At 42.5% G+C, this 129,838-nt stretch overlaps 3 protein-coding genes and 1 pseudogene across 5 annotated transcripts; 3 read left to right on the top strand and 1 right to left on the bottom strand.

Moving 5' to 3' along the window:
* Positions 1–3,821: 3,821 nt before the first annotated feature.
* LOC129857325 (popeye domain-containing protein 3-like) lies at positions 3,822–5,933 on the top strand. The gene is made up of 3 exons (XM_055925455.1): positions 3,822–4,536; positions 4,641–4,749; positions 5,290–5,933. Exons 1-3 carry the CDS (start codon positions 4,034–4,036, stop codon positions 5,614–5,616), a joined length of 939 nt encoding a protein of 312 aa, XP_055781430.1. The 5' UTR covers positions 3,822–4,033; the 3' UTR covers positions 5,617–5,933.
* Positions 5,934–6,080: 147 nt separating this feature from the next.
* LOC129857324 (blood vessel epicardial substance-like) lies at positions 6,081–15,451 on the top strand. Of its 2 annotated transcripts, none has more exons than XM_055925453.1 (8): positions 6,081–6,540; positions 7,232–7,508; positions 11,071–11,195; positions 11,864–12,051; positions 12,229–12,337; positions 12,586–12,753; positions 13,507–13,648; positions 14,900–15,451. In XM_055925453.1, the coding sequence occupies exons 2-8, from the start codon at positions 7,244–7,246 to the stop codon at positions 15,034–15,036; spliced, it is 1,134 nt and encodes a 377-aa protein (XP_055781428.1). In that variant the 5' UTR covers positions 6,081–6,540; positions 7,232–7,243; the 3' UTR covers positions 15,037–15,451. The 2 variants fall into 2 exon arrangements, with proteins under 2 accessions (XP_055781428.1, XP_055781429.1); XM_055925454.1 differs by lacking the exon at positions 14,900–15,451 and adding an exon at positions 14,054–14,101.
* A 530-nt stretch (positions 15,452–15,981) lies between these two features.
* On the bottom strand, positions 15,982–35,748 carry LOC129857326 (protein lin-28 homolog A-like). 2 transcript variants are annotated; one of them, XM_055925458.1, is made up of 4 exons: positions 35,586–35,748; positions 27,492–27,676; positions 23,422–23,615; positions 15,982–20,268 (listed from the first exon to the last, which is right to left on the bottom strand). In XM_055925458.1, the coding sequence occupies exons 2-4, from the start codon at positions 27,606–27,608 to the stop codon at positions 19,899–19,901; spliced, it is 681 nt and encodes a 226-aa protein (XP_055781433.1). In that variant the 5' UTR covers positions 27,609–27,676; positions 35,586–35,748; the 3' UTR covers positions 15,982–19,898. The 2 variants fall into 2 exon arrangements, with proteins under 2 accessions (XP_055781433.1, XP_055781432.1); XM_055925457.1 differs by lacking the exon at positions 35,586–35,748 and adding an exon at positions 28,209–28,934.
* Positions 35,749–38,420: 2,672 nt separating this feature from the next.
* On the top strand, positions 38,421–62,558 carry LOC129856829 (E3 ubiquitin-protein ligase HACE1-like; annotated as a pseudogene).
* The last annotated feature ends 67,280 nt before the right edge of the window (positions 62,559–129,838 follow it).

A 129,838-nucleotide genomic window follows, 5' to 3' on the forward strand; every position in this document is an offset into this window, starting at 1 on the left:
AGGGGGATAACCACTCCTAGCATCAAGTTAGTCACAACAGCTGAAACCAGGGTTCGATTCCACCACTACATACCTTCAGACTGTCCCTTACTGTTTCCATCTCCCATAGACAGTTGTGGTAACCTTCAGTTTGAAAAGAGGGCAAGAATTCCTCAGAGAGAGAGAGGGTGACTGAGTGAGACAGAGGTGGAGGGCTGAGAGAGAGAGCGAATGAGAGATAGGGGGACTGAGTGAGACAGAGGTGGAGGGCTGAGAGAGAGAGCGAATGAGAAAGAGAGAGATAGGGTGACTGAGTGAGACAGAGGTGGAGGGCTGAGAGAGGGAGCGAATGAGAGAGAGAGAGATAGGGGGACTGAGTGAGACAGGTGGAGGGCTGAGAGAGAGAGCGAATGAGAGAGAGAGAGAGAGAGGGTGACTGAGTGAGACAGGTGGAGGGCTGAGAGAGAGAGTGAAAGAGAGAAAGCACTCACACAAACACAGAGGATGTATTTAGCTCTCTCTGTCTGTCTGACATACTGAAGGATTTGGACCCAGGGGATCTCTGCATGTGATTGCAGCATGTCCTAAATATTTCACTGCCTGAGTTTTCAGTCCTCTGCAGCTCTGTGATTCTCAATGTCACCTTGACTGTCTGGTCAGGTAGGCAGCAGCTCACCAGGGGAAACTGCAGTGGGTTATTTTAGCCCAGATAGATCACTCCTGCCTCCCTACTGTTAGTCTATCACTGTGATTTATGATGTCGTGGTCTGAAAACAGAGAGATCAAGGAGGGGGAAAGACACACACACACACACACACACACACACACACACACACACACACACACACACACACACACACACACACACACACACACACACACACACACACACACACACACACACACACACACACACACACACACAACCTCTCATTAGAGTTGAGCTGTTTCATCCCCCCAGGGTCCATCCTACTCACCTTTACACCTATAGCAGGGTCCATCCTACTCACCTTTACACCTATAGCAGGGTCCACCCTACTCACCTTTACACCTATAGCAGGGTCCATCCTACTCACCTTTACACCTGTAGCAGGGTCCATCCTACTCACCTTTACACCTATAGCAGGGTCCACCCTACTCACCTTTACACCTATAGCAGGGTCCACCCTACTCACCTTTACACCTATAGCAGGGTCCATCCTACTCACCTTTACACCTATAGCAGGGTCCACCCTATTCACCTTTACAACTGTAGCAGGGTCCATCCTACTCACCTTTACACCTATAGCAGGGTCCACCCTATTCACCTTTACAACTGCAGCAGGGTCCATCCTACTCACCTTTACACCTATAGCAGGGTCCATCCTACTCAACTTTACACCTATAGCAGGGTCCATCCTACTCACCTTTACACCTATAGCAGGGTCCATCATACTCACCTTTACACCTATAGCAGGGTCCACCCTACTCACCTTTACACCTATAGCAGGGTCCATCCTACTCACCTTTACACCTGTAGCAGGGTCCATCCTACTCACCTTTACACCTATAGCAGGATCCACCCTACTCACCTTTACACCTATAGCAGGGTCCACCCTACTCACCTTTACACCTATAGCATGGTCCATCCTACTCACCTTTACACCTATAGCAGGGTCCACCCTATTCACCTTTACAACTGTAGCAGGGTCCATCCTACTCACCTTTACACCTATAGCAGGGTCCACCCTATTCACCTTTACAACTGCAGCAGGGTCCATCCTACTCACCTTTACACCTATAGCAGGGTCCACCCTATTCACCTTTACAACTGTAGCAGGGTCCATCCTACTCACCTTTACACCTATAGCAGGGTCCATCCTACTCACCTTTACACCTATAGCAAGGTCCATCCTACTCAACCTTTACACCTATAGCAGGGTCCATCCTACTCACCTTTACACCTATAGCAGGGTCCATCCTACTCACCTTTACACCTATAGCAGGGTCCATTCTACTCACCTTTACACCTATAGCAAGGTCCATCCTACTCACCTTTACACCTATAGCAAGGTCCATCCTACTCACCTTTACACCTATAGCAGGGTCCATCCTACTCACCTTTACACCTATAGCAGGGTCCATCCTACTCACCTTTACACCTATAGCAGGGTCCACCTTACTCACCTTTACACCTATAGCAGGGTCCATCCTACTCACCTTTACACCTGTAGCAGGGTCCATCCTACTCACCTTTACACCTGCAGCAGGGTCCACCCTACTCACCTTTACACCTATAGCAGGGTCCACCCTACTCACCTTTACACCTATAGCAGGGTCCACCCTATTCACCTTTACAACTGCAGCAGGGTCCATCCTACTCACCTTTACACCTATAGCAGGGTCCATCCTACTCACCTTTACACCTATAGCAGGGTCCATCCTACTCACCTTTACACCTATAGCAGGGTCCATCCTACTCACCTTTACACCTATAGCAGGGTCCATCCTACTCACCTTTACACCTATAGCAGGGTCCACCCTACTCACCTTTACACCTATAGCAGGGTCCATCCTACTCACCTTTACACCTGTAGCAGGGTCCATCCTACTCGCCTTTACACCTATAGCAGGGTCCACCCTACTCGCCTTTACACCTATAGCAGGGTCCATCCTACTCACCTTTACACCTATAGCAAGGTCCATCCTACTCAACCTTTACACCTATAGCAGGGTCCATCCTACTCACCTTTACACCTATAGCAGGGTCCATCCTACTCACCTTTACACCTATAGCATGGTCCATTCTACTCACCTTTACACCTATAGCAAGGTCCATCCTACTCACCTTTACACCTATAGCAAGGTCCATCCTACTCACCTTTACACCTATAGCAGGGTCCATCCTACTCACCTTTACACCTATAGCAGGGTCCATCCTACTCACCTTTACACCTATAGCAGGGTCCACCCTACTCACCTTTACACCTATAGCAGGGTCCATCCTACTCACCTTTACACCTGTAGCAGGGTCCATCCTACTCACCTTTACACCTGCAGCAGGGTCCACCCTACTCACCTTTACACCTATAGCAGGGTCCACCCTACTCACCTTTACACCTATAGCAGGGTCCACCCTATTCACCTTTACAACTGCAGCAGGGTCCATCCTTTACACCTATAGCAGGGTCCATCCTACTCACCTTTACACCTATAGCAGGGTCCATCCTACTCACCTTTACACCTATAGCAGGGTCCACCCTACTCGCCTTTACACCTATAGCAGGGTCCACCCTACTCGCCTTTACACCTATAGCAGGGTCCACCCTACTCGCCTTTACACCTATAGCAGGGTCCACCCTATTCACCTTTACAACTGTAGCAGGGTCCACCCTATTCACCTTTACAACTGTAGCAGGGTCCATCCTACTCACCTTTACACCTATAGCAGGGTCCATCCTACTCACCTTTACACCTGTAGCAGGGTCCATCCTACTCACCTTTACACCTGTCGCAGAACAAGAAACAAGTAGAGGAAAATGATACAACCCTACTGAGTTGTTGGAGACCACCTTCTGTCAGAGACCTTGGAGGCTTATCATTCATCATCACAATCTTCTCTTAATCAGGCAAATTCATAACACCATCATCACAGTGTATGTTTAGTGAGTTTGAGAATTATCAGAGATTTGCATTGAAAGGTAAACATTTTAGGCCTACTTGGTGGTGTTGTGTAATGTAATTTGCTTAGGTTGTAAGTTGATGAATGCGTCATTTGATATCCGTACATCTCAATATCGCATTTCAATTATTGGATTTATCCTAGACGTCATGTGCATAGAAAATATGGTTTGGATGAGCCGGATAGAGCTTTAAACAGTAGGACGTCAGGACCAAGGGGAGCAGTTACTTAGCCACCCCCGTCCCGATACCCGGGTCATATTTTAAGAGGTGATATAATCAAAATTTAGGGCGATTACATTTTAGGGTGGAAGTCTCGGTGACGTTTCATTTATTCGTTTTCTCTTACCACCTCTCAGTTTTCTGAAAAGTGACGTGCTCCACACGCGCGACAATGGAGGCGCCAGAATTTTTCCCACCTTCTGAAAACTTGACGGCGGCTGTCGTGCACCCGTTATGCGAAGAATGGAAGGGGGGATCCGAGGGTGCCATCTTCCACCTCGCCAGTATTTTCCTTGTTTTGGGGTTCATGGGAGGGAGCGGGTTCTATGGGCTCCTCTACTTGTTTACCTTTCTGACGCTCGGTTTCTTCTGCACAACCATTTGGTCATGGTCGGACGCGTGCACCACCGACACCTTTTTGTGGAATTTCGCTCTCTTTGGGATATGTGCGGTTCAAGTTGTGCACGTCGCCTACCGGTTGAGGAACGTTACTTTCGAAAAGGAGTTTCAAGATCTGTACAGCTACCTGTTCAAAAAGCTGGGGGTGTCGCTCACCCACTTCGGCAAGATAGTCGCCTGCTGTGAAGGGGACATCCACACCATAGAGAAAGACCACTGTTTTGCCATGGAGGGCAAGACTGCTATTGATAAGCTGTCCGTTCTTCTGTCCGGCAGGTGCATTTCAACTTCACTTTGACATTTTATCCAACTGTATTTGGTGTTATGTCATATAAAATAGCCTAATGTCCCACTTTTTTTTTTATTTTTATTTTTTACAGAATTCGTGTGACAGTAAATGGAGAGTTTTTACATGACATATATCCTTTCCAGTTTCTCGATTCACCTGAATGGGACTCTCTCCGGCCGTCAGAGGAGGGAGTTTTCCAGGTAAATAGTAAACTGATCGAATAAAGGCATATACACTGAGTATACAACACATTGGGAACACCTGCTCTTTCCATGACATAGACTGACCAGGTGAATCCAGGTGAAAACTAGGATCCCTTATTGATGTCACTTGTTAAATCCACTTCAATCAGTGTAGATGAAGGGGAGGAGACAGGTTAAAGAATGATGTTTAAGCCTTGAGACAATTGAGATATGTATTGTGTATGTGCGCCATTCAGAGGGTGAATGGGAAAGACAAAAGATCGAAGTGCCTTTGAAATGGGGTATGGTAGTAGGTGCCCGGCGCACCGGGTTGTGTCAAGAACTGCAAGCTGCTGGGTTTTTCACGCGCAACAGTTTCCCGTGTGTATCAATAATGGTCCACCACCCAAAGGACATCCAGCCAACTTGACACAACTGTGGGAAGCATTGGAGTCCACATTGGCCAACATCCCTGTCGGGAGTGCAACTCAATGCTAAGAAGGTGTTCCTAATGTTTGGTATACTCAGTGTATAAGCGTTCGTGTTTTCTTTCCCCAGGTGACCCTGCGTGCAGATAATTGCTGTAGGTACGTTTCTTGGAGACGTAAGAAACTGTACCTACTCTTCGCCAAGCACCGCTATATCGCCAAGGTCTTTGCGCTCGTGGTGCGGAATGACATCGCGGACAAGCTGTACTCCCTCAACGACAAGGCGTTCGACAGCCGCGGGTTCCGATATGATCTCCGGTTACCCACCTACTGTCACGTGTCCCCGTTGCCAGAATTAGACCGAACAGATGGGTTCCTACGAGTCCCAGCGCAATATGACCATGGCCACCGTGGCCGTGTCCCTATAACTATAACGGCACCCGAAGAGACTGACTAGTGACTGGAACGGAACTTTTAAATGTTTGTTTTTCATTAATGGATGTTGTTTTTGTCTGTTTGTTATCCTCAAGTCCTTAGGCTATGGATATGGCATAAGCTATGTAGTTTACGCATCAACATAGAATACATTGTAGCACATCAAGTAACCCTCCACTTGGTTTTGCCAGACATCATGCAATAGGCGCGCGCGGGTGCGTGTGTGGGGGGGATTTTCTCTGCATCAAAATACCAGTGAAATGTTACCCCCTGATTCCTGCTTATGTTTTATAGTGCACTTTACTACCTGTCTGTCTTAAATTGAGACTGTATATTCAATTGCCTTATTGAGTTTTTTTTGTCAATATCTATGTTTAATCATAAAAAAGTATTAACAATGCAATGTGGCCCTATACGTTTTGTATCTCGAATAACTTTCATTAGGCCTGCAACATTTTCTTCGGAGAGCGTGAATTTCTGCGGAGCAGTCAACAGGTGAGTGTCAATCACTTTCTCGCGCTGATCATGGCGCTGACCTTGGTGCTGATCTCATTAATATCCGCTCTTGTCACCCCATCACGTAGCTCATGTCACCTCTGGAGGGTGAAGGAGCACTGTTCAATTAGGTTTACCAACATCTCGAAACACATAACACGATTCACTCGACTGGCTTCATAATATTTGCTGGCTGCTAGGCTATATTATCAGTTCTCAAAAAGGGAAGTTTTACCTCCCCCTGTTGGCGTGCCCGGACTTTGCAGGTGCGCAGCGACGGATAGTGTTGACTGCTGTCCCCTCGCCTCTTGCCCATTTTAGTCAATGCCTGTCAGCTCGCTGGAATGTGCGACTCACATTGTGCAGTCCCCCAGCTCGCGAGGACCTTACATTTATAGCTCCTCAATACTTGTCCATTGTTTTCTATTCGTGATCGATTGTTGTCAGATTGGTAAGTTACATCTCCCATTCTCTGTTATTTTACTCTGACTGAGTGGTGAAAGGAAAGTTAACGCTCAAACAAATTAGGCTATTTCTTATAGAAATAGCCGTCAGCCGATAGGTCCCGTTAATTTTCTACAAGCAGCGTATTGTAGCCGACTCATTTCGCACTTTTTCCATGTCCATTTCATAATCTATATCTGAGGGACTGGCAGTCAAATATTGTTGCGCGTTGGTCGGCAGATCCGCTCAAAAACACAGCAACGTTAAAGTGAAACCTTTCAATATCACTCCAGTGCTGTATGATCGGTATGATGAATTCCCAGGCTATTTACAGTATTAAATCAGTTAATTGCTGAATCAAATATGAACTTGACAGTGTCAGTAGGCCTATAAGCATCTCAAACGTTATTCTAATGCATTACTACATAAAAGAAAACATTTGGAAATACAGTAATCTGTTATGAAAATCTATTAAAACCTGAGGATATTGAGATTGTGATAATGACAAATTGATGTACACTATGAGAACAGCAGCAGCGTGAATTGACATTACAACTGCAAAAATCTGCTGTTTCTTCCACCAATCCTGTAACACTTAACTTGAAAGGTACCAACATAATAATACATTCATAACATGTACATACCCCATTCATAAGCAGTACATAAACAACCACAACACCCTCCCCACCTCTCTCTAGGTGAGGATCAGGATGTCTACCTCTCCAGAGATGACCAGTAGCCTGTTCTACACCACCCTGGCCCCCCTGCGGTCGGCAGTCCCTGGGTCTGTACCCGGGGCTGGAGGTGGAGGTCTGGTGATGACCACCATGGAGCCCAACGTAACCTCCTGTGAGGAGTGGGAGGAGGCCCACCACCTGCTGTTCCACCTGGGGAACCTGTCTCTCCTCCTGGGCCTTGTCATCCCCACCACCCTGACCCTGCACATGATCCTGCTGCGCCTCATGCTGATGACAGGTGGCTCCATTCTGGCCTCTGCTGGCCCAGATTACAGTCCAACTCGGTGGTCATGATACGATTGCATTACACACTTTTCAGTTTCATTACCAGCTCTACCACCACAGTATCTCTCCCTTCTCTCCAAAGTATTCACTCGTTCACTCCCCCTCAAGGATTCATATGCATTGAATTGCTTTTAGAAATGTGATAAACACTATAGTGAGTGAACGAGTCCAAACTTCCTGGAGATGGGGGAGTTGATGCGGTAGTATAGCTGGAAAGGGACTGAGCAGAGTGGAATGATATCATACCATATGACCACTATGTTGGTGGTAGTACAACTGGGAAAGGGACTGAGCAGAGTGGAATGATATCATATCATATGACCACTATGTTGGTGGTAGTACAACTGGGAAAGGGACTGAGCAGAGTGGAATGATATCATACCATATGACCACTATGTTGGTCGTAGTACAACTGGGAAAGGGACTGAGCAGAGTGGAATGATATCATATCGTATGACCACTATGTTGGTCGTAGTACAACTGGGAAAGGGACTGAGCAGAGTGGAATGATATCATACCATATGACCACTATGTTGGTCGTAGTACAACTGGGAAAGGGACTGAGCAGAGTGGAATGATATCATATCGTATGACCACTATGTTGGTCGTAGTACAACTGGGAAAGGGACTGAGCAGAGTGGAATGATATCATACCATATGACCACTATGTTGGTCGTAGTACAACTGGGAAAGGGACTGAGCAGAGTGGAATGATATCATATCGTATGACCACTATGTTGGTCGTAGTACAACTGGGAAAGGGACTGAGCAGAGTGGAATGATATCATATCATATGACCACTATGTTGGTCGTAGTACAACTGGGAAAGGGACTGAGCAGAGTGGAATGATATCATATCATATGACCACTATATTAGTGGTAGTACAACTGGGAAAGGGACTGAGCAGAGTGGAATGACATCATATCATATGACCACTATGTTGGTCGTAGTACAACTGGGAAGACACTGAGTAGAGTGGAATGATATCATATAATATGACCACTATGTTGGTGGTAGTACAACTGGGAAAGGGACTGAGCAGAGTGGAATGATATCATATCATATGACCACTATGTTGGTGGTAGTACAACTGGGAAAGGGACTGAGCAGAGTGGAATGATATCATATCATATGACCACTATGTTGGTCGTAGTACAACTGGAAAAGGGACTGAGCAGAGTGGAATGATATCATATCATATGACCACTATGTTGGTGGTAGTACAACTGTGAAAGGGACTGAGCAGAGTGGAATGATATCATATCATATGACCACTATGTTGGTCGTAGTACAACTGGAAAAGGGACTGAGCAGAGTGGAATGATATCATATCATATGACCACTATGTTGGTCGTAGTACAACTGGGAAAGGGACTGAGCAGAGTGGAATGATATCATATCAAATGACCACTACGTTGGTCGTAGTACAACTGGGAAAGACACTGAGTAGAGTGGAATGATATCATATCATATGACCACTACGTTGGTCGTAGTACAACTGGGAAAGACACTGAGTAGAGTGGAATGATATCATATAATATGACCACTATGTTGGTGGTAGTACAACTGGGAAAGGGACTGAGCAGAGTGGAATGATATCATATCATATGACCACTATGTTGGTCGTAGTACAACTGGGAAAGACACTGAGCAGAGTGGAATGATATCATATCATATGACCACTATGTTGGTCGTAGTACAACTGGGAAAGACACTGAGTAGAGTGGAATGATATCATATAATATGACCACTATATTGGTGGTAGTACAACTGGGAAAAACACTAGAGTGGAATGATATCATATCATATGACCACTATGTTGGTGGTAGTACAACTGGGAAAAACACTAAGTAGAGTGGAATGATATCATATCATATGACCACTATGTTGGTCGTAGTACAACTGGGAAAAACACTAAGTAGAGTGGAATGATATCATATCATATGACCACTATGTTGGTGGTAGTACAACTGGGAAAGGGACTGAGCAGAGTGGAATGATATCATATCGTATGACCACTATGTTGGTCGTAGTACAACTGGGAAAGGGACTGAGCAGAGTGGAATGATATCATATCATATTACCACTATGTTGGTGGTAGTACAACTGGGAAAGACACTGAGCAGAGTGGAATGATATCATATCATATTACCACTATGTTGGTCGTAGTACAACTGGGAAAGGGACTGAGCAGACTGGAATGATATCATATCATATGACCACTATGTTGGTGGTAGTACAACTGGGAAAGACACTGAGCAGAGTGGAATGATATCATATCATATGACCACTATGTTGGTCGTAGTACAACTGGGAAAGGGACTGAGCAGAGTGGAATGATATCATATCATATGACCACTATGTTGGTGGTAGTACAACTGGGAAAGGGACTGAGCAGAGTGGAATGATATCATATCATATGACCACTATGTTGGTCGTAGTACAACTGGGAAAGGGACTGAGCAGAGTGGAATGATATCATATCATATGACCACTATGTTGGTCGTAGTACAACTGGGAAAGACACTGAGTAGAGTGGAATGATATATCATATGACCACTATGTTGGTCGTAGTACAACTGGGAAAGACACTGAGTAGAGTGGAATGATATCATATAATATGACCACTATGTTGGTGGTAGTACAACTGGGAAAGACACTGAGTAGAGTGGAATGATATCATATCATATGACCACTATGTTGGTCATAGTACAACTGGGGAAAGGGACTGAGCAGAGTGGAATGATATCATATCATTTGACCACTATGTAGGTGGTAGTACAACTGGGAAAGACACTGAGTAGAGTGGAATGATGTCATATGACCACTATGTTGGTCGTAGTACAACTGGGGAAAGGGACTGAGCAGAGTGGAATGATATCATATCATATGACCACTATATTGGTGGTAGTACAGCTGGGAAAGACACTGAGTAGAGTGGAATGATATCATATCATATGACCACTATATTGGTGGTAGTACAACTGGGAAAGGGACTGAGCAGAGTGGAATGATATCATATCATATGACCACTATGTTGGTGGTAGTACAACTGGGAAAGGGACTGAGCAGACTGGAATGATATCATATCATATTACCACTATGTTGGTGGTAGTACAACTGGGAAAGGGACTGAGCAGAGTGGAATGATATCATATCGTATGACCACTATGTTGGTCGTAGTACAACTGGGAAAGGGACTGAGCAGAGTGGAATGATATCATATCGTATGACCACTATGTTGGTGGTAGTACAACTGTGAAAGGGACTGAGCAGAGTGGAATGATATCATATCGTATGACCACTATGTTGGTCGTAGTACAACTGTGAAAGGGACTGAGCAGAGTGGAATGATATCATATCGTATGACCACTATGTTGGTGGTAGTACAGCTGCCTACTGGAGTTTTCTCAAACTAGTTTAAGAATTTACCGCTATAGGGCAATATGAGGATATAACTCAACCAATAACAACTCAAGTGTGCTTTATTACTTCCTGTTCCTGTCCCTGACAGGAAGCTGTCTGTTCATCACCTGGGCAACGCTGTACCGGTGTAATCTGGATGTCATGGTGTGGAACGTGGTCTTCCTGCTGGTCAACTTCATGCACTTCTTCTACCTGGTCTACAAACGCAGACCTGTGAGTTCTGCCCCAACCCAACACAGTCCAGTTAGAGGCAGACTGTGGTCCATTTATATACAGTACATACATACAGCTTAGAGTAGATACAAGTTGCCTGGAACAGTTATTTTGATGAGGACTTTTGGAGATTAGTTTTCCATTGTGTCTCTCAGCGGTGAGACAGCGCCACATCCCCCTGGGGTTGGGGCCACTCTGTCTCTCTCTACCTAAATGAGATGCAGGTCTTTCAAATGCACTGCTGCAGCCAGGGGACTTCCAGTGTGTATTGGGCATTCACATAACTTACAGAATGGGACCACCTCTCCTCATAACAAGAAAGAAAGTTATGTTTACATCTATACTGCTGTCCTCTTCACTCCCATGTCTCCACTCCTCCCTCCATCTACTAACACTGAATGACATACATGAGTGAATTGAGTCCTATCAATTCAATATCAAGGATGAGTAGAACTTGGTGGCCCTCACTTTATGTTGGCTGCTGTGGTGACATTGTATTAAAGACCCTAAAATATACCTAATGCCTGGTCCTTTATGTTACACCCTGTGGTTATCCACCCTGAATCAGGAGCCTAGCTCAAGTCACGTCAATCATCCATCATAACACTTTATATTCCACTCTATCAGCTATAGACAATGAGCTGTAACCGTGTTATGTCTTCTGTCAGATTAAGATTGACAGGGAGCTGAAGTCAGTGTACAAGCGGATGTTTGAGCCTCTTCACGTGCGCGAGGCCCTGTTCCAGAGACTGACGGGCCAATTCTGCACCATCCAGAGCCTGAAGAAGGGACAGGTGTATGCTGCCGAGGACAAGACCTCTGTGGATGAGCGCCTCAGTATCCTCCTTAAAGGAAAGTAGGTATCACTCTGAGACATCTCCCTGTCACCTATCTACCATGTCATTCCACCCCAGGTTTTCCCTGAATGATGATCAATAATGATAATAATAATGATCAATAAGGTTTAGCAGTATCTGTGAGCATTTGATCCATCCATGGTCATCTATGTTGACTATATGTTTTTGTGCGACAGAATGAAGGTGTCATATCGAGGTCATTTCCTCCATAACATCTACACGAACGCCTTCATCGACTCCCCTGAGTTCAGATCAACCCAGATGAACAGAGGAGAAAAATTCCAGGTAACTAGACACTCAGATTATTGAATGTACCATTTTTTTTTTTTTGTATTCTTTTTGTATTCTTTTTGTATTTTATATATATATATATATATATATATATATATATATATATATATAGGTGTTCCTATATAACCCAATTTACCACTAACCCATATTCCAGTTCATAGTGTATCCATACTGGGTAAAACCAAACATGATAGGGCAGGTTTGTTACCATGACAACCCGTGACTTGTTGATTCATTTACAGGTGACCATCATGGCGGAGGAGAACTGTAAGTTCCTGTGTTGGTCCAGAGAGAGGCTCACCTACTTCCTGGAGTCTGACTCCTTCCTGAACGAGGTGTTCAGGTACCTCATTGGCAAAGACATCACCAACAAGCTGTACTCGCTCAACGACCCCACTCTCAGTGACAAGGTGGGTTTAGTCACTGTTCAGAAATTGAGACACTGTAGTTTGTATTGTCTACAAACATACACGGATTGTACAAAACATTAGGAGCACCTTCCTAATGTTGAGTTGCACCCCCCTTTGCCTTCAGAATAGCCTCAATTTGTTGGGGCATGGACTCTACAAGGTGTCCAAAGTGTTCCACATGGATGCTAGCCCATGTTGACTCCAATGCTTCCCACAGTTATGTCAAGTTGGCTAGATGTCCTTTGGGTGGTGGACCATTCTTGATACACATGGGCAACTGTGAGTGTGAAAAACCCAGCAGCGTTGCAGTTCTTGACACACTCAAACCGGTGCACCTGGCACCATACCCTGTTCAAAGGCACTGAAATCTTTTGTCTTGTCCATTCACCCTCTGACTGGCACACATACACAATCCACGTCTCAACTGTCTCAAGTCTTAAAAATTCTTCTTTAACCTGTATCCCCTTCATCTACAATGATTGAAGTGGAGTTAACAAGTGACATCAATAAGGGATCATAGCTTTCATCTGGATTCACATGGTCAGTCTATGTCATGGGAAGAGCAGGTATTCCTAATGTTTTGTACACACAGTGTAATTTTGATTTGGTCATTAACCTTCCTAAATTATGAATTGTCTCCTTAGATTCAAATAACAATGATTATGTAAGAAAATATTATGATGATGGTGGTGGTGACACCGATCATAACAATGATGACGATAACAATAACGATGACTATGTTGACATGAACAGGCAGCGAAGAAGATGGAGCGTCAGCCCAGCCTGTGCTCCCAGGTCTCTATGATGCAGATGAGGAACAGCATGGGCAGCACCAGTGACACCGATGACATCCTGAACCAGATCCACCGTGGAGGCTCCAGTGGATCTTCACATCGTAAGTCTCACCACCTCCCATCAAGCTGTGATACTATTGGCCCATCTGTCAGTGTCTAACAACCTGATTAGCTATTGAGTCTGAAAAAGACTGACAGTATCATTCTTGTAATGCCACCTTTTAATAGTGACAAAGTTTCGATTCACAGTGAATCTTTGCCAGGTTAATAGTAGCTGTTATACAGTCACTTAATTTACTCAAATCATGAGGCAATCTGGGTTGAGTCCGTCTTCATCGTTTAGCCCTCATATCCTCTCTGATGTGTGATGTTAACAGTCACTAAATCCTTGTTTATTAGGGGTTTAGTTCCAATCTGACAACATTGTTTACTAAGTGTTGTGTTCTAGTTAGAGTTGTTCTCTGACATTGTTTCTCCTGTCCCTCCTCCCCCCCCTCCTCCTCTAGCTGTGAATCAACCCACTCTCTCAGATCACACCTTGCCCTGAAGGGGGTGTAAGACTATCTATTTTCTCTCCCTCCCACTGCCCTCAAATTCACCTTCCCAATGCCTGAGTCCCAGATCTGTTTGTGCTGTCTTGCCAACTATCATTTGGTGTGACAATGACATAGGAGTTGGCAAGACAATTGAAACAGATCTGGGACTCGGGCTAGTTCATTCCCTCAAACCCAACCCTAAATATTTAACCCTACAGCTCTGCACTATGTTGCCTGTTCTAAAACGAGTGATCCCCGGTAACCTGGTTTGTCCTTTTAACATCTTCAAAGTTCAGTGTTTAAGAGTAGGACAGCATTCATTCATATCATCCATCCTGTAGTAATAGTGCTGCTGTCCAGCTCCTACTGGAACACTTTCAGTATTTACACATACAAGACACTCTTTAACCCCAATAGCTTCTACATTATCCTGTTGCAATTTCCATATCAAATGTAGGGATTGAATTGCAAATGTGAGGGATATGTCTGGAAAAGGATTCAGAGTGCTTTTGTTTTCTTACCATGTTGATTTAACTTCACACTGTCTTCCCCCTGTCTCCAACACAAGTATGTGAAATTAGGGCCTATCTGTGTATTCTGTCAAATGTGTGGTTGTGATTCTGTTTTGTTTTTAAAGTATTGTCATATGAGTCAGAAGGAAGGCTTGTGGAATTTGTGACCTATGACAACCTCGTTTGTGTCACCTTGATGGTGTGTTTGTCTGTGACCATATGGAAACACACACGGTTATATTAAAAAAACACACACACACACACACCTCTTTTCCCACCCTAATCGTTGTGTCCTTCTTTCCAGAAAAATCTCCTGGCTCCAAGACATCCAAAACGATGAAGCCCATTGAAGAACAAATGGAAGATGACGTCTTTATAGAGTCTGAGCCAGACACTCCTGTTAAGAAACGCCACACCCACTCGACATCCATAGAGGTGTAAGATGTGACATTATCCTACAACAGTGCTGACCACCCACCTATATTGTAATCTGATACAGACCCTGGTTAGTTATGGTAGAATAACTTAAACAATAGCTTGAAAAAGGCTTTTACATTATCAAAATATCTATCTACATGTATCTAGAAAACGGAACTGCACATTTTGGCATCTCACTTTGTCTTGTAGTGTTTGGTATTATTGTGAGTTTGTAGCTGGTGTACTTTTTAAATCCTGTTTGATTGGATGTTGTACAATGCCTTTGCTGTTCATTCCTACACAGTGAGTGTTCAAAAAAGTATTAAGTGTCACAACCAAAACATTTTATTGTAAGCACAACCTCTGAGGAAGGTTTCTTTTAAATATTTTACTCATTGTGTGACATATTGTATGATAAATTCTCTTATTTATACACTGAGCTTCTGCATGGTTGTGTGTTGATGAATGTAGAGATTTAACAAGTTAAACCTCCTGGTCAATGCTAACCATTTGAGGCTGTTGTGCTGTTTTTTCACGGCTATAATTACACAAGCTTGGGATCACTCTTTTATGCCATGATTGTTACCTTGTTACCATGATTAATTACTCAGAGGGAACACCTGAAAAAGAAATCAACAGAATTGATGCATAGCTCGTAGACCTCTGCTTTTTATCCTGTAGCGCCCTCTAGGAGCATTCACGAATACTACCGGTTTCTTTTCTCATTCTGAACTCCTGTCACTGTTAAACCAGGTCAATGTTCAAACTCATTCCATGGAGGGCGTGTTTTGTTTTTTCCTTTCAATTAAGATCTAGACAACCAGGTGAGGGAAGTTCTTTACTAATTAGTGACCTTAATTCATCAATCAAGTACGAGGAGCCAAACAGAAACTCGGCCCTTCGTGGAATGAGTTTGACACGTGGTTTAAACCATCACATCCCTGAAAGATCAACCAGACCAAAAGAAGATGTAAGCAACAGGCTTTATTATTTCAGTCAAATAAACCATTTGAATATCCAGACAATCCATGATTGATGTAACAAAAAAAAGACGTTGAATACAATGAATGAATGAAAACAATACAACAGATATCAGTGCTCTTTCGAGATGTTAAGACAATCTTCTGCTATGGACAAACACTTGATTGTTTTATACAACCACAACACTGAAAATACATACATACACAAGCTTTTATTTTTTTTACAAAAACGTGAGTCCATCACATCACAATATGTCCTTTATGTGGGCTACTCAACAGTGCTTTCTGGGTTGTATTTGGGGCATATATCTCCCAAATAAATGCGTTGGTTCAGTCTGCATCCACAGGGCTGTCTCAACTAATACAGAAATGTTGCAGAATAGTTGGGGTCAATTCCATTTCCATTCAGGCAGTTCAGGATTTCAACTGAAATTTAAATTCCATTTGACCTAATTGCTTTCCAAATGGAATTGGAATTTTAGTTTCCAACCTGAAATGACTGAATTGAAATGGACCCCTACCCTGTTACATAACCATGAGATAGCGATTCACTGTTGTTTATCTGTTATGAATTGATCATTAATACACACGATTAGATGATATGATCCATACAAGGTTAAAACAATGTCAGTAGTTCCATCAATCTCTGAGGATCACACATAACAGAGAGGATACAACACACACCGTGGTGTTAAAATGGTCAAATAAACAAAAAATATGACTAAATGCTCCATTTTTTTGTCAGATGAGTTTAACAGAAACCACAGTTCCATATGTCCAGCAGTGATTTTATATACACTGACTGTACAAAATATTTCTTACATAATCATCGTTATTTGAATCGAAGGAGAAATTCATAACTTAGAAGGATAGTGACCAAATCACAATTACACTGAGTGTACAAAACATTAGGAACACCTGCTCTTTCCATGACAGACTGACCATGTGAATCCAGATGAAAGCTATGATCCCTTATTGATGTCACTTGTTAACTCCACTTCAATCAGTGTAGATGAAGGGAAGGAGACAGTTTAAATGAGGATTTTTAAGCCTTGAGACAAATGAGACATGAATGGTGTATGTGTGCCATGCAGAGGGTGAATGGGCAAGACAAAAGATTGAAGTGCCTTTGAATGGAGTATGGTAGTATGTGCCAGGTGCATCTGTGTCAAGAACTGCAACGCTGTTGGGTTTTTCTCACTCAACAGTTTCCCGTGTTTATCAAGAATGGTACACCACCCAAAGGACATCCAGCCAACTTGACACAGCTGTGGGAAACATTGGAGTCAACATCGACCAACATCCCTGTGGAACGCTTTCGACACCTTGTAGAGTCCATGCCCCGATGAACTGAGGCTGTTCTGAGGACAAAAGGGTGGTGGGGTGGTGCAACTCAATATTAGGAAGGTGTTCTTAATGTTTTGTACACTCAGTGAATAAGGCCCGTGTGTAGGATTTCAGTTTGGTCCTTTGTCTAAGTGGTGTGACCAACGAATGCTAAGACAAACAGAAACCATAATGTAAACAGAATATAAATTACCAGAACTTACCACTAGATGGTGGTATGCACTTACAATAACGCACAGGTTCAGACAGGTGTGGACATGTCTGTTTACAATGTAACATGGACATAATAACAGTATGTATACCTAGAACTCAGAGGTAGTTACTAAGATCAGTACTTAAGTCTATAGAGTTGAACACTAACTCAATATGACATGGTTTGCTTAAAACAAAAACACATTTTAGTTCTATGATGATGATTCCCCTCAAAATGAAAAGTAAACTTTTTGGTAAGTTCCCTGAGAACATTATTTCTCCTGTGAGAAAATATAAAATTTGAGTCCTCCAGGGATCTAGTTTGGTTTGTGCTAATGTTTGATTATATATACGATCTATGAGTATAACATGTATTCACTGTCAGTAAACATAGTAGAGCCTAGACGTTCAATTCATAGCTGCATTATAGAACATATCAGGGCTTTGTTTCATGCAGTATCATGCCCTTCAGTCACGCAGTCAACGGATTGAAGGCAAACATTTCACCCCATTGATTATTTGTCATCTTACACTTCCTACTAAGGTCATTCAATTAGATTAAGTTTGATTTGTCAACACACATTAAGAAGTGACTGCTCCGCTGACACACTGAGAATTCCCTTTCACAGTCAGTCAGTGCAGCCGTACCCTGTGGGAGAGAGAGTACTGTATGGTCATGATATGGTGTGAGTAAAGTTAAAAGAAACATAAACCATGTCTCCTTATAAATGCATTCAACATTCATCTTAATATTTACATTGAGTATTCTTATTGATGAGGATGAATGAGACCATGAGGAAGCAGGTATACTACTTCTTCACTGCCCTGAACAGACAAATGATCATATTAGCATTGGTTTAGTTAGAAACAGTTTCCCAGAGACAGATCTAGTCTAGTCCTGGACTAAAAAGCACGTTCAATGACAATCACGATTCTCCATTGAAAGGGCGTTCTAGTCTAAGACTAGGCTTAATCTTTGTCCGGCAAAGAGGTATGAGAGCTATGATTGGGTTTGGGTGTCTTTGGCTACCGTCTGATGAAAAACGCACAGAGAAAACAAAGGCTTCGAACCGCCCTGTGTAGTTCTCCAAAATAGAGAAAGAAAATCTAAGAAATACTTCCCGTTGGAACAGGTGAATGTTGAATCCATGTGAATCCAGGTGAAGGGTGAATCCATGTGAATCCAGGTGAAGGGTGAATCCATGTGAATCCAGGTGAAGGGTGAATCCATGTGAATCCAGGTGAAGGGTGAATCCATGTAAATCCAGGTGAATGGTGAATCCAGGTGAATGGTGAATCCATGTGAATCCAGGTGAATGGTGAATCCAGGTGAATGGTGAATCCATGTGAATGGTAAATCCAGGTGAATGGTGAATCCAGGTGAATGGTGAATCCTGGTGAATGGTGAATCCAGGTGAATGGTGAATCCAGGTGAATGGTAAATCCAGGTGAATGGTGAATCCAGGTGAATGGTAAATCCAGGTGAATGGTGAATCCAGGTGAATGGTGAATCCAGGTGAATGGTGAATCCAGGTGAATGGTGAATCCAGGTGAATGGTGAATCCAGGTGAATGGTGAATCCAGGTGAAGGGTGAATCCAGGTGAATGGTGAATCCAGGTGAATGGTGAATCCAGGTGAATGGGGAATCCAGGTGAATGGTAAATCCAGGTGAATGGTAAATCCAGGTGAATGGTGAATCCAGGTGAATGGTGAATCCAGGTGAATGGTGAATCCAGGTGAATTTGAACAGACTGAGCTTTGGGACAATAGAGTTCAGATCAGGTAAATTATGAAAAAAGAAAGAACAAGATTGCTTTGGCTGTTTGTGTGTCAGTCCCATTCCCAGTTGTCTTCTTATTGCAATTGATAGTAGAGCGGATGTCAATGAACCTGACTGAGCAATGGAAACACAAGGGTGACTGACCATCCCTGTGCTACCAGTCTGAGGTAGATGAGGCTGAATCTGGCCCAGGAGGTAACTAAGAGTATAGGTCTATCTATGTGGAGATGGATTGAGTTGGCCCAGGAGGTAGCTAAGAGTATAGGTCTATCTATGTGGAGATGGTTTGAGTTGGCCGAGGAGGTAACTAAGAGTATAGGTCTATCTATGTGGAGATGGATTGAGTTGGCGCAGGAAGTAGCTAAGATGTACACAGTTTAGTAGAGGGAGAGTCTGGGAGGGATTGGGGAAGTAAAATAGATACTTTACTGTCCATTTGGTTAGAAATGTGGATCTGCTTGAGGTTGCTCAGGAGGTAGCTCAGGATGTGTCTGTGTGAGGAGGAGACTGATCAGACTGAAGGAAGGTGGTTTTATTGGACCAGAGGTAATACTAACAGGTGGCATCCGTCCATGGTGGATGTGGATCAGGATTGTTTCCACCTGTGGTGCACTCCAGATCTCCTCTGGATCTGTGCCGGGTCTTCCGGAGAGCTGGAGGACTTGCTAGAGGACTTGCTGAGGGGGGAGGAACTGTCCTGAGGGGGCTGGGAGTGCCTGTTTCCCTGCCTGGGACTGGGGCTGTAGGAGGTGGTGGTAAAGGTACCGGGGTACTGGTCCACAGTAGTGCGTCTTCCCTGAGTGGCTGTGGCAGGGCCAGGAGACAAGGGGCCGGGGGGGCGGTGAGGACAGTGGGCCACCATGTGCGTCGAGCTCTGGCAGTAGTGGCACTTCTTTGGCTGGGGCGGCAGGCCACACTCTTTGGCATGGTGGTCTAGTCCTCCACAGTTATAGCATCTGAGACAGAGAGTGGAGATCCTTGTCACATTCCAATTCACAAACAAGCAATTTCTTTCAACTTCAGGGCTTAAAGTGCGTATTTATTCTGAACTCAAAGAATAATACCTAGAACTTCTTATATGGGATATCATTACATTTTCTCTATAATGTAATATGGTACAAATACAATTATAACATGCTTACTAGATTGATTGAATTATATTTACCCAAAATCTGTTGGTCCAAATGTATCCTTTAGAAGGCAGCATTTCACATAGAATACACCATAGAATATGCATAGAATACACCATAGAATACACCAATACTGAACCTTTAAGAGAAAACAGTTAAAGTGACCAATGCAAATACAATACTTCTCATGTGTGTTCTCATCAAGAGATGACAAACCAAATAAATAGATAAATAGATTATTATTTTCCCTGCTAAAATGCGTTTAAATAACAAATTTGCACACTTGCTGATATTTATAGCTTACTGCCAAATGTCTATAGAAATGCAGTATGTCAACAACAGGCCTAAGGCCTGCAAGAAATAACCAAGACGCTGCTCACGGGCGGAAACAATGACAAGGCGAAACATTGATGACAAGGCGAAACAAAGCAGGGCTCCACACAGGGAACTAAGTCGTGTCACTCCAGCCTGTCACATGGTCTGTTTTACTGAATCAAATAGGAAGCTATTCAATGAACTGGTTAATATAAGAGCAAATCATACCAATTAATTTGCAATAGACGTGATCATTAGATATCAGGTCATAAACAGATAGGCTCATTACGACATTATTAACTTGCAGTCAGATGTTATAAGGCTACATTTCAGGTCGGTCATCCAAAAAGTTACATATTGCAGCTTTAAATCTTTCAGATGGAAACAAAGTGTTTCGCATGACTGAGCTGGAGGCTTGCAGGGGGTCCCTTGGTGGCGTCTTCAATTAGAACATGCAAGGGGGGAAGAGGGAAGGAGAGGAGAGGGGGAAGGGCATTGGAATTTAGGTTTCATCCAGGCTAGTTCGCTTGCTTGGGAGGTTACCTACCAATACCCCCTCCTCCACTTCCCAACCCCCACCACATAGACTCCCATTCTAGCTGGTAAGAGTGAAAACCAGTTTTCACAAGACAAGCTGCCATGCTGGTCGTAAATGTTTCAAAATTGGCCCTGAATCTATGTTTTTATAACATATCAATCACATAGGCAGGCACTGTTTAGACACATGGTTACAGAGTTTCCACAACGTTTATCTTTGCATAATTTCTAATACTTGCATAGAACAACAAATCAGCTGAGGTTTGACTCAAGTAAACCAATAACTCAAGTGAAGAGAAAGGTGTTGGCACAATTTATTTGTAAATTCCAAAATGTTCAAATATTGTCAATGTTTATAAGATCGGGGATGTCACGTTCTGACCTTAGTTCTTTTGTTATTTCTTTGTTTTAGTATGGTCAGGGCGTGAGTTGGGTTAGATAATGAGCTTTTATGTGTTCATGGAATGACAGTTAGACTGCAAAATCTGGACGATGGATGGAAGTAACCAGCTAGGGAATTTAAAAAGGTTCATACTTAAACACTCGCCTGAAATAAGTAGCAGTAAAAAAAAATACATGCATGAGTCACGTTCTGACCTTAGTTCTTTTGTTATTTCTTTGTTTTAGTATGGTCAGGGCGTGAGTTGGGTGGGTTATCTATGTTCATTTTTCTATGTTGGTTTTTGCGTTTTGCCTGGTATGATTCTCAATCAGAGGCAGGTGTCGTTAGTTGTCTCTGATTGAGAATCATACTTAGGTAGCCTTTTTCCACCTCTGTTTTGTGGGTGCTTATTTTCTGTCTTTGTGTATGTCACCAGACAGGACTGTTTCGTTTCGTGTATTCTCGTTTATCGTTAGTTTTGTTGTTTTGTTCGAGTTTCATTTTCATTAAAAGGCATAATGAACACTTACAACGCTGCACCTTGGTCCTCTGATCCTTACTACTCCTCCTCGTCAGAGGAGGAGGAAGACAGCCGTTACAGGGGAGCCAAGAGTTTAACTGTGTAACACTGTAATACATCAACCCATTAAATAAAAAATATGATAAATCAATATAAAAAAATAAATGCTGGTGGATGTTATTAAAGGGAATGTAGTGTTTCTAAAATGTTTTTAACCTGCCTATTTGGATCCAACCAGCAGCTCTGTTACTGACCCAGAAAGGTTAGGGGTTAGAGGTCAACACAATGACCTCAACATATTTCTATTCCTGCCTTGAAGAAAGATCCTTCTTACATTATAACAATGGGGAGGGAAATTAGGATGAAATGTCTACACAAAAAATAAGTAGACATTGTTAAATAAATGTGATCATTGATGTAGCACAGGTCTAACGCAGGTCATAAAATTAGTATCCTCCATAACACAACATGATGCAATATAACATCACCTAACATGATGAATAAAAGGGCAATCCTGTATAAAATAAAAAGCCTGTTTCTGAGAATTCCTCTTCAGTCTAAAGTGATATTTGCTATCCATTACAACATTGCCTCTACCAATCTATGTCAGTGGGCTAAAGGACAAATCTGTATTCAAAGCAAATAGCAGCCAGCAGTAGAGCCTCAAAACCAACCATCACGGAAATAGCAGCACTTAGACCGACTAGACCTCCGTCATACAATATTGCCGTAAAACCATGGCAACTGGAGCCATATAGAATAACAGTTTGGGTGGAAATGCAGCACCACACAGGAAATGGTCAAGCACAATCACATTCATTATTTATACTAAACTCATCATACATTTGACCTCTAGAGGAACACCATGTAACAGAACCTCTACAAATGTGGACCTTTGACATAATGTAAATATTGCAGCAGGTATACTCCACACAGAACCTCTGAATCATACACAGGTAAATACGAATATGCAGCTACTGCTAAATATATTACATCAATGCACACATACACAGGCACACGCACATGCATGTATGCACATACAAACACACCCACACCACTAATGATCACCGCAGCACTACCCTGTTCCTTCCAACATCATTGTCTGTTCTGTTGCTAGTCTCAATTCCCTCCCTGCAGCAGCAGGTCTAAACCACTCTATATTCACTCATAACAGAACATGAAAGGAAAGTCTGTTCTAGTAATTCTATTTCTATGGTTCACTCACCGGTCTCCTTTTGGCTTCCATCTCTGCTGCGGGGCTGGGGGCTTGATTTTCTGTCTCCTCTCACTGCCCGAGCAGGGGCCTCCCTCGGGGCCCGTGACTTGTACAGACTCCAGGCCCCTGAGGGACCTCTGGAAAGTAAACTCTAGTGGCTCTCCCTCCCGCAGGCTGCGAAAGCCCTCCATGTGCAGTTTGCTCTGGGATAGGAGGAGGATAGGACAGGATAGGGAGAAGAAGACACAGGTTACACAGGGATCTCCTGGTCTAGTTACACACAGTAAAACTAAATCAACCCACCTCTCCATCTAGGTCTCAATCAAACAGATGGATGAATCAAATTCATCTATCTACATCACATTTGATAATTTGCTACCATGTATCCAAATACGTGCTTGAGGACTACTTTTATGGTAAAGACAGACATAGCCATCATAATGGCTGATCCCTACAGTCACTTGCTCCCTGCCATTCCCTGGGTCTGTCGCTGTGGACTGAGCACATTGGTTCACTTCCTATACCAGAGGATTCAGATGGACCTTAGCACACTACAGCAGAACACTAGACTTTTAGAATTGACGCACAAGGGAATTTTAGATCTTTACACAGACCCACAGAGACACAGACCCACAGAGACACAGACCCACAGAGACACAGACCCACAGAGACACAGACCCACAGAGACACAGACCCACAGAGACACAGACCCACAGAGACACAGACCCACACAGGAATGCGAATAACTGTACTTTGAGCAGGATATTGTTAATGCCAAGTAGAAAACGAGGTTTGGTTGGTGTAACATTTACATTTTTTACATTTCAGCACACGCTCTTATCCAGAGCGACTTACACTTAATGCATTCATCTTAACGTAGCTGGGTGAGACAACCACATCTCACAGTCGTAGTGAGTAAAACTTTCCTCAGTAAAGCAGCTATCAGCAAAGCCAGTGCTAGTAAGAAAAGTAAAGTTTCAGTCTTACATGATGATCTGTGAACTCAATCATCGGAATCTTAGGCATTCAGTTGCTAATATAGATCACTAAATGTTTCTAAAACAATTTAATGGCAAGTGAAAAAGGATTTTGGTGTAAAAAAATGCATTTGTTGTATATAATCTTGTAATAACAAATCTATTATAATTACTGCAATTATCATCACTATTGTCCCATTATAAAATACAAAAAATATATATTTTTACAGTATTTAAAATATGTATAAAAAAAACAAATAATATCTTACTGTTTGTGAAACTTTAAAACAGTTGGTTCCTTTCCATATTTGTTAGAAATATATTTCTATGTATGATCTATTCATGTATCAAATAATAATAAATGCTTGATTAAGGTTCATGAGTTCTTTAAATAAATTTCATCCAAAGAAAAACACAATTACCAAATACTATTTTACAATTATTTTATTATAAAAATTTAAATAATAGGCATATATAGTATATAAATGGTAATACTATTTATGTTTTATCAAATTAAACACAAATAATTTAGGTTTTGAATATATTCAAAATATCCTAATAATCTCTCAATTAGAGCTTTACTCCTTTTCTTAAACAACTTTTCTTATTACATTTACATCTAATTACATTTTCATGGATCTTGTCCAAAATAAATGTTTACTAAATGAATTAATACATTTACAGTAACTTTTACCTCAACAACAGCATTAAATAAGCCAATCCACCCCCAGTTCACAATACATAATGACTTTATCTAATACACAAAAGGAATACCACTGATGATTTGACTTCTGTGAAAGTTGTTTACAGTAATGTAAATTATTGCATGTCTGAACGACTGCAGTGACAAACCCCCCTCCCCTAAAAACGAATAACTCAATCGAGCAACGAATAAAATAAAAACTAAATAACCCATGAATCCTAATGAAACAACATTCAACTAAACTTAACCCTAGTTCATCTTTATAGAGGTCAACAAAACTAATCTAGCCCATATTTCTACGAGTCACTCGAAGTCACTGATTTGTGTTTCAACAGAAGTCAAAGCATAGGTTCAGGATTCTCTGGTCCAGACACCTCGTCCTCCCCCGACATATTTGAGCCATCCGCCCTTAGCCCAGGCCAGCTCTCTGTTAGCCCTGCTGGAGCCACCTAAACTCTGGGCTACCACAGACCAACCCAGCACAGCAGCCATTTTGCCTGTTTTCAGTTGGGGGATGTGGGAATGAAAAGGGGCATAGAAGAGAAGGGAAAAACAGAAAAAGTGAGTAAGGAGAAAGGAGGAACATGACAAAGAGGAAGGGGTGCGGGTATATAGCACATGGTCTGTTTACTAGCTCTTCCAATAGTGGAGGAAGCTTTTGCCACTGGACGGCTTGATTGAGAGAAATGTGATATGAATGAGAGGACATACATGTTGAAAAAAATGACAAAACCCTAGAGTTCAGGCTGGGTCAAGCTTCAGTAAGTTTAACTCCTGAATATACCACAGGCCTTTGTGGAGCTTCAACTGTTTCATCGTCAACATATCACAACTAATTCCAAGTTTAAAGAGAGAAATTCCCCCGCTTGAAGCAGTTCTTCAGGTCATTCTACAAAGCCATATGCGGTCTCTCCACAGTCCTGTCTACAGAAGCATCCTGTTAGTCATTTGTTAGTCACAATCAAGTTATGCAAGGAAACCTAGCATATCAATCCACGCAACTTTGTGAGACATTTCCAGAAATCAGTCTCAGATTCATGCACCAAATATTTCCCAGTTAAAATGAATCTGAATTGTAATTGAAGAGTGAGTAAATCATGCATTGCAGTGGTCTCAAAAGCCTGTGGAGGCAGTGACTCAACATCAAACAAGCAGTGGTCAAAAGCACAGACAGATAACATACTGCAACTGCATTGCTCCAACAGTGTCGGTTAGCAGTTAGCTGCACTGTCGTCATAGGCATTTCATCAGCTGGTCATAGAAATCAGTCTTCTCTATAATCAGTCCCTCTATCAATAGATGACTCACTGTAAGAAGGAAGTCATGTGAACACAAGTAGGTAGGTAGCTTTTTTTTTCTTTCTCCCCTTTGAGGGAAAAAAAACACCAGGAAGAGGAACAAACAAAGGCTGGTATTAGCCTAGCCCTGGAATGAAGGAGGAGCCTGCCAAACACACAGTGAGATGAGATGGACTGATGAGCAGTCATAACCAAGGATCCACTCCAGCCAGTCTCCCATCGCATCATACACTATATCCCCCGCCACACCACTCCCCAAACCTATGCTGCCCAAGCAAATCCTACTACATTTACATTTGAGTCATTTAGCAGATGCTCTTATCCTGAGCAACTTACATACGTTTTCGCACTTGTCCCCTGTGGGAATCTCACCCACAACCCTGGCGTTGCAAGCGCCATTCTCTACCAACTGAGCCACACAAGATGGGGACTTGGCAAGCTAAATTAAGCACACCTAAAATGTGGCAATTTTGGGGTGGATTTGGTGGAATTCTGGCTCTAATTGGGCTGTAAAGTGTCAATAGAATCTAACAACATGGCACGGGATGGTGAAGGAAAGCAGTGCTATAACATAAACAGCCCAAAGCCCACACAGGAGTGAAATAATGTCCAAAATCTAAACCTGGTTGTGAGGTTGGTCTCTAAGCACATGTTTAACCTGACCACTACCATGCATGCATCACCTGTCTTTTCTTTGGCTTCAGAAAACCCCCTCTTATAGAGAGGCCCTTCCCCCATCTTCTGGGTCTATAAAACATGACGAGTAACATCTATCAATCACCCAATTTTCCATTGCAAAACTATTTCACTATAACAATCATTTTCCAGAATGTTAATTATTTCCCGTAGTCCTACAGACATCCTAAATAGAAGCTCATTCATGAGGATGCTACAACTTAGGTGTTACAATGTCACCACTGCTCCTCAACAATGTGCATGTGTCTCAGAGATATGTGGTAGATACAAACTATCCAATAGCCTGCACTGTGTGATCACCTCGTATGTGGGACAATTTGTATCCAACTCGTGTAGACATGAGGGTTCAGTTTGACTATCTATCAGCTGATTATTTGTATCCATAGATGGTTCAACTTAACTTACTTGGTGAACAAATACATCCATAGGAGGATCTACGGGAGTTCCCCCACGACTAGTCATGGATATAAACCCGAAGCCCATCCGCACATTGAACCACTTGCAGTGGCCTGCACCGGGCATGGACTGTTGCTGCCCACCCTGCAAGGATCCTGGCTCCTCTCCTCTATCACCACCTTTGCCCACCCCTCCTGAAAGCAAGTTGAGAATACAATGTTAAAACATCAATGAAATCACTTCCCATTCGTTTCAGTAAAACTTATTTGGGCAAATTATTCCACTTCCAAAATGTATTCTGCCTTGTACACAATTCATATGCAAAGTACTTATTTTCCAGAGCGGGTAACCAACTCATAAAGAACATAAAAAAAACTTTATTTACATGATTTGCCAGCAGATGGAATTTGCTTTGCTTTGATGGCTATCTAATAAATAGCCATCATAGGCTACTCCAACTTGGATATTGAAGTGTTTATATATCAGCTATGAACTTTCATCTGCACTTGCATCACTTTTAATTTTCTAACAACAAAGGTGAAATAACAGGTGTCCATTGTCACCCATAAACCTCAGCAAAAAGCGCACAAAAAAACTCGAAGTATATAGCAAACGCTGTGGGCGGTAACAACATCTCGGAGGCTACAGTCAGTCCCCTCTCCTTTCCCAGGAAAGAGGGACGCCAGAGAGACAATCTAAGCAGAGATACATAGAATATAGAATAACCTTCGGCCATGTTTCCCTGCCAAGTTTCCGCTCCAAACTTCGGTGATATAAACCCTGCTGGTCTTGATATTGTTTATTCCTCTGCGTCAGTCGAATATTCTGATTCGAGCGACCATACTTTTGCGTGCATGATCCAACGTGCGTTCCCCCATAGATTTTCAGCATATTCTTCTATGGATTTCTCTTGCTCTGTTCACGTGACTCTGTCAATTTACATGCTTTCTGGCGACTATTTTGTTCGGTCCGTGCAATCCGGGATCCTTAGGATGTCCCTAACCATTTGAAGTTGAAATGTAAAATGGTTACAGTAGTGGTTAAGGAAAGGGTTTAGTAAGGGTTATGGTTAAGATTAGGGTTAAAGTAAAGGTAGAGGTTAGGATTAGGGTAGGGTTTAGGTTATGGACGTCCCAAGGATACCGGATAGCAGTGCCATTTTTTTCTCCTCGAATCCAGGCAAAAGAGTTCGTTCGGAGCACAGAGATAACCAATCGTCGTTCCACAAACCGAACATCAACATATTTGTGTTGGCCTATGCCACGTTAATTTATTCATTAGAAGTTTCAAAACATAAGTATTTGGCATGCAAATGCTTGAGTTGTCATTTTGTGCCAAGAATAAACTGAATAAGTACCCTCATATATGTGTGGAAATGTGGTTATGTTTAATACATAGGCATATCCTCAAGTCATGATATATACAGTACCAGTCAAAAGTTTGGACACACCTACTCATTCAAGGGTTTTTCTTAATTTTTGTACTATTTTCTACTTTGTAGAATAACAGTGAAGACATCAAAACTATGAAATAACACACATGGAATCATGTAGTAACCAACAAAGTGTTAAACAAATAACAAATATTTTATATTCTTCAAAGCAGCCACCCTTTGCCTCGATGACAGCTTTGCACAATCTTGGCATTCTCTCAATCAGCTTCATGAGGTAGTCACCTGGAATGCATTCCAATTAACTAATTAATTAATTTGTGGAATTTCTTTCCTTCTTAATGCGTTTGAGCCAATAAGTTGTGTTGTGACAAGGTAAGGGTGGAATACAGAAGATAGCCCTATTTAGTAAAAGACCAAGTCCATATTATGGCAAGAACAGCTCAAATAAGCAAAGAGAAACAACAGTCCATCATTACTTTAAGACATGAAGGTCAGTCAATCCAGAACATTTCTTCAAGTGCAGTCGCAAAAACCATCAAGTGCTACTCTCTCATGAGTACCGCCATAGGAAAGGAAGACACAGAGTTACCTCTGCTGCAGAGGATATGTTCATTAGAGTTACCAGTCTCAGAAATTGCAGCCCAAATAAATGCGTCACAGAGTTCAAGTAACAGACACATCTCAACATCAACTGTTCAGAGGAGACTGCTTGAATCAGACCTTCATGATCAAATTGCTGTAAAGAAACCACTACTGAAGGACACCAATAATAAGAAGAGACTTGCTTGGGCCAAGAAACACGAGCAATGGACATTTTCACACACTGTACATAGATGTTTCTATTGTGTTATTGACTGTACGTTAGTTTATGTGTAACTCTGAGTTGTTGTTTTTGTCGCACTGCTTTGCTTTATCTTGGCCAGGTCGCAGTTGTAAATGAGAACTTGTTCTCAACTGGCCTACCTGGTTAAATAAAGGTGATTATTATTATTATTTTTTTATTAGATGGGTGTAAATCTGTCCTTTCGTCTGATGAGTCCAAATTTGAGATTTTTGGTTCCAACCGCCATGTCTTTGTGAGACGCAGAGTAAATGAACAGATGATCTCCGCATTTGTGGTTCCCACCATGAAGCATGGAGGAGGAGGTGGGATGGTGCTTTGTTGGTGACACTGTCTGTGATTTATTTAGAATTAAAGTCACACAACAAGCATGGCTACCACAGCATTCTGCAGCGACAAACCATCTGGTTTGCTCTTAGTTGGACTATCATTTGTTTTCAACAGGACAATGACCCACCACACCTCCAGGCTGTGTAAGGGCTGTTTGACCAAGAAGGAGAGTGATGAAGTGCTGCATCAGATGACCTGGCCTCTACAATCACCCAACCTGTCACGGCTGTTGAAGGAGGAGGACCAAGGTGCAGCGTGGTGCCTGTCCATTTTCTTTTATTAATCAAAATGACGACAAACAAAACAATATACTCTACAAAAACAAACCGTGAAGCTCAAAGGAAAAGTGCCCTAAACAAAGTCAACTTCCCACAAAGACAGGTGGGATAAAAGGCTACCTAAGTATGGTTCCCAATCAGAGACAACGATAGACTGTTGTCCCTGATTGTGAACCATACCTGGCCAAAACATAGAAATAGAAAATCATAGAAACACAAAACATAGAATTCCCACCCCAACTCACGCCCTGACCAAACCAAAATAGAGACATAAAAAGGATCTCTAAGGTCAGGGCGTGACACAACCTCAACCCAATTGAGATGGTTTGGAATGAGTTAGACCGCAGAGTGAAGGAAAAGCAGCCAACAAGTGCTCAGAATATGTGGGAACTCCTTCAGGGCTGTTGGAAAAGAATTCCAGGGGAAGCTGGTTAAGATAATGCCAAGAATGTGAGCAAAGCTGTCATCAAGGCAAAGGGTGGCTACTTTGAAGAATCTCAAATATAAAATATGTTTTGATTTGTTTAACACTTTTTGGGTTTACATGAGTCCATATGTGTTATTTCATAGTTTTGATGTCTTCATTATTATTCTAAAATTTAGAAAATAGTACAAATAAAGAATAACCCTTGAATGAGTAGGTGTGTCCAAACTTTTGACAGGTACTGTATATATCAATAAAAACTGTGATCACATTTAACTCCAAGGTAACTATTGCACCGAATTAGGCTACTTTTTATTATCCGTTCAGAATGAATGTCTCTGTAACTATGACATATCACACATATGCCTATCCTTCCTGAAATGTTTATGGAGTAGAATAGTCACAGGGTTGATTTATGTGATAGAATAATAACTAGTTAAGATAGGGTTTCTGTATCGAGGTCTGAAACATGGTGGCTGACATTAACCAATCTGGTGGGTCCAGTCTTTCCGGGGATGGACAAGTCCTTAGCCTAACTACTTTGTCAGACTCGTAAAATATATATCTACGAGCATCACAGCCACAATGCTTGGGGCATTAAAATAAACCTATTTTCACAGGTATCACAAGTTGTCTCACAAAGACAAGCCAAAATTACTCTCAACTGACTTTTAATTTGTATTTTTATCTATATTATTATTATTATTATTATTATCACTGCGTTGTTGGGAAAGAGTTCAAGGTAAGAATACCACTCTACTGTTTTACACCTGTTGTATCCTGTGCGCGTGGCGAATTAACTTTGAAACTTGAAACTCACCAGGTAAAGTGAGTTTCGGCTATTTATCACAAAATATGGAAATCCGTATGACTTATAAGCTAAGCTAACATATATGAGGCAACAACAGATATGCCTAAATATATATCTACCGCGTAAAAGGAAACTAAGAACAAAACATGAACGCATAGATCATACAGGCCCGACCTGACATTCCTGTGCTGTTCTCGACCGTAGGTTATCATTTTAGCAAAACCCATGTACAGATCAATTTAGCAGACATATCTCACAGATAGGCGTATGTGTTCCTTGCATGGTACACATTTAACAGGCCACATAAAGACTATTCGTCCGTATTAACACCTGGTTTTAGTCAATACTATCATCGAATTGTCGAAATAAAAACGATTCCCCGATAGATAATTAGAGTATGGCATAAATAACATGACAGAGAGTTCAAAACACAGAGATTGGACAGGGCGAATGTTAGGGGAATTCTTTACGAAGGGGATTGGGGGAGAAATACTCCCAATACATTGTAAACACGCCCACACTACTGCAGGAATAGCCTGATGGACCCCGCCTCACACTTCAATCCGCCTTCAAACGGTGTTTGTGAAGATGCAGAATACGAGAGGAATTGGAGCTCAGCACAAACGCAGCGTGGAACATTGGGCCAGAATGACCAGGCAGCAGCCGTATCAGATGTTACCGAAGCAGCTATTTTCTCAGCTATTATACATGAGTGGACAAATGCGTCAAACTGAATCCGCTCCAATTTGGAAGATTGAGGAGGATTTGGAAACAGAGTTTTGTGTTGTGTGTATGATATAAAAGGTGAGGACTGAGAGCAAAACATCATCAGACCATGTATAGTCACAGTTATGAGGTGAAAGTAACCATGCATAATTGGTAATGTGATTGGTACTTATCAGTTATTTTCAACCAGAAATGCCGAGGCCACATTTTATCGAGTTCATTGGGTTTCATTCCATTTTCTACCATTTAGCACTTTTTTTGCAGTCTAGCTTTTGAGTGCCAACAATGTTCATATTGATAAAAAAAATCATTAGGCTGCTACTAATATTAACAACTCTAAGAAATGTAGAAAACTACAATTTAACTGTTTAAACTACAATGTAAAGTGTAAATATAACAGAATCAGATTGTACACAATATATTTAGATCGAATGTCTCTTTTTTTGAACAGTTTTGTGGAAAAAACATTTGTAAAATGGGCTCTACATCCATATAGTCTTTGCGCAAATGTCGATTGTATTGCCTATTCTTGTAACCCTTTTCGAGAATCTGAGATCCTTTCGGAGTGATATTGGGGTACTTATGATGTTTGGTGATAATCAGGAATTTTCCCCATGCAAAGTAAGTGGCTGGGAGGGGCCCGGGCATTGATGGAAGGGAGGCAAGGGAAACGTTAAGGGGTTGTTCTCTTCCAATGCCTTAGCAGATCGAGATAGTGAAACTGGGGAACGAACGATTCGATTTAAAATAAACGTAAGAAATGCGCAATTGGAATCAAATTTTAAGATTGTGGAACTTTTATTTAGGTGCATGTGTAAACGGTGCATTATTTAGGTGCATGTGTATTTCTCGTTCTCTGAGGCTACCGCTTTGCTAAACTGTTGAGCTCAATGAGGTTATATCTTAGTCCATCAAATTTTTAAATACACAATTGTGCCCAATAAATCAGATTATGGAGATTAAAAACGATATGTTGAAACACATTAAAGGGAAATTAAATATTGGACAATGAATATATTTAAACCATTAAGTAGTTAATAACTAAGTCTCAAACATACTGAACAAAAATATAAACCCAACATGTGAAGTGTTGGTACCATGTTTTATGAGCTAAAATAAAAGATCACAGAAATGTTCCATAGGCACAAACAGCTTATTTATCTCAATTTCTGGGCACAAATTTGTTTACAGCCCTGTTAGTGAGCATTTCTCTAATAATAATAAAGATAATTCATCCACCTGACAGGTGTTGGATATTAAGAAGCTGATTAAACAGCATGATCATTACACAGGTGCACCTTGTACTGAGGCAATAAAAGGCCACTCTAAAATGAGCAGTTTTTTCACACAACACAATGCCTCTATCTCAAGCTTTAAGGGAGTGTGCAATTGGAATGCCGAATGTCCACCAGAGCTGTTTCCAGATAATTTAATGTCGTTTTAGAGAATTTGGCAGTACATCCAACTGGCCTCACAACCGCAGACCACGTCTAACCACTCCAGCCCAGGACCTCCACATCCGGCTTCTTCACCAGCGGGATAGTATGAGACCAGCCACCTGGACAGCTGATGAAACTGTGGGTTTTGCACAACCAAATAATTTCTGCACAAACTGTCAGAAACCTCAGGGAAGCTCATCTGAGTGCTCATCATCCACACCAGGGTCTTGACCTGACTGCAGTTCGGCGTCGTAACCAACTTCAGTGGGCAAATGCTCGCTTTCGATGGCCACTGGCACACTGGAGAAGTGTGCTCTTCACAGATTCAAATGTACCGGGGAGATGGCAGACGTGTGGCGCTGTGTGGGCGAGCGGTTTGCTGATATCAACGATGTGAACAGAGAGATGGGGTTATGGTATGGGCAAGCATAAACTGCGGACAATAAACACTATTGCATTTTATCGATGGCAATTTGAATGCACAGAAATACCGGGACGAGATCCTGAGGCCCATTGACGTGCCATTAATCCGCCGCCATCACCTCATGTTTCAGTATGATATTGCTTGGCCCCATGTCACAAAGATATGTACACAATTCCTGGAAGCTGAAAATCTCCCAGTTCTTCCAAGGCCTGTATACTCACCAGACATGTCACCCATTGAGCATGTTTGGAATGCTCTGGATCGACATGTTTGACAGCGTGTTCAAGCTCCCACTAATATCCAGCAACTTCGTACTGCCATTGAAGATGAGTGGGACAACATTCAATAGGCCACAATCAACAGCCTGATCAACTCTACGAAAGACATGTGTCGCACACACACACACAAATATTATTGCACAGCTAACCTTGTGGGGAACTAACCTTGTGGGGACATACGATTCAGACCCATTCAAAATCCTATTTTCTCTAACCCCTAACCCTAAACCTAACCTGTACCCTTACTCTAACCTTAACCCTAGCTCCTAACCCTAAAACTAGCGGTCTGGCAAGGGTTGACATCGCAGCTCAACTAGCGGTCTGGCAAGGGTTGACATCTCAGCTCAGCTACTGAAGACCGAAGAGTTTCGCCACAGAGTTTCTAAACCCAGAGGCGCAACATCGCGAGACTACCGGGAGCGCTTGCCAAACAGACCAGGCCAATGAACGAGTCAATGAACGAAATAAAAAATTCTTCCTTGGTTGTTAATTTTCTCGAAATCTAAAGGTACAACCTAGATTCGAGTCAATGTTTTAAGTAAACGAATATGTCATTACTCCAACCTCGTGAAACTGACAGGTTTTAATTTTTCATCAAATACAACCTATATTGAAGAAGTGCCATTGATTTGACGGCATGCACATGCGCAGTTTGGCGCGAGACGAACGTTAGACGTGTTTCTACGCATGCGCTTAGCAAGCAAACGTTGCCATGACGTCGCCTACAAGTGAGATCGGGGATTTCTATTGGAGAAGCAATTTTAGCCTATCTTCATACTGTGCTGCCTTTGATTTCGCAGCTGTTTATCCTATTGCCTCTCCATCTCCATCTTCGGAATATAGCCTTTTAGAAAGTATAGCCTAATGAATGTCAATAGAATGTAGGCAAGAATGTCCACATGGTAACAAACTGTTTGGATGCTAACCAATGGCATTTATTAAAAAGCCTATAAGAACCCGGAAGAATTTGAAATAAATCTCATATTTTTCATTATTGTAACATAATCTCCGTTTTGGCTCATTTGACCCCCCCTATTCCAGTCTCTGCGTTGCCTGGTCCAAAATCAAAGCATACTTACATAACGTTTATGGTTAATTAATTGCAGAACATTAGGCTATAGGAAGAAGTGGGGAACACATATGCATCAATTTAGCTTACCGATTGTTCACCATTGCCGAGAATATAGCAACTGATCGATCGGCTATTAGTTCCTGAGGAAAGATGGAGAGGGTAGTTTGTATCGATACTAGTCTATTGGTAAGCTGTTTGCAGCTACCAGCTGCGCTGTCCAGCCATAGCGCCTCTGCGCAGCCTCACCTTCTGCTACTCTCGTGGCTGATTGGATGCCTGTACAAATAGCGCCAAATTGGAACAGTGAGTGTTGCTCCCTAGGAACTCAGTGCAATCATGTTGATATAGGTAACAGCGTAGCACCATCTAGTGTTAATTTCATTACATTGAAAGAAAGCCTAGTACAGTAATGTGTAGTGTGTAGCCTATTGGAAATAGGCAGCAATATACTTTATATTATTTTACCCCCCCCAAAAGCCTTTGTCGTAATTAGATACTTAAATATTGTTCAACTGTGTGTTGACTGTTTTTATTTCTTTCGATGTGTAGTTTCTATTTTAGACCTTCACAGCAATAGGTAGGCCTGGGTATCTATTTAATTTCGGAATGTGGAATTTACATGAAAGGTTTTGCTCTCTTGTGTCACCTGGTGGTTGCTGGGGATTGGCTCTCTAGGATGCAGCCCTAATGCATGTAGTGAAATATATGTGAATAGTAAACCATACAATAACTACAATACAATTCACAATCGAACAGTCTACATGTTTTAAAATAGATAGTCCTGTTGTAGAAGAGATTCGATTAAGATCAAAGTTGTTTGATTATACTACAGTGTTTGGGTAGCTATCAAGCAACGTGCATCGATGAAGAAGAATCTAAAAGTAGATTTAAAAAACAAATGAAACACGGACGTTATTTTTATGAAACTTAAATTCCCAATAAGGGATAGCCTACCAGACTAAGAGTTTTAGGACAAAGTCTAAGTATTTCGATTGGAACGGACCTTTTTGATCATCCTCACAGATATATTATTCATACAGAACCTTTACATCTCAAGTTAAACCAGACAAAACTTCATTTCATTCATCTGAATCACAGAATCGGACAATAAAAACAACAACAATGTATTCAAATGTTTGGCCAAAATGTTGTGTAACATCTAAGAATGTTACACGTCTGAACAGCCCTTTTTATAAAACAAATAAAAATAAGTAAATGCACAAATTAACTGCAAATATTTTTTGAAGACTAAATTCATGAAATTCTTCATGAAAAAATGTTACATTTCCCTGTAAGTGCCAAAGGTGTAAAAGAGAGAAAGAACAAGTTCTGGTGCCGTTTTGGTTATCAACAATTATGTTAACAAAATATTATTATTTCAGAATTTCTAGAAGGAATTTAATTCAACTCCTGGACATAAAATGGAAATGTAGGCCTTTTTAAATACAACACATTTTCTCTCTTTCAGATACAGTGCTCATTTTGATAAACCTGAAATAAATATACAATTTCTATCCTTTCCTGTATTAATTAATTCTTTAATTGTTTACTTGGTCCTATACTTTTTAATGATTTTGTTATTGTTTTATTTTCTAATAAAATGTTTCCAGTGATGGGAATTGAACAGCAGGTTGTTATCAATACACAAATGAATTCAGGGCTGATTATTACTAATTGATCACATCTGACATTTTAGCTCAAAATGTATTACTCTAATTAAAATAAATAGTAACAGAGTGAATTTTATGTTCCAATCCAAATGTTGATTTTCATAATTTATTGTAACTTTTTGTATAATCTACCAGGTTAATCTTTGGATTTATTATACTACTCATGTCTTTCTCTTGGTGCAATGTTTTTATTATCACAAAGGTAAATATAAAATGTAATGATGATGAATAAATATTTCAATTAATCAATGCTTTTTTCTCAAGTTTCCCACACGTGTCATATAATTTACAGTGAGACATTTCTGGCCTCAGTCCTTTTGCTTAAACATTGAAAAAGCATGCAAATCAGAATTTCCAATGCAAACAAAGTGTGATGTATGAAATGCATGATATTTTTACTGAGGTGGTTGGGCTACACATGACTGGCACCATAGCTTGGAAGCCCTTTATTGAGAGTCACTGGAGGGTGAAGCATGGTCGCCATTTTGTTCAAGCATGCCTCAACTTTAGGTTCTGGTTCTAGCTACCCACACAGTGGAGGCTGCTGAGGGGAGGATGGCTCATAATAATGTCTGTAACTGAGCTAATGGAATAGCATCAAACACATGGAAACCATTCCACTCAATCCGCTCCAGCCATTACCACGAGCCCGTCCTCCCCAATTAAGGTGCCACCAACCTCCCGTGATACACACATTATTCATGTCTTGGAATATAACTACACGTTTTCAATTCTAGTCTCACAATCTTTTTTTTATGCAAAAAGACACATTAAAAGTCACCAGAATCATATGGGGTAGAAAGGTGTGAAAGCTAGAGAGGTTTACTACATGTTGGACGTTTGAAACTGATGTTTTTTCTGAAGACATCAAACCTGAAAGTTTTATCCAAGTCAAATCAATTTAAGAGAACATGACCATAAGCAGCTTGACGCAGAGGTGTCATTGCATTCATTCAATAGCAATTAATGAAATGAAAAAAATGAACAGTTAAAAACATTACAAGAATAATATCTTATATATATGAATTATTTGCCTTTTTTGTATAATGAGATTTTTTTACACATTAGTCCGATCTCTATGGTTGAAACACAATACACATTCTGACAAAAAAACATTTTAACAGCATAGTTCACTAAACAATACAGAGATATACACATTTGATGATGAATTAATCAATCAATAAACCGTCATAAAATACTATAAACTACACATATTGAACACGGGAAAACTACAGTACCCAGATTGCATTGCCATTGGACGTAATGAAAACAGGAAGAATGAGACTTGACACAAGCAATGTTCACGAATGAATCAGAGGGTAGAGAGAGATAAATGGGCAGCCTATTGTACATTTTTCGGCGGCTCGATGGATGACATCGAAGCCAGAAGCACCCTTTTAGCGGCAAAATAATCTTGCTCGAGGCTTTGTACCCTCGGTTTTGTTCCCGGTTGTTGGTACACCTATGATGGAACGGGCGATGGAGCAACTAAACGTACATCTGAACAGGCTGACCTTTCTGCGTCGCGCCAGGACCGTCGATCTCCCAGAAGGTATAGCCTATCGACCAAAGGACACAAATAATCGACAGAGCATAATAGGAGGCTTTAGCTATATCTATAGCATACTGTATGTTAATGCTAATACATATAGTCATTAAATGTTGGAATTACAGTATCATTTTACAGTTGGTCAATAACAAGGCGCAAGCCAGCAACCCTTGAGGGCATTAGACATGTCCCTGTGTACAGACTGTATGCTGGATATGGTATTATGCTAACCATGTAATAATATGATATGAATCTAGTGAGACCAACTGATACATACTTTGTTTCATGATACAAAAACGAAGGATTGCTGAAAGATGTCATGGTAATATAAGCCTAGTCGTGACGTAAAGTAATGGGTTGCATAGGCTGCAGATACAGACAGACCTGTCAGTAAATATACTATTCAGACTAACTTCACAGACAGTTCAGTAGGAAGCATAGCTGTTATGGAAGAGGTTCCCCTTCTCCCTCGTTGATTACTGTATTCTGTTACCTTCTATTGATCCAGAAGTGCATGTCTATTGTCTAACTAGCAACACCATTATATTACCGCTGTACTCGTGTCCATGTCTGACAACAGCAACAACATTACCTTTGAGTTGAACTCAAGATCTATTGGAGTAGGAAACAGAAACGTGTTTTGTCTTGTACAGGAAGTGCGTGTTTTGTCTTGTACAGGAAGTGCATTCTTGAGTCTGAGGTGCTACATTGTGCAATCCATTTAGACAGCCCAGCTGATAGTGTCTGGTTTGAAGGAAGTGCAGTCACTGATAGTGGTTGTACATCAGTAGTTAATATGGCCCTAAGTATGAGTCAGTAGCTTCTACATAGAGAGCTCTAAGAATACTGATTTTAGCAGAGGAAGATCTTTGTTCTTTAATTCCACAATTATCAATGACACACCCTCTCCCTGTTGCTTCCCTCACAGACAATGACACCGCAGTCTACACACTAATGCCAATGGTTATGGCTGACCAGCACAGGTACGTGTGTGTGTGTGTGTGTGTGTGTGTGTGTGTGTGTGTGTGTGTGTGTGTGTGTGTGTGTGCGTGTGTTTATGTGTGTGAGGAAGTTGTCAACATTGGTTCCCTGTAAATAATTATCTGACATGTCTGTCTTGTACTTGAAGGTCGGTTTCTGAATTACTCCTCAACTCCAAGTTTGATGTGAACTACGCTTTCGAACGAGTCAAGAGAAGTCTACTTCACATTGCTACCAAGTAAGGAATGTTTTAATTTTTAGCACTGATTGTTCTAATTGTTCCATTGTTTTGTTAGAAACCAACCAGACAGCCTAATCTCTCCAGCATCTATTTTTTATCACAGTGGTGTCTCTGATGAAACTCAGTATCTGGTGTGATGTGTCTCTGTGGGTCTTGGTGGGTCTCTGTGGGTGTGTGTCTTTCTGTGTGGGTGTGTGTCTTTCTGTGTGTACGCTACATCTATTTGTGTATTGCGGTGCTTGTGAACGTGTTGGTTATTGTGTTGTAGCTGTGGATCAGTGGAGTGCCTGGTTCTACTGCTAAAGAGAGGAACGAACCCTAACTACCAGGACATCTCAGGCTGCACCTGGCTGCCAGAAACGGGTAGGATACTGTACATTACTGCATGTTCACTATAGTACTCTGCTGCCACCCTTTGGTAGGGAGGCAGAATACACCTTTACATGGCAATCACAGATCCCTGCCAGCCCAGTGAACATGGTTTAGTGATGTTGATGATAGTGATAATGTTTACCGTATTATATCTGCTACTAAAGAATCCCCCTCATCTTTCCTCCCTATAGACAGAAAAAGTGTATGGGAAGACTACTAGAATACAATGCAGACGTGAACATCAGCAACAATGGGGGACTGACAGCTGTGAGTATCACTGTGAAGTCATGTGTATAGACAGACCAGTAGTCCTGTTAAATTCTTGTCATATCTCAGGAATGTAGTGCTATTAAAAATGGTGAACACAGGTCAAGACTGCGTACAGTAAATGCCATTAACACAATAAAAAGGTGTGTATACAGGGTTTACTTATGTTTATGCTTTACTACATCCCTCTTCCTGATCTTCTTCCTACCCTCCTTCTCCTCCTCTAGATCCACCCGTTGACTGTGAACGGGCGTACTGAGCTGCTTCATGATCTGGTGCAGCATGTGACTAACGTGGATGTAGAGGATGCCATGGGACAGACCGCCCTTCATGTAGCCTGCCAGAACGGACACAAGACTGTGAGTAGATAACACACATATATCAACCAAGACCTGTATGGAAGTACCAACATTTCCATAAAATGTTCAGTATACAGTGTTCATCATAGACACAAGGCTGTGAGTGTACAGAACAGGTGTCATTTTTTATATCTCAGTAGTCGTAAAAGGATTGTGTTAATTTGGAACCTTTGTCAGTGTTATATAATCAAGTTTCAAAGTTTATTAATCATAACTTCATGATACGTTCCATGGTGAATAACATGAGGAATACCAGACAGTAGTCTGGATGATGGGTTTGTTTCTCTTCTCACTTTCCCTCTTCCTCATTTGCCTGTGTGTGGTCGATGACGTCATCAGACGGTGCAGTGCCTGCTGGACAGTGGAGCGGACATCAACAGACCTAACTGCTCTAGGGCCACACCCCTCTACTTCGCCTGCAGGTCACTACGTATACACTAGTACAGGAATGATGATGCAATACTTCCTCTCTTCCTATTGTCCACTTAGAATTGTAGATGGAGCATGAACTATTCTTTGTAACACATTGGTTCGGAAATTGAAATGCAAAGGTGTTGTTTTGATTCAGTGCGGCTGTAAACATATATTTCACGGCATTGTACAAGGCTATTAATGGGAGGAGGAGGATTTGGAGGAGGAGGAGGAGGAAGCTGGGGGATGGAATATGAAGAGACCAAAGAACAGTGATCACAGCCAGACAGCTGTCCAGAGTTATGTCCCAAACTTCAGTAGCACACTCCTATCCCTGTCAGTCCTCTGATGGTCTCTATGCAGCATGTCTCATTCAGATGATAAGAATAGGCACGAGGAAACTCATCCCTCTGCTTCAGAGAGACGGAGAATGATGAGGTTCCTATTAATTCAGAACATGACAGTGACACCCCAGCCTTCCTTTGAGTGCTATGTATTAAGCGCCACACTCACACACACACACACCCACATGCAGAGGCACACACACACACGCAGAGACACACAAACACACATGCAGAGCGACACACACAGAGGATGAGCAGGGCTGGAGACTGCAGTGATCGTATAATCCTCTGATCTGATCTTTTGTTTTGATTATGTTTCACTTGTACATTAGTCAGTTCCCATTAAGGAGGCTCAATCTGAAAAGCACTGTGATTAGAACAATTAATCTGTAATGAACTGTGGATAAATGAAGTGTTGTTTTACTGTCAACTGACTGCATGTATATCCGTCTAAATTTGGTGCCTGGCTCACCAACTAATGTACCTCTCTAGTGAATGAAATAATACACTGGACATCTTGATTTGGTACAAGCCCTTCTCAGATCTCCAACCCTGACTTCAGCCGTCTATTGACCACCACCTCTTAACATTAACCCTTATCTTCTGAAATGTCATTATGTATTGTTATATAGAGTTTAAACCTTAACCAACATTAACTTGTTATATTTTGTTAGAACTCTGTGTGTGTAAGCCTTAGTCATAGTGGCTAGGGTGTTACAGTTAAGTTTACCATTTGTAGGTACGATGATACAGTTGAAGTCGGAAGTTTACATACACCTTAGCCAAATACATTTAAACTCAGTTTTTCACAATTCCTGACATTTAATACTAGTAAAAATTCCCTGTCTTAGGTCAGTTAGGATCACCACTTTATTTTAAGAATGTGAAATGTCAGAATAATATTAGAGAATGATTTATTTCAGCTTTTATTTCTTTCATCACATTCCCAGTGGGTCAGAAGTTTACATACACTCAATTAGTATTTGGTAGCATTGCCTTTAAATTGTTTAACTTGGGTCAAATGTTTCATGTAGCCTTCCACAAGCTTCCCACAATAAGTTGGGTGAATTTTGGCCCATTCCTCCTGACAGAGCTGGTGTAACTGAGTCAGGTTTGTAGGCCTCCTCGCTCACATACACCTTTTCAGTTCTGCCCACAAATTTTCTATAGGATTGAGATCAGGGATTTATGATGGCCACTCCAATACCTTGACTTTGTTGTCCTTAAGCCATTTTGCCACAACTTTGGAAGTATGCTTGGGGTCATTGTCCATTTGGAAGACCCATTTGCGACCAAGCTTTAACTTCTTGACTGATGTCTTGAGATGTTGCTTCAATATATCCACATCACTTTCCTTTCTCATGATGCCATCTATTTTGTGAAGGGCACCAGTCCCTCCTGCAGCAAAGCACCCCCACAACATGATGCTGCCACCCCCGTGCTTCACGGTTGGGTTGGTGTTCTTCGGCTTGCAAGCCTCCCCCTTTTCCCTCCAAACATAACGATGGTCATTATGGACAAATATTTATATTATTGTTTTATCAGATCAGAGGACATTTCTCCAAAAAGTAGGATCTTTGTCCCCATGTGCAGTTGCATACAGATACTTTTGTACCTGTTTCCTCCAGCATCTTCACAAGTTCCTTTGCTGTTGTTCTTGGATTGATTTGCACTTTTTGCACCGAAGTACGTTCATCTCTAGGAGACAGAACGCGTCTCCTCCCTGAGCGGTATGATGGCTGCGTGGTCCCATGGTGTTTATACTTGCGTACTATTGTTTGTACAGGTGAACGTGGTACCTTCAGGCACTTAGAAATTGCTCCTAAGGATGAACCAGACTTGTGAAGGTCTACAATGTTTTTTCTGAGGTCTTGGCTGATTTCTTTTGATTTTACCATGAAGTCAAGCAAAGAGGCACTGAGTTTGAAGGTAGGCCTTGAAATACATCCACAGGTACACCTCCAGTTGACTAAAATTATGTAAATTAGCTTATCAGAAGCCTCTAAAGCCATGACATAATTTTCTGGAATTTTCCAAGCTGTTTAAAGGCACAGTCAACTTAGTGTATGTAAACTTCTGGCCCACTGGAATTGTGATACAGTGAAATAATCTGTCTGTAAACAATTGTTGGAAACATTACTTGTGTCATGCACAAAGTAGATGTCCTTGCCAAAACTATAGTTTGTTAACAAGAAATTTGTGGAGTGGTTGAAAAACGAGTTTTAATGACTCCAACCATGTAAACTTCTGACTTCAACTGTGTATTTATATGTGTGTGTGTATAGCTCAGGCAGGTTCTAGAGCGTGTCTCCCTGCAGTGTGACAGTCACTACCAGATGATCCTGACCAGTCTAGCAGAGGTGGCCACTACTAATGGACACAAACTCCTCAGGTAATATACCCTCTGCTAGACTAGTCTCCCAGCCACACCTGAGGCAAATGCATATGGAAGCCACACAAGAGGCAGCGCAGGCAGGTCTTCAAGGTCAGTATGGGGTTAGTACTGAACCTGAATTCAGATACACACAGATGTAGTACATGGTTTGAATCAGAAGAGGGCATTGAGAGATTGTTCACCATCTACTGATCCCCTGATCCATGCCTTGTCCTGGTGCATGACTTTGAGTGTGTGTGTGTGTGTTTTTGGTGCATGGCTTTTTAGTGTGGTGAGGGAGTGGTTTGATGTCCTGTCCAATGAGATCATCAATGCAGACTATGGCCTCTTCACCCAGTCAGCGGACGGTGAGACATCTTTCGATTGGCTGATGAGATGTTGTTTGTGTAAACTGTTTTTTTTACTGTAATTGAGGGTGTATTTTCCTCCCTCACTGCCAGCATCTACTCCTCTTTCTTTCTCTTCCTCTTTCTTTCCCTATTTCTCTCTCTTTGTTAACATCTGTCTGTTTGTCTCTCTTTCTCTCTCTCGCTATATACCTCTTTCTCTTCCCTCTCTCTCCTCTCTCCCCTTCACTCGCTCCGTCTCCTTCACTCACTCAGTCTCTTTAATTGCCTCTCCCTTTCCTCTCTCTCTCTGATTTCTTCCAGCCGTTGGAGTTGCTGTGGCACTCTCTAGATGAGTGGTTGGTGTTGATCTCCACAGAGCTGAGGAAGAGAAGGGGAAGAGCCCTCCTCATCCTCAGGGAGCGAGATCGCCTCCCTCCTCCTCAAACAACGTGGCGAGGTCGACTCCGCCTCCACCCCTGCCATCTTCACGGTGGCACAGTTGCTGCCACCCTCCATGCCCCTACCCCCTTTGCTGGACCCAGAGGTTGACAAGAGGACCCCGACGGTTGTTATGGAAAATGCCGGAGGTATACACGGATGGAGAGGATGTCATCTCTATGACGGCCAATCTGCTCAGCGCGGTGATCCAGGCCTTCTACATGTGCTGTTCCTGTCAGATTCCACAGGGGTGAGAATGACCTCTGACCTCTAACCCAGGGATGGGCAACTCCAGTTCTTGGGAGTCCTAAGTATCTGCTGGTTTTCACTTTGGCCTAGCTCTTGATTGCACTCAAGTGCACACACCTGATTTTACTGATCTATATTGGCCTCTAAATGACAGTCAGTGTTCCTCTCAATATCTCCTAGTTTCACAGAGATACTTTATGTAACTTCCTACTTCAGAGCCCCTCTGTGTGACTAGGCCTGGGAAATAATGGAGCTTTAATGTCTCATCTCCACACACACACACACACACACACACACACACACACACACACACACACACACACACACACACACACACACACACACACACACACACACACACACACACACACACACACACACACACACACACACACACACACACACACACCTTTCCTGGCCCCCTGGCTAGATAATTACATTTTAATTAGATCATTAAACTCAGCCTAATTGAACGCTGAATAGGAGCGACTGTTATTGGCCCTATGCTGCTGTAGTAGAAGAAGATGGCTGTGTTTGTCTTTGCGTTTTTCCTTCCCAGGCCTGCTCTTCATTAGTTGATAGCCTGGCTGTTCCCCTGTCAGAGAAACACTGTTTCAATAATGCAGGTTATTGTGTTTTGGAGAGGGATCAGATCCACTCATTATAATAGACAGATGCTGCACTACTTATCTCTGTGTTGTGTTCTTCTTCTAACAGCTCCTGGTTATGTAGTGAGTGTTTTCATTCTCTTATTCTCTTGCTTCATCTTCTCTTTTTGTCTCCCTCCTCCCTCTTTATCTTGCTCCCTCTGTGTTTCCTTGTCTTTCCTCATCCAGAATGACGTCTCCTCGCTTCATAGAGTTTGTCTGCAAGCATGACGAGGTTCTCAAATGTTTCATAACCAGGTGAGTCCTTTGACAGGATCTTACCCAGACACTTCTTATCAACCTCTCTAACGTAACCTGTCGTTTCTCTCGCTCTCTCCATTTCTCTCCTCTCTTTCTCCATCCCTCTATTGCTCTCGCTCTCAGGAATCCAAAAGATCATCTTTAACCATTTCCGCTTCCTGTTGGAATGTCCAGAGCTAATGTCCCACTTCATGCACATAATCAAAGGCCAGGTGAGACCTGTGATTGGCTGGTCTATCAGTCAACTTCCTGGTTGTGTATCTGCTGTAGGTAGGACATACAAGGGCCAAGACAACGTTCCCATGGCCTCTTATTTGCATGCTATGACAGCAGCTTTCTTTCCCCCTCCCTTTCTCTATCTCTTTCTATATATTCTCCTCTCTCTCCCTCTCTTTATGTCCCTCTGTAGTTCTCCCTCAGGGGACTATGTTGCGAGTGACTTTGAAACACCCGTGTCTTCCAGGCAGGATCATTTAACAACGTTATTGCCATGGCGATAACACTTGTCTTAAGTTCCTTTTATACAGCTTGATAAATTGTAAGTGCCTGTTCTAAGTTGTGTGTAGTGTTTCACTCCTCACTCCTCACTATTCATATTTGAGCGGCGGACGGCGTGGCAAGCCTCGTTACCTCTGGATTATATCCCACCTGGGAATAAGAGCCCCTCGTTTTAATGACAGATTTTACCCCGACGAAGACTTCCATCTCCACATCTCCCTCTCAGTATGCACAGGAGACCCAGGGGAAAATCTCTCTCTCTCTCATTTCTATCTCTCTCTTGCGCTCTCTCTCCCCAGCTCATCTCTCATAGAGAACAAAGACATTCAAATATTATGCAAATATAAATGCCGTTCTTCCCTCTCTGCATTCTTTAGACACTTGAGGCTTTGGAACCATTGGTTTAGACATCGTCTCAGATTTGAAAGTGTAGAGAGAGATAATGAATTTTGGGAAGTGCTGTGGCTGGTATTTAGTTAGGATAATTATAAGACATAATAAAGCCTTTGAAGTCTTGTAATACATTATATCTGCATCATAATGCACTATACCTGCATCATAATGCACTATACCTGCAGGCTGTAAGTAAAGTGTTATTTTTTGTTCCCCTCACAGCCCTTCAAGGAGCGCTGTGAGTGGTTCTATGAGCACCTATTGGCAGGACAGCCAGACTCAGACATGGTCCATCGACCTGTCAACGAGAACGACATCCTGCTAATCCACAGAGGTACCGAGCCCCCACTGACCATCCTTCATACAGTATAACCCATCGTTCCTGTACAGCTAACCCCACTGACCATCCTTCATACAGTATAACCCATCGTTCCTGTACAGCTAACCCCACTGACCCACCCTTCATACAGTATAACCCATCGTTCCTGTACAGCTAACCCCACTGACCCACTTCATACAGTATAACCCATCGTTCCTGTACAGCTAACCCCACTGACCCACTTCATACAGTATAACCCATCGTTCCTGTACAGCTAACCCCACTGACCCACTTCATACAGTATAACCCATCGTTCCTGTACAGCTAACCCCACTGACCCACTTCATACAGTATAACCCATCGTTCCTGTACAGCTAACCCCACTGACCCACCCTTCATACAGTATAACCCATCGTTCCTGTACAGCTAACCCCACTGACCCACCCTTCATACAGTATAACCCATCGTTCCTGTACAGCTAACCCCACTGACCCACCCTTCATACAGTATAACCCATTGTTCCTGTACAGCTAACCCCACTGACCCACCCTTCATACAGTATAACCCATCGTTCCTGTACAGCTAACCCCACTGACCCACTTCATACAGTATAACCCATCGTTCCTGTACAGCTAACCCCACTGACCCACCCTTCATACAGTATAACCCATCGTTCCTGTACAGCTAACCCCACTGACCCACCCTTCATACAGTATAACCCATCGTTCCTGTACAGCTAACCCCACTTACCCACTTCATACAGTATAACCCATCGTTCCTGTACAGCTAACCCCACTGACCCACCCTTCATACAGTATAACCCATCGTTCCTGTACAGCTAACCCCACTTACCCACTTCATACAGTATAACCCATCGTTCCTGTACAGCTAACCCCACTTACCCATCCTTCATACAGTATAACCCATCGTTCCTGTACAGCTAACCCCACTGACCCACCCTTCATACAGTATAACCCATCGTTCCTGTACAGCTAACCCCACTTACCCATCCTTCATACAGTATAACCCATCGTTCCTGTACAGCTAACCCCACTTACCCATCCTTCATACAGTATAACCCATCGTTCCTGTACAGCTAACCCCACTTACCCATCCTTCATACAGTATAACCCATCGTTCCTGTACAGCTAACCCCACTTACCCATCCTTCATACAGTATAACCCATCGTTCCTGTACAGCTAACCCCACTGACCCACCCTTCATACAGTATAACCCATCGTTCCTGTACAGCTAACCCCACTGACCCACCCTTCATACAGTATAACCCATCGTTCCTGTACAGCTAACCCCACTGACCCACTTCATACAGTATAACCCATCGTTCCTGTACAGCTAACCCCACTTACCCATCCTTCATACAGTATAACCCATCGTTCCTGTACAGCTAACCCCACTTACCCATCCTTCATACAGTATAACCCATCGTTCCTGTACAGCTAACCCCACTTACCCATCCTTCATACAGTATAACCCATCGTTCCTGTACAGCTAACCCCACTGACCCACCCTTCATACAGTATAACCCATCGTTCCTGTACAGCTAACCCCACTGACCCACCCTTCATACAGTATAACCCATCGTTCCTGTACAGCTAACCCCACTTACCCACCCTTCATACAGTATAACCCATCGTTCCTGTACAGCTAACCCCACTGACCCACTTCATACAGTATAACCCATCGTTCCTGTACAGCTAACCCCACTGACCCACCCTTCATACAGTATAACCCATCGTTCCTGTACAGCTAACCCCACTGACCCACCCTTCATACAGTATAACCCATCGTTCCTGTACAGCTAACCCCACTTACCCACCCTTCATACAGTATAACCCATACTGTACAGCTAACCCCACTGACCCACCCTTCATACAGTATAACCCGTACTGTACAGCTAACCCCACTGACCCACCCTTCATACAGTATAACCCATCGTTCCTGTACAGCTAACCCCACTTACCCACCCTTCATACAGTATAACCCATCGTTCCTGTACAGCTAACCCCACTGACCCACTTCATACAGTATAACCCATCGTTCCTGTACAGCTAACCCCACTGACCCACCCTTCATACAGTATAACCCATACTGTACAGCTAACCCCACTGACCATCCTTCATACAGTATAACCCATCGTTCCTGTACAGCTAACCCCACTTACCCACCCTTCATACAGTATAACCCATACTGTACAGCTAACCCCACTGACCCACCCTTCATACAGTATAACCCATCGTTCCTGTACAGCTAACCCCACTTACCCACCCTTCATACAGTATAACCCATACTGTACAGCTAACCCCACTGACCCACCCTTCATACAGTATAACCCATCGTTCCTGTACAGCTAACCCCACTTACCCACCCTTCATACAGTATAACCCATCGTTCCTGTACAGCTAACCCCACTGACCCACCCTTCATACAGTATAACCCATCGTTCCTGTACAGCTAACCCCACTGACCCACCCTTCATACAGTATAACCCATCGTTCCTGTACAGCTAACCCCACTTACCCACCCTTCATACAGTATAACCCATACTGTACAGCTAACCCCACTGACCCACCCTTCATACAGTATAACCCATCGTTCCTGTACAGCTAACCCCACTTACCCACCCTTCATACAGTATAACCCATACTGTACAGCTAACCCCACTGACCATCCTTCATACAGTATAACCCATCGTTCCTGTACAGCTAACCCCACTTACCCACCCTTCATACAGTATAACCCATACTGTACAGCTAACCCCACTGACCCACCCTTCATACAGTATAACCCATCGTTCCTGTACAGCTAACCCCACTTACCCACCCTTCATACAGTATAACCCATACTGTACAGCTAACCCCACTGACCCACCCTTCATACAGTATAACCCATCGTTCCTGTACAGCTAACCCCACTGACCCACCCTTCATACAGTATAACCCATCGTTCCTGTACAGCTAACCCCACTGACCCACCCTTCATACAGTATAACCCATCGTTCCTGTACAGCTAACCCCACTGACCCACCCTTCATACAGTATAACCCATCGTTCCTGTACAGCTAACCCCACTTACCCACCCTTCATACAGTATAACCCATCGTTCCTGTACAGCTAACCCCACTTACCCACCCTTCATACAGTATAACCCATCGTTCCTGTACAGCTAACCCCACTGACCCACTTCATACAGTATAACCTGTACTGTACAGCTAACCCCACTTACCCACCCTTCATACAGTATAACCCATCGTTCCTGTACAGCTAACCCCACTTACCCACCCTTCATACAGTATAACCCATCGTTCCTGTACAGCTAACCCCACTGACCCACTTCATACAGTATAACCTGTACTGTACAGCTAACCCCACTGACCCACCCTTCATACAGTATAACCCATCGTTCCTGTACAGCTAACCCCACTGACCCACCCTTCATACAGTATAACCCATCGTTCCTGTACAGCTAACCCCACTGACCCACCCTTCATACAGTATAACCCATCGTTCCTGTACAGCTAACCCCACTGACCCACTTCATACAGTATAACCCATCGTTCCTGTACAGCTAACCCCACTGACCCACTTCATACAGTATAACCCATCGTTCCTGTACAGCTAACCCCACTGACCATCCTTCATACAGTATAACCCATCGTTCCTGTACAGCTAACCCCACTGACCCACTTCATACAGTATAACCCATCGTTCCTGTACAGCTAACCCCACTGACCCACCCTTCATACAGTATAACCCATCGTTCCTGTACAGCTAACCCCACTGACCCATCCTTCATACAGTATAACCCATCGTTCCTGTACAGCTAACCCCACTGACCCACTTCATACAGTATAACCCATCGTTCCTGTACAGCTAACCCCACTGACCCACCCTTCATACAGTATAACCCATTGTTCCTGTACAGCTAACCCCACTGACCATCCATCATACAGTATAACCCATCGTTCCTGTACAGCTAACCCCACTGACCCACTTCATACAGTATAACCCATCGTTCCTGTACAGCTAACCCCACTGACCCACTTCATACAGTATAACCCATCGTTCCTGTACAGCTAACCCCACTGACCCACTTCATACAGTATAACCCATCGTTCCTGTACAGCTAACCCCACTGACCCACCCTTCATACAGTATAACCCATCGTTCCTGTACAGCTAACCCCACTGACCCACCCTTCATACAGTATAACCCATCGTTCCTGTACAGCTAACCCCACTGACCCACTTCATACAGTATAACCCATCGTTCCTGTACAGCTAACCCCACTGACCCACTTCATACAGTATAACCCATCGTTCCTGTACAGCTAACCCCACTGACCATCCTTCATACAGTATAACCCATCGTTCCTGTACAGCTAACCCCACTGACCCACTTCATACAGTATAACCCATCGTTCCTGTACAGCTAACCCCACTGACCCACCCTTCATACAGTATAACCCATCGTTCCTGTACAGCTAACCCCACTGACCCATCCTTCATACAGTATAACCCATCGTTCCTGTACAGCTAACCCCACTGACCCACTTCATACAGTATAACCCATCGTTCCTGTACAGCTAACCCCACTGACCCACCCTTCATACAGTATAACCCATTGTTCCTGTACAGCTAACCCCACTGACCATCCATCATACAGTATAACCCATCGTTCCTGTACAGCTAACCCCACTGACCCACTTCATACAGTATAACCCATCGTTCCTGTACAGCTAACCCCACTGACCCACTTCATACAGTATAACCCATCGTTCCTGTACAGCTAACCCCACTGACCCACTTCATACAGTATAACCCATCGTTCCTGTACAGCTAACCCCACTGACCCACCCTTCATACAGTATAACCCATCGTTCCTGTACAGCTAACCCCACTGACCCACCCTTCATACAGTATAACCCATCGTTCCTGTACAGCTAACCCCACTGACCCACCCTTCATACAGTATAACCCATCGTTCCTGTACAGCTAACCCCACTGACCCACCCTTCATACAGTATAACCCATCGTTCCTGTACAGCTAACCCCACTGACCCACCCTTCATACAGTATAACCCATCGTTCCTGTACAGCTAACCCCACTTACCCACCCTTCATACAGTATAACCCATCGTTCCTGTACAGCTAACCCCACTTACCCACCCTTCATACAGTATAACCCATCGTTCCTGTACAGCTAACCCCACTGACCCACTTCATACAGTATAACCTGTACTGTACAGCTAACCCCACTTACCCACCCTTCATACAGTATAACCCATCGTTCCTGTACAGCTAACCCCACTTACCCACCCTTCATACAGTATAACCCATCGTTCCTGTACAGCTAACCCCACTGACCCACTTCATACAGTATAACCTGTACTGTACAGCTAACCCCACTGACCCACCCTTCATACAGTATAACCCATCGTTCCTGTACAGCTAACCCCACTGACCCACCCTTCATACAGTATAACCCATCGTTCCTGTACAGCTAACCCCACTGACCCACCCTTCATACAGTATAACCCATCGTTCCTGTACAGCTAACCCCACTGACCCACTTCATACAGTATAACCCATCGTTCCTGTACAGCTAACCCCACTGACCCACTTCATACAGTATAACCCATCGTTCCTGTACAGCTAACCCCACTGACCATCCTTCATACAGTATAACCCATCGTTCCTGTACAGCTAACCCCACTGACCCACTTCATACAGTATAACCCATCGTTCCTGTACAGCTAACCCCACTGACCCACCCTTCATACAGTATAACCCATCGTTCCTGTACAGCTAACCCCACTGACCCATCCTTCATACAGTATAACCCATCGTTCCTGTACAGCTAACCCCACTGACCCACTTCATACAGTATAACCCATCGTTCCTGTACAGCTAACCCCACTGACCCACCCTTCATACAGTATAACCCATTGTTCCTGTACAGCTAACCCCACTGACCATCCATCATACAGTATAACCCATCGTTCCTGTACAGCTAACCCCACTGACCCACTTCATACAGTATAACCCATCGTTCCTGTACAGCTAACCCCACTGACCCACTTCATACAGTATAACCCATCGTTCCTGTACAGCTAACCCCACTGACCCACTTCATACAGTATAACCCATCGTTCCTGTACAGCTAACCCCACTGACCCACTTCATACAGTATAACCCATCGTTCCTGTACAGCTAACCCCACTGACCCACCCTTCATACAGTATAACCCATCGTTCCTGTACAGCTAACCCCACTGACCCACCCTTCATACAGTATAACCCATCGTTCCTGTACAGCTAACCCCACTGACCCACTTCATACAGTATAACCCATCGTTCCTGTACAGCTAACCCCACTGACCCACTTCATACAGTATAACCCATCGTTCCTGTACAGCTAACCCCACTGACCATCCTTCATACAGTATAACCCATCGTTCCTGTACAGCTAACCCCACTGACCCACTTCATACAGTATAACCCATCGTTCCTGTACAGCTAACCCCACTGACCCACCCTTCATACAGTATAACCCATCGTTCCTGTACAGCTAACCCCACTGACCCATCCTTCATACAGTATAACCCATCGTTCCTGTACAGCTAACCCCACTGACCCACTTCATACAGTATAACCCATCGTTCCTGTACAGCTAACCCCACTGACCCACCCTTCATACAGTATAACCCATTGTTCCTGTACAGCTAACCCCACTGACCATCCATCATACAGTATAACCCATCGTTCCTGTACAGCTAACCCCACTGACCCACTTCATACAGTATAACCCATCGTTCCTGTACAGCTAACCCCACTGACCCACTTCATACAGTATAACCCATCGTTCCTGTACAGCTAACCCCACTGACCCACTTCATACAGTATAACCCATCGTTCCTGTACAGCTAACCCCACTGACCCACCCTTCATACAGTATAACCCATCGTTCCTGTACAGCTAACCCCACTGACCCACCCTTCATACAGTATAACCCATCGTTCCTGTACAGCTAACCCCACTGACCCACTTCATACAGTATAACCCATCGTTCCTGTACAGCTAACCCCACTTACCCATCCTTCATACAGTATAACCCATCGTTCCTGTACAGCTAACCCCACTGACCATCCTACATCCCCAAATGTCCTACACTCCACCCAGCAATGTATCAGTGTGTGTCTCTTTCTCAATGTTTCTCTTTTCTCTCAGAGTCCATATTCAGCAGTAGCCGTGCGATGGTTTCCAAATCGACCATTGAGGAGTTAAACAGGGCATCGCCGTACGATTCCATGGAGAGGAAGGAATGGTGGGTATTATCAGTGTCTGTCTGACCTAGGTTCAAATAGTATTTTCTTTTAAAATACTTTCGTTTAGAAACTCTTGATTGAACTTGCCTAGCGTAATGGAAACAATGGAATAGTTCCCAAAATGCAAAGGGAATAGGGCACCATCTCAAATGACCCGTGCTTAGTCCTGGAAACACTTTATTAGTGCAGTATACAGGAAACAGGGTCCCATTTCAGCACATGCTCGGTTAGCAGTTGACCTGTGACCTTTGTGTCCAGGGCCAGGGTGTGGTGAGGGAGTGGTTTGACGTCCTGTCCAATGAGATCATCAATGCAGACTGGCTTCTTCACCCAGTCAGCGGACGGTGAGACACCTTTCGATTGGCTGATGAGATGTTGTTTGTGTAAACTGTGTTTTATTTACTGTAATTGAGGGTGTATTTTCCTCCCTCGCTGTTTTTTAAATTGTTTTTACCTTGCATCATGATCCAAATACTTTGTTGGTTAATTATACGTTTGTATGCCTAGCCTAGCTGTGTATTGTGACTGTGAAATGTTTTCCTCTCTCGCATCAGAATCCAAAAAACGTATTCAAGATAGGTAGGTAAGAAGATCAAAGCTTGACTGGTATTTATTTGTTTGTCACTGTGCGTGTGTGTCTATCGTGTGTGTGTGTGTGTGTTTGTGTGTGTGTGTCACAGGCACCACGTTCCAGCCCAACAGTAACTCGTCAGTGAACCTTGATCATCTGAACTATTTCTGGTTTGCGGGTCAGATCCCGGGGTTGGCTCTTTACCACCGTCAGCTGGTCAACATCTACTTCACCCGCTCCTTCCACAAACACATACTGGGTAACACGCACGCGCACACACACACACACACACACACACACACACACACACACACACACACACACACACACACACACACACACACACACACACACACACACACACACACACACACACACACACACACACACACACACACACACACACACACACACACATTCTACAGTGGGTTGTTAACATGATGTAATGTGTGTCCAGGCATCCCAGTGAACTACCAGGACGTGTCGTCCATCGATCCAGAGTATGCCAAGAATCTGCAGTGGATCCTGGACAACGACATCAGCGACCTGGGACTGGACCTCACCTGCTCTGTGGAAACAGACGTGTTCGGCGCCATGGAGGAGGTGCCACTCAAACCTGGCGGGACTAGTATCATTGTCACCCAGGACAACAAGGTGAGCCAGCCTATCACAGAAGGAGGATCTGAAACTCCTAACCCCTAGCATTTTTGTTGTTGCTCTCAACATCAACTAGGTGAGAATAGCAGATGATTGACAGGTCAAGCAGAAGGAAGTTGTGATGTAGACTGTGCCCCCTGTATTCTCTAACACTTATGACCTTATATGATTGATATGTAATGTATATATGATGTGCGTGCGTGCTTGCCTGTGTTTGACAAAGTTCATTTGGAATTTGCGAGTGTAGTACCACAGGTGGCCTGCAGGTGGTAATATTCTGTAAGGAAGAAGCCTGTGAAACAAGACGTGTTAGAGGGCTGCCCAAAGATCAATCATTCTCTGTCTCTCTGTCTGTCTGGCAGAGTATGTCCAGTTGGTAACAGAGTTGAGGATGACTCGAGCCATCCAACCCCAGATAAATGCCTTCCTGCACGGGTTCCACACCTTCATTCCCCCCTCCCTCATCCAGCTCTTTGATCAATATGACTTGGTTAGTGTCCTTGCTTTTCTTCTCTTCTCCTTTTGCCTGTGTTCAACTCCCTTCTCCTTTACCTCTCTTCTCCTCTCAACTCCCTTCTCCTTTACCTCTCTTCTCCTCTCTACTGTCCTCAACTCTCTTCTCCTCACCTTTCCTCACCTCCTTCTCTGCTTTCACCCACTCTTACCCATTATCTTTTATTCTCCTTCTCTGCTCTCGCCTGCTTGCCTAGCGGGATCTGATGTCTGATGCAGGGATTGATTGGCCTTGTCTGGCTTGGGGGGTGTCAATGGGATGTTGGGGTCACCTTGAGTGTGTGTCGGCAAAATCCATGTCCTCACTAGTCCCTGGATCGATAGGGTACCATGGCGATTATCTGGCCCGCCGTGTTATTGGACATGTGTGTGCAGGTACAAGCCTCGGTCACACGGTCACAGCTCGCCTGCTGACAACACTCAGACTCAGTGGGGAGGAGAGTTTAGCTCTACTCTGTTTACCACTGGACCACCCGTGTTCAGTTGCATTAGAAAAACACCCTTGTGTCTTTGTCATCATGATTTTGAACAGAAGAAGCATGAAGTTAGGTTTTATAAGTCTGTTGTATATGATACAGTTGAAGTCGGAAGTTTACAGACACCTTAGCCAAATACATTTCAACTCAGTTTTTCACAATTCCTGACATTTAATCCTAGTAAAAATTCCCTGTCTTACGTCAGTTAGGATCACCACTATTTTAAGAATGTGAAATGTCAGAATAATAGTAGAGAATGATTTATTTCAGCTTTTAATTCTTTCATCACATTCCCAGTGGGTCAGAAGTTTACATACTCAATTAGTACACGGTAGCATCGCCTTTAAATTGTTTAACTTGGGTCAAGCATTTCGTGTGGCCTTCCACAAGCTTCCCACAATAAGTTGGGTGAATTTTGGCCCATTCCTCCTGACAGAGCTGGTGTAACTGAGTCAGGTTTGTAGGCCTCCTTGCTCGCACACGCTTTTTCAGTTCTGCCCACAAATATATGGGCTTTGTGATGGCCACTCCAACACCTTGACTTTGTTGTCCTTAAACCATTTTGCCACAACTTTGGAAGTATGCTTGGGGTCATTGTCCATTTGGAAGACCCATTTGCAACCAGGCTTTAACTTCCTGACTGATGTCTTGAGATGTTGCTTCAATATATCCACATAATTTTCCTTTCTCATGATGCCATCTATTTTGTGAAGGGCACCAGTCTCTCCTGCAGCAAAGCACCCCCACAACATGATGCTGCCACCCCGTGCTTCACGGTTGGGATGGTGTCTTCGGCTTGCAAGCCCCGCCCTTTTCCTCCAAACATAACGATGGTCATTATGGCCAAACCGTTCCATTTTTGTTTCATCAGACCAGAGGACATTTCTCCAAAAAGTATGATCTTTGCCCCCATGTGCAGTTGCAAACTGTAGTCTGGCTTTTTTATGGCGGTTTTGGAGCAGTGGCTTCTTCCTTGCTGAGCGGCTTTTCAGGTTATGTCGATATAGATACTTTTGTACCTGTTTCCTCCAGCATCTTCAGAAGGTCCTTTGCTGTTGTTCTGGTATTGATTTGCACTTTTTGCATCAAAGTACGTTCATCTCTAGGAGACAAAACGCGTCTCCTTCCTGAGTGGTATGACGGCTGCGTGGTCCCATGGTGTTTATACTTGCCTACTATTGTTTGTACAGAAGAACGTGGTACCTTCAGGCACTTGGGAATTGCATCCAAGGATGAACCAGACTTGTGGAGATCTACAATTTTTCTGAGGTCTTGGCTGATTTATTTTGATTTTCCCATGATGTCAAGCAGAGGCTTTGAGTTTGAAGGGAGGCCTTGAAATAAATCCACAGGTACACCTCCAATCGACACAAATTATGTAAATTTGCTTATCAGAAGCCTCTAAAGCCATGACATCATTGTCTGGAATTTTCCAAGCTGTTTAAAGGCACAGTCAACTTAGTGTATGTAAACTTCTGACCCACTGGAATTGTGATACATTGAATTTTAAGTGAAATAATCTGTCTGTAAACAATTGTTGGAAACATTACTTGTGTCATGCACAAAGTAGATGTCCTTACCGACTTTCCAAAACTATAGTTTGTTAACAAGAAATTTGTGGAGTGGCTGAAAAATTAGTTTTAATGACTCAAACCTAAGTGTACGTGAACTTCCGACTTGTACATGTCTCCTGACTACTACTCTTTTTAACCTCTGTGTGTGTGTAGGAGCTGTTGCTTTCTGGGATGCCAGAGATCTATGTGCAGGACTGGCACAGGAACACAGAATACCCCAGTGGCTATGACCTGGAGGAACCTGTCATCCAGGTGAGTTAGCTCTCACCGGTTAGTTTTCTTTTTAATGTAACACCACCTCATCAGAGAGGAGGACCCTTTTTACTGGAACAACTCCAATTTAGAGAGATGTACCACAGACATGGCTGATCGTACAGAGATCTTAACACCTCCTCCCAGGCTGGCTTAGTGGTTTAAAGTTGATTCTCTTGTCAGATTCTCTTATCTCACAGTGGTTTTCATTTGGTTTAATATGGATTCTCTTGTCTTGTAGTGGTTCTGGAAGGTGGTAGAAAGCCTTACCCAAGAGGAGAGGGTCCTGCTGTTGCAGTTTGTCACTGGCAGGTGAATTTCTAATTAGTCAGTGTATGTGTGTATGTGGCAGGTGAGTTTCTCACATAAGGCCATTGTAAGATCTGATCAATGATCCGTCACTTACTCTCACTCCTGTCCTGTCTAATTCCTTTCTCATGTCCCTGTTAGTTCCAGGGTACCTCATGGTGGCTTTGCCTTTCTGATGGGAGGTAGTGGCTTACAGAAGTTCACTATTGCCTCTGTACCATACACATCAAACCTACTGCCTACCTCCAGCACCTGGTGAGGACCGCACGCACGTATATTCTCACACACATGCGCTCACTCGCTGTCACTCACTAGAGAGAGCAGCATGCTGACAGAAAAAGCACTAGAGGGCAGTATGGTTCCTCTGTCTCCTTTGCCTCTGGAGGTAGGTGTGTGTGTGTGTGTGTGTGTGTGTGTTGCTTTAGTGCACTAGTATAGGAGAGGGAAAAACAGGGAGGGGTTTCTGCATTTTGGATAGAAAGGACAGGTACTGAAGTTCTCATCGCTGTAGGTCTATACTTTGGCAGGTAGAAATCACCACTGTACTGTATACTACAGCAGCTGGATATGAAATGAGACATAGTGACATGCCATCAATCTGCAGTGAACCACAAGAAACTACATTGACCATGATGCTCCTCCCACAGCATCAACATGATGAAACTCCCAGAATACCCCAGCCAGGAGGTCCTGCGGGACAGGCTGCTGGTCGCACTGCATTGTGGGAGTTACGGGTACACCATGGCGTGACGCTGGCTTCAGCTACGTCTCAGCGGGACTCCTCTGGTCCATGCACACGAGAGTGTGTGTGCGCATTGGCATGGACACACATCAGTGCAGGGAATGCATCCAGCACTTCCTAATCCAGACATATTTCACCTATCTATGTGGCATATTTCACCTTTCTATGTGGCAGTTTGTTTTAGCTGGGTATATTCTATTCTACAGCCAGAACAAGGTATGATTTTTATAAGATTAACAAGCTCCCAGTCATTTCAACCCAATTGAAGGCAAAGGAAATGTGATACCCCTGATTTCACTCTGAACTGCCAAAAACATGTTACCATGGTCACAACAACAACTCTAGCCAGACCTCTTATCCACTACAGACTGGCTGCACAGCATCCCTCCCACGGCGTGAAGCCAGTCAGCTGCCTTCCTTTAAGTCTCTCTCCTTTGACATTCTTCTCCTGTAACATGGTAATATGGAATGATCTGGTTGGTGTGTATTTCAGAATTCAAGGGGGAGTCTATAACGATATTACATTAAGGGGGTGTGGCCAGGTGGTTTTACATGTGTTTACCAAGGTGGTAGTTGTAAAAAGTTGGTGAAGAGTCTAGCCTGCGAGTAACAAACATTAATGCAGAAAACGCTCATTTGTCCTGGGAATAGGTGCATAAACGATTCCCAAATGAATAGAAGCGTTAACGGTGCTCACAGGTGTTTACCCCCTGCTACAGTACATCCCTGATCTTCACAGCTGCCTAACCACAACTCCCTCACCCTATAAGGTGCACGTCTAATGTGGCTCTACTTTGTGAGATTCTTCAGTTTAGTGTCATTCTGTTGTGTTGGAATGTCTAAGTCTGTCATCTGTAGCTGTATTTCTGTGTCCTTGTAGTGATCATTAGGGCCCAGTTTTTCAAAAGTGATCTATCCGGATTTCGATTATCGGATAGGATTAAATACATAGAAATATAATGAATAGAACAGACGAATCATTCACTTCTATTCATTCTATTTCTATGTATTTACTCCTATCCGGTTAGAAAACTTTTGAAAAACTGTGCCCAGTAGTCAGTCATCCCTTTCTATTGTATCTGACTGGCAGGACTCTCTGTGTGTCCCAAATGGCTCTGTAGTTCCTATATAGTGCACTTCTTTTGACCAGAGCCCTATGGGCCCTGATCAAAAGTAGTGCAGTAGGAAGGGAATAGGGTACCATTTGGGATGCGGCCTCTGTTTACCATGTTGTATTTCTCCCAGCTCAGTCGACTTAAAGGTTAGAGGAGCACTACATTATATAGAGCTAAGTGAAAGGTTTGGTCAGCAGTGCCAAAAATGAGAGCCAGTTTTTTATTTTGATTGCTTTTTTGTTTTTATCCTACCTGAACATTATTGTGGAACATGTTTCCAAAAAGGGACAGAATCATATCATGACTTGACATATCATGACTTGACATATCATGAATGTAGCTAAGAAATGTTTTATTCTTGATCCTTGATTTAAATGACTCTACTTCTTTACAATGTGGGAATGTAAATACTTATATTTCATATTATTTTTCACTATTGTGAGTGAGGGCATGCTGGTAAAGTGCATAGTGGGTGGATTTGTGTGTGTGTGTCTGGATGTATGTGCCCTCAGCATGTGCTGTGTTGGGTCACAGGCTCAGATCAGCAGGGCTACCTGTGCTAAACGGTTTCCTCAGCACTTTCCCTCAAACACAATCTGTGTTCCATCTCTCTGACACACACACTGTGACCAAAGCCACATTCTAAACACGCATGTTCTGTTCCCCATAGCAACGCTGCATCCTCCATACAATCTGCCATTCCCAAGCTCTACCTTAAACACAGCCTGGCTGGTTCACCATGGCAACGCCAACGTCTGGTTGAGTACACACACACAGGCAGCGCAGCATGGACAGGCCCAGGGCTGGCTGAGATGTGGACCCGGCATATGTCCCCTTGACAACCCAGAGCGAGAGAACAGACAGAGAATGTAAAAGTGGTTGAATATGTAGGGAGAGCGGGAGAGAAAAGATGTCCATCACATTGTACCACATACTTTTGCCACACTAACATGCACTCTTATCATTCACTTAATTTAATTAGCTAACTATTCATGCTGACCCTCCAGTCTCCTACCTAGACCTGTGTGACACATTCAGGCGATAACACAGTACACACACACACTGCTTTAGACACTGTCAGGCGATACCACTGCACTATAGAGTAGAGTCTTACCTTTGACCTCCAGAGTTCTTCATCTGGCTGGTTGAGGTTTTTCTGATTGCTCTGTGTCCTCAGGCAGAGATACATGTGCTCCTCTGGCCGGCCTCTGGAGTTATTACCTCTGCATCCGCACATACTGATTACATCTGCTGTGTTCACCCTTTCTCTGTCTCTTATACACACACAACCATTTGACTGCGTACATGTCCTCTACTATAGTACAAACTGCACAAAGCAATGAGGCTGAAAATGTGGTCGTGTAGATTGTCACTCCCCTTCGGCTTGTTCTAGTGCAAACACTGGGGCATGTTTCACCAAGGCAATGACCTGTTCCTCTCTACTACAGTGTACAGTGCCTTCAGAAATGTAAAATGGATTCAATTGAGATTTCTTTGTCACTGGCCTACAATACTCCATAATGTCTAAGTAGGATGATGTTTTTTTAGAATTTTCTTCACATAATAAGTTGCATGGACTGTGAGCAATAATTGTGTTTAACATTTTTGAATGACTACCTCATCTCTGTACCCCACACATACAATTATCTGTAAGGACCCTAAGTTGAGCAGTGAATTTCAAACACAGATACAACCACAAAGACTAGGGGATTTTCCAATGCCTCGCAAAGAAGGACACTGTACTGTATTGGTAGATGGGAGAAAATAAAAGTAGACATTTAATATTTTTTTTGCATTTTTGTTTGGCTGTAACACAACAAAATGTGGAATAAGTCAGAGTATGAATACTTTCTGAAGGCACTGGATGTTTTATCAGGAGCTAAAATGGCCGACATGTTGGTTAACGACATCACAAGCAGCTCTCACCATGTCACCCTAACTAACTGTCCGCGTGATTGGTGCTGTTGCTGCCAGCTCACTCCTCACTGGCCCTGGAGAATATATTATTATTAAGCCTCACCTTGTCCCTGCGGTCCTTCTTATTCAATTATGGGTGAAAGTCGAGAGGGTGTGTGTTGTCGGGATACTCGCCGGAGCTTAGTAAGCTTTTAAAAGTCAAAGACGTAATGTACTGTACTTAGACAGTCAGCAGTATATGTCCAGCTGATTTACATCAATGTGCATGGCTCACCGCTCACCTGGGTGATGTCATTTATCCTGGGTAGAGCATCTGGGCTACATGTGTCTTCGTTACATTTGATGAACTGTGTGTTATGTGCTTACAACTAACAGCAATAGGCAGTGACATTATTGATTCTGTTTCCTGATGTTTATATACAGTACATGTTTGCCAGCATGCAGCCTTTCTGTACAGTAGGGCAACTCTGAATGAGATACAGTAGGTTGCCTTTTGCATGAAGGAGAAAATACTGGTTGAATTAATGTTCTTTCCATGTCTTTTCAACCCCAAAAATGTAATGTGATGTGAAGCAACGTGGAACACTAATTGGATTTGCAAAAAGTGAGGGCATTTCGTCTTTTTTTCACCCAACGTTTAACCTAAATCCAATGACTTGGTGAAATGTTTTGTTGAATTTACGTTGAATTCACGTTAGTTGACAACTCAACCAAATGTAAATCAAAACTAGATGTTGAACTCATGTCTGTGCCCAGTGGGATAAGATTGAGGTACTATCTTCAGTGTCTTGACAAACGGATATGTTTTCCTTGAGACATCAAAGACATTCATCCTCCTCCTCCAATTCTTTCCTCGGCTACTCTGAAGCATATTGAATAGGCAGTGTTGGCAAAGGAGGTACTGTACTGTTTGTGCAGTAAGGCTATCTGTGCCTCCGCACCCTCCTCTCCCTCTTCCTCCTCCCTCCCCATTCTTCCTCCCCGGACCCCAGTCCCCTGCTGTGTGCCTCATTGAAGCAGACTGCAGCTCTCACGGCCATTTACTGAGATTGGGCGGCAGCCCTAACGTTCTCTGGCACTCTCGTCACAGGAGCTGCATTCACTCAGCGCTCCGCCAACAAGCCAACGAATAGGGTGGGAGAGGTGGGTGGGTGGGGGGGGGGGGGGGGACAGGCAGAATACTACCAGGGAGGATAGGGGGTAGGATGCTTGCCAGATTGTAGCGTTTTCAATGCCATTGAATATTTAGAGTGTGTCAGCTTGTGTGAATAGAGCTTGTCATTCTGCATGCTGTATGGAGTGCATGTTTACCCAGAGTGTCTCCTGTTGGCCAGGAGCTCACATTATCTCACTGGTGTTTTCACTTATACACAATGAGGAGCAGTGCCCCCCCCCCCCCCACAATCTCTCTCTCTCTCTCTCTCTCTCTCTCTCTCTCTCTCTCTCTCTCTCTACCTCTGTCTCTCTCTTCCCTCTCTGTATAAGTGTTTATTCCCCCTCTCTCTCTTTCTCTCTCTTTCCCTTCTCCCAACCTGTTGTTCTCCCTGGTGTATTCTTTACTAAGTGTGGTTGATATCAGCTCTTGATATTGGTTGAAGCCAGATGTCAGATGTCACATGTACGGTACATTAGTTGTGTTAGCTAATTATGTACATATATTAATGCATGCTACTCCATTAGTTGGACATAAAATCACAGATGGGAAAATCACCAAATACCTTATGCAAAGCCTTGGTTTCATGCATGTTAACATTAGAAGCCTCCTCCCTAAGTTTGTTTTATTCACTGCTTTAGCACACTCCACCAACCCAGATGTCCTAGCCGTGTCTAAATCATTGCTTAGGAAGGCCACCAAAAATCCTGAAATTTCCATCCCTAACTATAACATCTTCCGACAACATAGAACTGTCAAAGGGGGCAAAGTTAGCCTGCAGAGTTCTGTCATACTATCCAGGTCTGTGCCCAAACAATTTGAGCTTCTACTTTTAAAAATCCCCCTTTCCAGAAACAAGTCGCTCACCGTTGCCGCTTGTTATAGACCCCCTTCAGCCCCCAGCTGTGCCCTGGACACCATATGTGAATTGATTGCCCCCTATCTATCTTCAGAGTTTGTACTGTTAGGTGACCTAAACTGGGATATGCAGCAACTTGCCCAAGGCCACCCCCCGCTTCTACTTCACCCAAATCCAGACAGATGATGTTCTGAAAGAGCGGCAAAACCTGGCTCCCTACAAATCAGCTGGGCTAGACAATCTGGATCCTCTCTAAAATTATCCGCCGAAACTGTTGCAACCCCTATTACTAGCCTGTTCAACCTCGCTTTCGTATCGTCTGATGTCCCCAAAGATTGGACAACTGCCGCGTTCATCCCCCTCTTCAAAGAGGGAGACACTCCAGACCCAAACTGATATAGACCTATATCCATCCTGCCCTGCCTTTCTAAAATCTTCAAAAGCCAAGTTAACAAACAGATCACCGACCATTTCGAATCCCACCATACCTTCTCCACTATGCAATCTGGTTTCCGAGCTTGTCATGGGTGCACCTCAGCAACGCTCAAGGTCCTAAACGATATCATCACCGCCATTGATAAAAGACAGTACTGTGCAGCCGTCTTCATTGACCTGGCCAAGGCTTTCGACTATGGACAACTACAAATACCTAGGTGTCTGGTTAGACTGTAAACTCTCCTTCCAGACCCACATCAAACATCTCCAATCCAAAGTCAAATCTAGAATTGGCTTCCTATTCCGCAACAAAGCATCCTTTACTCATGCTGCCAAACATACCCTTGTAAAACTGACCATCCTACCAATCCTCGACTTCGGTGATGTCATTTACAAAATAGCCTCCAAAACCCTACTCAATAAATTGGATGCAGTCTATCACAGTGCCATCCGTTTTGTCACCAAAGCCCCATATACTACCCACCACTGCGACCTGTACACTCTCGTTGGCTGGCCCTCGCTTCATACTCGTCGCCAAACCCATTGGTTCCAGGTCATCTACAAGACCCTGCTAGGTAAAGTCCCCCCTTATCTCAGCTCGCTGGTCACCATAGCAGCACCTACCCGTAGCACGCGCTCCAGCAGGTATATCTCTCTAGTCACCCCCAAAACCAATTCTTCCTTTGGACGCCTCTCCTTCCAGTTCTCTGCTGCCAATGACTGGAACGAACTACAAAAATCTCTGAAACTGGAAACACCTATCTCCCTCACTAGCTTTAAGCACCAGCTGTCAGAGCAGCTCATAGATTACTGCACCTGTACATAACCCATCTACAATTTAGCCCAAACAACTACCTCTTTACCTACTGTATTTATTTATTAATTTATTTTGCTCCTTTGCACCCCATTATTTCTGTCTCTACTTTGCACTTTCTTCCAATGCAAACCAACCATTCCAGTGTTTTTTTTTAGTTTTTATTTTACTTGCTGTGTTGTACTCACTTCGCCTCCATGGCCTTTTTATATTTTTATTTATTTATACATATATCTGTTTGCCTTCACCCCCCTTATCTCACCTCACTTGCTCACATTGTATATACTGTAGACTTATTTTTTTCACTGTATTATTGACTATATGTTTGTTTTTACTCCATGTGTAACTATGTGTTGTTGTATGTGTCGAACTGCTTTGCTTTATCTTGGCCAGGTCGCAATTGTAAATGAGAACGTGTTCTCAATTTGCCTACCTGGTTAAATAAAGGTTAAATAAATAAATAAAAAATAAATGTCAATCACCACATTCTTATCGGCAGACTCAATAGCCTTGGTTTCTCAAATGACTGCCTCGCCTGGTTCACCAACTACTTCTCAGATAGAGTACAGTGTGTGTCATATCGGAGGGCCTGTTGTCCGGACCTTTGGCAGTCTCTATGGTGGTGCCACAGGGTTCAAATCTCGGGCCGACTCTTTTCTCTGTATATATCAATGATGTCGCTCTTGCTGCTGGTGATTCTCGGATCCACCTCTACGCAGACGACACCATTCTGTATACATCTGGCCCTTCTTTGGACACTGTGTTAAACCTCCAAACGAGTTTCAATGCCATACAACACTCCTTCTGTGGCCTCCAACTGCATTTAAATGCTAGTAAAACTAAATGCATGCTCTTCAACTGATTGTTGCCCGCACCCGCCCGCCCGACTAGCATCACTACTCTGGACGGTTTTTACTTAGAATATGTGGACAACTACATGTACCTATGTGTCTGGTTAGACTGTAAACTCTCCTTCCAGACTCACATTAAGCATCTCCAATCCAAAATCAAATCTAGAATCGGCTTCCTATTTCGCAACAAAGCCTCCATCACTCATGCTGCCAAACATACCCTCGTAAAACTGACTATCCTACCGATCCTTGACTTCGGCGATGTCATTTACGAAATAGCCCCCAACACTCTACTCAGCAAACGGGATGTAGTCTGTCACAGTACCATCCGTTTTGTCACCAAAGACCCATATACTACCCATCACTGTGCTCTCGTTGGCTGGCCCTCACTACATATTCATCGCCAAACCCACTGACTCCAGGTCATCTATAAGTCTTTGCTTGGTAAAGCCCTGCCTTTTCTCAGCTCACTGGTCACCATAGCAACACCCACCCGTAGCACGCGCTCCAGTAGGTATATTTCACTAGTCATCCCCAAAGCCAACACTTCCTTTGGCCTCCTTTCCTTTCAGTTCTCTGCTGCCAACGACTGGAATGAATTGCAAAAATCACTGAAGCTGGAGTCTTATATCTCCCTCTCTAACTTTAAGAATCAGCTGTCAGAGCAGCTTACCGATCACTGTACCTGTACACAGCCAATCTGTAAATAGCACACCCACCTACCTCATCCCCATATTGTAATTTTCCTCTTGCTATTTTGCACCCCAGTATCTCTACTTGCACATCATCATCTGCACATCTATCACTCCAGTGTTAATGCTAAATTGTAATTATTTCGCTTCTATGGCCTATGTATTGCCTTACCTCCCTACTCTTCTACATTTGCACACACTGTACATAGATTGTTCTACTGTGTTATTGACTGTAAGTTTGTTTATGTGTAACTCTGTGTTGTTGTTTTTGTCGCTCTGCTTTGCTTTATCTTGGCCAGGTCGCAGTTGTAAATGAGAACTTGTTCTCAACTGGCCTATTTCGCTTATTTTTGTAAGATCATTTTTTTCAAACAGTACAAAATATACACATACAAACAACTGCATGCAAACACACACAAACATCAACAACATCACCCTGCCCAGATGCCCAATGACCTGACCTATTTTCATTAATTATTCTTGTTTCTATTTAAAGATGGATTGGCGCTTTTCATGGAAAACTCTCTCATTTGGCCTCTATTTTATTGCTGACTCCCACACTGCTCTTTTCCCCACTGCCCTGGTCATGTTGCTTTGGGAACATTGCTTCATCAGTACAAGAGTCATTTTAGTAAGAGGCCTGAGGCAATAATATGTCCCAGCTAGCACATTTGGTTCCTTGGAAGTTGGTGGAACATATGTTTATGGTTTCGCATTTGGTTGTGGGAAGGAAGCCAAATGTTTCCTAACCAGTTAAACCAAAAGTTTTTAAAATGTTCTGAGAACAGACGTGAACATTTAGCCCATTCTGGGAACATATATTTTTAGGTTGCAGGGAGGTTCTGAGAACATTTTACTCTGGTTCCTTGAAAGTTTTCGTGGGAGGTTTTATTAATGCTCTGAGAACTGAAATGGTAGGTTATTTGGAGGTTTTTAAATACCTTTCTTAAAACTTTCTTTAAATGTTTCAATAATACTGTTAACTTTTTTGAACTCCAACCACAGATAGGACACATGGGAATTAATTTCCTTATCCATTATTGTTTCATTTTGTGACACATCATCAGTGCGATTCAAACCTATAATATTCCGGTCTCTATGAATGGAAGTAGTCCACTGTTCCACCAAGATGGAGCTAGCATGCCAGGTTGTTTTACGCAAAAAGCTGTTCATTTTAGTCTATTCAAACAGACCGCCTTTCAAAGGAAACAAGCACTTATTAAGATCAGGTGTGGCAAAATAGTGGGCGCGGCAAACACACATGAACACACTTAGAGGGCAGAGAGAGTTTTGTTGATGCTACGTAATGTATATGTTTTTAAATAACATTCTTATAACGTTCTCTGAACGTTACTAAAGTGATCTTGTGGGATGGTTGTATGCAAAATAACCATAGGACAACCATGCTCACACCAAGCTCTAAGAAACATATGGTTCTCAGAACGTTGTGCTAGCTGGGGTGTAACTAAGAATATTTTTGAAAGGTGACATAAACTGTGATATGTGTCAGTCATTCACAAAGCAGCAGATTTCTGGCTAACCAAAAGTGAGTGGCCACAGAAAATAGTTATGCAGTGCTGAAGCAGGTAGGTATTGACCTCAAGGTTGGGGGGATTATGGGAACACCAGAGGGCAGAGAGAGACAAGGGAGGTGACGCCGGGGGCTGTTTTTCTATTAATTTCTCTTTCCCGCTCTCCCCCTCCCTCCCCTTCCTCCCTCATGCCTGTGGCCTCAAAAGAGAGGTCAGGGATATGGTCAGGGTTGGAGTCGGTGCTTCTTCTGCCTGAGAGCACCATGAAAGGGGCACCCCATCAAACAGCAGATGAACTACTCCATAATATGTGTGCCTGTATTATTGTGTAAGTGTGTGTGTATGTGTGTTTGCTATTCACATTCTCCTACATTTTGGCCTTCCTCTCCTTATTTACACATTCATGAATACACATCAATGTGTTTCTCCGTTTGAACTCCCTCCACCTCTGTTTGACTTTGGCTCTGATGTTGGCAGTTGTGAGCGTGCTCAGTGTGTTTCACGCTGCCACGCACTACCTCCCCTTCATAGCGGCGGTGCTCTGGGCTCTTCAGAAGGGTTCTGGTTCTGGAACACTGACATACAATATTGATCTGTCCATCCCATCCTTCCAATTCCATGTCAAACAATCAGAGACCTCTGAGGTCCTCCATAATCTTTTCCAGAGTGCTGTTGGGTTTTTTCTTTGCTGTCTGTACTGTAATTGGCATTAGTTCAGCTTGATTTGTTGTTTGGTTATTTTTTTTTCAGTTGTGGGTTATACATATTTTATGTTTAGAACTCTCTAGTGTGTTATGATCTTGCCTAACTGTGGCATGTCTTTGCCTTTGCTGCACTTTTTCAGGTATACGATTCAAAATATATATTTTTCTAAATCATTGAAGCCCACACATTGTCTTTTGATAAACTCTTATGTTAGAGAGAAGAGAAGAAGTTAAAGGGAGCGAGATAGAGAGGGAAAGGGAGAAGTGGGTGAGGTAAGGACAGGGGTTTATCATTAGCATATCTAAGGAGAAGGTAGAGGAAAGGGATGGAATGTCCTATTTTGCTCTTTGACAGATAATTCTAAAGCCCTGTCTTGTTTCCAAGCAATAACAAATATATATATCCCTCCCTTCTTCTTTCGCCCCGCTCTTGTTTTCCTGTGAGAAATATTCTTACTCCTGGCGAACAGGGGAAGACATATTGTTCTGCGAGGAGCCGTGAAGAGCTCTTTGATACATTGAGATTATTACAGGGCTCTGACAGATTTTCCTGCTAGCTTGGTGTGTGTGTTTGTGTGTGTGTGCGTGTGCGTGCGTGCGTGCTCCAGGCATAAGAGACATAAGCAGTCGCTAGGGGGCCCCGACCAGGAACTCAGTCGGAGTCTCAACGTAATATTGAGAGTAAGAATAGCGGAAAATAGAAGGAGCCATTTCAAAATTTGGTTGCGCATCAGCAGGTTTTCTATTGTTATATCAGTCACTGACAGTCACTCAATATGCCATGTGAGCTAATGATTTTTAGATGGTAAGATAGTCTAGCCAGCTATCTAAACTTGTAGTAATCATGGCCGAATACTCACCCGGGTATGCAGGGCACGTGCCCAGGGGCCCTGACCTCCAGGGGCCCCCATTGATTTTGTTAGTCACTCTCATTCACATATTCTATTAACATGTCAAAATGTGTAGAATTGCAGAAAATAAGCTTTAAAACTGCAAACATTTCTCTCCACACCATGGCAAAATGTTTAGAATTGCAGGAAACTTGCTTTAATTAAAACTACACTATTAGTTCGAAATTCATCATTGCAATTTCGATGATGCTCTACCATTTGTCTATGCACCATAGCAACATTTGTAGAATTGCAGGAAATGTACATTAAAACTGTTTAAAAATGTTTCTCTCTGCCGTCAAGAGGTGGGCCACTAAAATGCATGTCATTCAATTGTTGGAGACTTCCTCGTCGTCAATCATTCTGGATGGACTGAGTGTGGAAAGCTAAAAGAAATGCTAATTAGATTTTGGAGGTACGACTCCTCCGAGTTTTTGGCAGTCTCAGAGAGTTTGCTCTGATCGTTCACCACGTGAAGTGATTATGCTGCAAATGGCCCTTTTGTTATCTTGGGGAGGCAGTCAGTTGTAAATAGCTGCAGAGTTATCTGGGCAGCACAGTCAGTCGGAGAGGAGACGAGTAATTGGATAATTAATTTAGTCTTGGACAGGTCAAACGGATTTTCCTCATCTGCTTTTCCTTTCCGGCGCTCGCTCTGTGGCAAGGTCTCCAGGACACGTGATTGATGTGTGTCTGTGTGTGTCTGTCTGTGTGTGATTGATATGTGCCATGGACGGATAATTACAGCGCATTCATCTCCCCTCACCCTCTCTCCCTCACCCTCTCTCTCCCTCACCCTCTCTCTCCCTCACCCTCTCTCTCCCTCACCCTCTCTCTCCCTCACCCTCTAGACATGCAGGATGGGTAATAATGATGACATGAGAGGTTATTTCAAGTGAAATGGTGTTGTTTCAAACACACACTATACCATATTTAAAGAGATAGTTTACTCAGAATACAAACTAACTAACATGATTTTCAACCTACTTTTGCAGTTGATTCAAGAAGGCAGTTTTGGGATATTTAGTTTCCTTTCAACACTTAATATCCATATTTGGTTACTGTTAGCAATCTCAGTAACCCTTAACATGAAACTGTTCTTGTGCCTGTGTAATAATCTGTAATTACTTTGGAGAAACATTTTATTAGCATGTTGTTACATAATACTTTGGTAATTGCATTTCAATTGCATAGCAATGAGCTGAGAGTTTTTGTAACTACTGAACACGAGAAATAGTGACTGTTCCTTATTCCACTTCTGTCATAACTCCATTATTATGCAATTATAAAGCAGTTTCCAAATTCCTATGTAATAACAATGTTGCTATTGTAATAATCACAAGGTTAGTATGTCATGATATGATGAAATCAAATGAAAATGTTGCTCTTACTTTTTTTCACGTGCATTTTTGGGGATTTCACATACGTTTTGTTTTGGAGTGTCACTGAGTGGATTTATAGGAACATTGCCGATAATCACAGGAGAGTAACAACGGGAGGAACCGGAGCACCTCACAGCACAGTTGGTACACCGCCCCTTGTGAGAATGCAGGTACAATCATTCAGATGTATTCCCATTGGTTCACTGCATATTGAAGCCTGTATTTAAAGCCTTGCAGAAGCAGCATGGGAACAGAACCGCGTGCGGCGCCAATGAGGAAGGAACTCAGACAAACAGTGAAGTAACAGGGAAGTGCATAGTTTAACTATTTTCCACTGGACTGGGTGATTTTAAAGAATGGATTTTGGATTTTAAGGAATAGACTGGTTTATTGTAAATATATATATGCAAAGACAATTGTGTGGCATTGTACTGCTCAATATTTCTTTGTGCCTCAGGCCTATCCCAAAGGTGGTGAATCTGGAGTGGACAGAGCAGAAGGAAAACCATGAAAGGACTTCCCCACCTCTTAAAATTCAACTTTAGCCAATTAGTGAGTGGTCTAAATGTTTACCTATTTATTTTTGTTTAAAATAAATGTCCATACTTTTTGCTGAAATCTTGCCTCCTTGTGTTTTATGGTTACTGTGATTCGCACCCAACTGGTCACTAGAACTCAACCTTTATACAGTTAGGAGTCCTGGTGCTCCAAACCTCCACCAGGTGGTGTAGTCAGGGTTTTATGACAACTGTACATATAAGAACTAACTAAATATATAAGAAGTGTTACTGCATTACCTTCGTCTCACTCGTTATGAAAATATATTTCTAAGTTATTTTGAAGCTGCAAAAGTGGTCTACTCTAATGTTGAGTTGATTCCATGTCCCTCATGTATTTCATTCTCGTCTATATGGCTATGTTAGATTCATATCTAAGAGCCCTCCAAACCGTTATATTTACACTAATTCAATAACTGTTGTAGTTTTTGGTTCTTGGCAGCTATCAAATATTTTTATTTTCAAAAAACTTCAAATACATTTGGTTTTCTGAGGTATTCAAAATACTTTCAATTATTATTTTGTTTTATGAGACGTGTATTTGAATATCAAAGAAAATAGCCTTTTATTAAAATCTATATAAACTCTATTCGACTACCTAGAGCTCGTGGGAAGTTTTTGTTGAGCACTTATAGGCACTTATGAGCACTTATAGGACCAGTGTCACGCCCAGACCTTAGAGATCCTTTTAATTCTCTATTTGGTTAGGTCAGGGTGTGACTAGGGTGGGCAATCTATGTTTTCTATTTCTTTGTTGGCCTGGTATGGTTCCCAATCAGAGGCAGCTGTCTATCGTTGTCTCTGATTGGGGGATCATATTTAGGCAGCCTTTTCCCACCTGTTGTTTGTGGGATCTTGTTTTTGTATAGTTGCCTTGAGCACTGCATTACTGCACATTTGTTATATTCTTTGTTTTTGTTGTAAGTTTCACTATTAAACATAATGTGGAACTCTAAGTACGCTGCACCTCGGTCCGACCATCCTTCAAACAATGATCGTGACAACTAGGGCACAAATAATAATATAATAATAATCAATAATTTTGCTATTTATTTAACCATCTTACATATAAAACCTTATTTGTTCATCAAGTATTGTGAATAACTCACCACAGGTTAATGAGAAGGGTGTGCTTGAAAGGATGCACATAACTCTGCAATGTTTGATTGTATGGGAGAGAGTCTCAGTCTTAAATAATTTTCCACAGAGTCTGTGCCTGTATTTAGTTTTCATGCTAGTGAGGACTCTGAATCCACTCTCACATAGGTAAGTGGTTGCAAAGGGCATCAGTGTCTTAACAGCGTGATTTGCCAAGGCAGGATATTCTGAGCCCAGCCCAATCCAGAAATCTGTCAGTCGCTTCTGATTTAAATGACATTTTCACAGAACCGCTTGTTGTAATTTCGATCATGCTCTCTTGTTCAAATATTGGTAAATGGACTGAAGGCAGGGCATGAAAGGGATAACGAATCCAGTTTGTGTCATCCGTTGAGGGAAAGTACCTGCGTAATTGCACACCCAATTCACTCAGGTGCTTCACTATATCACATTTGACATTGTCCGTAAGCTTGAGTTCATTTGCACACAAAAAATCATACAATGATGGAAAGACCTGTGTGTTGTCCTTGTTAATGCAGACAAAGAAGAGCTCCAACTTCTTAATCATAGCCTCAATTTTGTCCCGCACATTGAATATAGTTGTGGAGAGTCTCTGTAATCCTAGATTCAGATCATCAAGGCGAGAAAAAACATCACCCAGATAGGCCAATCGTGTGAGAAACTCGTCATCATGCAAGCAGTCAGACAAGTGAAAAGAAACTTTTCACTTTTAAAGAAAGCTTTAAGCTTGTCTCTCAATTCAAAAAAACGTGTCAATACTTTGCCCCTTGATAACCAGCGCACTTCTGTATGTTGTAAAAGTGTTACATGGTCGCTGCCCATATCATTGCATAGCGCAGAAAATACACGAGAGTTCAGCGGCCTTGCTTTAACAAACTTAACTATTTTCACCCTGTGTCCAAAACGTCTTTCAAGCTGTCAGGCATTATCTTGGCAGCAAGAGCCTCTCAGTGGATGCTGCAGTGTACCCAAGTGACGTCGGGAGCAAGCACTGCTTGCAAGCACGTTACCACTCCATTATGTCTCCCTGTCATGGCTTTTGCGCCATCAGTACAGATACCAACTTGAGCAGCAAAAGCCATCAGTACAGATACCAACTTGAGCAGCAGATATGTTTGGCTACATACGGACCGTTAGTGGAATTCCCGCGAGAGAGTAACGGTTAATGTGATTGGATGTTAATTATTTGACTAGGCTACCTGTATTTGGCATTGTGTTGTTTTTTGCTAGATAAACAATAGCATTGTGTTATTTGCTAGATAAACAATAGCATTGTGTTGTTATTTTGCTACTTAACACTAGATTGTTTCATTTAATTTTTGGCAGTGAAACGAGGCTACTCAGGCGAGAACCCCCCCCCCCCCCCCCCCCCCCAAATTTATGGAAAATATAAATGGACTGTTTGAAAATGTGAAAATATAAATATATATAAACACGTTTTAATTTTCTTTAATTAAACTTGAGTCACATTTGTATTTGTCGTACCCCTGACGGCATTGCACCCCTCTTTGGGAATACCTGACCTAGAGTATTTGAAATGACATTCTTCCCAGGTCTGTTGAACGTAATGAGATCCAGAACATCAACGGGATCCTTTGTTGCCTCTAAAGAGAGCTCATTACAGTGATTATTATCCTGATTAGTCCTCAATAAGATCCTGTGGAGAGAATGAGTACATGCTCCCCATCTACCACTGATTGACATCTAACCGTCAACCCCCCATGGTTTACACAGAACACAAATCATATCTGCCCTACTACTGTTTTATCCCTGCACTGCTTTCTGGGAAATTAGCCAACGAGAGGAGGTCAGTAATTAAATCCATCTATTCAAGGACTGAGCCAACTCCTTTATTAGTGCCTTGTCTTGCGTTGTGGTGGGCTAGCTACTTGAATCATCATCAACCTCATCATCTCAAGGGTTCATTATAACTGATGGTCTATTGATGAGTCCATCCACTCAGATCAGAGAGGAGGACCAGATGGAGATGATGCAGATGACTCTTGAAGCCTCGTCTCCCAGTGCTCTCCCTATGTGGAGAACCGATGCAGGGAGAAAGGCTACTTATCATTATCTGTGATTATGTCTCAAGGTGGTTAGCTGTTGGCATGGGCTCAACGGAACCCTCTCCTGTTTCCATAGCGTGTCTTTTAGCGAATGTGTGTGTTTTCGTGAATGTGTGTTTGTGCGTACACGTGCATGCATGAGTGTGTGCTTGTTCTATGAGAGCGTGCTTGTTCTATGAGGGCCTGCGTGCTGTACGTCCCTGCCTTATAATAGGGCTGAAATTGCCTTTCTTGGGGTACAGCAGCTGCTTTGAAGTGGAACAGCGGTTAGAAGCTTTTAGTCTTTTGTGTGTTGGTCAGACTTAGGAGAATAAGAATGGGGCAGGTAAGTGAACGGAGGTAGAGCAGAATGGAACTGTGGAAATGGAGAGCTCTGACGGCCAGGGCTTTTAATCTCCATTAGCCCTTCATAATGCCTCCTTTCAGGGTTGATTTGATTTGACGGGCGTTGCTCGGGAGTCCGCGCCACCCATCCTGCCCACACCCCAGCCCCATGAAGCGTGAGCGCTGATATTACCCCCCCTACCACCACCTACCACCCCCTTATGACTAATATAAATCTGCTCTAATAGCTTTTTATTGTTCAAGCCCATTGGGGGTGAGAGAGAAATGTACTTATGCAAGTTTGAGGGAATTCTGACAGGAAAACGACCACGTATTTTACACAGAAAAGGTGCTTAAAAAATGTGGCGGTCATTTTGTTCCTCTAGCTAAATGTGGTGTTGACATTTTAGGAAAAGAGTCCCTGTATACATGGTCGAGTCACTACATATACTTTATAACTGTATTTAATATTTGTCAGATGTCAACTCAGTTCCTTTCAAGATAATGGCAGCTTTTGTTCTTGAGTTCTATTATAATGTAAATCCTGTAGAAGGATGTTGTCAGGTATAAGTGGAATGCAGCCTGATAGAAGTCTTTGAAGTGTTATTTCCTGCATAATGCACTGCTCATGTTGGTACAGTGAGGGACTGTGAGATGTGAAGTACAGAACTGGCCTTGTTAACAATGAAACTGAGGATGAGGTAGAGCTGGGCGATATGGACAAACATCTATATCAAGATAAATTGCCAAAATGTATGCGATAACAGTAAATATAACAATAAGTTTATGACATTAATGTGCACCACAGTTAAAAAATATGTTGATGGTTGTACTGTAGCCATTTATTGTCCTTTTAACAATCACCTATATTAGCAAACGTATTTAATTTCAAACATTTCTCTTGTACAGGCTACTTATTGTAATGAACAATATCAAAATGCCTGCGATAAGTGATCAGTATGGTCTGTGTCGATTGTTTTCAGTTTATCGTCCCAGCTCTAAGATGAGGTAGAGCAGAAAACATACTCATCCCCCTGCTGTGGTGCACTGAGATTTGAGAGAGAGAGAGAGAAAGGGAGGCACTGAGTGAGAGAGAGTTTGAGAGACAGTAAGAGAGAGAAGGGGGTGATGAGGAGGAAAAGAAGACAGGTTCTTGTCCTTGAGAGGAAAACAACAGGATATCCTTGGATATCGTGCAATAATTGGCTGTTCTGTTCTGTTCTTTTGTTGTTCTTCATGGAAATGCACTACAAAGCTGTAACAGAGTAATATTCCCTGGTAAACAGACAAGGACTGAATAAAGAACATGTTCTACTGCTGAATACTGAAAGAGAGAGACAGAGTGGGAAAAGAAAGATGGAGGGAGGACGGGGGCGGAGGGGGGTAGGGGTGGTGGGTCTTTGCATATGGAGTTATTTTTCCATGGTCCATTTCTGTCTTATCTAGAGCCACGTCCAGTTCTAAAAGCACTACAGTGATATCAACACAGGCCTAAAGGAAATTGAAATCTACCCCGGGTCTGATAAGAGTGGTCTTGAAGATAAACATCTACATGTATTATAGGCATGCCATTATGACCAGTGCTTCCTACCACCACTACTACCACTGTTCCACGCTATATCGCCATGTGATGGGGGAAGAATGAAGGGCCCATGGTGTTTGCATAGCCCTTAGTTGAACTCTCGTGGTGCAGCTTGAGCACTATGTGCAGCCAAGCAGATGAACGATCCTTTGACAAATCACCTCGACCTGCTCCCTTTATCAAACCTCCCAACCCCAGTCCCCACCTGCCTTAACCCACCTCAATCACCATTATCTTTGTGACTAGGCACCACTGGAGGTCACATTCAATGACTAGTACATAAATTGCTTTCTTTCTCCCTTTATCTTTCTCTCTCTCCATATCGGTTTCTCTTTACCCCTCCCTCTCTCTCGCTCTCCCTCTCTCACATGCTCTCCCTCTCCACCTCCTCCTCTATCTACCTCTACATCTTTCTTCCCTTACTCCCTTTATGGCTGTAGCTCCGTGTTCAATGTAATTTCAACATACTCTGTACATACAGTACCAGTCAAAAGATTGGACACACCTACTCATTCAAGGGATTTTCTTTATTTTTACTATATACTACATTGTAGAATAATAGTGAAGACATCAAAACTATGAAATAACAAATATGGAATCATGTAAACTCAGCCAAAAAAGAAATGTCCTTTTTCTGGATCCATTCTTTCAAAGATAATTTGTAAAAATCCAAATAACTTCACAGATCTTCATTGTAATGGGTTTAAACACTGTTTCCCATGCTTGTTCAATGAACCATAAACAATTAATGAACATGCACCTGTGGAACGGTCATTAAGACACTAACAGCTTACAGACAGTATGAAATTAAGGTCACAGTTATGAAAACTTAGGACACTAAAGTGGCCTTTCTACTGACTCTGAAAAACACCAATAGAAAGATGCCACGGGTCCCTGCTCATCTGCGTGAACGTGCTTCAGGCATGCTGCAAGGAGGCATGAGGACTGCACTTGTGGCTAGGGCAATAAATTGCAATGTCTGTACTGTGAGACACCTAAGACAGCGCGACAGGGAGACAGGATGAACAGCTGATCGTCCTCGCAGTGGCAGACCACGTGTAACAACACCTGCACAGGATCGGTACATCCAAACATCACACCTGCGGGACAGGTACAGGATGGCAACAACAACTGCCTGAGTTACACCAGGAACGCACAATCCCTCCATCAGTGCTCCGACTGTCCACAATAGGCTGAGAGAGGCTGGACTGAGGGCTTGTAGGGCTGTTGTAAGGCAGGTCCACACCAGACATCAATGGCAACACCGTCGCTGGACCAGACAGGACTGGCAAAAAGTGCTCTACACTGACGAGTCGCGGTGCTTCTCTCACCAGGGGTGATGGTCGGATTCGTGTTTATCGTCGAAGGAATGAGCGTTACACCAAGGCCTGTACTCTGAAGCGGATTTGGAGGTGGAGGGTCCGTCATGGTCTGGGGCGGCGTGTCACAGCATCATCGGACTGAGCTTGATTGCAGGCACTCTCAACGCTGTGCATTACAGGGAAGACATCCTCCTCCCTCATGTGGTACCCTTCCTGCAGGCTCATCCTGACATGACCCTCCAGTATGATAATGCCACCAGCCATACTGCTCGTTCTGTGCGTGATTTCCTGCAAGACAGTAATGTCATTGTTCTGCCATGGCCAGTGAAGAGCCCGGATCTCAATCCCATTGAGCACGTCTGGGACCTTTTGGATCGGCGGGTGAGGGTTAGGGCCATTCCCCCCAGAAGTGTCCGGGAACTTGCAGGTGCCATGGTGGAAGAGTGGGGCAACATTTTACAGCAAGAACTGGAAAATCTGGTGCAGTCCATGAGGAGGCGATGCACTGTAGTACTTAATGCAGCTGGTGGCCACACCAGATACTGATTGTTACTTTTGATTTTGACCTGCCCCCTTTTTTCAGGGACATATTATTCAATTTCTGTTAGTCACATGTCTGTGGAACTTGTTAAATAACCGCAGTTGACAGTGAGAGGACATTTTCTTTTTTTGCTGAATTTAGTAACCAAACAAATCAAAAACAAATCAAAAAATATTTTAGATTTGAGATTCTTCAAAATAGCCACCCTTTGCCTTGATGACAGCTGTGCACACTCTTGGCATTCTTTCAACCAGCTTCATGAGGTAGTCACCTGGAATGCACTTCAATTAACAGGTGTGCCTTGTTAAAAGTTAATTTGTGGAATTTCTTTCTTTCTTAATGCGTTTGAGCCAATCAGTTGTGTTGTGACAAGGTAGGGGTGGTATACAGAAGATAGCCGTATTTGGTAAAAGACCAAGTCCATATTATGGCAAGAACAGCTCAAATAAGCAAAGAGAAATTACATTCCATCATTACTTTAACCTTTCACGAGTATCTACCCCGGGTCCGGGATCACCCCCCACCCCCCCACACACTGAGTAGCATAGCCTAGCATAGCGTCACAATTAAATAGTAGCATCTAAATATCATTAAATCACAAGTCCAAGACACCTAATGAAAGATACAGATCTTGTGAATAAAGCCACCATTTCAGATTTTTAAAATGTTTTACAGGGAAGACAAAATATGTAAATCTATTAGCTAACCACGTTAGCAAAAGACACCACTTTTCTAACTCCATCAGTTTCTTACTCCATCAGGTGCTATCACCAATTCGGCTAAACTAAGATATTGATAGCCACTAACCAAGAAAAAACCTCATCAGATGACAGTCTGATAACATATTTATGGTATAGGATAGGTTTTGTTAGAAAAATGTGCATATTTCAGGTAGATATCATAGTTTACAATTGCACCCACCGTCACAAATGGACTAGAATAAATACATAGAGCAACGTGTTTACCTAATTACTAATCATCAAACATTTCGTAAAAATACACAGCATACACTAATCGAAAGACACAGATCCTGTGAATACAGACAATATTTCAGATTTTCTAAGTGTCTTACAGCGAAAACACAATAAATCGTTATATTAGCATACCACATATGCAAACGTTACCAGAGCATTGATTCTAGCCAAAGAGAACGATAACGTAAACATCGCCAAAATATATTAATTTTTTCACTAACCTTCTCAGAATTCTTCAGATGACACTCCTGTAACATCACATTACAACATACATATACAGTTTGTTCGAAAATGTGCATATTTAGCCACCAAAATCATGGTTAGACAATGACAAAAGTTGCCCAGCTGGTCAGACAATGTCGTGCGCCATATTAGACAGTGATCTAGTCGTATACATAAATACTCATAAACGTGACTAAAAAATATAGGGTGGACAGCGATTGATAGACAATTTAATTCTTAATACAATCGCTGATTTACATTTTTTAAATTATCCTTACTTTTCAATACAGTTCGCGCCAAGCGAACCTACGTCAAACAAAATGGCGTCATAAGCGATTAACATTTCTCGACAGAAACACGATTTATCATAATAAATTGTTCCTACTTTGAGCTGTTCTTCCATCAGAATCTTGGGCAAAGAATCCTTTCTTGGGTCTAATCGTCTTTTGGTCGAAAGCTGTCCTCTTGCCATGTAGAAATGCCCATTGCGTTCGGCATGAACTGGAACCGTGCCCAGAGATTCACAGTGTCTCAGAAATAAATGTCCCAAAATCGCACTAAACGGATATAAATTGCTATAAAACGGTTTAAAGTAACTACCTTATGATGTTTTTAACTCCTATAACGAGTAGAAACATGACTGGAGAAATATAACTGGCTACACTAATGCTTGGAAAAAGAGCAGGTCTGTGTCCACCGCGCGACCGACGCATCTGGAAAAGAGTTCCTACCTACACGTGTTTTTGTTTTATAGGGGCTGTGATTGCGCAATCGATGCCATTCAAATCGTCATCACGTAAAGGCATCCAGGGGAAGACGTAAGCAGTGTCCGTATCCTGATAGCGTTCACAGTGGCCTTTAAACTGACTCCAGATCAGCGGACAAAATGTGTGAAATCTGACTCCATGTCAGGGAAATTGCTGTAGAATGAGTTCTGTTCCACTCAGAGACAAAATTCCAACGCCTATAGAAACTAGAGAGTGTTTTCTATCCAATAATAGTAATAATATGCATATTGTACGAGCAAAAATTTAGTAGGAAGCCGTTTAATCTGTAATGCAATTATGCTAATGAGAAAACAGCACCCCCTATAGTCGCAAGAAGTTAAGACATGAAGGGAAGTCAATATGGAAAATTTGAAGAACTTTGTGTCGCAAGAACCATCAAGTGCTATGATGAAACTGGCTCTCATCAGACCCGCCACAGGAAAGGAAGACCCAGAGTTACCTCTGCTGCAGAGCATAAGTTCATTAGAGTTACCAACCTCAGAAATTGCAGCCCAAATAAATGGTTCACAGAGTTCAAGTAACAAACACATCTCAACATTAACTGTTCAGAGGAGACTGCGTGAATCAGTCCTTCATGGTTGAATTGCTGCAAAGAAACCACTACTAAAGTACACCAATAAGAATTAGAGACTTGCTTGGGCCTAGAAACATTAGCAATAGACGGGTGGAAATCTGTCCTTTGGTCTGATGAGTCCAAATTTGAGATTTTTGGTTCCAACCGTGTATTTGACGCAGAGTAGGTGAACGGATGATCTCCGCATGTGTGGTTCCCACCTTGAAGCATGGAGGAGGTGGAGGTGTGATGTTGTGGGGGTGCTTTGCTGGTGACACTGTCAGTGATTTATTTAGAATTCAAGGCACACTTAAGCAGCATGGCTACCACAGCATTCTGCAGCGATACTCCATCCCATCTGGTTTGCGCTTAGTGGGACTATAATTTTTTTTCAACATGACAATGACCCAACACACCTCCAGGCTGTCTAAGGGGCTATTTGACCAAGAAGGAGAGGGATGGAGTGTTGCATCAGATGACCTGGCCTCCACAATAACCAGACCTCAAGAGAAGGTTTGGGATGAGTTGGACCGCAGAGTGAAGGAAAAGCAGCCAACAAGTGCTCAGCATATTTGGGGACTCCTTCAAAATTGTTGGAAAAGCATTCCAGTTGAAGTTGGTTGAGAGAATGCCAAGTGTGCAAAGCTGTCATCAAGGCAAAGGGTTACTTTGTTTAACACTTTTTTGGTTACTGAGAGGACCAAAAAAGTGTTACTACATGATTCCATATTATTTTTTTCATAGTCTTAATATCTTCACTATTATTCCACAATGTAGAAAATTGAAAAAATTAAGAAAAACTCTTGAATGAGAAAGTGTGTCCAAACGTTTGACTGGTACACATGAGTAGTGGCCGGTGTTAAATGTTTCTGGGTGGCAGAAAAGAGGACGAGGAGGAGAAGGAGGATGAGGAGTGGCAGGTTGCTGTGTGTGGACCCATTGCTTAGAGCTACACATTTATGTGCAAATGCATTGTGTTTGCCAGTGTAAATTCCCCAGCGTGGTGATGTTATTCATGGAATATGGAATCCTCTGAGAGTTGTGACGGCTGTCGTCAGCGCCTACCTTCTGAGTTATTCATAGCCCTTTAAAAAGCACTATAAAAAAATGCTTGTTCATAACTCTCAACCAACGTCAAATAGCTCCCTTCATCCTACCACCAAGGTGTGAATTACGGGGGAGCCAGGGGGTGCTCAGCTCCCCTGAATGAGACATTAGCTCCCCTAAATTCAATGATCTAATTCAATTGTTAAATGCTTTATTTATGACAAATAACACTGTCATTAATGTCATTAATGTAAAGAAAGAAAGGTACTGTTTTATGCCACACGATATGTGAAGACTCCAAGTATTTACGCATAAATTATGGACAACTCATGAACTAGGATGTAAAACATGTTTTGATTCAACTCATGTATTATATTGAATGTAGGCTACCTCTTCTGCATGTGTTCATGTGTATAAAATTGTCTTGGCTGAGAGGGTAGGCTACCGGCAGTGATATATTCCTAGTGGAGGGTAAACGTCGGTAAATGCTGTTTACTCACCTTTTTCTGAAAAATGTATTGAAAGTATGGAAAGCATTATTATTATTTTTTTTACTTGACTGGCAAAGTTTACCCACCTATTTTTTACCACTACATCACTGGCTTCCGGTCGGCTTATTTAAAGTTCATGGTAATACACATTGTAGTCTAGTAAGTTGACCGTGTGTGTTAGGGTGACCATCCCGTGTCCCTACTTATCAGGCTACCAAAAAGGTAAATTTGTGTTTACATCAATTTATGTTAGCAATCACTGAATGTCATTAATCTGTTTTGGACAGATGTCTATTTCCATTCATCAAATGTATACGTGTAGTTTGGATGCTGGAATTCTTTTGGAGTGGACGAACAGACTACTTTTTGAAGTGCTTTGTTTGATTATCAAATGAAAATATCATGACTGGTTGTAATCATGCCACATTAAATTGTAATTCATTTTAAATTACGTCTTTATTATTAGGCCCATAATTCTCTCTCTCTCTCTCGCTGTCATTCTCTCCCTCACTCTCCCATATCTTTCCCTCTCCTCTCCCTCTCTTTCCCTCTCTCCCTCTCTCCCTCTCACTTTCCTTCTCCTTCTCACTCTCTGCCCCTCTTACTGCAGCTCTTGAAGCTTAGGGAATCTGTCGATAAACGACCTCATAGAGCAATTCATGTGAATAGTTTAACCTTTCATTTGAACTTCCTAGAGAAATGATTGTGACTTCATAACACCGGCTCATCAATAAAGCCTCAGTTCCATGGGCCATTTCAAAAAGGTTAATAAGTATAACCCAGCTTCCTTCCCCGTTTCTCCCCGGCCTTCACCATATGTCCTGATCCACCATCCAATCCATGTCTCCACACCACAGTGTGTTTCCCCCACCAACCCCTCTCGTCTGTTCGTCTGCATCTATTTGTTTTTTCATCAATGACATCTTTATAAGCCCTGTAGGAGCCGCTGCTGATCGTACAAAGTGATCGATCAACTGATCAGGTCGTTTGCTGAGGGGTTTGCGATTGGATCAGGCAATGGGGGGATTGTGGGGGAGAGGGGAAGGCCATCGGAAGTCCTCTGAAGGATCATTGGAATGTTTTTCTTCAGGATGATGTAGTGTAAGCAACTACTAGAGTGCTACCATAAGTCACGGCCAATATGGAATGTGCATGGACATTAATAATGGGCTATGTGAATGTTGAGTTAATATGAGTACATATGGGTAGTAGGGTATATTTGTGTATTCCAGCCAATCCATTGCCTTGCAGAAGAACAAATGTACAGTAATCTATAGTCTCATTATGAACTAAAACACTCTTTAGTGATCATAGGAATGAATCTGTCTCAACTTTAAATCAGACATCATTACATATTCAATTAAGGGCAATTCCTACATAATTTGCTTAACAGAGCTTACAGAGCAGCTAATGAAAACAGTTGATGGTAACACAGACAGTGGAAGACTGAAAGCCCACCTTTTGGCAGGTAGATGAACCTGTTATTTCCCTTAGGATGCATTCCACTGGAGTGCCATACCTCAAGGTCTTAACAGGGTAATATATGGCTTTTGCAGAGCAAATGTGTGTGTGTACGCGCGTGTGTATGTGTGTACGCAGGGTACTGTAACATGCTGCATGACAACTAGCTGATCATCATTCATCTTTGTGCGAGTTCTCCAACTCTGTCCCCACAGATTGCAGATACAGATACAGGCTGCTTCATTTTGCTGAGCTTTCAACTTAAGTGGAGCAAAGCAGAAAGATTAATCCTGTGAAAACAACTATTTTTTGGAAATTAAATGACAAGATGCAATTTTCCATCCCGCTGACCTGGTACCATGGAGTTGGAGGCAGATGGCTGGGTGGGAGGTTGGGAGTGTGTGTGTGTGCACGGGATTTATGAATAGGGTGGGGGGGGGGTCTGCTGGGAGAGAGCAGAGTGAATACTCTCATTCCCCAGTGGTAGCGGAATAAGTGGGGTGGGAGGGGGGGAGAACCCTCTGAGCTCTCAGCTCCCCTCTCAGTGCACCATCTGATTATTTCTCTAGACAGCTAGGCTCTCAACACACACACACACACACACACACACACACACACACACACACACACACACACACACACACACACACACACACACACACACACACACACACACACACACACACACACACACACACACACACACACACACACACACACACACACACACATTCCAGCAGTACGTAGGAACAACACTACAAAACACAACATACCACAACACGAGACAAAACTACATCAACATAACAGCCTGAGGACAGTCTACGTACACCATTACAACAATCATCAATGCACAAAACATGATACACCATCCTATTACCAACACACACACAGCACACCATCTCAACAACTCTGCATACACACACATACTACCACTATGACTACACATAGTGGTGGTGTCAATGGATCATAGAGATGAAAGTTTACTCACCATCACACCATCTCTCTAACTACACACATAGGCCAGGCGAATCTTAGCATTCCACTACAATAATACACATGTGTTTGTGTGTGGATGTGTCGGTGGTTTTAAGACATGTTCCTTTACTCTCCGTTAGAACTCTTAATCCTGGAACATGAGGTTTGTTCAAATTCCAAATTCTTCTGAGGTCCAAACTAGCTTCTGAGGTCCACAGAACAAATCAAATCAAAGACAGTAGGTTGCATGCACAGTTTAGCAGATGCTAGAGCTTAAGCTACTAGCTCCTAACACTGCAGTAAAATTCACAAATAACTCAAATGAAAAATAAATTAAAAGTGAAATAAAGAAACAAAGAAACATAGGAACATATCTAATTAACAACCCCAAAATCACTGTAAAATCCAAATGCAATTTATACGTATATACATCTGATGAATTAACACAAGATTTACTAAGAATGATTTGTACAGCAGAAGATATATTAGAGTGAGCTATGTCAAGAATCCAGTTTATAAATGTGCTGTGGTATAAACAGCCTGACTAAAACACAATGTACAGTAGTATAATAGTTATAAGGAGCTATGTCGAGAAGTGTCCAGTGGGATAGCAACTGTGTGTGTGTGCGTGTGTTTGTGAGTATAAGGTGTGTGATAGCTTGTGTGTGTGTTTTGTGTCAGTGAGTGTGAATAACCTGGTAGACAGCTTGTGATGGATGTTCAACAGTCTGATGGCCTGGTAATAGAAGCTGTTCAACATTCTGATGGTCTGGTAATAGAAGCTGTTCAACAGTCTGATGGTCTGGTAATAGAAGTTGTTCAACAGTCTGATGGCCTGGTAATAGAAGCTGTTCAACATTCTGATGGTCTGGTAATAGAAGCTGTTCAACAGTCTGATGGTCTGGTAATAGAAGCTGTTCAACAGTCTGATGGTCTGGTAATAGAAGCTGTTCAACAGTCTGATGGCCTGGTAATAGAAGCTGTTCAACAGTCTGATGGTCTGGTAATAGACGCTGTTCAACAGTCTGATGGACTGGTTAAAGAAGAAGTTCAACAGTCTGATGGTCTGGTAATAGAAGCTGTTCAACAGTCTGATGGTCTGGTTAAAGAAGCTGTTCAACAGTCTGATGGTCTGGTTAAAGAAGAAGTTCAACAGTCTGATGGTCTGGTAATAGAAGCTGTTCAACAGTCTGATGGTCTGGTTAAAGAAGAAGTTCAACAGTCTGATGGTCTGGTAATAGAAGCTGTTCAACAGTCTGATTGTCTGGTAATAGAATCTGTTCAAAAGTCTGATGGTCTGGTAATGGAAACTGTTTAACAGTCTGATGGTCTGGTAATAGAAGCTGTTCAACAATCTGATGGTCTGGGTAAAGAAGAAGTTCAACAGTCAGATGGTCTGGTTAAAGAAGAAGTTCAACAGTCTGATGGTCTGGTAATAGAAGCTGTTCAACAGTCTGATGGTCTGGTAATAGAAGCTGTTCAACAGTCTGATGGTCTGGAAATAGACGCTGTTCAACAGTCTGATGGTCTGGTAATAGACGCTGTTCAACAGTCTGATGGTCTGGTAATAGAAGCTGTTCAACAGTCTGATGGTCTGGTAATAGAAGCTGTTCAACAGTCTGATGGTCTGGTAATAGAAGCTGTTCAACAGTCTGATGGTCTGGTAATAGAAGAAGTTCAACAGTCTGATGGTCTGGTAATAGAAGCTGTTCAACAGTCTGATGGTCTGGTAATAGAAGAAGTTCAACAGTCTGATGGTCTGGTAATAGAAGCTGTTCAACAGTCTGATGGTCTGGTAATGGAAGCTGTTCAACAGTCTGATGGTCTGGTTAAAGAAGCTGTTCAGCAGTCTGATGGTCTGGTAATAGAAGCTGTTCAACAGTCTGATGGTCTGGTTAAAGAAGCAGTTCAACAGTCTGATGGTCTGGTAATAGAAGCTGTTCAACAGTCTGATGGTCTGGTAATAGACGCTGTTCAACAGTCTGATGGTCTGGTTAAAGAAGAAGTTCAACAGTCTGATGGTCTGGTAATAGAAGCTGTTCAACAATCTGATGGGTTGGTAATAGAAGCTGTTCAACAGTCTGATGGTCAGGTAATAGAAGCTGTTCAACACCCTGATGTTCTGGGAGTAGAAGCTGTTCAACAAACTGATGGTCTGGTAATAGAAGCTGTTCAACAAACTGATGGTCTGGTAATAGAAGCTGTTCAACAGCCTGATGGTCTGGTAATAGAAGCTGTTCAACAAACTGATGGTCTGGTAATAGAAGCTGTTCAACAAACTGATGGTCAGGTAATAGAAGCTGTTCAACAAACTGATGGTCTGGTAATAGAAGCTGTTCAACAAACTGATGGTCTGGTAATAGAAGCTGTTCAACAGTTTGATGGTCTGGTTAAAGAAGAAGTTCAACAGTCTAATGGCCTGGTAATAGCAGCTGCTCAACAGTCTGATGGCCTGGTAATAGAAACTGTTCAACAGTCTGATGGCCTGGTAATAGAAGCTGTTAAAACGTCAGATGGCCTGGTAATAGAAGCTGTTCAACAGTCTGATGGTCTGGTAATAGAAGCTGTTCAACAGTCTGATGGCCTGGTAATAGAAAATGTTCAACAGTCTGATGGCCTGGTAATGGAAGCTGTTCAATCGTCTGATGGCCTGGTAATAGAAGTTGTTCAATAGTCTGATGGCCTGGTAATAGAAGATGTTCAACAGTCCGATGGCCTGGTAATAGAACCAGTTCAACAGTCTGATGGTCTGGTAATAGAAGCTGTTCAACAGTCTGATGGTCTGGTAATAGAAGCTGTTCAACAGTCTGATGGTCTGGTAATAGACGCTGTTAAACAGTCTGATGGTCTGGTTAAAGAAGAAGTTCAACAGTCTGATGGTCTGGTAATAGAAGCTGTTCAACAGTCTGATGGTCTGGTAATAGACGCTGTTAAACAGTCTGATGGTCTGGTAATAGAAGCTGTTCAACAGTCTGATGGTCTGGTAATAGACGCTGTTAAACAGTCTGATGATCTGGTTAAAGAAGAAGTTCAACAGTCTGATGGTCTGGTAATAGAAGCTGTTCAACAGTCTGATGGTCTGGTAATAGACGCTGTTCAACAGTCTGATGGTCTGGTTAAAGAAGAAGTTCAACAGTCTGATGGTCTGGTTAAAGAAGAAGTTCAACAGTCTGATGGTCTGGTAAAGAAGCTGTTCAACAGTCTGATGGATGGTAATAGACGCTGTTCAACAGTCTGATGGACTGGTTAAAGAACCAGTTCAACAGTCTGATGGCCTGGTAATAGAAGCTGTTCAACAGTCTGATGGCCTGGTAATAGAAGCTGTTCAACAGCATGATGGTCTGGTAATAGACGCTGTTCAACAGTCTGATGGTCTGGTTAAAGAAGAAGTTCAACAGTCTGATGGTCTGGTAATAGAAGCTGTTCAACAGTCTGATGGTCTGGTAATAGACGCTGTTCAACAGTCTGATGGACTGGTTAAAGAAGAAGTTCAACAGTCTGATGGTCTGGTAATAGAAGCTGTTCAACAGTCTGATGGTCTGGTTACAGAAGCTGTTCAACAGTCTGATGGTCTGGTTAAAGAAGAAGTTCAACAGTCTGATGGTCTGGTAATAGAAGCTGTTCAACAGTCTGATGGTCTGGTTAAAGAAGAAGTTCAACAGTCTGATGGTCTGGTAATAGAATCTGTTCAACAGTCTGATTGTCTGGTAATAGAATCTGTTCAAAAGTCTGATGGTCTGGTAATGGAAACTGTTTAACAGTCTGATGGTCTGGTAATAGAAGCTGTTCAACAATCTGATGGTCTGGTTAAAGAAGAAGTTCAACAGTCAGATGGTCTGGTTAAAGAAGAAGTTCAACAGTCTGATGGTCTGGTAATAGAAGCTGTTCAACAGTCTGATGGTCTGGTAATAGAAGCTGTTCAACAGTCTGATGGTCTGGTAATAGACGCTGTTCAACAGTCTGATGGTCTGGTAATAGACGCTGTTCAACAGTCTGATGGTCTGGTAATAGAAGCTATTCAACAGTCTGATGGTCTGGTAATAGAAGCTGTTCAACAGTTTGATGGTCTGGTTAAAGAAGAAGTTCAACAGTCTAATGGCCTGGTAATAGCAGCTGCTCAACAGTCTGATGGCCTGGTAATAGAAGCTGTTCAACAGTCTGATGGCCTGGTAATAGAAGCTGTTAAAACGTCAGATGGCCTGGTAATAGAAGCTGTTCAACAGTCTGATGGTCTGGTAATAGAAGCTGTTCAACAGTCTGATAGCCTGGTAATAGAAAATGTTCAACAGTCTGATGGCCTGGTAATGGAAGCTGTTCAATAGTCTGATGGCCTGGTAATAGAAGTTGTTCAACAGTCTGATGGCCTGGTAATTGAAGATGTTCAACAGTCCGATGGCCTGGTAATAGAACCAGTTCAACAGTCTGATGGTCTGGTAATAGAAGCTGTTCAACAGTCTGATGGTCTGGTAATAGAAGCTGTTCAACAGTCTGATGGTCTGGTAATAGACGCTGTTAAACAGTCTGATGGTCTGGTTAAAGAAGAAGTTCAACAGTCTGATGGTCTGGTAATAGAAGCTGTTCAACAGTCTGATGGTCTGGTAATAGACGCTGTTAAACAGTCTGATGGTCTGGTAATAGAAGCTGTTCAACAGTCTGATGGTCTGGTAATGGAAGCTGTTCAACAGTCTGATGGTCTGGTAATAGACGCTGTTAAACAGTCTGATGATCTGGTTAAAGAAGAAGTTCAACAGTCTGATGGTCTGGTAATAGAAGCTGTTCAACAGTCTGATGGTCTGGTAATAGACGCTGTTCAACAGTCTGATGGTCTGGTTAAAGAAGAAGTTCAACAGTCTGATGGTCTGGTAATAGAAGCTGTTCAACAGTCTGATGGATGGTAATAGACGCTGTTCAACAGTCTGATGGACTGGTTAAAGAACCAGTTCAACAGTCTGATGGCCTGGTAATAGAAGCTGTTCAACAGTCTGATGGCCTGGTAATAGAAGCTGTTCAACAGCATGATGGTCTGGTAATAGACGCTGTTCAACAGTCTGATGGACTGGTTAAAGAAGAAGTTCAACAGTCTGATGGTCTGGTAATAGAAGCTGTTCAACAGTCTGATGGTCTGGTTAAAGAAGCTGTTCAACAGTCTGATGGTCTGGTTAAAGAAGAAGTTCAACAGTCTGATGGTCTGGTAATAGAAGCTGTTCAACAGTCTGATGGTCTGGTTAAAGAAGAAGTTCAACAGTCTGATGGTCTGGTAATAGAAGCTGTTCAACAGTCTGATTGTCTGGTAATAGAATCTGTTCAAAAGTCTGATGGTCTGGTAATGGAAACTGTTTAACAGTCTGATGGTCTGGTAATAGAAGCTGTTCAACAATCTGATGGTCTGGTTAAAGAAGAAGTTCAACAGTCAGATGGTCTGGTTAAAGAAGAAGTTCAACAGTCTGATGGTCTGGTAATAGAAGCTGTTCAACAGTCTGATGGTCTGGTAATAGAAGCTGTTCAACAGTCTGATGGTCTGGTAATAGACGCTGTTCAACAGTCTGATGGTCTGGTAATAGACGCTGTTCAACAGTCTGATGGTCTGGTAATAGAAGCTGTTCAACAGTCTGATGGTCTGGTAATAGAAGCTGTTCAACAGTCTGATGGTCTGGTAATAGAAGCTGTTCAACAGTCTGATGGTCTGGTAATAGAAGAAGTTCAACAGTCTGATGGTCTGGTAATAGAAGCTGTTCAACAGTCTGATGGTCTGGTAATAGAAGAAGTTCAACAGTCTGATGGTCTGGTAATAGAAGCTGTTCAACAGTTTGATGGTCTGGTAATGGAAGCTGTTCAACAGTCTGATGGTCTGGTTAAAGAAGCTGTTCAACAGTCTGATGGCCTGGTAATGGAAGCTGTTCAATAGTCTGATGGCCTGGTAATAGAAGTTGTTCAACAGTCTGATGGCCTGGTAATAGAAGATGTTCAACAGTCCGATGGCCTGGTAATAGAACCAGTTCAACAGTCTGATGGTCTGGTAATAGAAGCTGTTCAACAGTCTGATGGTCTGGTAATAGAAGCTGTTCAACAGTCTGATGGTCTGGTAATAGATGCTGTTAAACAGTCTGATGGTCTGGTTAAAGAAGAAGTTCAACAGTCTGATGGTCTGGTAATAGAAGCTGTTCAACAGTCTGATGGTCTGGTAATAGACGCTGTTAAACAGTCTGATGGTCTGGTAATAGAAGCTGTTCAACAGTCTGATGGTCTGGTAATGGAAGCTGTTCAACAGTCTGATGGTCTGGTAATAGACGCTGTTCAACAGTCTGATGGTCTGGTTAAAGAAGAAGTTCAACAGTCTGATGGTCTGGTAATAGAAGCTGTTCAACAGTCTGATGGATGGTAATAGACGCTGTTCAACAGTCTGATGGACTGGTTAAAGAACCAGTTCAACAGTCTGATGGCCTGGTAATAGAAGCTGTTCAACAGTCTGATGGCCTGGTAATAGAAGCTGTTCAACAGCATGATGGTCTGGTAATAGACGCTGTTCAACAGTCTGATGGACTGGTTAAAGAAGAAGTTCAACAGTCTGATGGTCTGGTAATAGAAGCTGTTCAACAGTCTGATGGTCTGGTTAAAGAAGCTGTTCAACAGTCTGATGGTCTGGTTAAAGAAGAAGTTCAACAGTCTGATGGTCTGGTAATAGAAGCTGTTCAACAGTCTGATGGTCTGGTTAAAGAAGAAGTTCAACAGTCTGATGGTCTGGTAATAGAAGCTGTTCAACAGTCTGATTGTCTGGTAATAGAATCTGTTCAAAAGTCTGATGGTCTGGTAATGGAAACTGTTTAACAGTCTGATGGTCTGGTAATTGAAGCTGTTCAACAATCTGATGGTCTGGTTAAAGAAGAAGTTCAACAGTCAGATGGTCTGGTTAAAGAAGAAGTTCAACAGTCTGATGGTCTGGTAATAGAAGCTGTTCAACAGTCTGATGGTCTGGTAATAGAAGCTGTTCAACAGTCTGATGGTCTGGTAATAGACGCTGTTCAACAGTCTGATGGTCTGGTAATAGACGCTGTTCAACAGTCTGATGGTCTGGTAATAGAAGCTGTTCAACAGTCTGATGGTCTGGTAATAGAAGCTGTTCAACAGTCTGATGGTCTGGTAATAGAAGCTGTTCAACAGTCTGATGGTCTGGTAATAGAAGAAGTTCAACAGTCTGATGGTCTGGTAATAGAAGCTGTTCAACAGTCTGATGGTCTGGTAATAGAAGAAGTTCAACAGTCTGATGGTCTGGTAATAGAAGCTGTTCAACAGTCTGATGGTCTGGTAATGGAAGCTGTTCAACAGTCTGATGGTCTGGTTAAAGAAGCTGTTCAGCAGTCTGATGGTCTGGTAATAGAAGCTGTTCAACAGTCTGATGGTCTGGTTAAAGAAGCAGTTCAACAGTCTGATGGTCTGGTAATAGAAGCTGTTCAACAGTCTGATGGTCTGGTAATAGACGCTGTTCAACAGTCTGATGGTCTGGTTAAAGAAGAAGTTCAACAGTCTGATGGTCTGGTAATAGAAGCTGTTCAACAATCTGATGGGTTGGTAATAGAAGCTGTTCAACAGTCTGATGGTCAGGTAATAGAAGCTGTTCAACACCCTGATGTTCTGGGAGTAGAAGCTGTTCAACAAACTGATGGTCTGGTAATAGAAGCTGTTCAACAAACTGATGGTCTGGTAATAGAAGCTGTTCAACACCCTGATGGTCTGGTAATAGAAGCTGTTCAACAAACTGATGGTCTGGTAATAGAAGCTGTTCAACAAACTGATGGTCTGGTAATAGAAGCTGTTCAACAAACTGATGGTCTGGTAATAGAAGCTGTTCAACAAACTGATGGTCTGGTAATAATAGCTCTTCAACAGTTTGATGGTCTGGTTAAAGAAGAAGTTCAACAGTCTAATGGCCTGGTAATAGAAGCTGTTAAAACGTCAGATGGCCTGGTAATAGAAGCTGTTCAACAGTCTGATGGTCTGGTAATAGAAGCTGTTCAACAGTCTGATAGCCTGGTAATAGAAAATGTTCAACAGTCTGATGGCCTGGTAATGGAAGCTGTTCAATAGTCTGATGGCCTGGTAGTAGAAGTTGTTCAACAGTCTGATGGCCTGGTAATAGAAGATGTTCAACAGTTCGATGGCCTGGTAATAGAACCAGTTCAACAGTCTGATGGTCTGGTAATAGATGCTGTTCAACAGTCAGATGGTCTGGTAATAGAAGCTGTTCAACAGTCTGATGGTCTGGTAATAGACGCTGTTAAACAGTCTGATGGTCTGGTTAAAGAAGAAGTTCAACAGTCTGATGGTCTGGTAATAGAAGCTGTTCAACAGTCTGATGGTCTGGTAATAGACGCTGTTAAACAGTCTGATGGTCTGGTAATAGACGCTGTTCAACAGTCTGATGGTCTGGTAATGGAAGCTGTTCAACAGTCTGATGGTCTGGTAATAGACGCTGTTAAACAGTCTGATGATCTGGTTAAAGAAGAAGTTCAACAGTCTGATGGTCTGGTAATAGAAGCTGTTCAACAGTCTGATGGTCTGGTAATAGACGCTGTTCAACAGTCTGATGGTCTGGTTAAAGAAGAAGTTCAACAGTCTGATGGTCTGGTAATAGAAGCTGTTCAACAGTCTGATGGATGGTAATAGACGCTGTTCAACAGTCTGATGGACTGGTTAAAGAAGAAGTTCAACAGTCTGATGGTCTGGTAATAGAAGCTGTTCAACAGTCTGATGGTCTGGTAATAGAAGCTGTTCAACAGTCTGATGGTCTGGTAATAGAATCTGTTCAACAGTCTGATGGTCTGGTAATGGAAACTGTTTAACAGTCTGATGGTCTGGTAATAGAAGCTGTTCAACAATCTGATGGTCTGGTAATAGACGCTGTTCAACAGTCTGATGGTCTGGTAATGGAAGCTGTTCAACAGTCTGATGGTCTGGTTAAAGAAGCTGTTCAGCAGTCTGATGGTCTGGTTAAAGAAGAAGTTCAACAGTCTGATGGTCTGGTAATAGAAGCTGTTCAACAGTCTGATGGTCTGGTTAAAGAAGCTGTTCAGCAGTCTGATGGTCTGGTTAAAGAAGAAGTTCAACAGTCTGATGGTCTGGTAATAGACGCAGTTCAACAGTCTGATGGTCTGGTAATAGAAGCTGTTCAACAGTCTGATGGTCTGGTAATAGAAGCTGTTCAACAGTCTGATGGTCTGGTAATAGACACTGTTAAACAGTCTGATGGTCTGGTTAAAGAAGAAGTTCAACAGTCTGATGGTCTGGTAATAGAAGCTGTTCAACAGTCTGATGGTCTGGTAATAGACGCTGTTAAACAGTCTGATGGTCTGGTAATAGAAGCTGTTCAACAGTCTGATGGTCTGGTAATGGAAGCTGTTCAACAGTCTGATGGTCTGGTAATAGACGCTGTTAAACAGTCTGATGATCTGGTTAAAGAAGAAGTTCAACAGTCTGATGGTCTGGTAATAATAGCTCTTCAACAGTTTGATGGTCTGGTTAAAGAAGAAGTTCAACAGTCTAATGGCCTGGTAATAGCAGCTGCTCAACAGTCTGATGGCCTGGTAATAGAAGCTGTTCAACAGTCTGATGGCCTGGTAATAGAAGCTGTTAAAACGTCAGATGGCCTGGTAATAGAAGCTGTTCAACAGTCTGATGGTCTGGTAATAGAAGCTGTTCAACAGTCTGATAGCCTGGTAATAGAAAATGTTCAACAGTCTGATGGCCTGGTAATGGAAGCTGTTCAATAGTCTGATGGCCTGGTAATAGAAGTTGTTCAACAGTCTGATGGCCTGGTAATAGAAGATGTTCAACAGTTCGATGGCCTGGTAATTGAACCAGTTCAACAGTCTGATGGTCTGGTAATAGAAGCTGTTCAACAGTCTGATGGTCTGGTTAAAGAAGCAGTTCAACAGTCTGATGGTCTGGTAATAGATGCTGTTAAACAGTCTGATGGTCTGGTTAAAGAAGAAGTTCAACAGTCTGATGGTCTGGTAATAGAAGCTGTTCAACAGTCTGATGGTCTGGTAATAGACTCTGTTAAACAGTCTGATGGTCTGGTAATAGACGCTGTTCAACAGTCTGATGGTCTGGTAATGGAAGCTGTTCAACAGTCTGATGGTCTGGTAATAGACGCTGTTAAACAGTCTGATGATCTGGTTAAAGAAGAAGTTCAACAGTCTGATGGTCTGGTAATAGAAGCTGTTCAACAGTCTGATGGTCTGGTAATAGACGCTGTTCAACAGTCTGATGGTCTGGTTAAAGAAGAAGTTCAACAGTCTGATGGTCTGGTAATAGAAGCTGTTCAACAGTCTGATGGATGGTAATAGACGCTGTTCCACAGTCTGATGGACTGGTTAAAGAAGAAGTTCAACAGTCTGATGGTCTGGTAATAGAAGCTGTTCAACAGTCTGATGGTCTGGTTAAAGAAGAAGTTCAACAGTCTGATGGTCTGGTAATAGAAGCTGTTCAACAGTCTGATGGTCTGGTTAAAGAAGAAGTTCAACAGTCTGATGGTCTGGTAATAGAAGCTGTTCAACAGTCTGATGGTCTGGTAATAGAATCTGTTCAACAGTCTGATGGTCTGGTAATGGAAACTGTTTAACAGTCTGATGGTCTGGTAATAGAAGCTGTTCAACAATCTGATGGTCTGGTAATAGACGCTGTTCAACAGTCTGATGGTCTGGTAATGGAAGCTGTTCAACAGTCTGATGGTCTGGTTAAAGAAGCTGTTCAGCAGTCTGATGGTCTGGTTAAAGAAGAAGTTCAACAGTCTGATGGTCTGGTAATAGAAGCTGTTCAACAGTCTGATGGTCTGGTTAAAGAAGAAGTTCAACAGTCTGATGGTCTGGTAATAGAACCAGTTCAACAGTCTGATGGTCTGGTAATAGAAGCTGTTCAACAGTCTGATGGTCTGGTAATAGAAGCTGTTCAACAGTCTGATGGTCTGGTAATAGACACTGTTAAACAGTCTGATGGTCTGGTTAAAGAAGAAGTTCAACAGTCTGATGGTCTGGTAATAGAAGCTGTTCAACAGTCTGATGGTCTGGTAATAGACGCTGTTAAACAGTCTGATGGTCTGGTAATAGAAGCTGTTCAACAGTCTGATGGTCTGGTAATGGAAGCTGTTCAACAGTCTGATGGTCTGGTAATAGACGCTGTTAAACAGTCTGATGATCTGGTTAAAGAAGAAGTTCAACAGTCTGATGGTCTGGTAATAGAAGCTGTTCAACAGTCTGATGGTCTGGTAATAGACGCTGTTCAACAGTCTGGTGGTCTGGTTAAAGAAGAAGTTCAACAGTCTGATGGTCTGGTAATAGAAGCTGTTCAACAGTCTGATGGATGGTAATAGACGCTGTTCAACAGTCTGATGGACTGGTTAAAGAAGAAGTTCAACAGTCTGATGGTCTGGTAATAGAAGCTGTTCAACAGTCTGATGGTCTGGTTAAATAAGAAGTTCAACAGTCTGATGGTCTGGTAATAGAAGCTGTTCAACAGTCTGATGGTCTGGTAATAGAATCTGTTCAACAGTCTGATGGTCTGGTAATGGAAACTGTTTAACAGTCTGATGGTCTGGTAATAGAAGCTGTTCAACAATCTGATGGTCTGGTAATAGACGCTGTTCAACAGTCTGATGGTCTGGTAATGGAAGCTGTTCAACAGTCTGATGGTCTGGTTAAAGAAGCTGTTCAGCAGTCTGATGGTCTGGTTAAAGAAGAAGTTCAACAGTCTGATGGTCTGGTAATAGAAGCTGTTCAACAGTCTGATGGTCTGGTTAAAGAAGAAGTTCAACAGTCTGATGGTCTGGTAATAGAAGCTGTTCCACAGTCTGATGTGTTGGTAATACAAGCTGTTCAACAGTCTGATGGCATGGTAAAATAATTTGTTCAACAGTCTGATGGTCTGGTAATAGAACCTGTTCAACCGTCTAATGGTCTGGTAATAGAAGGTATTCAACAGTCTGATGGCCTGGTAAAAGAAACTGTTCAACAGTCTGATGGTCTGGTAGTAGAACCTGTTCAACAGTCTGATGGTCTGGTAATGGAAACTGTTTAACAGTCTGATGGTCTGGTAATAGAAGCTGTTCAACAATCTGATGGTCTGGTAATAGACGCTGTTCAACAGTCTGATGGTCTGGTAATGGAAGCTGTTCAACAGTCTGATGGTCTGGTTAAAGAAGCTGTTCAGCAGTCTGATGGTCTGGTTAAAGAAGAAGTTCAACAGTCTGATGGTCTGGTAATAGAAGCTGTTCAACAGTCTGATGGTCTGGTTAAAGAAGAAGTTCAACAGTCTGATGGTCTGGTAAAAGAAGCTGTTCCACAGTATGATGTGTTGGTAATACAAGCTGTTCAACAGTCTGATGGCATGGTAAAATAATTTGTTCAACAGTCTGATGGTCTGGTAATAGAACCTGTTCAACCGTCTAATGGTCTGGTAATAGAAGGTATTCAACAGTCTGATGGCCTGGTAAAAGAAACTGTTCAACAGTCTGATGGTCTGGTAATAGAACCTGTTCAACCGTCTAATGGTCTGGTAATAGAAGGTATTCAACAGTCTGATGGTCTGGTAATAGAAGCTGTCAACAGTCTAGTGGTCTGGTAATAGAAGCTGTTCAACAGTCTGATTGTCTGGCAACAGAAGCTGTTCAATAATCTGATGGTCTGGTAATAGAAGCTGTTCAAAAGTCTGATGGCATGGTAATAGAAGCTGTTCAACAGTCTGATTTTCTGGTGTAGAAGCTGTTCAACACAACAGTCTGATATCCTGGTTATAGAAGCTGTTCAACAGTCTGATGGCCTGGTAAAAGAAACTGTTCAACAGTCTGATGGTCTGGTAATAGAAGCAGTTCAACAATCTGATGGACTGGTAATATAAGCTGTTCAACAGTCTGATGGTCTGGTAATAGAAGCTATTCAACAGTCCGATGGCCTGGTAATAGAACCAGTTCAACAGTCTGATGGTCTGGTAATAGAAGCTGTTCAACAGTCTGATGGTCTGGTAATAGAAGCTGTTCAACAGTCTGATGGTCTGGTAATAGACGCTGTTAAACAGTCTGATGGTCTGGTTAAAGAAGAAGTTCAACAGTCTGATGGTCTGGTTAAAGAAGAAATTCTAAAGTCTGATGGTCTGGTAATAGAACCAGTTCAACAGTCTGATGGCCTGGTAATAGAAGCTGTTCAACAGTCTGATGGCCTGGTAATAGAAGCTGTTCAACAGCATGATGGTCTGGTAATAGACGCTGTTCAACAGTCTGATGGTCTGGTTAAAGAAGAAGTTCAACAGTCTGATGGTCTGGTAATAGAAGCTGTTCAACAGTCTGATGGTCTGGTAATAGACGCTGTTCAACAGTCTGATGGACTGGTTAAAGAAGAAGTTCAACAGTCTGATGGTCTGGTAATAGAAGCTGTTCAACAGTCTGATGGTCTGGTTAAAGAAGCTGTTCAACAGTCTGATGGTCTGGTTAAAGAAGAAGTTCAACAGTCTGATGGTCTGGTAATAGAAGCTGTTCAAAGTCTGATGGTCTGGTAATGGAAACTGTTTAACAGTCTGATGGTCTGGTAATAGAAGCTGTTCAACAATCTGATGGTCTGGTTAAAGAAGAAGTTCAACAGTCAGATGGTCTGGTTAAAGAAGAAGTTCAACAGTCTGATGGTCTGGTAATAGAAGCTGTTCAACAGTCTGATGGTCTGGTAATAGACGCTGTTAAACAGTCTGATGGTCTGGTTAAAGAAGCTGTTCAACAGTCTGATGGTCTGGTTAAAGAAGAAGTTCAACAGTCTGATGGTCTGGTAATAGAAGCTGTTCAACAGTCTGATGGTCTGGTTAAAGAAGAAGTTCAACAGTCTGATGGTCTGGTAATAGAAGCTGTTCAACAGTCTGATGGTCTGGTAAAAGAAGCTGTTCCACAGTCTGATGTGTTGGTAATACAAGCTGTTCAACAGTCTGATGGCATGGTAAAATAATTTGTTCAACAGTCTGATGGTCTGGTAATAGAACCTGTTCAACCGTCTAATGGTCTGGTAATAGAAGCTGTTCAACAGTCTGATGGCCTGGTAAAAGAAACTGTTCAACAGTCTGATGGTCTGGTAATAGAACCTGTTCAACCGTCTAATGGTCTGGTAATAGAAGGTATTCAACAGTCTGATGGTCTGGTAAAAGAAACTGTTCAACAGTCTGATGGTCTGGTAATAGAAGCTGTTCAACAGTCTGATGGTCTGGTAATAGAAGCTGTTCAATAATCTGATGGTCTGGTAATAGAAGCTGTTCAAAAGTCTGATGGCATGGTAATAGAAGCTGTTCAACAGTCTGATTTTCTGGTGTAGAAGCTGTTCAACTCAACAGTCTGATATCCTGGTTATAGAAGCTGTTCAACAGTCTGATGGCCTGGTAAAAGAAACTGTTCAACAGTCTGATGGTCTGGTAATAGAAGCAGTTCAACAATCTGATGGACTGGTAATAGAAGCTGTTCAACAGTCTGATGGTCTGGTAATAGAAGCTATTCAACAGTCCGATGGCCTGGTAATAGAACCAGTTCAACAGTCTGATGGTCTGGTAATAGAAGCTGTTCAACAGTCTGATGGTCTGGTAATAGAAGCTGTTCAACAGTCTGATGGTCTGGTAATAGACGCTGTTAAACAGTCTGATGGTCTGGTTAAAGAAGAAGTTCAACAGTCTGATGGTCTGGTTAAAGAAGAAGTTCTACAGTCTGATGGTCTGGTAATAGAACCAGTTCAACAGTCTGATGGCCTGGTAATAGAAGCTGTTCAACAGTCTGATGGCCTGGTAATAGAAGCTGTTCAACAGCATGATGGTCTGGTAATACACGCTGTTCAACAGTCTGATGGTCTGGTTAAAGAAGAAGTTCAACAGTCTGATGGTCTGGTAATAGAAGCTGTTCAGCAAACTGATGGTCTGGTAATAGAAGCTGTTCAACAGTTTGATGGTCTGGTTAAAGAAGAAGTTCAACAGTCTAATGGCCTGGTAATAGCAGCTGCTCAACAGTCTGATGGCCTGGTAATAGAAGCTGTTCAACAGTCTGATGGCCTGGTAATAGAAGCTGTTAAAACGTCAGATGGCCTGGTAATAGAAGCTGCTCAACAGTCTGATGGTCTGGTAATAGAAGCTGTTCAACAGTCTGATAGCCTGGTAATAGAAACTGTTCAATAGTCTGATGGCCTGGTAATGGAAGCTGTTCAATAGTCTGATGGCCTGGTAATAGAAGTTGTTCAACAGTCTGATGGCCTGGTAATAGAAGCTGTTCAACAGTCCGATGGCCTGGTAATAGAACCAGTTCAACAGTCTGATGGTCTGGTAATAGAAGCTGTTCAACAGTCTGATGGTCTGGTAATAGAAACTGTTCAACAGTCTGATGGTCTGGTAATAGACGCTGTTAAACAGTCTGATGGTCTGGTTAAAGAAGAAGTTCAACAGTCTGATGGTCTGGTTAAAGAAGAAGTTCTACAGTCTGATGGTCTGGTAATAGAAGCTGTTCAACAGTCTGATGGTCTGGTAATAGACGCTGTTCAACAGTCTGATGGTCTGGTTAAAGAAGATGTTCAACAGTCTGATGGTCTGGTAATAGAAGCTGTTCAACAGTCTGATGGATGGTAATAGACGCTGTTCAACAGTCTGATGGTCTGGTTAAAGAAGAAGTTCAACAGTCTGATTGTCTGGTAATAGAAGCTGTTCAACAATCTGATGGTCTGGTAATAGAATCTGTTCAACAGTCTGATGGTCTGGTAATAGAAGCGGTTCAACAGTCTGATGGTCTGGTAATAGACACTGTTCAACAGTCTGGTGGTCTGGTTAAAGAAGAAGTTCAACAGTCTGATGGTCTGGTAATAGAAGCTGTTCAACAGTCTGATGGATGGTAATAGACGCTGTTCAACAGTCTGATGGACTGGTTAAAGAAGAAGTTCAACAGTCTGATGGTCTGGTAATAGAAGCTGTTCAACAGTCTGATGGTCTGGTTAAATAAGAAGTTCAACAGTCTGATGGTCTGGTAATAGAAGCTGTTCAACAGTCTGATGGTCTGGTAATAGAATCTGTTCAACAGTCTGATGGTCTGGTAATGGAAACTGTTTAACAGTCTGATGGTCTGGTAATAGAAGCTGTTCAACAATCTGATGGTCTGGTAATAGACGCTGTTCAACAGTCTGATGGTCTGGTAATGGAAGCTGTTCAACAGTCTGATGGTCTGGTTAAAGAAGCTGTTCAGCAGTCTGATGGTCTGGTTAAAGAAGAAGTTCAACAGTCTGATGGTCTGGTAATAGAAGCTGTTCAACAGTCTGATGGTCTGGTTAAAGAAGAAGTTCAACAGTCTGATGGTCTGGTAAAAGAAGCTGTTCCACAGTCTGATGTGTTGGTAATACAAGCTGTTCAACAGTCTGATGGCATGGTAAAATAATTTGTTCAACAGTCTGATGGTCTGGTAATAGAACCTGTTCAACCGTCTAATGGTCTGGTAATAGAAGGTATTCAACAGTCTGATGGCCTGGTAAAAGAAACTGTTCAACAGTCTGATGGTCTGGTAGTAGAACCTGTTCAACAGTCTGATGGTCTGGTAATGGAAACTGTTTAACAGTCTGATGGTCTGGTAATAGAAGCTGTTCAACAATCTGATGGTCTGGTAATAGACGCTGTTCAACAGTCTGATGGTCTGGTAATGGAAGCTGTTCAACAGTCTGATGGTCTGGTTAAAGAAGCTGTTCAGCAGTCTGATGGTCTGGTTAAAGAAGAAGTTCAACAGTCTGATGGTCTGGTAATAGAAGCTGTTCAACAGTCTGATGGTCTGGTTAAAGAAGAAGTTCAACAGTCTGATGGTCTGGTAAAAGAAGCTGTTCCACAGTATGATGTGTTGGTAATACAAGCTGTTCAACAGTCTGATGGCATGGTAAAATAATTTGTTCAACAGTCTGATGGTCTGGTAATAGAACCTGTTCAACCGTCTAATGGTCTGGTAATAGAAGGTATTCAACAGTCTGATGGCCTGGTAAAAGAAACTGTTCAACAGTCTGATGGTCTGGTAATAGAACCTGTTCAACCGTCTAATGGTCTGGTAATAGAAGGTATTCAACAGTCTGATGGTCTGGTAAAAGAAACTGTTCAACAGTCTGATGGTCTGGTAATAGAAGCTGTCAACAGTCTAGTGGTCTGGTAATAGAAGCTGTTCAACAGTCTGATTGTCTGGCAACAGAAGCTGTTCAATAATCTGATGGTCTGGTAATAGAAGCTGTTCAAAAGTCTGATGGCATGGTAATAGAAGCTGTTCAACAGTCTGATTTTCTGGTGTAGAAGCTGTTCAACACAACAGTCTGATATCCTGGTTATAGAAGCTGTTCAACAGTCTGATGGCCTGGTAAAAGAAACTGTTCAACAGTCTGATGGTCTGGTAATAGAAGCAGTTCAACAATCTGATGGACTGGTAATATAAGCTGTTCAACAGTCTGATGGTCTGGTAATAGAAGCTATTCAACAGTCCGATGGCCTGGTAATAGAACCAGTTCAACAGTCTGATGGTCTGGTAATAGAAGCTGTTCAACAGTCTGATGGTCTGGTAATAGAAGCTGTTCAACAGTCTGATGGTCTGGTAATAGACGCTGTTAAACAGTCTGATGGTCTGGTTAAAGAAGAAGTTCAACAGTCTGATGGTCTGGTTAAAGAAGAAATTCTACAGTCTGATGGTCTGGTAATAGAACCAGTTCAACAGTCTGATGGCCTGGTAATAGAAGCTGTTCAACAGTCTGATGGCCTGGTAATAGAAGCTGTTCAACAGCATGATGGTCTGGTAATAGACGCTGTTCAACAGTCTGATGGTCTGGTTAAAGAAGAAGTTCAACAGTCTGATGGTCTGGTAATAGAAGCTGTTCAACAGTCTGATGGTCTGGTAATAGACGCTGTTCAACAGTCTGATGGACTGGTTAAAGAAGAAGTTCAACAGTCTGATGGTCTGGTAATAGAAGCTGTTCAACAGTCTGATGGTCTGGTTAAAGAAGCTGTTCAACAGTCTGATGGTCTGGTTAAAGAAGAAGTTCAACAGTCTGATGGTCTGGTAATAGAAGCTGTTCAAAGTCTGATGGTCTGGTAATGGAAACTGTTTAACAGTCTGATGGTCTGGTAATAGAAGCTGTTCAACAATCTGATGGTCTGGTTAAAGAAGAAGTTCAACAGTCAGATGGTCTGGTTAAAGAAGAAGTTCAACAGTCTGATGGTCTGGTAATAGAAGCTGTTCAACAGTCTGATGGTCTGGTAATAGACGCTGTTAAACAGTCTGATGGTCTGGTTAAAGAAGCTGTTCAACAGTCTGATGGTCTGGTTAAAGAAGCTGTTCAGCAGTCTGATGGTCTGGTTAAAGAAGAAGTTCAACAGTCTGATGGTCTGGTAATAGAAGCTGTTCAACAGTCTGATGGTCTGGTTAAAGAAGAAGTTCAACAGTCTGATGGTCTGGTAATAGAAGCTGTTCAACAGTCTGATGGTCTGGTAAAAGAAGCTGTTCCACAGTCTGATGTGTTGGTAATACAAGCTGTTCAACAGTCTGATGGCATGGTAAAATAATTTGTTCAACAGTCTGATGGTCTGGTAATAGAACCTGTTCAACCGTCTAATGGTCTGGTAATAGAAGCTGTTCAACAGTCTGATGGCCTGGTAAAAGAAACTGTTCAACAGTCTGATGGTCTGGTAATAGAACCTGTTCAACCGTCTAATGGTCTGGTAATAGAAGGTATTCAACAGTCTGATGGTCTGGTAAAAGAAACTGTTCAACAGTCTGATGGTCTGGTAATAGAAGCTGTTCAACAGTCTGATGGTCTGGTAATAGAAGCTGTCAACAGTCTAGTGGTCTGGTAATAGAAGCTGTTCAATAATCTGATGGTCTGGTAATAGAAGCTGTTCAAAAGTCTGATGGCATGGTAATAGAAGCTGTTCAACAGTCTGATTTTCTGGTGTAGAAGCTGTTCAACTCAACAGTCTGATATCCTGGTTATAGAAGCTGTTCAACAGTCTGATGGCCTGGTAAAAGAAACTGTTCAACAGTCTGATGGTCTGGTAATAGAAGCAGTTCAACAATCTGATGGACTGGTAATAGAAGCTGTTCAACAGTCTGATGGTCTGGTAATAGAAGCTATTCAACAGTCCGATGGCCTGGTAATAGAACCAGTTCAACAGTCTGATGGTCTGGTAATAGAAGCTGTTCAACAGTCTGATGGTCTGGTAATAGAAGCTGTTCAACAGTCTGATGGTCTGGTAATAGACGCTGTTAAACAGTCTGATGGTCTGGTTAAAGAAGAAGTTCAACAGTCTGATGGTCTGGTTAAAGAAGAAGTTCTACAGTCTGATGGTCTGGTAATAGAACCAGTTCAACAGTCTGATGGCCTGGTAATAGAAGCTGTTCAACAGTCTGATGGCCTGGTAATAGAAGCTGTTCAACAGCATGATGGTCTGGTAATACACGCTGTTCAACAGTCTGATGGTCTGGTTAAAGAAGAAGTTCAACAGTCTGATGGTCTGGTAATAGAAGCTGTTCAGCAAACTGATGGTCTGGTAATAGAAGCTGTTCAACAGTTTGATGGTCTGGTTAAAGAAGAAGTTCAACAGTCTAATGGCCTGGTAATAGCAGCTGCTCAACAGTCTGATGGCCTGGTAATAGAAGCTGTTCAACAGTCTGATGGCCTGGTAATAGAAGCTGTTAAAACGTCAGATGGCCTGGTAATAGAAGCTGCTCAACAGTCTGATGGTCTGGTAATAGAAGCTGTTCAACAGTCTGATAGCCTGGTAATAGAAACTGTTCAATAGTCTGATGGCCTGGTAATGGAAGCTGTTCAATAGTCTGATGGCCTGGTAATAGAAGTTGTTCAACAGTCTGATGGCCTGGTAATAGAAGCTGTTCAACAGTCCGATGGCCTGGTAATAGAACCAGTTCAACAGTCTGATGGTCTGGTAATAGAAGCTGTTCAACAGTCTGATGGTCTGGTAATAGAAACTGTTCAACAGTCTGATGGTCTGGTAATAGACGCTGTTAAACAGTCTGATGGTCTGGTTAAAGAAGAAGTTCAACAGTCTGATGGTCTGGTTAAAGAAGAAGTTCTACAGTCTGATGGTCTGGTAATAGAAGCTGTTCAACAGTCTGATGGTCTGGTAATAGACGCTGTTCAACAGTCTGATGGTCTGGTTAAAGAAGATGTTCAACAGTCTGATGGTCTGGTAATAGAAGCTGTTCAACAGTCTGATGGATGGTAATAGACGCTGTTCAACAGTCTGATGGTCTGGTTAAAGAAGAAGTTCAACAGTCTGATTGTCTGGTAATAGAAGCTGTTCAACAATCTGATGGTCTGGTAATAGAATCTGTTCAACAGTCTGATGGTCTGGTAATAGAAGCGGTTCAACAGTCTGATGGTCTGGTAATAGACACTGTTCAACAGTCTGATGGTCTGGTTAAAGAAGAAGTTCAACAGTCTGATGGTCTGGTAATAGAAGCTGTTCAACAGTCTGATGGTCTGGTAATTGAAGCTGTTCAACAGTCTGATGGTCTGGTTAAAGAAGCTGTTCAGCAGTCTGATGGTCTGGTTAAAGAAGAAGTTCAACAGTCTGATGGTCTGGTAATAGAAGCTGTTCAACAATCTGATGGTCTGGTTAAAGAAGAAGTTCAACAGTCTGATGTTCTGGTAATAGAAGCTGTTCAACATTCTGATGGTCTGGTAAAAGAAGCTGTTCCACAGTCTGATGTGTTGGTAATACAAGCTGTTCAACAGTCTGATGGCATGGTAAAATAATTTGTTCAACAGTCTGATGGTCTGGTAATAGAACCTGTTCAACCGTCTAATGGTCTGGTAATAGAAGGTATTCAACAGTCTGATGGCCTGGTAAAAGAAACTGTTCAACAGCATGATGGTCTGGTAATAGAAGGTATTCAACAGTCTGATGGCCTGGTAATAGAAGCTGTTCAACAGTCCGATGGCCTGGTAATAGAACCAGTTCAACAGTCTGATGGTCTGGTAATAGAAGCTGTTCAACAGTCTGATGGTCTGGTAATAGAAACTGTTCAACAGTCTGATGGTCTGGTAATAGACACTGTTAAACAGTCTGATGGTCTGGTTAAAGAAGAAGTTCAACAGTCTGATGGTCTGGTTAAAGAAGAAGTTCTACAGTCTGATGGTCTGGTAATAGAAGCTGTTCAACAGTCTGATGGTCTGGTAATAGACGCTGTTCAACAGTCTGATGGTCTGGTTAAAGAAGATGTTCAACAGTCTGATGGTCTGGTAATAGAAGCTGTTCAACAGTCTGATGGATGGTAATAGACGCTGTTCAACAGTCTGATGGACTGGTTAAAGAAGAAGTTCAACAGTCTGATGGTCTGGTAATAGAAGCTGTTCAACAGTCTGATGGTCTGGTTAAAGAAGAAGTTCAACAGTCTGATGGTCTGGTAATAGAATCTGTTCAACAGTCTGATGGTCTGGTAATAGAAGCGGTTCAACAGTCTGATGGTCTGGTAATAGACGCTGTTCAACAGTCTGATGGTCTGGTTAAAGAAGAAGTTCAACAGTCTGATGGTCTGGTAATAGAAGCTGTTCAACAGTCTGATGGTCTGGTAATTGAAGCTGTTCAACAGTCTGATGGTCTGGTTAAAGAAGCTGTTCAGCAGTCTGATGGTCTGGTTAAAGAAGAAGTTCAACAGTCTGATGGTCTGGTAATAGAAGCTGTTCAACAGTCTGATGGTCTGGTTAAAGAAGAAGTTCAACAGTCTGATGGTCTGGTAATAGAAGCTGTTCAACAGTCTGATGGTCTGGTAAAAGAAGCTGTTCCACAGTCTGATGTGTTGGTAATACAAGCTGTTCAACAGTCTGATGGCATGGTAAAATAATTTGTTCAACAGTCTGATGGTCTGGTAATAGAACCTGTTCAACCGTCTAATGGTCTGGTAATAGAAGGTATTCAACAGTCTGATGGCCTGGTAAAAGAAACTGTTCAACAGCATGATGGTCTGGTAATAGAAGGTATTCAACAGTCTGATGGTCTGGTAAAAGAAACTGTTCAACAGTCTGATGGTCTGGTAATAGAAGCTGTTCAACAGTCTGATGGTCTGGTTAAAGAAGAAGTTCAACAGTCTGATGGTCTGGTTAAAGAAGCAGTTCAACAGTCTGATGGTCTGGTTAAAGAAGGTATTCAACAGTCTGATGGTCTGGTAATAGAAGCTGTTCAACAGTCTGATTGTCTGGCAACAGAAGCTGTTCAATAATCTGATGGTCTGGTAATAGAAGCTGTTCAAAAGTCTGATGGCATGGTAATAGAAGCTGTTCAACAGTCTGATTTTCTGGTGTAGAAGCTGTTCAACACAACAATCTGATATCCTGGTCATAGAAGCTGTTCAACAGTCTGATGGCCTGGTAAAAGAAACTGTTCAACAGTCTGATGGTCTGGTAATAGAAGCAGTTAGACAATCTGATGGACTGGTAATAGAAGCTGTTCAACAGTCTGATGGTCTGGTAATAGAAGCTGTTCAACAGTCTGATGGGCTGGTAATAGAAACGGTTCAACAGTCTGATGGTCTGGTAATAGAAGCTGTTCAACAGTCTGATGGGCTGGTAATAGAACCTGTTCAACCGTCTAATGGTCTGGTAATAGAAGGTATTCAACAGTCTGATGGCCTGGTAAAAGAAACTGTTCAACAGCATGATGGTCTGGTAATAGAAGGTATTCAACAGTCTGATGGTCTGGTAAAAGAAACTGTTCAACAGTCTGATGGTCTGGTAATAGAAGCTGTTCAACAGTCTGATGGTCTGGTTAAAGAAGAAGTTCAACAGTCTGATGGTCTGGTTAAAGAAGCAGTTCAACAGTCTGATGGTCTGGTTAAAGAAGGTATTCAACAGTCTGATGGTCTGGTAATAGAAGCTGTTCAACAGTCTGATTGTCTGGCAACAGAAGCTGTTCAATAATCTGATGGTCTGGTAATAGAAGCTGTTCAAAAGTCTGATGGCATGGTAATAGAAGCTGTTCAACAGTCTGATTTTCTGGTGTAGAAGCTGTTCAACACAACAATCTGATATCCTGGTCATAGAAGCTGTTCAACAGTCTGATGGCCTGGTAAAAGAAACTGTTCAACAGTCTGATGGTCTGGTAATAGAAGCAGTTAGACAATCTGATGGACTGGTAATAGAAGCTGTTCAACAGTCTGATGGTCTGGTAATAGAAGCTGTTCAACAGTCTGATGGGCTGGTAATAGAAACGGTTCAACAGTCTGATGGTCTGGTAATAGAAGCTGTTCAACAGTCTGATGGGCTGGTAATAGAACCTGTTCAACCGTCTAATGGTCTGGTAATAGAAGGTATTCAACAGTCTGATGGCCTGGTAAAAGAAACTGTTCAACTGTCTAATGGTCTGGTAATAGAAGCTGTTCAACAGTCTGATGGTCTGGTAATAGAAGCTGTTCAACAGTCTGATTGTCTGGTAATGGAAGCTGTTATACAATCTGATGGTCTGGTAATAGAAGCTGTTCAACAGTCTGATGGTCTGGTAAAAGAAGCTGTTCCACAGTCTGATGTGTTGGTAATACAAGCTGTTCAACAGTCTGATGGCATGGTGATAGAAGTTGTTCAAAAGTCGGATGGCCTGGTAAAAGAAGCTGTTCAACAGTCTGATGGCCTGGAGATAGAAACTGTTCAAAAGTTTGATTGCCTGGTGTAGAAGCTGTTCAACACAGCAGTCTGGTAGCATGGTAATAGAAGCTGTTTAACAGTCTGACTGTCTGGTAATAGAAGCTGTTATACAATCTGATGGTCTGGTAATAGAAGCTGTTCAACAGTCTGATGGTCTGGTAATAGAAGCTGTTCAACAGTCTGATGGTCTGGTAATAGACGCTGTTCAACAGTCTGATGGTCTGGTTAAAGAAGAAGTTCAACAGTCTGATGGTCTGGTAATAGAATCTGTTCAACAGTCTGATGGTCTGGTAATGGAAGCTGTTCAACAGTCTGATGGTCTGGTTAAAGAAGCTGTTCAGCAGTCTGATGGTCTGGTTAAAGAAGAAGTTCAACAGTCTGATGGTCTGGTAAAAGAAGCTGTTCAGCAGTCTGATGGTCTGGTTAAAGAAGAAGTTCAACAGTCTGATGGTCTGGTAATAGAACCTGTTCAACCGTCTAATGGTCTGGTAATAGAAGGTATTCAACAGTCTGATGGTCTGGTAAAAGAAACTGTTCAACAGTCTGATGGTCTGGTAATAGAACCTGTTCAACCGTCTAATGGTCTGGTAATAGAAGGTATTCAACAGTCTGATGGTCTGGTAAAAGAAACTGTTCAACAGTCTGATGGTCTGGTAATAGAACCTGTTCAACCGTCTAATGGTCTGGTAATAGAAGGTATTCAACAGTCTGATGGTCTGGTAATAGAAGCTGTTCAACATTCTGATTGTCTGGTAAAAGAAACTGTTCAACAGTCTAATGGTCTGGTAAAAGAAACTGTTCAACAGTCTAGTGGTCTGGTAATAGAAGCTGTTCAACAGTCTGATGGTCTGGTAATAGAACCTGTTCAACCGTCTAATGGTCTGGTAAAAGAAACTGTTCAACAGTCTAGTGGTCTGGTAATAGAACCTGTTCAACAGTCTGATGGACTGGTAATAGAAGATGTTCAACAGTCTGATTGTCTGGCAACAGAAGCTGTTCAATAATCTGATGGTCTGGTAATAGAAGCTGTTCAAAAGTCTGATGGCATGGTAATAGAAGCTGTTCAACAGTCTGATTTTCTGGTGTAGAAGCTGTTCAACACAACAGTCTGATATCCTGGTTATAGAAGCTGTTCAACAGTCTGATGGCCTGGTAAAAGAAACTGTTCAACAGTCTGATGGTCTGGTAATAGAAGCAGTTCAACAATCTGATGGACTGGTAATAGAAGCTGTTCAACAGTCTGATGGTCTGGTAATAGAAGCTGTTCAACAGTCTGATGGGCTGGTAATAGAAACGGTTCAACAGTCTGATGGTCTGGTAATGGAAGCTGTTCAACAGTCTGACTGTCTGGTAATAGAAGTTGTTATACAATCTGATGGTCTGGTAATAGAAGCTGTTCAACAGTCTGATGGTCTGGTAAAAGAAGCTGTACCACAGTCTGATGTGTTGGTAATACAAGCTGTTCAACAGTCTGATGGCATGGTGATAGAAGTTGTTCAAAAGTCTGATGTCCTGGAGATAGAAACTGTTCAAAAGTTTGATTGCCTGGTGTAGAAGCTGTTCTATTACCACAGCAGCAGTCTGGTAGCATGGTAATAGAAGCTGTTTAACAGCCTGATGGTCTGGTTAAAGAAACTGTTCAACAGTCTAATGGTCTGGTAATAGAAGCTGTTCAACAGTCTGATGGTCTGGTAATAGAAGCTGTTCAACAGTCTGATTGTCTGGTAATGGAAGCTGTTATACAATCTGATGGTCTGGTAGTAGAAGCTGTTCAACAGTCTGATGGTCTGGTAAAAGAAGCTGTTCCACAGTCTGATGTGTTGGTAATACAAGCTGTTCAACAGTCTGATGGCATGGTGATAGAAGTTGTTCAAAAGTCTGATGGCCTGGTAAAAGAAGCTGTTCAACAGTCTGATGGCCTGGAGATAGAAACTGTTCAAAAGTTTGATTGCCTGGTGTAGAAGCTGTTCAACACAGCAGTCTGGTAGCATGGTAATAGAAGCTGTTTAACAGTCTGACTGTCTGGTAATAGAAGCTGTTATACAATCTGATGGTCTGGTAATAGAAGCTGTTCAACAGTCTGATGGTCTGGTAATAGAAGCTGTTCAACAGTCTGATGGACTGGTAATAGACGCTGTTCAACAGTCTGATGGTCTGGTTAAAGAAGAAGTTCAACAGTCTGATGGTCTGGTAATAGAATCTGTTCAACAGTCTGATGGTCTGGTAATGGAAGCTGTTCAACAGTCTGATGGTCTGGTTAAAGAAGCTGTTCAACAGTCTGATGGTCTGGTAATAGAAGCAGTTAGACAATCTGATGGACTGGTAATAGAAGCTGTTCAACAGTCTGATGGTCTGGTAATAGAAGCTGTTCAACAGTCTGATGGGCTGGTAATAGAAACGGTTCAACAGTCTGATGGTCTGGTAATAGAAGCTGTTCAACAGTCTGATGGGCTGGTAATAGAACCTGTTCAACCGTCTAATGGTCTGGTAATAGAAGGTATTCAACAGTCTGATGGCCTGGTAAAAGAAACTGTTCAACTGTCTAATGGTCTGGTAATAGAAGCTGTTCAACAGTCTGATGGTCTGGTAATAGAAGCTGTTCAACAGTCTGATTGTCTGGTAATGGAAGCTGTTATACAATCTGATGGTCTGGTAATAGAAGCTGTTCAACAGTCTGATGGTCTGGTAAAAGAAGCTGTTCCACAGTCTGATGTGTTGGTAATACAAGCTGTTCAACAGTCTGATGGCATGGTGATAGAAGTTGTTCAAAAGTCTGATGGCCTGGTAAAAGAAGCTGTTCAACAGTCTGATGGCCTGGAGATAGAAACTGTTCAAAAGTTTGATTGCCTGGTGTAGAAGCTGTTCAACACAGCAGTCTGGTAGCATGGTAATAGAAGCTGTTTAACAGTCTGACTGTCTGGTAATAGAAGCTGTTATACAATCTGATGGTCTGGTAATAGAAGCTGTTCAACAGTCTGATGGTCTGGTAATAGAAGCTGTTCAACAGTCTGATGGTCTGGTAATAGACGCTGTTCAACAGTCTGATGGTCTGGTTAAAGAAGAAGTTCAACAGTCTGATGGTCTGGTAATAGAAGCTGTTCAACAGTCTGATTTTCTGGTGTAGAAGCTGTTCAACACAACAGTCTGATATCCTGGTTATAGAAGCTGTTCAACAGTCTGATGGCCTGGTAAAAGAAACTGTTCAACAGTCTGATGGTCTGGTAATAGAAGCAGTTCAACAATCTGATGGACTGGTAATAGAAGCTGTTCAACAGTCTGATGGTCTGGTAATAGAAGCTGTTCAACAGTCTGATGGGCTGGTAATAGAAACGGTTCAACAGTCTGATGGTCTGGTAATGGAAGCTGTTCAACAGTCTGACTGTCTGGTAATAGAAGTTGTTATACAATCTGATGGTCTGGTAATAGAAGCTGTTCAACAGTCTGATGGTCTGGTAAAAGAAGCTGTACCACAGTCTGATGTGTTGGTAATACAAGCTGTTCAACAGTCTGATGGCATGGTGATAGAAGTTGTTCAAAAGTCTGATGTCCTGGAGATAGAAACTGTTCAAAAGTTTGATTGCCTGGTGTAGAAGCTGTTCTATTACCACAGCAGCAGTCTGGTAGCATGGTAATAGAAGCTGTTTAACAGCCTGATGGTCTGGTTAAAGAAACTGTTCAACAGTCTAATGGTCTGGTAATAGAAGCTGTTCAACAGTCTGATGGTCTGGTAATAGAAGCTGTTCAACAGTCTGATTGTCTGGTAATGGAAGCTGTTATACAATCTGATGGTCTGGTAATAGAAGCTGTTCAACAGTCTGATGGTCTGGTAAAAGAAGCTGTTCCACAGTCTGATGTGTTGGTAATACAAGCTGTTCAACAGTCTGATGGCATGGTGATAGAAGTTGTTCAAAAGTCTGATGGCCTGGTAAAAGAAGCTGTTCAACAGTCTGATGGCCTGGAGATAGAAACTGTTCAAAAGTTTGATTGCCTGGTGTAGAAGCTGTTCAACACAGCAGTCTGGTAGCATGGTAATAGAAGCTGTTTAACAGTCTGACTGTCTGGTAATAGAAGCTGTTATACAATCTGATGGTCTGGTAATAGAAGCTGTTCAACAGTCTGATGGGCTGGTAATAGAAACGGTTCAACAGTCTGATGGTCTGGTAATGGAAGCTGTTCAACAGTCTGACTGTCTGGTAATAGAAGTTGTTATACAATCTGATGGTCTGGTAATAGAAGCTGTTCAACAGTCTGATGGTCTGGTAAAAGAAGCTGTACCACAGTCTGATGTGTTGGTAATACAAGCTGTTCAACAGTCTGATGGCATGGTGATAGAAGTTGTTCAAAAGTCTGATGTCCTGGAGATAGAAACTGTTCAAAAGTTTGATTGCCTGGTGTAGAAGCTGTTCTATTACCACAGCAGCAGTCTGGTAGCATGGTAATAGAAGCTGTTTAACAGCCTGATGGTCTGGTTAAAGAAACTGTTCAACAGTCTAATGGTCTGGTAATAGAAGCTGTTCAACAGTCTGATGGTCTGGTAATAGAAGCTGTTCAACAGTCTGATTGTCTGGTAATGGAAGCTGTTATACAATCTGATGGTCTGGTAATAGAAGCTGTTCAACAGTCTGATGGTCTGGTAAAAGAAGCTGTTCCACAGTCTGATGTGTTGGTAATACAAGCTGTTCAACAGTCTGATGGCATGGTGATAGAAGTTGTTCAAAAGTCTGATGGCCTGGTAAAAGAAGCTGTTCAACAGTCTGATGGCCTGGAGATAGAAACTGTTCAAAAGTTTGATTGCCTGGTGTAGAAGCTGTTCAACACAGCAGTCTGGTAGCATGGTAATAGAAGCTGTTTAACAGTCTGACTGTCTGGTAATAGAAGCTGTTATACAATCTGATGGTCTGGTAATAGAAGCTGTTCAACAGTCTGATGGTCTGGTAATAGAAGCTGTTCAACAGTCTGATGGACTGGTAATAGACGCTGTTCAACAGTCTGATGGTCTGGTTAAAGAAGAAGTTCAACAGTCTGATGGTCTGGTAATAGAATCTGTTCAACAGTCTGATGGTCTGGTAATGGAAGCTGTTCAACAGTCTGATGGTCTGGTTAAAGAAGCTGTTCAACAGTCTGATGGTCTGGTAATAGAAGCAGTTAGACAATCTGATGGACTGGTAATAGAAGCTGTTCAACAGTCTGATGGTCTGGTAATAGAAGCTGTTCAACAGTCTGATGGGCTGGTAATAGAAACGGTTCAACAGTCTGATGGTCTGGTAATAGAAGCTGTTCAACAGTCTGATGGGCTGGTAATAGAACCTGTTCAACCGTCTAATGGTCTGGTAATAGAAGGTATTCAACAGTCTGATGGCCTGGTAAAAGAAACTGTTCAACTGTCTAATGGTCTGGTAATAGAAGCTGTTCAACAGTCTGATGGTCTGGTAATAGAAGCTGTTCAACAGTCTGATTGTCTGGTAATGGAAGCTGTTATACAATCTGATGGTCTGGTAATAGAAGCTGTTCAACAGTCTGATGGTCTGGTAAAAGAAGCTGTTCCACAGTCTGATGTGTTGGTAATACAAGCTGTTCAACAGTCTGATGGCATGGTGATAGAAGTTGTTCAAAAGTCTGATGGCCTGGTAAAAGAAGCTGTTCAACAGTCTGATGGCCTGGAGATAGAAACTGTTCAAAAGTTTGATTGCCTGGTGTAGAAGCTGTTCAACACAGCAGTCTGGTAGCATGGTAATAGAAGCTGTTTAACAGTCTGACTGTCTGGTAATAGAAGCTGTTATACAATCTGATGGTCTGGTAATAGAAGCTGTTCAACAGTCTGATGGTCTGGTAATAGAAGCTGTTCAACAGTCTGATGGTCTGGTAATAGACGCTGTTCAACAGTCTGATGGTCTGGTTAAAGAAGAAGTTCAACAGTCTGATGGTCTGGTAATAGAATCTGTTCAACAGTCTGATGGTCTGGTAATGGAAGCTGTTCAACAGTCTGATGGTCTGGTTAAAGAAGCTGTTCAGCAGTCTGATGGTCTGGTTAAAGAAGAAGTTCAACAGTCTGATGGTCTGGTTAAAGAAGCTGTTCAGCAGTCTGATGGTCTGGTTAAAGAAGAAGTTCAACAGTCTGATGGTCTGGTAATAGAACCTGTTCAACCGTCTAATGGTCTGGTAATAGAAGGTATTCAACAGTCTGATGGTCTGGTAAAAGAAACTGTTCAACAGTCTGATGGTCTGGTAATAGAACCTGTTCAACCGTCTAATGGTCTGGTAATAGAAGGTATTCAACAGTCTGATGGTCTGGTAAAAGAAACTGTTCAACAGTCTGATGGTCTGGTAATAGAACCTGTTCAACCGTCTAATGGTCTGGTAATAGAAGGTATTCAACAGTCTGATGGTCTGGTAATAGAAGCTGTTCAACAGTCTGATTGTCTGGTAAAAGAAACTGTTCAACAGTCTAATGGTCTGGTAAAAGAAACTGTTCAACAGTCTAGTGGTCTGGTAATAGAAGCTGTTCAACAGTCTGATGGTCTGGTAATAGAACCTGTTCAACCGTCTAATGGTCTGGTAAAAGAAACTGTTCAACAGTCTAGTGGTCTGGTAATAGAACCTGTTCAACAGTCTGATGGACTGGTAATAGAAGATGTTCAACAGTCTGATTGTCTGGCAACAGAAGCTGTTCAATAATCTGATGGTCTGGTAATAGAAGCTGTTCAAAAGTCTGATGGCATGGTAATAGAAGCTGTTCAACAGTCTGATTTTCTGGTGTAGAAGCTGTTCAACACAACAGTCTGATATCCTGGTTATAGAAGCTGTTCAACAGTCTGATGGCCTGGTAAAAGAAACTGTTCAACAGTCTGATGGTCTGGTAATAGAAGCAGTTCAACAATCTGATGGACTGGTAATAGAAGCTGTTCAACAGTCTGATGGTCTGGTAATAGAAGCTGTTCAACAGTCTGATGGGCTGGTAATAGAAACGGTTCAACAGTCTGATGGTCTGGTAATGGAAGCTGTTCAACAGTCTGACTGTCTGGTAATAGAAGTTGTTATACAATCTGATGGTCTGGTAATAGAAGCTGTTCAACAGTCTGATGGTCTGGTAAAAGAAGCTGTACCACAGTCTGATGTGTTGGTAATACAAGCTGTTCAACAGTCTGATGGCATGGTGATAGAAGTTGTTCAAAAGTCTGATGTCCTGGAGATAGAAACTGTTCAAAAGTTTGATTGCCTGGTGTAGAAGCTGTTCTATTACCACAGCAGCAGTCTGGTAGCATGGTAATAGAAGCTGTTTAACAGCCTGATGGTCTGGTTAAAGAAACTGTTCAACAGTCTAATGGTCTGGTAATAGAAGCTGTTCAACAGTCTGATGGTCTGGTAATAGAAGCTGTTCAACAGTCTGATTGTCTGGTAATGGAAGCTGTTATACAATCTGATGGTCTGGTAATAGAAGCTGTTCAACAGTCTGATGGTCTGGTAAAAGAAGCTGTTCCACAGTCTGATGTGTTGGTAATACAAGCTGTTCAACAGTCTGATGGCATGGTGATAGAAGTTGTTCAAAAGTCTGATGGCCTGGTAAAAGAAGCTGTTCAACAGTCTGATGGCCTGGAGATAGAAACTGTTCAAAAGTTTGATTGCCTGGTGTAGAAGCTGTTCAACACAGCAGTCTGGTAGCATGGTAATAGAAGCTGTTTAACAGTCTGACTGTCTGGTAATAGAAGCTGTTATACAATCTGATGGTCTGGTAATAGAAGCTGTTCAACAGTCTGATGGTCTGGTAATAGAAGCTGTTCAACAGTCTGATGGACTGGTAATAGACGCTGTTCAACAGTCTGATGGTCTGGTTAAAGAAGAAGTTCAACAGTCTGATGGTCTGGTAATAGAATCTGTTCAACAGTCTGATGGTCTGGTAATGGAAGCTGTTCAACAGTCTGATGGTCTGGTTAAAGAAGAAGTTCAACAGTCTGATGGTCTGGTAATAGAACCTGTTCAACCGTCTAATGGTCTGGTAATAGAAGGTATTCAACAGTCTGATGGTCTGGTAAAAGAAACTGTTCAACAGTCTGATGGTCTGGTAATAGAACCTGTTCAACCGTCTAATGGTCTGGTAATAGAAGGTATTCAACAGTCTGATGGTCTGGTAAAAGAAACTGTTCAACAGTCTGATGGTCTGGTAATAGAACCTGTTCAACCGTCTAATGGTCTGGTAATAGAAGGTATTCAACAGTCTGATGGTCTGGTAATAGAAGCTGTTCAACAGTCTGATTGTCTGGTAAAAGAACCTGTTCAACCGTCTAATGGTCTGGTAAAAGAAACTGTTCAACAGTCTAGTGGTCTGGTAATAGAAGCTGTTCAACAGTCTGATGGTCTGGTAATAGAACCTGTTCAACCGTCTAATGGTCTGGTAAAAGAAACTGTTCAACAGTCTAGTGGTCTGGTAATAGAACCTGTTCAACAGTCTGATTGTCTGGCAACAGAAGCTGTTCAATAATCTGATGGTCTGGTAATAGAAGCTGTTCAAAAGTCTGATGGCATGGTAATAGAAGCTGTTCAACAGTCTGATTTTCTGGTGTAGAAGCTGTTCAACACAACAGTCTGATATCCTGGTTATAGAAGCTGTTCAACAGTCTGATGGCCTGGTAAAAGAAACTGTTCAACAGTCTGATGGTCTGGTAATAGAAGCAGTTCAACAATCTGATGGACGGGTAATAGAAGCTGTTCAACAGTCTGATGGTCTGGTAATAGAAGCTGTTCAACAGTCTGATGGGCTGGTAATAGAAACGGTTCAACAGTCTGATGGTCTGGTAATGGAAGCTGTTCAACAGTCTGACTGTCTGGTAATAGAAGTTGTTATACAATCTGATGGTCTGGTAATAGAAGCTGTTCAACAGTCTGATGGTCTGGTAAAAGAAGCTGTTCCACAGTCTGATGTGTTGGTAATACAAGCTGTTCAACAGTCTGATGGCATGGTGATAGATGTTGTTCAAAAGTCTGATGTCCTGGAGATAGAAACTGTTCAAAAGTTTGATTGCCTGGTGTAGAAGCTGTTCTATTACCACAGCAGCAGTCTGGTAGCATGGTAATAGAAGCTGTTTAACAGCCTGATGGTCTGGTAATAGAAGGTATTCAACAGTCTGATGGCCTGGTAATAGAAGATGTTCAACAGTCTAATGGTCTGGTAATAGAAGGTGTTCAACAGTCTGATGGCCTGGTAAAAGAAACTGTTCAACATTCTGATGGTCTGGTAAAAGAAACTGTTCAACAGTCTGATGGTCTGGTAATAGAACCTGTTCAACCGTCTAATGGTCTGGTAATAGAAGGTATTCAACAGTCTGATGGTCTGGTAATAGAAGCTGTTCAACAGTCTGATTGTCTGGTAAAAGAACCTGTTCAACCGTCTAATGGTCTGGTAAAAGAAACTGTTCAACAGTCTAGTGGTCTGGTAATAGAAGCTGTTCAACAGTCTGATGGTCTGGTAATAGAACCTGTTCAACCGTCTAATGGTCTGGTAAAAGAAACTGTTCAACAGTCTAGTGGTCTGGTAATAGAACCTGTTCAACAGTCTGATTGTCTGGCAACAGAAGCTGTTCAATAATCTGATGGTCTGGTAATAGAAGCTGTTCAAAAGTCTGATGGCATGGTAATAGAAGCTGTTCAACAGTCTGATTTTCTGGTGTAGAAGCTGTTCAACACAACAGTCTGATATCCTGGTTATAGAAGCTGTTCAACAGTCTGATGGCCTGGTAAAAGAAACTGTTCAACAGTCTGATGGTCTGGTAATAGAAGCAGTTCAACAATCTGATGGACGGGTAATAGAAGCTGTTCAACAGTCTGATGGTCTGGTAATAGAAGCTGTTCAACAGTCTGATGGGCTGGTAATAGAAACGGTTCAACAGTCTGATGGTCAGGTAATGGAAGCTGTTCAACAGTCTGACTGTCTGGTAATAGAAGTTGTTATACAATCTGATGGTCTGGTAATAGAAGCTGTTCAACAGTCTGATGGTCTGGTAAAAGAAGCTGTTCCACAGTCTGATGTGTTGGTAATACAAGCTGTTCAACAGTCTGATGGCATGGTGATAGATGTTGTTCAAAAGTCTGATGTCCTGGAGATAGAAACTGTTCAAAAGTTTGATTGCCTGGTGTAGAAGCTGTTCTATTACCACAGCAGCAGTCTGGTAGCATGGTAATAGAAGCTGTTTAACAGCCTGATGGTCTGGTAATAGAAGGTATTCAACAGTCTGATGGCCTGGTAATAGAAGATGTTCAACAGTCTAATGGTCTGGTAATAGAAGGTGTTCAACAGTCTGATGGCCTGGTAAAAGAAACTGTTCAACAGTCTGATGGTCTGGTAATAGAAGATGTTCAACAGTCTAATGGTCTGGTAATAGAAGATGTTCAACAGTCTGATGGCCTGGTAATAGAAGCTGTTCAACAGTCTGATGGTCTGGTAATGGAAGCTGTTCAACAGTCTAATGTTCTGGAAATAGAAGCAGTTCAATAGTCTGATGGCCTGGTAATAGAAGCAGTTCAATAGTCTGATGGTCTGGTAATACAAGCTGTTCAACAGTCTGATGGCATGGTGATAGAAGTTGTTCAAAAGTCTGATGGCCAGGTAAAAGAAGCTGTTCAACAGTCTGATGGCGTGGTAAAAGAAGCTGTTCAACAGTCTGATGGTCTGGTAATAGACACTGTTCAACAGTCTGATGGTCTGGTAATAGGTGCTGTTCAACTGTCTGATGGCCTAGTAGTAGAATCTGTTCAACAGTCTGATGGTCTGGTAATAGAAGAAGTTCAAAAGTCTGATTGTCTGGCAACAGAAGCTGTTCAATAATCTGATGGTCTGGTAATAGAAGCTGTTCAACAGTCTGATGGCATGGTGATAGAAGCTGTTCAACTGTCTGATGGCCTAGTAGTAGAAGCTGTTCAACAGTCTGATGGTCTGGTAATAGAAGCTGTTCAACTGTCTGATGGCCTAGTAGTAGAAGCTGTTCAACAGTCTGATGGTCTGGTAATAGAAGAAGTTCAAAAGTCTGATTGTCTGGCAACAGAAGCTGTTCAACAGTCTGATGGTCTGGTAATAGAAGCTGTTCAACAGTCTAATGGTCTGGAAATATAATCTGTCAATAGTCTCATGGTTTGGTAATAGAAGATGTTCAACAGTCTAGTGGTCTGGTAATAGAAGATGTTTAACAGTCTGATTGTCTGGCAACAGAAGTTGTTCAATAATCTGATGGTCTGGTAATAGAAGCTGTTCAAAAGTCTCATGGCATGGTAATAGAAGCTGTTCAAAAGTCTGATGGCATGGTAATAGAAGCTGTTCAACAGTCTGATTGCCTGGTGTAGAAGCTGTTCAACACAACAGTCTGATATCCTGGTTATAGAAGCTGTTCAACAGTCTGATGGCCTGGTAAAAGAAACTGTTCAGCAGTCTGATGATCTGGTAATAGAAGTTGTTCAACAGTCTGATATCCTGGTTATAGAAGCTGTTCAATAGTCTGACTGTCTGGTAATAGAAGCTGTTCAACAGTCTGATGGTCTGGTAAAAGAAACTGTTCAACAGTCTGATGGTCTGGTAGTAGAAGCTGTTCAATCATCTGATGGTCTGGTAATAGAAGGTATTCAACAGTCTGATATCCTGGTTATAGAAGCTGTTCAACAGTCTGATGGTCTGGTAATAGAAGATGTTCAACAGTCTGATGGTCTGGTAATAGAAGATGTTCAACAGTCTAATGGTCTGGTTAAAGAAGAAGTTCAACAATCGGATGGTCTGGTAATCGAAGGTATTCAACGGTCTGATATCCTGGTTATAGAAGCTGTTCAACAGTCTGATGCCCTTTCTAATATATGCAGTTTTTCAGTCTCCCTGTCTTGGCACTGATGTACTTGTACTGTATCTGTCTGTCAGACGGTAACCGAGTCAACAGTGGTTTGGGTGAACTGTGTTAATGATCTTCTTGGCCTTCCTTTGACAGAGAGTGCTGTAAATGTCCTGGAGGGCAAGCTGTGTGCCCCTGTGATGTGTTTGGCTCACTGGGGATGCAGTTGTTTTCTCTGAGAGACTGAGTGAGGACCAGAGGGTCAGCAAGGCTGTGTAGCTCATCGGTGTCTCTATCTACATCAGGGGTGGCCAACCTTTCTCGAGAAGTTATTATCCAGTTCCCAGCTAGTTACCAACCTGCATTTCCGGCCCTAATCTAACACACCTAATTGTACTAATCAGCTGATACTCAGGACTTGCCAGTTGAATCATTTGTTTTTGTTTGTGTAGGGTTGGAGCAAAGGTCTGCAAACTAGTAGGTCCAATAGGAGGAGGGTTGACCAGCCCTGATCTACAATACAGTATGTAGCGTACAAATAGTATATAGGTAACTGTCAAAATAAAGGAAACACCAACATAAAGTGTCTTCATAGGGTGTTGGGCCAGAACAGCTTCAATGCATCTTGGCCTAGATTCTACAAGTGTCTGGAACTCTATTGGAGGGATGTGACATAATTCTTCCAAGATAAATGATATGCTTTGGTTGATGGCGGTGGAAAGCGCTGTCTCGGGAGCCACTCCAGAATCTCCCATAAGTGTTCAATTGGGTTGAGATCTGGTGACTGAGAAGGCCATGGCATATGGTTTACATAGTTTTTACGCTCATCAAACCATTCAGAGACTGCTCGTGCCCTGTAGATGGGGGCATTGTTATCCTACAGGGATATAGCCATGGTGGCCAAAATAATGGCCAAAATAATGGCCTGCCCAGCATTTCTATACACGATCCTAAGCATGATAGGATGATAATTGCTTAATTAACTCAGGAACCACACCTGTGTGGAAGCACCTGCTTTCATTATACTTGGTATCCCTCAATTACTCAAGTGTTTCCATTATTTTGTCAGTTACCTGTTGGTGTGTGTGTGTGGTGATAGGTCACACCTTGCAGTGTGCACTTCTATAATGAGGACCCCCTCTGATGAATCAGTCCAGCCTTGTTCAGGTTAGACTGCCTCCCCACATACCCCTTGTCTTCTGCTGAGAAGACTTCTGACCTCTAACCTCTGACCTGGGTGTCTGGGAAAGGGCGGAAAAGAATAGATGGTAGTGGAAATGTTGAGGAGTCCAGAGAACTGGGGCAGGAGAGGAATGATTCTGACAGACCAAAATCAGTGGAGCGTTTTTTTGTGTTATGTTCCTGACATTCTGTGGCCTTTCCCAGAGGTTTTTCTGTCTCCCCGTTAAAACTTGATTGAACTGAGTGGAGCAGAACTCACAAATCACGGTGATCTTTTTTTATCTTCTTGAAAGATCTGTGGCAGGTAGCTAGCTGTTAACACATGCACCAATTACTCTAATCTCTCTCTCTTACTCTTTCTCTTCTTCATCCCTTCATGGTGTAAAAAGTGAGACGCCACGGCCTGCAGAACAAAACAGACAGGGAAATTGGTCCCTTGGAGGCCCTTTGGCCTCGTTACTGCCTCACTCAGAGCCAGACACGCACACACACACACACACCTCGAACCTATAACAAATGACCGGATTTATGCTACTCCGCTTCAGGAGTTGTTGCCAGATTTGTCTTAGGTTTGTTCCCATTACCGAGGGAATAATGTCTCCCCCTGACTCCCTCCCTGTGCCCAGAACACTGCCAGCTCACACTGTTGCCAAGGTGATGACTGGATATGGTGTGTGTGTGTGTGCATACGAGCGCGAGTGCATGCATGTAGTATTGACTGCTAGGCTCTGTCTAGTCCATTATTTTCCACTCAGTCCAGGGACTGGTCCTGATGATGTACTGTACACTATACACTATGGTCTGGGGAATTGACTGTGGACGTTATTAGAGGGAGGGTAGAGATTGGAAGGAGACCGGTGAGCACTCAGACTAGAGCAGACCACAAAGAGATGAATCAACAATATGATTCAACAATACAAGAGATGATCAGTGTGTGTGTGTGTGTGTGTGTGTGTGTGTATGTCTGTGTTTGTGTGTGTGTGTGTGTGTGTGAGTGTGTGTGTGTGTGTGACTCCACTCCCCCATTACTCTACCACCATTATGAGAGAACCGCCTCTTCAGTTCTGAAAACACTACAGAGGGATATGCTAATTAGCCAGACTGTGGAAAGTGTGTATTGTAGCCTATTGTCCAAGTGCATGGTCTTTTAAAGACTGGCTTCAAGACTCTTTTAGTGTTGTCTCCCTGTTTTGTTTTTATAGTGTATCACTATCTACTGCCTCTTATAATGTTACTGGAGCAATAACGGACAAATGCATTGCTAAACTGCACTACAATGCATAGATTCATAGAATCTGAAATACGTGGCAGTTTGTGTCCTTGGTATACATGCCTATTTGTTGAAGTATGAATAATAATGGAATTAAGTGTGTGTGTGCGTGTGTCTGAACGTTCATCATAAAGCAACTGCATGAGAGTGCTCACCCAAGCAGCCTTATGAAAAATGCAACAGCACAGAGTGGAAAAATCAGTGTTTTTTTACGACGTCCCATTGAGACTGTCTCTCTGTGTAGCTTCAAATGACTGTGTTAGTTCAACCTTCCTCCACAGGTTCTGCCTGCTCTTCTCTTCTGTGATCTTTATCCAGGGTTGGATAGGTTACTTTCTAAATGTAATCTGTTACAGTTGCTAGTTACCTGTCCAAAATTGTAATCAGTATTGTAACTCTTGGATTACCCAAACTCAGTAACGTAATCTGACTATTACCAATTACTTTTGGATAACTTTCCATTTAAGAGGCATCAGGAGAAGACAATCGCATTTGGTGTGTCATCATAATGGTTTCTGACTTGTGGTCAGACTCGTTCGGGTGGATTTTCTTTAACCTTGTGCCTCTTTTCAATGCTGAATTGAATGTCATTGAAAAACAGAAAGGTGTCATTATATCTTTTTTTTGTTTAAAGTTATCCAAGATATAATCATCTAGTTTTTCAAAAGTATCTGTATTCCGATTCCAATATTTTTGTTGGTAACGTAATTGATTACAGTTACAGTTTTTTGTAATTGGATTACATGTAACCAACCTGTCTATCTATAATGATGAGGGTTTCCCTTCCCCCTACCCTCCTGCAAATACCACCACCTCTCTCCCTGAATCCCAAATCAACGTCCAGGCCCTGCCCCCTAGCTACAGAGTAGATATGAGAATATTGGATAGGTATAAGCAATATAATGATAGCTCCATCTTGCTTTCTAATAGGCCAGTCGGAATTATCTCCATATCTATTTTACCAACGCAATCCTCTCAGATCTACACAACACAAGTAAGGGGTTACATTTGGATATGTTCACAGTATTTCTCCCGTTACCCCGCCTCGTGGGAAGGTCCTCCTCATAATAAAACCTGTCATTATGGTCTGGCCAGGGAAAGGAAGATCAGCAAACTCTGTATAATTGGGTCGACGCCGGAGGTTCCCCTTTATGTCTTTGACAAAAATAACAGAAATAAAATAATGCATGATGAGAGAGAGGTAGAGGGATGGAGAAAGATAGAGAGAGAGAGGTGCCGGTCGACGGGGTAGCCTAGCTGTGGCTGTGAGCAGGTTGGAGGAGAACGGGGGTTATGAAAGCCATGAAAAACATTGGCAGCAGCAATGACATGCATATCAATGCCTGAACCCTGCAAGGTAAACAATGACTCTTAATTAGCAGTTGAAGTTTTAATTAAGATGATGCTGCACTAATGATGGTCCCTGACAGTGATGATGGAGTCTGTGGTCTGATTACAGCAGTCAGCCACAGGAACACCTTGTAACACCGACCTTCCAACTAGCCTGGAGGGAGGCGCACACTAATGACATGACCTCGCTGTTCACAGGGGTGGATGGGGAGGGGCTGAGAGGAGGGAGTGGGAGGGAGGGAGGGGAGGTAGTGGGCGACAGGGGGGGATCTTTAACACGCACTCATCTAATTTGACTGTCCTTCTCAATACAGCCATGAGGTCACTCACAGAGACAATGTGTCATAGATAGCAGGAATCAAGTTAGGATCAAACAGGTGCACACTTTCTGAAGGCCTCCTGTTACGACGGCCTTTTCCAAGTGGGGGTAGAAGAGTGGGAGCGTGTTGCAGATGTAGCAGAGGTGTGTGTCTGTGTGTATCTACATACTTCATCCAGTTAAAGTGTTTTAGTGAGTCACAGGGAACCAAAGTGCGACAGTCTCCCTCCCTGTAGCCTTCAAGTTCAAGTTTCAGTGCTATCAAAGCGCTTGCAGGGCTTGTGTGTGAATACGGCTGAGTTTACAGTTTTACACCTATTATCTGCTTCAGTGGGAACACAATTATAAACAGGAGCAGGGAGGATAGACTGTAGGGGAAACAAGACAGATGGAACAGTAAACACTAGCACATAGATTCTACTCCTGACTGACACATCCCATTGGGCACAGACCTCAATTCAACGTCTATTCCACGTTTGTTCAACGTAATTTCATTGAAATTAAACTTTTAATTGAAGTGCCCAGTGGGATTGAACACAACAAAACAGTTTTGGCTCTTGATATTCTATAGAATATAGGATTAGTATTGCATTCTATATAATACACAGAGACAATGCTGTTTTGTTGTGTTCAGCGAGAGTCAGTCAGTAGTAATGTCCTTCTCTTTAGAATAGAGCTCTTGGTAACAAAGGTGGTGGCAGCCCAATTCTGATATATTTTTTCCCACTAATTGGTATTTTTACCAATCACATCAGATCTTTTCACAACAGATTGTTTTCAGACCTGATCTGATTGGTCAAAAGACCAATTTGTGAAAAAAGATCAATATTGGGCTGCCTCAGAATACTGTTCCATTATACAGTTCTGCTTTATCAAACAGCTAGAGTCAAAGTTATTTAACTTGATGCAGAATGTAATGGTAACAATTTATTCCACAACTCTGATAACAATGCCAGAGATACAGTGCATTCGGAAAGTATTCAGACCCCTTGACTTTTTCTACATTTAGTTACGTTACAGCCTAATTAAATAGTTTTTTCTCCTCATCAATCTACACACAATACCCCATAATGACAAAGCAAAAACAGTTTTTTTAGACATTTTAGCAAATTTATAAAAACATTAAACTGAAATATCACATTTACATAAGTATTCAGACCCTTTACTCAGTAATTTGTTGAAGCACCTTTGGCAGCGATTACCCCTTCGAGTCTTTTTGCGTATGACGCTACAAGCTTGGCACACCTGTATTTGGGGAGTTTCTCCCATTCTTCTCTGCAGATTCTCTCAAGCTCTGTCAGGTTGGATGGGGAGCATCGCTGCAAAGCTATTTTCAGGTCTCTCCAGAGATGTTCGATCAGGTTCAAGTCTGGGCTCTGGCTGGGCCACTCAAGGAAATTCAGAGACTTGTCCCAAAGCCACTCCTGCCTTATTTTGGCTGTGTACTTAGAGTTGTTGTCCTGTTGGAAGGTGAACCTTCGCCCCAGTCTGAGGTCCTGAGCAATCTGGAGCAGGTTTTTATCATGGATCTCTCTGTACTTTGCTCTGTTCATCTTTCCCTCAATCCTGACTAGTTTCCCAGTCCCTGCCGCTAAAAGACATTCCCACAGGATGATGCTGCCCCCACCATGCTTCATCTTAGGGATGGTGCCAGATTTCCTCCAGATGGGACGCTTGGCATTCAGGCCAAAGTGTTCAATCTTGGTTTCATCAGACCAGAGAATCTTGTTTCTCATGGTCTGAGAGTCTTTAGGTGCCTTTTGGCAAACTCCAAGCAGGCTGTCATGTGCCTTTTTCTGTCTGGTCACTCTACCATAAAGGCTTGATTGGTGGAGTGCTGCAGAGATGGTTGTCCTTCTGGAAGGCTCTCCCATTTCCACAGAGGAACTCTAGAGCTCTGTCAGAGTGACCATTGGGTTCTTGGTCACCTCCCTGACCAAGGCCCTTCTCCCCCGGTTGCTCAGTTTGGCCGGGCGGCCAGCTCTAGGAAGAGTCTGGGTGGTTCCAAACTTCTTCCATTTAAGAATGATGGAGGCCACTGTGTTCTTTGGACCTTCAATGCTGCAGAAATGTTTTGGTACCCTTCCCCAGATCTGTTTCTCTACACAATCCTGTCTCGGAGCTCTACGGACAATTCCTTCGACATCATGGCTTGGTTTTTGCTCTGACATGTACTGTCAACTGTGGGACCTTATATAGACGGGTGTGTATCTTTCCAAATCATGTCTAATCTATTGAATTGACCACACAGGTGGACTCCAATCAAGCTGTGGAAACATTTCAAGGATGATCAATGGAAACAGGATGCACCTGAACTCAATTTCAAGTTTCATAGCAAAGGGTCTGAATGCATTTTCAAAACAAATTTAAAACCTGTTTTCGCTTTGTCATTATGGGGTAGTGTGTGTAGATTGATGAGGAAAACAAATTATTTAATCAATTTTAAAATAAGGCTGTAACGTAACAAAATGTGGAAAAAGTCAAGGGGTCTGAATACTTTCTGAATGCACTGTATTTACTTTTTTTCCAGATCTCAAGTGTGTACTTCATATACTTTATATGTAAAAATGACATCAAAGGAATTTGACACTTTCACATCGATTTAATTTAATTGTATATTTATATCCTTATTTTCTCTGCTTGTATTCTTCTTTATCTGTTTTAATTGAGGTGAAGGCTGCTGGTTGTGGTTTTGTGGAGTGGCTTGGCGATGCTGATGTCTTGCTGAGGCCTTTACAAAGTTGGGGAATGTGAACAGACATATCAATGAATTATTCACTGTAGATGACTGGCAGAGCCGCTCCAGTGGTCTTTACTAATGAATGAACCTTCTGATGTTGTATGGCCTGGCTTCATCAAGAACACACAGAGTAAACAGTCAGATTAACCAGCAGGTTCAACAATCACCCAACAACACAAACGTAAACCCACTCGGGGCTGTTTAGAGTACAAAGCTCCAGCCCAGCTAAAGCCAAGGAGGGCACAGAGACGTACTGAGAGTGTTTACGCTTTGGCTACTTGACTTATTCATTTCAGCTTCTAGTGCAGCAAAGGGCCTCAGCAGTCTATCTCTAGTGAACTCTGTTCAGGGTGGTTTTCTTCACTTTGTTCCAGGTGAAACAGCTATATAACAGGATGCTGCAATTCTTTTCAGCCCCTGCAACAAATCCATAAGGACAAAACGGACATTAGGTTGACGTTTGTTGAATGTCTTATAACCGTCACAATGTGTACAACCAAGTCCAACTGTCACACAATGCTTGGTACTTTGCAACGTCGGAGCACCATTGGCTATTATGGCTAACAGCGGTATTCTGCCTGTGTGACTGCCAAACAACATTGGCCCCAATGTCAACTCTTTAAGGACAGTATTAGCAGCAGCAAGGCTTAACCAAAACATCAGCCTATGTGATGCTGAGATGAAGGATTGGGCTGCTGTTCATAAATCTATGTTAACAAGGTCATCTTCTGGACATATAAATAAAGCTTTTAATTTATGTAGTGGATGATGCGCTGTAGCATCACTAACGCGGCAGCAGTAACGGGGTCAAAAAGAGTTATTCAGAAAGACATCTTCAACAGAGCTGTCACTTCTCTAATCACCTGGCCTTTAGCCGTTCCCCTGCAGGACCGTCTTACAGACCAATACACCCTGATTATCAGCTGGATGTATCCTTCAGAAAGGTTGATTGATTATCAACAGCTTTCTGACCTTATCACGAAGAAAATCCTCTCAATAAAATACAAATACATCTTAATCTGTTTAGATTTTTCCTTCCCTGAGGAAGTTGAACAAGACCAATCAGTGTGAATTTATTGAAATGTAAACACATTGTGGGTTGAACAGGATATGCATATAAATGTTGTTTGTTCCTTCTCTCTGTAGTATATGAATTAAGGCCCATCGAGGAAGGTGTTGTAGGTTTTCTCTAATCAGGTGGATTAGCTGTACGAGCTAAACTAATATTATGGGATTTTTGGATTAGGTGTGTGTGTGTTTATTGGTGTGTGTGTGTGTTTATTGGTGTATGTGTGTGTGCGTCTTTGTGTGTGTGTGTGAGCGTGCGCATGTGGTCTCATTTATGAGAATAAAATATAGAGGTGGGGATAGGAAGGATTGATGCTCCTCTAATCCTATAGAACATATATTGGTTAATAAAACAGACCAAGTTCTTCTTGGCCGTCTGGGCAGGCAGGAAAGAGATGGACTGCAGTTCAGACCCCCTTCCAT

This window comes from Salvelinus fontinalis, chromosome 6 (assembly GCF_029448725.1).
Source record: "Salvelinus fontinalis isolate EN_2023a chromosome 6, ASM2944872v1, whole genome shotgun sequence".
In the NCBI taxonomy this organism is placed as follows: domain Eukaryota; kingdom Metazoa; phylum Chordata; class Actinopteri; order Salmoniformes; family Salmonidae; genus Salvelinus; species Salvelinus fontinalis.

What these genes read in the sequence shown, in the direction of transcription:
- LOC129857325 (XM_055925455.1), top strand. Translation starts at nt 4,034, where the DNA reads ATGGAGGCGCCAGAATTTTTCCCACCTTCTGAAAACTTGACGGCGGCT. An exon ending in TCCGTTCTTCTGTCCGGCAG is followed by an intron (nt 4,537 to 4,640) that starts GTGCATTTCAAC and finishes TATTTTTTACAG; the next exon opens with AATTCGTGTGACAGTAAATG. An exon ending in CAGAGGAGGGAGTTTTCCAG is followed by an intron (nt 4,750 to 5,289) that starts GTAAATAGTAAA and finishes TTCTTTCCCCAG; the next exon opens with GTGACCCTGCGTGCAGATAA.
- LOC129857324 (XM_055925453.1), top strand. Translation starts at nt 7,244, where the DNA reads ATGTCTACCTCTCCAGAGATGACCAGTAGCCTGTTCTACACCACCCTG. An exon ending in GCGCCTCATGCTGATGACAG is followed by an intron (nt 7,509 to 11,070) that starts GTGGCTCCATTC and finishes TGTCCCTGACAG; the next exon opens with GAAGCTGTCTGTTCATCACC. An exon ending in ACAGAGGAGAAAAATTCCAG is followed by an intron (nt 12,338 to 12,585) that starts GTAACTAGACAC and finishes ATTCATTTACAG; the next exon opens with GTGACCATCATGGCGGAGGA.
- LOC129857326 (XM_055925457.1), bottom strand. An exon ending in TGGATGTATTTGTTCACCAA is followed by an intron (nt 23,616 to 27,491) that starts GTAAGTTAAGTT and finishes CTCCTATCCCAG; the next exon opens with AGCAAACTGCACATGGAGGG. An exon ending in TGGAAGCCAAAAGGAGACCG is followed by an intron (nt 20,269 to 23,421) that starts GTGAGTGAACCA and finishes TCTCTGTCTCAG; the next exon opens with ATGCTATAACTGTGGAGGAC.